This window comes from Podarcis pityusensis (genome assembly GCF_964106645.2).
Source record: "Podarcis pityusensis genome assembly, chromosome: 13".
Classification (NCBI taxonomy): domain Eukaryota; kingdom Metazoa; phylum Chordata; class Lepidosauria; order Squamata; family Lacertidae; genus Podarcis; species Podarcis pityusensis.
Genome location: NC_138038.1, coordinates 48695898 through 48834703, shown reverse-complemented (window position 1 = coordinate 48834703; position 138806 = coordinate 48695898). Strand labels below are relative to the sequence as shown.

Sequence of the window (138806 nt, the reverse complement as noted above, 5' to 3'; positions counted from 1 at the left end):
TCCAAGGTACCACTGTATTATGATTTTCAGAGCTTGCTTTCTCTCTCTCTCTCTCTCTGTGTGTGTGTGCGCGCGCGCCTTACACCGCTTTATGCTGCGGTCTATAAGTTTGTTCCCCTAACCGCTTTTCATCTTTTCCCTCCCCAGACAACTCTGCCTCCTTGCTACTTCGTGCCGCCCGCCTGCCCACCCAAGGCGGGTCCCTGCTGGTGCCGCTGGAACTGGTGGACGGGGGCTCCCCCACCCGCACAGGCTCCCCCACCCTGACCGTCAGCATCTGCCGGTGTCGGCGCGATGGGGCCATGCACTCCTGCGGGGCCGAGGCCCTGGGCTCCCCGGCAGGCCTCAGCACGGGTGCCCTTCTTGCCATCCTCGCCTGTGTGGGCACTCTGCTTGGTGAGAAAGAACAGGGGCTGCACTCAGGCGGCAGAAATGGGGGCTGCGAACTGGGGGGGGGGGAGGAATTTGGTTCCTTCTGCACTCCAGTGAGAAGATCGGCAATTCACACTTCTGCACCAATACGCAAACTGAAACATAGCTAAACTTCAGAGTTCACGCTTTTCAGAATTTTGTGAGGCAGTTCGCCGGAGAAACAACTGGTGCAAACATGTTTATGTCAGGGGGAAGTGTGCGTAAAAAACGTTACTGCAAATTACATACAGAAATGCATTGCGTTGGAGGGAAATTGCTTGCGAAATTTTGCATTTTAGCTAACACTGCGTGCAAGAACATAATTATGGGAAATCTGCGCTAGAACAAATTTTCGCAAGGATTTTTAAAAATTGCAATTTACTGCAGAAATGTCGAGAAGTGAATTTAAGAGCGTTTTTAAAAAAATTAGTAACTGCAATTGAATGATTTGCCCATCCCCACCGAAAACCCAGACAGGGCAGGGGCAGATTTTCAGAAGGAGTGGAATCAATGATTCCTGGAGATGGAGTTTCAAAACTAGGAAGAGGCTGTTTATCTAAATCTCTAATGTTTATCTAAGGATGGATCTCAGACAACAACAACAACAAAAACAGCTTGAAATGTGAACGTGGGCTTCTGTTAACAGTGCCAGGGGTTGAGACAGAGTCCTGGGGTCAAGAGCAAAGCAGTAGAGTGAGCCACTGTTATGGTATCCCAAGAACGTGGGCCTTGCAGATCCAAAAAGATCTGAGAGCAGAGATTGGGCGCCAAGGATGGGTGCCAAACTGAGCAGAGGACCTCTAGAAACATGGAGGGTGGACTCCTTCTTTTTTAAAACTTTATTCCAAAACCGAAAAAGAATTACAAACATCAAATTCAAAATCCATATTCGTTTTGTAACATAAGCCTATTACATAATTGACTAAATTAAAATATACCTAATTGCTATAGACTTCCCTTTGCAGCGCAATTAGAAATATTGTATTAGAAATTTTTATGTTCCCCTATACCCCCCACTCGCCTTCACCCATGTGTGATCTCAAAATTTTTTTACTTCTTCCATCTTGTTGTGTTGTTTTAATTATGGAGGGTGGACTTTTGAGAATGAGTCTTTTCCACCTCCAGTGAAGATGGAGTGGAGAACAGCTCTGTTGCACTCAGGTCCTGCTTGTGAGTTTCCAGCCACTGTAAGAACAAAGATGTTGGACTCGATGGGCCATTGGCCTGGCCTGGGAAGGCTCTTATTGTATTATGTCCTTCTGATTCCACAAGAAGCGTCCAACAAGGTGTGTGTGGTGGTGAAAGCCCTGCTGTTTGTTGTGCCTTGCTAACGCCTGTCCTTCTCCCCAGAGAGCCAGTGTGGTGTAGTGGTTAAGAGTGGTAGACTCGTAATCTGGTGAATCGGGTTCGATTCCCCGCTCCTCCACATGCAGCTGCTGGGTGACCTTGGGCCAGTCACACTTCTTTGAAGTCTCTCAGCCCCACTCACCTCACAGAGCGTTTGTTGTGGGGGAGGAAGGGAAAGGAGAATATTAGCTGCTTTGAGACTCCTTTGGGTAGTGATAAAGCGGGATATCAAATCCAAACTCTTCTTCTTCTTCTTCTTCTTCTTCTTCTTCTTCTTCCCCTGCTTCTTTCTGCCTGCACCTGCCACCCGCCTCCCTGCGTCCAGCCCTGGTGCTGCTGTTTGTCGCCCTCCGGAGGCAGAAGCAGGCGGCGCTGCTGCCTTTCGAAGAAGAGGACGTCCGCGAGAATATCATCACCTACGACGACGAGGGCGGGGGCGAAGAGGACACGGAGGCCTTCGACATGGCCGCCCTGCAGAACCCCGACGCTGCCCCTCCACCGCCTCAGCAGCGCCGCCTCTTCCGGCGGGACGTGCTCCCCCGCCTGCACTTCCCGCCCTCCTTGCCGGCCCGCCGGCCCCCGCAGCCCCACGACGTGGCCAGCTTCCTGGCGGCCCGCCTGAGCGAAGTGGACGCCGACCCCTCCGTCCCCCCCTACGACTCCATCCAGGTGTACGGCTATGAGGGACAGGGCTCCTCGGCCGGCTCCCTCAGCTCCCCGGGGTCCTCGTGTGCGGGCGACAGCGACGCCGGAGGGTATGAGTACCTGGAAGAATGGGGGCCACTCTTCCGAACGCTGGCTGAGCTCTACGGCACCCCAGAAGGGCCACCTCCAACCTGAGGGACTTCGAACCGGGGAGGGGTCATATCCACGGAACAGCGCGGCCCTCCAGTCCTCTCTGTCCCTGTCGTGTTGCTTGTTGCTTTCGCCCTTTCGGTTCGCTCTCGGTTTCAGCTTGTCTTCTAGACATCTCCTGTCCTTGTTTGCGTCGCCTCCCTGTAGGCCGGGGCGGCTGGTCTGTGGCCTTCCAGATGTTTCTGAGTCACATCAGTCCCACCCGGCATGGCCGGCAGTCAGGGATGATGGGGGGGGGGGCTGTGGTTGTGCAACGTCTGCAGGGCCACAGGTTAGCCACCCCAATTATTCTTTCAGTGCGTCTTTCATTCTCTCTCGGTTTTCCCGCTCCCCAAATCTTTCATGTTTAAATTACTTTGATTTTATTTTGGATTCTTCTCTTCCTTTCTTCAGCTACTTTGCACTTCCAGCTTCCGCCATTCCTTACTCTGTTCCTTTAGACGTCCTCGATTCCCTTTCCATTTTGCTACTTTGTCATTTGTTCAGCCTTTAAACAAAAATGTTATGGGTTGGTTTGGGTTGGGTTTTGTTTTGGTCCCCTCTGTAATTCACATTGTTTTCTCTTCATTTTGCTGTTACCTGTGCCGTGTTTATTCTGTTTTTGGTTTCCGTTCTTTTCTTTCCCCCTTCTCCTGTACAAAATAACTCTATGCATTCATTTTCTCCCAGAATCCTTTGGTACCAAACTCCCTCCCTACCTGGACCCTAACAATCCAGTCTTGCCAGCATGGATTTACCTCTCATTCAACTTGCAGCCCCCCCAGCCAGGGCAGGGCTTCTGACCTCACCACCAGCACCCCTGCATGGGCTCCCAGGAAAATGCGTGGAGATGGCAGCGAGGGCGGAGGACCAGATCTGGCCTCTGACCTCTGGACAAAGCCCTCCTCTCCTGATACCACAAAGGGACTTTCTATAGCCAGGACAATTTTATTCTAGGGAGCTAAGGCATAATCGGTGTTGGGTGGGGGACATCCATGTTATAATTTCGTAATAAACAATTTATTTTCTAAAAAAAAGACCACTGTGGATTTTCAGTTGTGCGTCTGCCTGAGCGAGATGTGAACAAGTTGGCATGTTCTGGTTGGCATCTGTATGTCTCGAGAGACAATGGAGTGTGCCTTTGGGGGTGAAGTCAAACTTCTTCATTAGCGGTGACCTCCCCAATACGCAAGTTTAGGCAGTGTATCTGGAGGTCCTGGGCTGCCCAGACGACAAGACTCCCCTCTCAGCCTCACTGATGTGGTCCAAAAGAAAGCAGAGCAAGACATTTGGCACCAGCTTGGCTGCAGGAGTTGCAGGAAGGAGGAGTACAAGGTGCCATTCAACTGCCTTAGGGTCTCTGCACTGGATTTGTGTAGGGTTTACACGTGAAGATATCCCACAAGGCAGCAGAGGTTTAGAATTAGTTTTCCTTCTCCTAGATGGGCTACCTTCCCATCTGCCCCTCTTTTTCCTCTACGGCACATGCAGAAAGTGCCTTCTTGGGCCTACTCTTGCTCTCATCCACTCAGTCTGCCAGAGCCTGCCTTCACATGCATAGGAAGTCCCTAACTCACCGAGGGTTTGAGACCCATTGGCTGCCCTCACCTGATTTAGCTGGCTAGTTGAAGCTGTTTCCCGGGCTGTGGCTGCTGTCGCATGCTGGCAGCTTCCAGGAGCCGAAAGAGAGAGATGAGTGCAAAGGTGGACAAACTGCCCCAGAAGGAGCACAATGTGTGTGTGTGTGTGTGTGTGTGTGTGTCCCCTGCAGAGGTACTACCCCTCCCCTAACAACGCCCACACCCCATGATATACCATGACAACCAATAAAACTTTGGGCCCTTCCAGATTGTCGCTATTTGGGGATGGGATTCTGGCAAATTCAGGTTGTGCGGTTATAGCGCATGTTATGTACTGAGTTGAATAGGATCCAAACTGTAGCAGTCTGATTGGTCCTAGAACAATAGGATCCAAAAGGCAGCAGTCTGATTGGTCCTAGAACAATAGGATTCAGAATGCAGCAGTCTGATTGGTCCTAGAACAATGCAGCAGTATGATTGGTTGGCAGGAACCACCCAATCCTGCTCCAGATAGAAGTGAATCCACAACCTGATTGGCTTACAGTAGAATTCCAGAATTAGCCAATCATGTGCAGCCCATTGTGTAAATAATGTATATAAAGCAGATACTGTGAGGGGACATTTATTCATTCCTCCTCACCACTATGAGCTGAATAAAGAGCATGAAATCACTTTGCGACTCTGAGTATATTTCAGCGCATTAGGCGGTCTTGTGCAAAAACAAACCCTCCACCTCCCCAAAATATTGGGCTTTTTGCATGTACTGGTGGTTGTGAGGTAGCTTGCTCTGACAGAGTTGCCTCACCTTCCCACAAACAAATCAGGAGTGCTTATTAAATGGCCAACTGCCGTCTAGTTTCCCTGCAAACAGATCAGGTTAAATGCTCGGTAAACGAGTCATCTGGAAACACCCTCAGACAGACTGGGCTCAACTCCTCTTGTGGGCTTCCCCCAGGCATTTGGCTGGCTACTCTTGGAACAGAACGCCAGACCAGACTGAAAGGTCTTTGATCTGATCTGGCACGGTCCTCTTTATGAGTTTGCCGTAGCTGGCGTGAGCTTTTGCAGGCGAAGGTCTAGCCTAGTCTAGAGGAGGAGCAGCGTGGGCAGTATAATAGATTGGAAACGGTGTGTTGGAGGGCAGGCTGCCGGGTTCTGTTACGGAAGCTGCCGTGAGAAGCAGTTGGAGGGGCAAAAAAGGGTGGCGAAAGCAGTACTGCAAGGCATTCTGTCTCTTTCCTTGGCTTATTAAGCCATAGCATCCCCCCAGGGCTGGGTCTCAACCCCCCCCGGGTGAAAAGGCTGCCCACTCCCACAGGCCCTGGGTGCCATGAGCACATAGCCGTTAACATTTCCCATTTTTTAAGGGAAATTCCCTTATTCCGAATAGGATTCCTTGCAAGAAAAGGGAAAAGTTGACAGCTATGCATGAGCACCTGTTGGCTCAACCTGGAGAATAAGATGTACAGTGGTACCTCGGGTTACATACGCTTTAGGTTACAGACTCCTCTATCCCAGAAATAGTACCGTGGGTTAAGAACTTTGCTTCAGGATGAGAACAGAAATCGTGATCCAGTGGCGTAGCGGCAGCAGGAGGCCCCATTAGCTAAAGTGGTGCTCTAGGTTAAGAACAGTTTCAGGTTAAGAACAGACCTCCAGAACGAATTAAGTACTTAACCCGAGGTACCACTGTATAAGGTACAGCACCTATGTCATTCTGGAGCATGTCAGGCTCCAACTCTCCTCAGCCTCCAGGCAGCGCTGCTGGGATAAACTGAGCTGCTGTGTCTCCTACCAGGTAAGGACCCCCAGGACCCGCCTCCCAGCTAAGCTCTCCTTCCCTCCTGGCAGCATCCTTCCAGTCGCTTAGCAGATAATACAACAAGGCAGAGGCATTGCCCACTGGTAAAGGGACCGTCTTTATCAGCCGCTGAACACAATGGCAATAATCGGTTCCTCCAGGAGCAGAGGCACTCTACCTGTGTGTTACCCATAAGCAAAAGAAGCCTCTTGCCTTCATGTTCTAGGTGGAGGTTTGTCGCTCAGGTGCAGAACACTGTCTGTCCCTAATGCCATTTCCCGGTTCCTTGCTGAAATCCTGGACAGCCACGGCCCTCAAGTTAGATAGATCAGTGCAATGCAGCTTCCTGTGTCCTTGTGACCCATTGCTGAGAAAGAGGACATATCTGGCGCCAGAAGGAACAGCAATGAGAACTCCTGGGCCCCTCCCTGCACCAAGGATGTATCTTCCTTAAACATTTTAATTTAATTTAATTAAGCCTTATCAGAAACATATGCAGATAACCAAGCCCTAAGCAACACATTTCAAATAGATTCCACTTCTGGCAATATGGACAAGGAAGCAGTCTCCCCCACCGCTTCACTTCCCAAGAATGTTAATTTCTAACCATGTTTTTAAAGAAAAATTATTTAAGTAATGTACCTGTGTGGGCCTCAAGCATAGGAGTGAGGAAAGTTTTTGGGCCACATCACCTGTTGGAAAGCAGTTAGGGGGCCACATTCCACACACAATCGCACAGACAGGTATTTCAGCTAGTTTTTAGGTGGTTTTTAGTTGTTTTTAAATGTTTTAAATGAGTTTCTGTTTGATTTTAAGTGGCACTGTTTTAAACCCCTTGGTCTTTGCTGCCCTTGGAAGAAGCTCGGGATAGAAATCCTAATAATAAACAACATAAATAAATAACGTTACTGTCGGAAACAGACATCTATTTAATTGTTAGCAACTAACTCCACTCTGGTGTGCAAAGGAAAAAGAATGAATAAGAAACTTATCCAGTACCCCTTATCTATCCTGACTTTGCAAATGGCAAAAAAACTTCCAAGGCACAGCTGAACTGCCAGCACTGCCTTAACAACTACTCAAAGCTATGAATTTCAAAATGCAATTGCGTCCTGCAAATCGTATGTGTGCAATCTCCAAATTTATGTCATATTTGCAAGCCTGCTTCTATGCTGAGGCATTTCCAACACCTCTGCACTGATATTCCTGCAACAGATTTTTTATTTTATTTTTTGCTGAGGCAAGAGATGCGCTGCACACTTTGCACAACATCAAAGCCGTTTTACCTTTAAGCGGATCCCTGCTTAAAGGCTGATGGGCAGGAGTGAGGACCCCAAAGGAACTGTACCCAGCTGGATCCTAAGTCCTGATTCTAACGGATTAACACAGAGAAATTTCAAAAAGGACTTTGGACTCCACCCACTACCCCAGGCTGCTGAACCCCACTTCAGTAATGTGGAAGATGGTGGTCTCACGTGGGTGTTTCTGATGCCGCAAAGGTAAATGGTGCAAATGTGGGGCGAGACAGAGAATTTAGATGTTGAATGCTGGCCACTCCTACAACTCAAAATCCTGGTACCCAGGTGGGGCTCAGAGACAGAGGATGGAATAAGGGAAAATCCTTGTTTCTTTGATCTTCTAGTAACCATCTTGAAAGCAGCCGTAGCAGCCAAGCTGATCTCCCTCCATTCCCCTCTCTTCCTTTCGAGAAAAGCGTCCATTCTTCTCTGTGCAACTTTTCCTCTTCAAAAGGGTGTCTTCCTTCCCGCTGCCTCCTTTCTCTATCATTCGCATCGCTCCGTTTCAAAGGCCGGGTCCTCTTTTCATTTCCCCCGTTATTTGAGCTGCGTCCGTTCTGTTTCCTTTCTTCCGCAGCCGCCTGACCCTCGTCCGCAGCTCAAGGCTGGCTCACCTGCTGTTAATGCCGTCGCCGTCTCTGATGCCGAGACAACGGCGGCCTCCAAATTAATGTCGATAGTTTCTGGATTCACTCCCACACAGAGGAGCGGCTCTGTGGAAAACAGGCTCAGGACCCGGGCATCCCAAGCCAGGAGGCTGCTAGGCCTCAAAGCCTAGGAGTTGTGCCCTCTGCTCTGGAAACTCCTGGTCCCCCAATCTGGTGCTGAAAGGCAATCTGCACGTGGCACAGAGGCACTCTCTTGCTCTTTCACGTTGAACTATTGTGCCCTCTGTTGTAAACAAAACTTGCCCTTCTTCCCTTATGGGGTATCCAAGAGCCCGTATGGAGTCCTTACGTAGGTTCCCTATTGGTAGGAGAAAATAACAGAGGCCAACCAGAGAATTTTAGGAAGCAAAGCAGCTAGTAAGCCTGATCTTTATCAAAGCTGTTGCAACAGGGTGCTCCCTTCACATGCAGGACAGAGGAGGACCCAGAACCAAGGTGTGCCTGCCCTTATTTTAAATATTAAATTCCCTGCCCTGGAGCTCAAGACCACCCCTCCATACATCATGCATACATCACAGAAAAGGTGGTCTACAACAGAAATCTGAATGTTGTTGTTTTTCCTGTCTTCCAGGTTTTCTGATAATGCCTTATCTGATTGCCTTTCCTGGTAGTCTGCCCATTCCTTTGAAATGGTGATTACTAAATTCCTGTAACAAGGAATATTTTTTTCACCTCCTCCCTCCTTGCAGAGAAACATTTGGTCAGCTTTGGAGTCAAAATGGTTTCAGGACTGTCTTCCTGTGCTGCTTCAGACATGTGGTTTATATATTTATGTACGTGTTTGCTTGATACATTTATGAACATTTATTATATATCTATGACCTTAAAATTCTTATTACACCACTTAGGCATTGCCAAAAAAAGAGGCCAGATTCACATATGCCTTGCATATGCTAAGTTATACATATAGGTGCAAATGCATACCTTGCAAGCGTCTTGGGGGGGGGGGAAGGGAACATCCCGTTTTTTATCGTGAGAGAATGGCAGCCATTTTGGCTGCTGTGAATCTTGCACCCTGAAAAAGCACTTTTTTGGGTGGGTGGGTGGGAACTGCAGAATGAAATCACGTGAGATCACAGCAACCAAAATGGCTGCTGGACTCTTGGGGGGGGGGGGAATGGGAATATGGCATCCTAGATTTTGGCTTCAAAGTGTTGGAGGGTATGCAAATGTCAAAAAATGACTATAATGTAACTGGAAATGCAATACATTTCACCATAAGGAGGGAAACTGTGATTAGGATCATATTCACACCATGCATTTAAAGCGTTATGTTACCACTTGAAATGGTCATGGCTTCCCCCAAAGAATTATGGGATACTTATGACCGCCCCATATCAAGTATTGGTATTAAAATACAAAAAGCAGGCTCTGGCTCACTCTTGTTAACATCTGGGTGCCCCTTTGTGACTCCCCTTTCACTTCTGTCCTGGTACGGTGCTTGCTTGCTTGCTTATTTACTTCATAAAACTGATAACACCGCTTGACTGTAAAAAAGAACAAACCTCAAAGTGGTTTACAAAAGATAAAACAGTAAAATCAAGAAAAAAACCCACAACTTTAAAACATACAACAGTTAAAAAAATACGAAAACAGGTGAAAATGATTTCAACTTTGTAAGCATCTGGGTAGGCTTGTCTAAACAGGAATGTTTATAGCAGGCGCCAAAAAGTGTACAGTCAAGGCAGCATCTCAATAGGCAGGGAGTTCCAAGCTGCATTTACACTCCATAATCCTGTTCGCTTCACCCTTCCAATCTGCTCTTTCTTCCCTCAGCCCCTAACTGCCTTCCCTGCCGCTGCCATGTCCTGCAACCCTGTTTCCTTAATCCCAGATTTGTGTGGACTGGTTAGGCCTTCTGTCCTGAGGGGGAAACACTTTGCACGTGCTCAGAGGCTTTCCTCCCCTTTCATTGTACAACACCCACACTTTCCACGACGGAGTCCTGGCGCTGAAAAAGGCTAAGCCCTCTCCTACTTCTTTCCAACTAAAATGAACTCAAAGTAGACCCACTGAAACAAATGGACTAGTCCCACCCATGTTGGGCAAAAAATTCTCGCATTGTAGTGGGTTGGACTAGATGACTCTCCGAACCCGTTTCCAACTCTGCAATTCTTTTATTCTAATAATGCACCCATTATTTTCAGTGGGTCTGATTTGAGTAGGGCTAACATTAGACACAACCTCCAGTCTCTAGTGCCACGTCCATCCAATCCTTTTCCCACTGGCAAAATTTATATCCTGCCCCAAGTTTTTTCTACCCTTTTCCTCCCATCCAACCCCTAAACCTCCAATCTCTGCTGGCACTAGGAGACAAGCCCATTTAGAGGAAGCTGGCAAAGTAATCTCTCTCTCTTTCTTTTTAACTCTCTGGCCTTTGCATCACTTTGTTTTTTTAAGGCCCAGGTATTTGAAATTTTCCTCTGCTGCTTCGAAATCAAAATGCCACAGGGAAGCAAATGAGCCAAAGTCACAACGTCCCTCCTTTCAGAAAGTGCCGGAATCTGGGCTCCACCTGTGGGGGGGGGGGAGTGCTGGGCTGGCAACTTTGGCGCACTCTGCTGCCTCGGGCTGGCAAAATAAATAAATAAAAGCAAAACATTCAGCTTTGGAGTTTTTGTTTTTGTTTTGTTATTGCAGAAATCTACTGCAAAGCACAGGCCCTATAGGTCAACCGGAAGGGGGTGAATATTATACCACAAACGCACCACTTTTCAGAAACAGCTTGCGATATTATTAAAAGCGAGGCGGAGATTGAAAACACAGGCAAACGCATACCCGAAATAATTACACCCCCCCCTTAAGCCTGGTAATAAATGCATCGGGACGCCTCCGGCTGCCCAGCAAAGCAAAACACAAACGAACAAAAGAATTGTGAAGTTTCAGCTCTTTTAAAGCAGCCGCCATGCTAAATATCTAGGGAGGGTAAGTCCTGCAGGATTTGTATCCCTGCTTGCAAAGTTGTAAGCGGTCCTGAGGGTCTTGGGGGAGTTCCACAGAGCCAGGATGGGGGCGCCTGCTCTTGCTGGACTACAATTCCCATCACCCCTAATTATTGGCCATGTTGCCTGGGGCTGGAAGGGCCACAGGTCCCCCTCCGCCATTGAGCAACCCCAAATCATCTTGGCTGGGGATGTGGCAACCGAAAGGTCAGAAGTCCTGGTTTAGACAGGATGTCCTGGGGGACTTGGATCCGTATTCCACTTTTCCAGCATGTTCTCTGTGTGGCCTTGGGCTAAACCACAAACACAGAGCTTGAGGAGAGGTTTATAACGCTGCATTATGCAAGATGCGGTTAAAATTGTGAGATGTTTCACACGCGCCCCATCCTCTCTGATATTACTAGGCCAAAGGGTCCGCCAGGCGATTGGCAATAAATTCAGGAGGCGCAAGAGAAAGCCCTTCTTCACACCGCACAGAATTAATTGACGGAAGCCGCTGCCAAAAGATGCGGCAATAGCCAATTAACGTAGATGGCTTTTAAAATGGTTTAGCCAAGTTCAGAGAGGAGGAGGGGACATATATCAGAGGCGATTGGCTGAGACAAGCGGGGACCTGAAAGAAAATGCAGCTGTGTAGCCTCTCCTCATTTGGGGAAGAGGCTTTGCATGCCAGAGGTCGCAGGTTCGATCCCCAGCATCTCTGGGTTGGGCTGGAAGAGATACCTGGCCTGATACCCTCCAGAGCTGCTGCCAGTCCGTGTAGGCAATACTGAGGTAGATGGACCTTCCTATAAGTCTTCCTGTTCAGCCACATTTTCTCCCAGAATACTAAAGTGCACAAGAAGGCTATCCCACCTTTCCCCCTGGTTTTCAGGCCAATACAGTGGTACCTCAGGTTACAGACGCTTCAGGTTACAGACTCCGCTAACCCAGAAATAGTACCTCGGGTTAAGAACTTTGCTTCAGGATGAGAACAGAAATCGCGCCGCGGCGGTGTGGTGGCAGTGGGAGGCCCCATTAGCTAAAATGGTACCTCAGGTTAAGAATAGTTTCAGGTTAAGAACGGACCTCCAGGACAAATTAGGTTCTTAACCCGAGGTACCACTGTACTCTTGTTTCTCAGGCCCTATCTGCACTATGCATTTAAAGCCGTGTTATGCCACTTTAAACAGCCAAAGAATCCTGGGAAATGTAGTTTAAGGGTGCTGAGAGAAGTTAGGAGATCCCTATTCCCCTCACAGAGCTACAGTTCCCAGGGTTCCGTGCAAGGATTGTTACGCTGCTCTGATAAATGTAGTTCCGTGGGGGCAATAGATGGGTCTCCTAACAACTCTTAGCACCCTTAGCAAACTACACTTCCCAGAATTCTCTGGGAAGAGCTACGACTGCTTGGAGTGATACTGCTTTAAAGGTATAGTGCCGAGAGGGACCTCAGCTACCCTCTTCTGACTTCACTTACTCACCAGCTGAGTTCACAATTATGGGGAGTGGCGCCTGTACAGAGAACATTCATGCAAAGGCAGGATATGCTCCTGATTATCAGGTGCTGAGGAGCATCAAGAGGGGAGGAACATGGCATTCAAAGCCCTGCTTGATGGCTTCCCAGATGTGTCTGGTCTGCCACTGGCCGGAAAAGAATCCTGGACTCGATGGGCCTTTAGTCTGATCCTACAAAGCTCCTCTTATGTCGAACACTTTGTACGTTTAAGATTGTATAGTGAATTGTATAGTGGGAATGCCCAATTCTACAACCTCACCAAACCACCCAGCACCTAGGAGAACTGACCGGAGGCTGGAAGTGTATCATCGTGGCACAAACTGACCAGCTTACAAATGACTGGGCTCCGTAAAAGAACTGGTACCATCTATCAATAAGGATTTTGCATATATCACACCCGCAGGGAAAAATTACATGCTAAATACAAGCAAGCAAACAAAACAACCAGAGACAAATGACATTATGTTGCGGGAAATCTCTTTATTTCTTACAACTTAAAAAGATGTTTCTCTTTGCTGTTGGTTAGGGCTGCCATACATCTGAATTTACCTGGACATTACTGGGATTTCAAAGGCAGAATTGATGTCCGGGGGGTTGGGGGCGGATTTCCGAAAGGTGGCGCTCAACAATTTTTGGGGTTTCGTTAAAAAAACTAAACAACTCAATTTCAGGGTGTCCTGGTTTTTACTTTTTGAAATATGTTGACCCTGATGTAGGTTGGACGAACATTGGTAAGGCAACCAGGGTTCAGTTAAAGTTGGCCATCCCTATGATACAAAGACGAGTAATTATGAATGTTCAAGAGATGCCTGGCTCCCCACACACTCACAATATGGTTTTTATGGCAGCAGCGGGGAAAGGAAGGTGTGATACCTGACTGGTTTAGAAGAGAGGGGGATACATCTTCTGGGTTTGGAGCGTCACTGAAGAGCTGGTTGGAAAGGTGGGCATCTCCTGGCTTCTCATCCCAGCATGGAGAAGGAATCTAGGTTCCGGAGGAGTTTCGAGACAGATTTCATGTCAGTCCAAGGACTCTCTCGGGGTGGGATTGCGCTCCCGTGATTTGGCGCAGGGAGAAGTTCCATCTGGGCACTTCTGGGCTTGTCTGGGGCAGAAGGCCTGGAGGGTGGTAGTGGTACCCCTGGGCTGGAGGGAGCTGGGGCTGTGATTGCTTTTCTGGCTGCCAGTGTCTTTGTCTGTCGTTTAATTTATATGCAAATGAGGAGGGCGGGCCTGCCCCCTCTGTGCCCAGCACTACAAGAATATTAATTACTTTCCAAGGGGAGTGCAGAGCTCAAGTGCAAACAGGCACGCTCCCCTTCCTCCTCCAGTTCATCCCCGGCCACATCCACACGGCTGACTCCTTTTCCTGCTTTCTCATTCCTTCGCTTCCTCTCCCCTTGTCTGTATGCATCTGCAATCCCCTTTCCCCCCTTCACTCCTTTGATCCCCCTCTTGTTCCTCCATTCATCTCCTCCGTCTTGATCTCCACACTTGGCCCACTGTCCCTTTTCATTACTTAACAAGGCACATTCCCTTCCTCCTCCCCACCCTTCCTTGCATTGAGCCAATCAACTTTTACGATTAATTCTGCACTGCATTTTTTAATGGCATTCTACCTTCTGTTGTGTCTGGTACACACGCTGCTGTACACCGCCTTGATATTTTATGAGTGGGCGGCGTATATGAATATTTTAATAAAACGAAGGCTGGTTCCCGATGTTCTCCCTTCTTGGCCAGCCATCCCTTCCAGGTCTGCCTGAGCTTTTGAGGCCAGCGCTAGCTCACTCGGCTACAAAACAGCCACTGCAGTGTAGTGGGCTAGGGTGCTAAGACCAGGGCCTGGGAGGCCAGGGTTCGAATCCCCGCCTCGGGGAGGGAGGGGGGCTATCTCTCAGCCTAACCTACCTCACAGGGTTGTCGTGAGGATTGCGTGGAGAGCTCCTTGAGGGAAAGGCAGGGTACTAAACCTAAAATAAAATAAAATTCTTCCTCTGCCTTTGTTCACTGGCACGGTTAACTTTCTCATTCCTTCGTTCTGCATCCCTCAGCCACCTCCTGCTTTCCTTGGCCTTCTCCTCAGCGCTCTCCGCATCCCTCCTCCACAATTCACCTACTGTCCCTTCTTCACTGCCTTGTTTCTCCCTCCTCTTTTCCCATTCCCTTGCCGTTCTTTCCTCAATCCTTCCGCCTGTCTTCCTCTGCACTCCTCTCTCACCTCCCTATTCCCTTCGCTCCCTCCATTAATTCACAGGCCTCCTCCTCTCCCTTTCTGCATTCCTTTCGCATCACTTTCACACTCCTTCGCTCCGCCGTCGCCTCGCCCCTAACACCCTTTTCCCCCAGACATTTATTCCCCCTTCGCTTTCCCCTCTCGGCGTACCCCCCAAACACGCGGCCTCTCTCTGCCTCCCTCCTTGCCTCTCCCTTCCCATCTGCACTCCTTCCCAGCCACTTTTTCATTCCTTCGCTCTCTTCTGCGCCTCAAGGTGCAGCCTCCACCCAGGCGTGAAACAGCTAAAGTGCTGATAATTGGCGCCCCCTCCCCCGCGGCGCTCGCTAATGGACTGACACCCCGTGGCGCCAGAGCGCTGATGGACAGGCCCGGGCGCCCCCCACCCCACCCCACCCCGCAGAGGGCCACGTGGGGAGGAGAGGAGGGAAACAGGAGCCAAGGCAAGATGGGGGTGGGAGGGAGTGGGGAAAGACGGAAGGCAGAAATAATGAAAGAGGGATGGAAAGAATCGGAGGGCGGGCTGGAGAAGATGGAAAGAGGCGGCAGCAGCAGCACGAGAATGGAGAAAGCTATGGGCCCAGGAAGAAAAGGGGGCAGGCGCCGCCGCGGAGGGAGCGCGGAGAAGGAGGGGACGTGGGGATCCGGGTGATGGATAGAAGGAGAAAGGGGCAGATGGAGAAGAGAAGGGGAAGGTGGAGCAGCGGCAGGAGGCAGACGGATCGGGAGCGACAGGGCGAGGCGGGAGGGGCGCGGAAGTGGGCCATCCGCCAGCACCGCAGCCGCGGCCGGGAGATGCCAATTAAGATAAGGGCGCACAATGGCGCGGCGTCCCCAGAACGCGCCAGGCCTAGCAAGGAGCTGTGTTTACGCGGCTGGTTTTTGGGGGTGGGGCAGCCACTAGGGGGCGCTTTAGGGACCCGGGGGCCGCGATCCGGCCCGCGGCGCGTTGCTGCCGAAGGTTCGATCGCCGTCGTCCTCCTCCTCCTCCCTCGGCGGAGCTGTTTTCTCCCCAGCAGCAGCAGCAGCCGCCGCGCCGGGGAGATGGAGAGGCGCGATAAGGGAGAAGGAGGCTGCGCTCCCGGCGGCGTCGGCGGCAGACAATGCTGTTGGAGGGCGGCGGCGGGGGGAGTGCTAATGAGATGACGGGCGGCGACGCGGGCCGGGCAAGAAGGACATTGAAGCGGGGAGATGGCAGCAAGATAGGAGGAGGCGGCGGCGAGACGGCAGAGATAACAGCGCCTATCTGTCACCGTCGCCGGGACACGTTCTGCAGCGCGGCGGATGGAGGAGGAGATGAGGCGATGAAAGGCGCCGGCCAGCAGACGCCCCCCATTTATTTTCTCAAACAATGGAGCAGCCCTGGCTCGGTCCCCCTTGGTTCCGGCCGCGTCTGGCTTTTTCCCTCCAAAGCAGGAGGGTGAACATGTCTGGTCCATCCAAGGAGACTCGCAGGTTATTCCGACCCAGTTGCACAAACATGAGTCCAGGCCTGGGAGGGTTCCTAGGCGCCATCCTGGCCGGTCCAAAGGGATCCTGGGCGTCATTTCGGCCTCCACAGATCAGTTCCATACATCAGAACCAGCAGAGTCCATTCCATACTGGTTTACACTGGCCCAAGGCTCCCCCCGCCGCCCCACATCTAATGTACGCTGCGCTACCATCTGCTCCGTAATTGGCCCTATGCTAAATCAAGCTGTTTTTTAATAAGCCACGCTGATTGCTTTTCACCATATTTGTGAATTATTTGGGGTTCTGATTCGCCGTTTGTAGAAATAGGCGATTGGTTTCCCTCTCCGCTAAGCGTCTTGCTGCTATGAAATTGTCCCTATGTTGGGTTTGCCCTGGTCCAGGCTGCCAGCTTTGCAGCTTTGGGGTGGGTTTAAAAAAAAAAATCAATTTAGTCCACTCGGGCCTTCCCACTCCTTATTTTACAACCTGTGCTTTGCTTTCTCTGCACTACTTTGCTGAAATGAATGGCTTCTGAATCTGGGTTATGGCTGCTTCTTGCTGAAACCGACAGACCCGTCCCGTTTTAGGCTGGTATCTAGTCAATTCCACGGTGCCTTTCTTTAGTGTCACCCTCTCCGTCGCCCAGTGGCCCCAATCCCCGATAGACCTGGCTGAGATCTTCCCGGGAGACGCACACCCAGCCGCTTGGCCGCACGTGGTAGAGGTCCACGTTCCCCCCAGAGTAGGCGTCTCGGTGGGCAGCGTGAGCCACAGCCTGGCGGGCCAGCATGAAAGCCTCGTCGCGTGGCAGGTTGAAGCGGTACGAGCCGTCCATCACCCCGTAGGCGTAGGGAGACCCGGATCCCACTGCGAAAATGTCTCCCTGGAGGCACGTGCCATCGCTGTAGACGTAGCGCAGAGCAGGCCCGCCGTCGTCCCAGCCGCACAGCACAGTGGCCACGCACAAGTCCTTGTGGCGACAGCCCCGCAAGAGGAAAGCCAGCAGCTTGGCGGCCCCTGCCACACTGACCTGGCGCCCGCCGTGGAGCTGCCTCAGGCGCAGAGAGCACCGCAGCAGGCGCAACCAGGAGGCGCAGTCAGCCGATGTCCCAGATGTGGTCGCTAGGAGGTGGCGGTGGAGGGTCATGACCTTGCGGGCCGACGGGTCAGACACGAGGTTCCCGCTCGAAGCGCGGGTGTCCGCTGCCACCACCACCCCATGGCTGCAGCGGAAGGCCAGTGTGGTGGTGCCGTGGGACAGCGGAAACGGCAGGGGCACCACTCTCCCGCTCGGGGGTGGCAGGGGCCAGCTGGGGGCCTGCAGCGGGAGGTCCAGGCCCAGGACACTCTGGAGAGCCATTTGGGAAGGGTTCTGGAAAGACTGGGAGAAGAGAGCTTATAAAAGGAGGGAGGGGGCCTAGATTCCGGGAAGGATCAGGTAGAGGATTGGGGCGGGGCTGGAGACAAGGTGAGATGGGTCAGGTAAAACTGCATGTTTAACGGTGGGGAAAGGAGGGTGACGAAAAGCTTCAGGAAGCATCTTCTATGTGACAGGCTCTGACCTGTTTTTGACACTATTTTCCTTTTTTATTTTAGTCTAAAGGCAGGTGGGAGAAGCATCCTCCGTTTATGAGCAGTGGATTCTATTGTATTCAGTTTGGCAGGCTCCCAAGCCTGTGTCTAGGACTGCAGCCTAAGAAGCGGGTGTGCGAGTACTTCATAATGGGGTTGAAACAGTGAGCGGTGAATGATGCAGCAAGAAAAGCTGGGTCTCATTCACACCCCGTGGTGCGTCTTCTTCATTTATTTGTTAAATTTGTATACTGCCCTTCCTCCGAAGATCTTGGGGCAGTTCACAACATAAACATACAAAACGAAAACGCAAAAATACGTAACAATAATAATAATAATAATAATAAATTTTATTTATATCCCGCCCTCCCCAGCCGAAGCCGGGCTCAGGGCGGCTAACAACAATAAAACAGTACAAAAGTACAGCATAAACAACACTCTAAAATCATTCATTATAAAATTAATTAATTCAAGCCACTGGCAACCATTGGGCCAGAGCTCCGCGAAGATTGCCGAGGGAGGGAGTCAGGCTGTGCCCTGGCCAAAGGCCTGGTGGAACAGTTCTGTCTTGCAGGCCCTGCGGAAAGATGTCAAGTCCCGCAGGGCCCTAGTCTCTTGTGACAGAGCGTTCCACCAGATCGGAGCCACAGCTGAAAAAGCCCTGGCTCTAGTTGAGGCCAGCCTAACTTCTCTGTGGCCTGGGACCTTCAAGATGTTTTTATTTGAAGACCGTAAGTTTCTCTGTGGGGCATACCAGGAGAGGCGGTCCCGTAGGTACGAGGATCCTAGGCCGTATAGGGCTTTAAAGGTTAAAACCAGCACCTTAAACCTGATCCTGTACTCCACCGGGAGCCAGTGCAGCTGGTATAGCACTGGGTGACTGTGATCTCGCAGCGAAGACCTCGTAAGGAGTCTCGCTGCAGCATTCTGCACCCGCTGGAGTTTCTGGGTGAGTCTCAATGGCAGCCCCACGTAGAGCAAGTTACAATAATCCAGTCTGGAGGTGACCGTCGCGTGGATCACAGTGGCTAGGTCAGGGCGAGAGAGGTGAGGAGCCAACTGCTTAGCTTGGCGGAGATGGAAAAATGCCGCCTTTGTTATAGCTGCAATCTGCGCCTCCATGGAAAGGGAGGTGTCAAAGATTACACCCAAACTCTTAACGGACGGTGCTGGCACTAATTGCGCCCCTGCAAGAGATGGGAGTTGCCACCCCAATCCCATATCGCCCCGTCCCAGCCACAGGACCTCTGTCTTCGAAGGATTTAGCTTCAACCGGCTCCCACGTAACCATCCAGCCACAGCTTCCAAACATCTGGTCAGTGTGTCTGGGGCCGAGTCAGGATGGCCATCCATCAACAGATAGAGTTGGGTGTCATCGGCATATTGATGGCAACTCAGCCCAAAACTCCGAACAAGCTGGGCGAACAAGAGCAAACCCATAACCCCACCTTCCACAAAGAAGGCCTGGTTCTTTGTGACCCAAGGCCTGGTTGAAGAGGAACATTTTCACCTGCCACCTAAAGGTGTATAATGAAGGTGCCAGGTAAGCCTCCCTGGGGAGAGCATCCCACAAATGGGGAGCCACCACAGAAAAGGCCCATTCACGTGTGGCCTCCCTCTGGACCTTGTGGAGAATGCACATGAGACAGGGCCTCAGATGGTGATCTCAGATCCCGGGTAGGTTCATATGGAGAGAGGTGGTCCTTGAGGTGTTGAGGTCCTGAGCCATTTAAGATTTCATCGCTCAAAACCAACACTTTGAATTAGGCCTAGAAACTAATTGGCAGCCAGTGCAGTTGGGCCAGGATTGATATTACAGTGGTACCTCGGGTTAAGAACTTAATTCGTTCTGGAGGTCCATTCTTAACCTGAAACTCTTCTTAACCTGAGGTACCACATTAGCTAATGGGGCCTCCTGCTGCCACCGTGCTACTGCTGTGCGATTTGTGTTCTCATCCTGAAGCAAAGTTCTTTACCCAAGGTACTATATCTGGGTTAGCGGAGTCTGTAACCTGAAGCGTCTGTAACCTGAGGTACCACTGTACACACTCAAACCATCTTGCCCTGGTGAGCAACCTGGCCACTGAATTTTGCACCAGCTGAAGTTTCTGAGCCGTCTTCAGAGGCAGCCCTACGTGTAATGCATAGCAGTGATATAACCTAGAGGTTACTAGAGCCTAGATAACATAAGTTAGTGAGTGACCTCCTCTGTCCCAGGGTTGTTGCTTCTCCCATCTCTTGGGCCCCCAGAGAGACCGAAGAATCTGCCCTAGACTTGAGTCAGAGTATTTGTCCATCTAGCCCAGGATAAGCCTACACTGACTGGGCATATTTTATTTACTCTTCTTTCTTGCATTGACAACCCATCTTCTCCAAGGAGCTCGAGGTGGTGTGCGTGGTCCCTCCCCCTCCCTCCGCATTCAGTCCCCGCAAACGACCCGTTCGCCAGGGTGAGACAGTCGCCTCAGGTGGGGACAGCCCAGAGGGGTGGCAAATCCAGCCCTCCAAGGAGTGTGCTGTTCTCCCCCTCCTGCAAAGAGCAGGGCCACCACCCGCTCCTCTCTAGCCTCCCTTCCCTCCCATCCCCCTCAGCATGCCAGAGCTTCCCCAGGCCATGTCCAGTTGCTTCAGGTGGTGTGTTTCTGTGTGCCATTTTCTGTTCTGCCTCAAGCGGCAACATTTATTGAGCCAGCCTTGGGAGGTAGTTAGGCAATGAAGCAATGGCTTCATGGTCAAGCAGGGCGTTGGATTCTGGTCTCCCAGGGCCTAGTCTGACACACTCGCCCATCACACACTGGGTTTCAGGCATGGAGTTTCTCTCAGGCCTACCTGGAGATGTGGGGACTTTAGCCTGGGACCATCTCCTTTCTTCACAAGGAGGACTTCCCATATACTTTGGCATCGAGGTCCCTCTTTTTGTAAAGCAACCACCACAACAAAACCTCACTACACCCAGAGCCATCACAATCGAGTGAAGGTATTGTTGTTCCCCCAAGCGTTTGGGTCGGGGGCCGAGTGGAAGCCCAGTCAGACCAATAAAGCACGTTTCACCCTTGCCGCGTCCCCAGTGCCACGTCAAAGGCAAAAGCGATGGGGTTCTTTCTTGGCAGAGGCTGCAATCTGCTTTTGTGTTTGGCTCCTGGGAAGCTGCTTTAGGACAGTCTCTGAGAGAGCAAACTGGCAGCTGGAATTATACAACCAGACACATCAAATATGCTTTTGCTGCTTGCAATTTAGCTCATAATAAATATTGCTTCGTTTCCACGTCTCCACCAGTTATTGGCAAGGATGGCCCATCAGCGCAAAACGGGCATCGACCAACTCAGCTTCGATTAGGTAGCCCATCGTGCAGCCCAGACACCTTGGCCTAGCGAAAGTGGGACCCTGAGCCAAACTGGTCCCCAGCACTGAGAGGGTTACCTCTCCCTTCCCTCCCGCCCTGACCTAAAAGAGACGCTGCCCTGTCAGCATCTGTCACCCTCAAATGCGTCCTTCCGCGTGCTCCACCGAAACGTGATGCCGAGTCCCCCAGCAGCATCCACCTAGTGCTTGGGGGGCTGTGGGAAGTGAGTGGGGGAATGTGGGAGCCAGGAGGGAATGGGAGGTGTGTGTGAAGAAGACCCTCAAAGGGCAGTCCTGGTTGTAATCCAGGTACATGGTGATGGGGCGATCCTGTACACTTTGTCACCAGGCCTTGCACTAATGGCTCGCCTCCGCTTTCTCTCCAGAAATGCCTTGACCTTTGCCGGGGGTGGGGTCACACTTAGCTCAGTGATAGTCAAGACCTCTGGATGATCCTCCTTTGGGTAGCAATTGCAGAATGCTGCTTTATGCTAATTCAGACAGTTGGTCTGCCTAGCTCAGTATTGCCTGCACTGACTGGCAAGATTTTGGGCAGCCCTAGCTGGAGACGCCATTGGGGTCTGAATCAGAGACCCTCTGCATGCAAAACATCTTAGAGAAAATGGTGCTTAAAGAGGGAGTGCAGGCGGTTTGGCTTTTTTTGGAGGACGTCCCCTGTCCTCCAAGACCAAAACAGTTGGCTTCAGTGCCGTTAAAGGTGTACAAACAGGCATTTCCAGCAGAAAAAAGTAGGACGGGAGACACCCATGTTAATGGGAAGCAGAAGCTCCTTTTCAGAAGATGTTTAGTGCTTACGCTGCATTGATGGGAAGCAGAGCATTTATCACTGGAACAATCAGAGGAGTACAATCCGGAGAACTTAACTCTGCAGCAGAAAAGGTAAGTGTGAATGCATTCCGAACTTGGCACGGGGTGCGTGTGTGTGTCTGGTAAATTCAAGTCACAGTTAAGTTTATAAAATGATGTCTCCCATGAAGAAAGTGGACAGAGAACAGTTTTTATCCCTCTGTCGTAACTCTAGGACTCATGGATGTTCAATGAAGCTGAATGCTGGAAGGTTCAGGGCAGGTACGATAATCGATATGATACGATAATCTTTATTGTCATTGTCCCATACAGAACAATGAAATTGAAAAATCTACATAAGACATTCAGAACCCAACAGGCCTGCTATCCCAGCTATCCCAACCTGGTTAGCCCCCTAAAAACTCTGATATCCCATTTTTAAATACAATATACTCCCATACGGACTCCTTACAATGCGTTTAAAACGCATTGTAGAAACTGTTTCTCAGGCGGCTAGTCCTAGTCTTTATAACCCTGTACCTTCTTCCAGAAGGCAGAAGCTGATTGAAATCATTTCCGGGGTGCGTACTATCCTGCGCTATCTCTGCAGCTTTCTTATGGCACCTGGAAGCATATATTTGATCCAAGGTGGGAAGACTACACCCACTTATTCTCTCCACAGTCTTTACAACCCTGGAAAGCATTGTTTTTCCCCTGACTGTGCAGTAAAAGGAAGAACTTCTCCATGCAATGCAGAGTTGAACTATGGGACCCGCTGCCACTGGAATCAGTGATGACCACCAACGTGGCTTTAAAAGAGGATTAGACAAATTCCTGGGGGAGAGGGTCATCAATGGCTACTAGCCCTCATGGCTATGCTCTGCCTCCATGGCTGCTCCTGAATACCAGCTGTTGCAAACCACAGGAGCAGAGAGAGCTGTTGTACGCAGGTCCCACTTGCGGGTTTCCCATTTGGGTATCTGGTTGGCCACTGTGAGAAGAGGGTGCTGAACTAGGCGGGCCTTTGGCTCAGTCCAGCTGGCTCTTCTTGCATTCCTCTGGGCTTTAGCAGGCAGCTGCCAGGGACCATGGATGCCCGCTTGCAGTTTTCCCTTTCCACCACCTGAAGCAAAAAGGCTGAGCCAGCTGCCCCACTAACAGGCAGCTCCTGGGGCACGATGGATGGTAGAAGGGACTCCTGTCTCCATGCATCAGCATCCTTCAAGTGCTGTGCAATGGCACAGCGTTCAGGCTCGTTGGAGAGCAGTGCCATCTCTAGGAAGCCCATGTGTAAATGCACACGCTCCATCTTGGAGGCTTTCACCCCACCCCACCCTGATGGTGCCAGGGAGAAGGTGAAGAGGCTGATACCAAAGATGTGAGGACACTGGCTGCTCCCTGACCTCTCCAGTCAAAGCTTCCGCCAGTGCAGGGTGCTGTGGCTCTGTATGGTGATGGGAACTGCATATCGTCAACATAGGACACCGGTGTTAAAAGACTTGTACCGGCTTCCTATCAAAGTTATTGAATTAGTGTATAAAGCCCTGAATAACTTCAATGACTGCATCAGTGAGGCTGAGAGTCTCATCGACTGGGCAGCCCAGGACCTCCAGACACACTGACCATGCTATACCTGCACTAGATGTTAGTCTGTCACCATCCCTGCTGAGTTTCAGGTGCCTGGTTAACATTGCTTTATTTCAGGAGGCCTTTGCAACATGACTGCATCTTAGAAGTTTTCCATTTTCTGGTGCTTTAGGTTTGTTTTTTATTTTTTAAAATTTATGAGGTTAAATTCATTCTTTACATTCTGTTTGTTTTTGTCATTTTATTGTTATAAGCTGCTTTGGGACCTAGATGGTGAAAAGCTGAAAATAAATTTAATAATAATAATAATAATAATAGTTCAGAGGAAGAGCGGCACACTTGCACATGAGTCTTTAACCCCTATTTTTCACACCTGCAAAGATCAGACACTTCAGGGTACTTGAATTCTGCTTCTGGATTCCCCAGCTACTACTGTCGAATCATGAATGAGGGGCTATCTTGTTTACTTGTTTTAGCCCAGTATTTGTTGTTGGCCTGCATGCCACCTTGTGGCGGTGAGTTCCATAGGAAACGAAACTAGCACTTTGCACATCGTGCACCGTACAAGGAAAACTCATTTCCTTTGCTTTGTTTCATCCTTGTCCTAGAATCTTAGAATTCTAGAGTTGGAAGGGACCCTATGGGTCATCTAGTCCAACCCCTAACTTCACTAGTTGCTCAGAATGTAAAGGGATAAAAGCACTCGTCCCTTTCCATCCCCAAACGACATCCCTCCCCCCCCCTCCCAGGAAATGAAGACGGTGACTGACACATTTCCTTTCCATTGACCTATTTGCTTTCGCCGGGGCAACCGGTCTCTCAGGTCTAGCCTTGCCCTCACCTAAGATGGCGCCCGGCCCTTTATTCGTAGCAGCAAGCCTCAGGCAACGGCGCTGCCCCCTCACTAAAAATGGCGAAGCCAACCTCTCACGCGCGGCGTGAAATGAGAACGAGGCCGCAACCAAGATGGCGCCCGCCGCTTGCTTATATGCGTGCGGCTCCCGCGAGCCCTGCCCACACCAAACATGGCGCCCGGAGCCTATATAGGCTGTAGGCCCTGAGTCACGGTGACTAGCCCTTATCCAAGATGGCGCTGGCCAGCCTGCTGGAGCCGCAGCTGCCCGTGAACAGGGCCGGGTTCTTCGGTTTCGGGGCCGGCAACGAGTTCCGACTCCCCGCGCTCGGCACCTGCGGTGGGGGCGGCCATGGGGCGGAGGCCCAGGCCTCGGGGATGCCCCTGCTTCTGGCGGCCCCTTGTCCCGGCCTGGACCGAGGCGCCGCCGCGGGGGATGCCAAGATCGAGCTGCTGCACGGCACCACCACCCTGGCCTTCAAGGTGGGCGGCGGGGGGAAACGCCCCTTTGGGGGCTGAGAGGGGGCGCTTTGGGTGCGAGTGGTGGGGGGTTGGATGCATCGCTTTGGGGGGGGTGAGCCCTACTTGGAGAAGACTCATTGAGACGAATGAGTTGGGTCCTCTCTTGAGTACGGCCAGCATTGGATTGCAAACCATGGTTTTGAAACCTTTATCTTGTTTGTTTGCTCAAAACTTTTCTTCGCTGTTTTTATTATTTGCACGTGGAAGGCAAAGTGCAGCATTTACAGTGTCAGACTAGGGACCCGGGAGACCAGGGTTCGAATCCCCACTCAGCCATGAAGCCCCCCTGGGTGACCTTAGGCCAGTCACCATCTCTCAGCCTCACAGGGTGATGGGTGCTTGTTGTGAGTTCGTTCTGGGCTTTATCGTTCCTGTTTTTATGATGTAATTTGTGTTTTGATACAGTGGTATCTTGGGTTACATACGCTTCAGGTTACACACTCCGCTAACCTAGAAATAGTGCTTCAGGTTAAGAACTTTGCTTCAGGATGAGAACGGAAATCGTGCTCCTGCGGCGCGGCAGCAGCAGGAGGCCCCATGAGCTAAAATGGTCTTCAGGTTAAGAACAGTTTCAGGTTAAGTATGGACCTCTGGAACGAATTAAGTACTTAACCCAAGGTACCACCGTACTGTGTTTTTATGGTTGAGAGTCACCATGAGATCTGTGGATGAAGGGTGGTATACAAATGTAATAAATACTACTGATAATTGTTTGTTTGTTTGTTTGTTTAATTAAATTTATATACCGCCCTTCATTTGAGGATCACAAGGTGGTTTACAGAACAAATGGAATGTTAATGACTTAAAATATATAAGCTCTCCTGGGAGTAGGGATGACGAGAAATATATCTGGCTGGTGGTGGCTGTAGTTAGTTGGGGGTGGCGAATAAGAGGCCTGAACCTGGTGTTCAGATATGTGCGAAGGATACTGGAGTCCATATTGGGATAATTTGGGAGAATAGGTTAGTTCAGTTGGGGGCATAGAAAATTGGGAAGTGGAAGGCGCACTTTGTAGAGAGGGATTCACTGGAAGGAAGTACAAGGAAAGGCTTCAGGAAATGGAAGACCTGAGAATGGGTGGCATTGTCTTACATGATCAAAAGTCACTTTGAGATTATCACCTGAGTTTTCCAGAATAGAATTAATGGGTTTTTGATGTCTTGTGGGCCCTTCTGAGGGAGAGGGATACTGGCCTCACAAACCCTGGTGTACTTTTGGACTGGTGATTCAGGTTGAGACAGAGGTAGGCTGCTTTGGCAAATCCCATACTGGATTGGCAGGTGAATGTTGCCTCAGGATGGTATCTTATCACCTGGACCATGTAATAGGGTGTGAGGAACCCTCTTGCATTGGTGCCTTCAAGCAGGGTGGGCACACTTTGGATTGCCATTCATTCTGGTTGTGTGTATCCTTTGTGGTTTGTTCATCATGATCTTGACCTCTTGATTCCTTGATCCTCCAGTTTCAGCATGGTGTGATAGTGGCCGTGGATTCCCGGGCAACAGCAGGTGTCTACATTGCTTCTCAGACGGTCAAGAAGGTCATCGAGATTAACCCTTACCTGCTGGGCACCATGGCTGGTGGTGCAGCTGATTGCAGCTTCTGGGAGCGGCTGCTGGCACGGCAGTGTCGCATCTATGAACTCCGCAACAAGGAGCAGATATCAGTGGCTGCTGCCTCAAAGCTGTTGGCTAACATGGTGTATCAGTACAAGGGAATGGGGCTCTCTATGGGTACCATGATCTGTGGCTGGGACAAGCGAGGGCCAGGTGAGGACACCACATTTTTCTTGGGGGGGGGGGAGCTGTCATAAGATTTAAATGTCTTCTCCACTCCCCTGTCTTACTAAATTCTAAACAGATTTAGCCTTTGCACTATTTCCCTTGATCATGCCCGTACCCACATCTATGTTCTGGTCACTCCACAATCCTTGTCTGTATTTACATTGGCATTTGCTGTGGGAAGTGCTATACAGGCAGTGATAAATCCATTATGTGATGTGATTTTTTTTTAATCTGGCACCCTGGGCTCCTTTGGGAGAAAGGGCAGGATAAAAAAATTAATGGTTAAGATTACCTTTCTGGGGTCCGGTGTTTTCCTGTTCCTGCTTTCTTCACTTAAAACTACCTTCTGAGACTCCCCAACCTTTACATTTGCATTGGTTTAGGACTAATTAAGGCTGTACCCCTACCTCACATGCTGTCCGAGTTTTGGGTTGGGTTTTCTGACATTGCATTTTGACACTGGGAAAAGAACATGCACTGGTTCTGAATTCTGCTGTGCATCTCAAGTGATACTTTGGCTCCTGCTCTCTTTAGCTCACTTTTGTTTGCTTCTACTTCCTTGGGAAACTACAGCACGTTAATACTCTTTATAGGTAAGTGTTCAATTCTGTAGGGAGGTAGAGCCAGTAACATAGGAAACATACTGCCCTGCTAGCTGGATTAAAATATCTGGCAGATACCTGGATAAATTACAGTCACACCTCGGGTTACAGCCGCTTCAGGTTGCATTTTTTCGGGTTACGCACCTGCTGAAACCTGGAAGTACCGGAACGGGTTACTTCTGGGTTTTGGCAGTCGCATATGCGCAGAAGTGCTAAACTGTGCTTTGCGCATGCGCAGAAGTGCCGAATCGCAATCCGCGTGTGTGCAGACGCGCCGCTGCGGGTTGCAAACGTGTATCTCGCACGGATCACGTTTACAACCCGAGTGTCCACCGTATTGGAAAAGTGACTGATTGTCGCCCTATTTGCACCATTCATTGAAAGCAGTATCATTCCACTTTAAACAGTCATGGCTTCTCCCAAAGAATCCTGGGAACAGCTGAGAGTTGTTATGAGGCTTATATTCCCCTCACAAGAGCCAGAGTTCACAGAACAGCCAATCCCTCTTCCCTGGGAAGTCTTGAGAGTTGTGGCTCTGTGAGGGGAATAGGAGCATCCTAACAACATTCAGCACCCTTAACAAACTACATTTCCCAAGACTCTTTGGGGGAAGCCATGACTGTTTAAAATGGTATGATGCTGCTTCAAATATATAGGACAGTTGGGGCCAATGTCTCACTTGTAGTCGTAGCTGCAACTTTCTTCCCCCGAACACTGCTGCACTTTTACAACCAACTTGCTAGTGGTGAGGTTATTATAGTTTACCAATTAAGTATCTTATTTTATATCCTGCTTTCTTCCATCTTGAAACTTAAGATGATGCATGTAGGGCTCACAAGGGGTCTCCCATTCAGGCACAGATCAGACCCCGACCTATTTAGCTTCTGCAGGGCTGCTGCTAGAAACTCTTGCAAAGTCTCTGGCTGTGTAAAAATGTGTCTAGAAGCAAAGGTGGTTGTGCCTCCAGGTTGAATATGCTAACTAGGGAGGTGGTATCTCCAGGTAGAGTGTGCTTGGTACAGCCATTGTTGCTTTGGTACAGCTAGCTGCGCCATGCACATGGGTTTTACTAAATGTTCCCCTACCTGGTTTCCTCCAGATGCTTTAGTCCACAGCTGTGCTGTCTGGGACTGATGGGAGCAGCGGTCCAAGAATTCTGGAGGATACCAGGGAAAGGGTGTATGTACTAAGCTGACTGGGCTTGCATTTGTCAGCAGGAAAATCCCCACAGTCCCCACATAGATTGTTGGTACCCAGTACTTGTTGCCCATGAAGGCCTTCCTCTGGAAGCACTTGGTTGCACTAGCGTAGAATCACAGTGTGGTGATCCTATTTAAAATGGTTTTGTCTACTTTTAATATTTGCATAGCAGACCATTGGGCCAGGTTGGCTGCTCTCCTGAGAAAAAATCCAAAGAATTTACATGGGCTCTGCACATTTTTAATTTCCTCAGTGTTTGCACTGACTAGTCCCTTTGATAAATCCCTTTCTCATATGTTTATTTGTTACATGCTGTCTTTCCATGTGGAATACCCAATATGTCTAAATATGGTTGGGGCTAAGCGAAGCTGCAGTCTTTGGTTCTCCTGAAATCTGTGATACTTTGCATCCAAGTATGCAAAGGACTAGGATATAAACCTTTCTGTTTTCCTTTATTCCTCTGACTTAGGCATCTTGCTCCATATTCTACATCATATTCTACTTTCCGTCACCAAGGCTGTGCTCTCAGTGCAAACTGCCCCCCCGCCCACTTCTTTCTAAATCAGTGCCTACAATTTCAGAATATCCTAAAATACGTCTTCATTTAACATTCCCCAAAGGATTCCATCCCCCACCTAAACACTTAAAAGCACATTCTTCCCAGGACCACCTTTCCCCTCCAGGTGTTGGACTGCAACTTCCATCATCCCTGACCATAGGCTATGCTTGCTGGAGCTGTTGGGAGTTGGAGACCAGCAACATTTTGAGGGATACTGGTTCCCTACTTCTGGTGTAGGATACAGGACACATAGCTGTGTGTTGCAGCTCTTTTTTATAGAAAGGGAAACCCCAGTGTTTTCATTGTGAAGATATCTGTGTAGCTTGTTCCATCAGGCTAGGAAACTGATCTTGAAGAATTAATCCTTTTGGGTTTTGTCAACGGTCCAGGAAGGCTGATTAGAGCAGGGAATACTGGGCAGAAGATGCCTGGAGCTATGGCCAAGTTTATCCTTGAGCTTGGAACAAAATGCATAGCTATAGCTCCTCCCAATAAACATACCCCCCCACCCAGCATTCCAGTTGCCACATTTCCTTTGGATGTTGCATAGCCCCATGTTGAGACACTTGCAGCAGCATCAGGAACTGTAGCGCTTGGGTGTTGAAACTTGGGAGGGTTGCTGGAAGAAGCTCAGAGGGCTGAATGCTCCCTTCCATCAACCTGTTTAAAAACACGGTATAGAAATTGAGATCATTTTTGGAGGGGAGAAGGGTGTGCAAGGCAACCTTTGGTGCTGATACGATAATTGTAATCATTTTGTGAAAAGCCCCAGTAACACAAACTTCCCCGTCTTGCCTTTCAGGCCTTTATTACGTGGACAGTGAAGGGAACCGCATCTCGGGCAAAGTTTTCTCGGTGGGCTCCGGTTCTGTCTACGCCTACGGAGTGATGGACCGTGGCTACTCTAACGATCTCACCGTCGAAGAAGCCTGCGATCTGGCCCGTCGCGCCATCTACCAGGCTACATACCGCGATGCCTACTCTGGGGGCACGGTCAACCTCTACCACGTACGCCAGGATGGCTGGGTCCGTGTCTCCAGCGACGACGTGTCCAAACTGCATGAATTATATAATGAGAAAGCCACAGAAACAGTCGCTTGAGATGATGGACTTTGGGAGAAAGCTGGGGTGCTGATTTGGGGTCTTTTAAGGGTTGTTGACTGGAGGAAGGGCGGGACTCACAGATGCCGCTGTCTGGGAAGATGTCTCATGCTTGTAACCCATGTTTCATATAGTATTTGGTTTTTTTCCTTGTTCAGAATTAAACTTCTGCTGTCCAAACTGTTTTTTGTCTTCACTTGAAAAACGAGAGTGGGCAAGGGAAATCTTGGCTACTCCAGTCCCGTCAGAGGTGTGTTGTTGGCTTTGGATTCCTGCCAACGGAGGGATGCCTTGGAGGGGCAAACATGCTGGCTGCCTCTGTGGGCGTTAGTGATTGGGCACAGGAGGTGGGAGATAAATGTCTCTTGAAATTCATTGTTCCTAGGCAAGAAAGCAGAAGGTCGGCTGTTCCCACAGGCACTGAAGCATACGTGTCTGCCGATACCAAGGGAGGGAGGAAGTCAAACGATTGTTAAATAATTGCTCCTTTCCCCCATGATAGCCCACGTTACTTTACTTGCATCTTCACACACGTTTGAGCAAACCAGTCCCTTGCCTTTCATAGGGATCCCACCCCCTCACCCACCCCAAATCTATGCTTGTTGAATGTTGACAGTCCCAGATTAAGAAGTGCATGCCAATATTAACCCATGCTGGCCCCCTCGCCAAGCATAGCCATCCCAAATACTTTTATGCACCGTTGGATTTTCTGGTTCCCACCCAATTGACGCGAGCGATGTGTGTGCAGTGCGTAGAACCTAATGTGAACAGAAAAGGTTATTGCCAGCTGCAGGGCAGCAGGAACAGAATGAACAAAGCAGCCAAGATGGAGGCGTAGTTTTGTAGAGAGTCGAAAACAAAAGAAACCTTCCTGGGTAAACGGCCTTTCCTTTTCCAAATCTGCCCCCCCATGCTTGTTTAGTGGGTGGAGAGGAAGAAAATTAGGGTTACAGTACACAACAAAATGAGTGAGGCATGGGCCATGGGGTTTCCTGGATTGGGTCGGGGGGAGGGTACAGCTGCAAAGGTTGAAGGGAACAGCCGGCAAGAAGGATGAACAGAAGGAGGAAGGCAATGAGGTGAAAGCTGTGTGTACACAGGAGCCAAGGGGAGAGCAATAACAGAAACAGTTCAGAGTGAAATATAGAAGAAGAAACACGAGGGACTAGCAGGAGCATGAGAGGAAGGCTTTGAGAAACAAAATAGCATGCAGAAGTAAAGGGTGGCAAGGATCAAAGGGAAGTGTAAATTGGAGGAATAAAAAACAGCCTGATTGTACATGTCCAGGAAAGGGGGAAATTGGCAGTGCCCAGCTAGTCTAGGTGTCCCCTGCTGGGGCCCTGCTCAGGAATGCGTGTGCAGCTTTGGTGTGTGTTTGTGTGCGTACAGGAGATTGGCCAATCAGGGCAGAAGGGGGGAGCATGGGGGTGTGGCGGTTGGCAGCAGGGTGCACATCCTCCCCCTTTGCACACACACGAATACAAAGAGCTGCACGACCTTCCAGTATCCTTTTCCCAGGGACGTGTGGGATGGAATTGGGGGGTGGGGGCGGGGGGAAAGGATCTGGGGAGGGATTGAAAAGGGAGGCACCCCAATCCCTTCTTTGGCCTTGCCAGGGAAAATATACGCCAAGGGAGAGAGAGGCTTGTATGTGGCAGAATGTGGGAGGGGGGAAAGCAGGAGAGCAGGGATATGCTTGGCAGAAAATATATGTACATGCAGGAACAGAGTAGCTTGGGAGGTTTTTGTACATGGATATAGCGAAGAGAGGGAGAAAGAGGTCTATATAATGCTGAGGAATGGATAAGTGTACAGGAAAATAGGTAACACTCAGCTATCATAGATTAGTTTACCCCTCCAAGCCCTTTAACTGCTATGGGGCTTTAAAGAATGGGGGTGGGGGGAATACCTTTCTTCATTTTATTGTGGATGATGTGAGAATTTTAATGGGAATTAGTAATGGTCATTAATAACAAGGCAGTTAGTCTGGATTATTTAACGCTGTGTAAAGTAATGTGATTTGGCTGTGATGCTGTAGAGGTAAATGGTGTTTCAAGAAGAGCGGATAGGAAAATAAGTGGAGAGGTGAGGCTGTGAGTATACTAATTAGGCACACAGAATGTGTGTCTACATGATCAGGCTTGCAGAGGAATAATGCATGCATCTGCGTTGGATTTTTTAATCAAATATACCTTCTCTCGTCTCAATCTAATCATGCTTTTGTTTCTACAAGAGGGTGATTAGAAAAGGCACAGGGGGCTTATTCAATATCATTTGGGGTGACAAATATGCTAACATGCATTATTAATTCTTTTGTTCACCCTGTCAGGATTGCTGTAAAGCAGTGAAACAGTGAATTTCCTTTGGCCCAATTTTTCATTAGTGACTGGCTGCGAAATCATTTTGGACTTAAATTAACCTGGAATAAAAGGGTTTTCTTCTTCTTCTTTGGCGATCACTCGTAACTGAGTAAGATTGCCTTCCATGAACACAGTGGAGGCCAATTCTGGATCCACATATCCTTCCACAGTAGGGACATAGGTTTGTTTCCGGGTGGGAGTAGATCACGGTGAGGGGTTGCCAAACGTCCCTTCCTCTTAGCACGTTTCTCCCTTTTGTCCTGAGTTCGAGTGTCTTCAAAGCCCATGACACCTTTGGTAAAGACTGTTTTCCAATTGGAGCGCTTGCAGGCCAGTGTTTCCCAATTGTCGGTGTTTATTTTACATTTTTATAGATTTGCCTCAAGAGTCTTTAAAGCTCTTTTGTTGTCCGCCAGCAGTACGCTTTCCATTTTTAAGTTCGGAATAGAGTACTGTAGTTCCTTTGGAAGATGATAATCAGGCATTCGAACATCAAGACCAGTCCAACGAAGTTGATGTTGAAGAATCATTGCTTCGACACTATTGATCTTTGCTTCTTCCAGTACACTGGCATTAGTTCGCCTGTCTTCCCTGGAATAAAAGAGTACTCTAAGTGTTTATGACCCTGGGGGTGTGCTAGCCCTGACATTGCAGTGGGAACATGGCAGCTAATAAATTGGAGGATCTGTATAGTATTTTGTGTGGAAGGGTTGTGTCAGGTGCTTGGGAAGCAGGCGCTGAGGCCTGTCAATATTTCCCCTCCCCCAAGTAATAAATTAACCTTCACTTTGAAAGCAAGGGTAAATTAAGAAGGGAAAGACTGGCCACGTAATTTTTAAAATTGTGAGTGACACACAAGCCCATTGGGGACAGACAGCTTTGCTAGTCAGGGATAGCAGCTGAGGGAGGACTTATAGGGAAAATACTTATCAGATACCCAGTAACTGGGTGGGCAGGGGGGCAACAAAACCCAGCAACAAATGGAGGGAGAAACAATATTATTAGAAAATGAGGATTTAAATGTGGTGGGTTTCTTATTCAAGGCCATGGTCGGTGCCCTTGTGCCAGTGGGGCGCGAGTCTTGACATGACCTTGGGCCTGGTCAGCCATTTTGGAAAATACCCCAGGCAAGGCAACTTTTTTTTGGAAATCATTTATTTTATACGCTGTTGTCGTTGGTGTGTAATTACTGGGTATTTGACATGTCCTTATATTGGATTTTAAAACGTAGAATATGACCGGCGCCTTTCGCGGGGCCACGGAAAGGAAAGCCCTCGACCACCCAGTGTGGAGAAGGCGGCCTTGAAAAGGGCCCAGCCTCGCGGACCTCCTCAAAGAGCCCCCTTCTCTCCCGTCCATGTTCTTTTCCCCCGCCCCTCGCTCCTATCCCCGGGCCTAGGCGCCACCGTCTGCGACCAATCGGCTCCCTCCTGCACTTCCGCAATAGCCAATCGGAGAGCGGCGGGGCGGACGGAGGGCTGTGCCGTTCGTACACGACTGCGGCGCTCTTGCTTCTCCTGCGGCCCCCGAACCCCCCCCAACCCCGGGCGCTGCACACGCGGGATGGAATGCTGGGGAGCGTAGGATTCCAAACCGTTGGGCCGCAGAACCGAACGAGGAGAAGCCCCGGGCACGTTTCCCGCCTTGGGGGTTGCGAATTTTAAATATGCAAAGGGATGCCTTGCATGAACTTTAAAACCACTTTCGAGCAGTTGAAATTGGAAAAACGGAACAGCTTCCTAGGGATGGGGATGGATAGTTTCCCCCTCTCCGCTTTACTTTCCATTATCACCTCAGACTCGGTCCCCTCCTCCGTCCCCAGTTACGGAGATTCAAAAACATTGGTTATTTAAGGGCTGTTTGCAAGTGCTTTGCAAGAGCTGAATGCGCTGCTGGTTAAAAGCAAACTGTACTGTTGAGGAGGAGAAACAAACGTTGCACAGTGTGAACTCCTGAAATAAAGCAGAGGTTTCCCCCCACTTTTTTCTTTTGGCAGGGTCTCAGTGCTCCTACAAAGAAATTGGAAAGAGGTAGCCAAAACCTGAACTGCTAGTTCAGCTCTTGAGTTCATTGCAGGACTTTGACTGCCAAAATAATCAATAGATATAGACTGTAAAAGCAATAAGATTTACAAGAGGTCAGCTGTGGGTTAATATAGATCCAAATGGACAAGTCAGGTGGCTGGAAGATAGTGCTGAATCCCTCCTAATGTTAATCACACTGAGCATAAATCTAGATTGGGGTTCACAAACTGATTCATAGTCTGTTGAGGTTTTTTTATTCGGGTGGTCTGTGGCATGTCTGCCTTAATGATTTTTGGTTGTATTTTAATTGCTTATTTTATTTCTCATATTTATTTAATTATAATTTGAATTCTATGGAATCCAAATTGTAATTCAGCGTGATACGATATAAGAAATAAAAGGACAAAGGAAAATGCAGCTTAAAATACAGCATCTAGCAAAAGACATTACAACTGCCTTTGAGGAGGGGTAAGTTTCCGAACCACAGATTTAGACATATCAGATTGAATGCAAATATGAAATGGCCTGCCCTGTTGGGTTTGGCTACAGCAGATCTGTATACAGAGGTTGGAGCCTAAATCTAAGCAATTTAGATGATCAGAAGCAGGTAGGTTCAGATGTACTACAACATGGCTCACCAGTCATACTCTTAGAAATATTTCTTTAATATCCTTCCTCTTGTTTGCTGAGACCCAGCCTTCTGAGCAATGCCATGGGCATGCCTCCACCGCAGACCATTCAAGGCCGGATCTGAAGCTCGCCTTGCCTCCTCCAAGAGAACTAGCTGGGGAACACCCAAGGATCCCTCATAAACCTGCACCATCATGTCATTCAGTGCCACAATTTTGTTCTCCCCTCCCAACACCAAAGAGGCAAAATGCTGCTGCTGCACCTGCAAGCAGGAGCCAGGGGCTCAGGCAACTACGCCGCCACCGCCGCCATCTTCATCGAGCACCCCCATCACGGTTACAGGCACTGGGCTAGCGGTACAGTCTTCAGAGCAACTGCTCCATGTCATCTATCAACGTGTAGAGAAGGCAGTGGGCCTTGCTGAGGTGGCGCTGAGCCTGGCCAAAGCCAATAATGAAGCCCTGAGGCGGCTGGAGGAGGAAATGGGGACACTGCGCCGAAGGACGGCCCCTGTCGTCAAAGCCAGCCCCCTGAGTGGTCCTGAGGAGCGGCAAGAGGACAATGAAGAGCAGAATGAGGAGGAACAAGAGGCCGAAGGCTTCAGAAGTGGCGTCCAGGTGGTCATTGAAGAGCTGCGGCAGCTGGGAGCGGCGGCAGGGCCACCTGGACACTTGGGTTTCTCGCCTGTGCATCTGGGGCCTGGGGGGCTTGGCGGGGTATGTAGGCTGAAGATTAAGAGCTTCTTTGTCCCTCCCACCCCACAAAATACACACAGTCCCCATGTCCCTCCGGTCAGACACAGATGGGCTCATGAATATTTGATGGCATCTCTCGCCTCCTCTGCCAATGACCTGCTCAGGAGAGATGCATTCTGGGAGCCATGCCAAGCTCTGCTCTGCTGTTGTGGCCTGGGGTTGGGGGGCACTGGCAAGAGCTAAAAGTGTATGTGTATTTGTATATGTGATACTAAAGCTGGTACGGGAGTCAGGCTGGAGCTGTTTGCGATGATTAAGGGGCATTGGCAACATTGTGATTGGCAGACGTTCTAGTGGGTTAGTGTTAGAATGTTTTCATATATATGGGGCTATGAGAAGTGCCTTTGAGCCTTCCATACCACTTGAGCCAACTGTGAACTTTTGTCGGTACAAGATAAAAAGAGGCTTTAAAATTCAGCTATGTGGTTTGGCCATTACGCACTTGTGTTTGCAGGCCAATGCGTTTTGTGTGTGTGCGTGAAAACACACAAAAGAAGGTTTGGAGGAACTTTAAAGGATAGTAGAGCAGAGATTAATTAAAGGCCCACATTTTGAGTCAGAGCTGTAGAATTGGAATAGCAGCTGCGAAAGGAAGGGTAGCTGCAGTTTGGAATGAAGGAGATCATATTAAGTTGTACAAGTCTTTTTCTTGTTCTCAGGGAGCAGAAGAATCACCCGCAGTAGATGTCTCCATTCAACGGGTCTATGCCACACCACCTTCCCCCTCCTCTCAACCTCTGGATGATCCTTCTCTCTCCTGCCCAGAGGTATCCCCCAACAGCATCACCTTGGAGGACAACATGCGCGGGGAGCCACGTTTCTCTTTGGGCTTTGCAAGTCTTCCTTGTAGAAACCGAAGCATGGGACAGAAGAATGCAAGGCGCAAGAGGGACTTGGTGCTCTCGGTTAGTTGCCTTAGATAGCTGCCACATATTGGAGCTTGTGTCTCACAAGGAACTTGGCATGGGCCCAGCAGCTTAGACACTGCAAAGCTTATTTTAATTAACTTTCTGGGGCATGCTGCTCTGTTTTAATAGCTTGGGGTTTGCAGAGTTACTGTGGAGGGGCACTTATCTCTTTCTGTTTACTCTCCAGAAACTGGTCCATAATGTCCACAACCACATCACCAATGACAAGAGGTTTGATGGCTCTGAGAGGTGAGCTCTGGGTGGGATTGGCAAATAAGATAAGGAAGAGTAACTGCAAAGGAAAGATAACCAACAAGTGTGGCTTCTCTTCTCACTGTGTTGTGGTGGGAGAAGGAAGTTGCATGGATCAAGCTGGTCTTTTCTGCATAGCTAATAGAAGCACAGAACACCTTTATTGATCTGGCAACCCACGTTCCCACTGAAATTAATCTCAACATCCTGAATAGTCAGCCTTCATTATTATTATCCCTTATTAAGGCACCTTAATAACGTTCAGGTTATTAATGCTTATATAGGGCCAACTGTTTGCAACGTGCTTTATAAACTACAAGAGGAGAGGTCTCTGCCTTAAGGGCTTGTAATATAGAATGCAACACATGGGAGACAACAGGAAGGAGAAGAAGGAGAGAGTCACGGTAAAGATGGGAGAATAATGTACTTGGGGTTAGTTAGATTATGGTATGAGGACCTGGAGGTTGTGCTGAAGGCATTGCTAAAAATATGGGTTTTGAAGATGGATTTGTTCTAGTCTTTACGTTTCTCCATTCTCTTTCTCTCTCCCCCCACCCCAGCATAAAATCTTCATGGAATATCTCTGTAGTGAAATTCTTGCTGGAGAAACTGAAGCATGAATTGGTATCAAATCACCACAATTACACTGACAAAGAACTAAAAGGTAAGATGAGGGTGCATAAAAACACTTCACTTGGTTCATGTCTGGATTTTATTGTTAGAACATACCTAGAACATTTTTACCTGTTGAGTAATCCTTATACACTTTGCTGGTAAATTTTACTCCAGGTCTGAAAATAAATATCTCTCTTGGTGTTCACTCTGGAACTTACTGCTGTTGTTGTTGTGATATTTGTCAGTCACTTTTCTCAGACAGTGACTAAAGTGACTTATGTTCAGAAGTTCAGAATATCCAATGACAATGTAAAAGCACAGCTATGCACAAAAAAGGCAGGATTAGCAAACTCTACCCCACTAAAAGAGGCCACAGTGCCACCCTTCAAATTAGGAGCCAAAAATCCCAGGTAAAGAGAAAAGTCTTTACCTTCTGGTGACATTGAAATGCTGGCTGTTCATATACACAGACATGCAGACATAAATATCCTCTGGTTACTCAAGTGTGCTTCAAGTTCCTGCTTTTCATGCCTGCAGTTGCTTTGCCTACTTTTTGTTCTGTTAGGTGCTTGTGTGGCCTACTTTCTAACCAAACGACGTGAGTATCGCAACTCTCTGAATCCCTTCAAAGGACTCAAGGAGAAGGAGGAGAAGAAACTACGAAGTAGACGCTACCGGGTAAGGGACCAATCCATTTTTCTGAGCAAGTATTTCTCCCGTATTATCTCAACACTACATTATCTACCAAAAATAGTTTTTTGCCCCTCTTTTTATTTAAGCCCAAATGCATTCCTCCATCAATTCCAAAAATCACACTGAAGTGGAGTAGAAAATGGCATTTATATTCTGGTTAGAAACATAAAGAAGCAACACTGTATATGACAGGTGAAGGAATAGGTTTGGTGCACTAAGAAAGTTCTTAATATTTAGCTGGAATTCTCTTCCTTGTAATTTGAACTGTAGGTTCATATCCTATTCCCTGGAAATTTGCTCTGTCATCTATGACAGACCTTCAAATATTTAAAGATGGCTTCTTATGCTCCAGGCTAAACATACCACAACTCCTTCCAAATTTTCATTACAGGGCTGGTCTCTAGGCCCATTTCATCTCTGCTCAACACACTCCGGTTGTTGAATGGGATGGGTTGCTTAACAGTGGAACAGACCTGCCTCAGAAGTTGGACTCTGTTTTTTATGCCGACGGCAGATGGCTATCAGGGATGCTATAGCAGAGAATTTCCTGCATTGGCAGGGGGATTCGACTTGGCCCTCCAGATGTTGTTGAATAACAACTTCCCATCAGCCCCAACAAGCATGGCCTATGGCCATGGATGGTGGAAGTTGTAGTTTAACAACCTCTGGAGAGCCAAAGGTTCCCCTCTCATAGATCTTTGGGGTCCTTTCTAACCCTGATTATATAGGGCAGCTTAGAATAGGTTACATGTAGTGGGAAATGCTATATATCTTCAGTGAACTATGTGATGTTGAAATTACTTGAAGTAAATATATGTTCAAACTGCTGCAAAGACATTCCATCAGTTTCATCAAGCAGTTTAGGTGTTAAATAACTCAGATTTCCTAATTAATAAGTGCATGTTTACTTCTCAGCTGTGACTTTCATAACATTTGAGTTCTGACTGTTCTTGGATTCCAGCCGTAACGACATTTCCTCAGACAACACCATTTCATTCCCCTTTTTATAACCTTATCCTAACTAAGAAGTAAATGGCACTGTGTTCAATGGAGCTTACTCCTTAAGGCTGTCGTCTTATGTACACTTCTTGCGAATAAGCCCTATGAACTGCAGTGAGACTTACATCTGAGTTAAATATGCCTATGCTTTATGGAAAGTTGCCAAAGGTAACCGGAGACGGTTTACAAAATGTTATGGAAGTTTTAGAAGTGATTTAACTGGTTAAATCCTTAATGAGTATAGTGCTATCCTACGTCTGCTTAGAAGTCCTATTGACTCCAATATGGCATAATCCCGGATAGGTTAGGATTGCAACTGAAATGTCATTTTTTAAAGACTGCAGTCTCATGAACATACATAAGGTAATCCCATTGAAAAAAGTGTGACTTCTGAATAAATACGCACAGGATTGGTCTGTTAGCAGGGTGAGAGGATTCTCTCAGTCAAAAATAAATTACTTGATCAAAGTTGTTAAACAAACTACTATTCATTCTAATTAGCTTCCTACCTAGCAGTTCGTTCCTAAGTGTATTTACTCAGACATAAGGCCCATTGAGTTCAATATGGCTTATTTGCAAGTGTCGGCTTCTAAGACAGCAGCCTGAAACAGAAAAAAAAGGAAGAAGACAAAACCAGGGAACTGGATCATTATGTCTGCATCCCACTTGTTTTCCAGTATCATTTATCAAAGCAGTGCTGGTCTTCCTTTAAAAAGAAAGAAAAATGAAGCCTGCCTCAGAGTAAAGCTTCACTCTCTTCTGAGACCTCCCTGTAGCAGAAGAGACTTTCCTTCACCCAGGGGAGCAGACACTCGGGTGGTGGGGCAAATGAGCCCATCAACCCACAGCTGCCATGAGGTGTTTGCTTTATAAACTGCAGGCCTTGGAGCATGTGTTCTATTTCTGCTGCAGAGACGATTCCCAAGCTAGCTTGTCAAATGCTGGGCAGCAGAAAGCTGTGATTTTCAGACACATGCCACAGAGCGGGTTCCACTTTTTAAAAGACACTGGGCAGCAAGGAAGCAAATTCTTAAAGTGGTGGGGGATTGCAATATAGAGCCGAGTTTTGGAGTCCTCCAACACTAGGGGGAGGACAAAATGGGGGGGAAGGTATATGATAGAGGAGTTTGGGGGCAGGGAGAGACATTTGGGAAAGACAGACCAGTGAGGACAGATGGGGTGAGTAATTGCAGGGGTGTAGGCAAAGATGATATTCTTAGAATGACTAATTAGGCTTCATTTTGTCTTACCATTAGCTTTTTGCAAATCGTTCAGGGGTGGCGCGTCTGCTGGGCCCTGAAGAGCAGCGTCTGTGGCAAGGCGTGACAGAGGAGCTCATGTCAGACGAGGAAGACAGCCTAAGTGAGCCAGGTGTGTGGGTGGCACGCCCCCCACGATTCCGCGCTACCCCTCTCACTCAGCTTTGCTACCGACTTGATGCCAACTCAAAGCATGGCACCAAAGCCAACCGGGTTTATGGGTCGCCCTCTGACCGCCTGCCCTCCGCTGAAGCTCAGCTCCTGCCCTTGCACCTCTACAACCCCCATTTTCAAGAGGAAGGAGCCAGGGCGGGCACACCGCCTAGGCCGCCCAGCCACAAAGGCTTTTGTCCTGACCTCAGCTCATTTGTTGAGATCAAAGTGGAAAAGGATGAGTGATCTGAGAATGCTGATCGTGTTTAATATGGCAGCCAAAAGGAAGACAAGGAGAGAATACAGGATCACCACCAGCTGAACTCAGTATCTTCCCAAAGAGGAGGAGGGAAGCAAATTGCCTGCCATGCGCCAGGTTGCGTTTGTGGGCTGAGACGCATCTTCGCTCCATAAGGAGCTATTACTTCTAGGTCATGATGGAGAAGAAATGGAGGATAGAGAGGGACACCACTGGGAAAAGGAGCCCTTCACAAAGATGTGGCTGTTTGGTCTATACCCAACAGGTTGACGATGTGAACATGAAGAGTACAATGTTGCAAAGGGAATTAAGTCTTTTCTGAGCCTTCAATAAAAGCAACCTTCAAACATAAATAGGAATTTCCATAAAAACTGACCACATTGTGGACTGGGTGGATCAGAAACTTTGGAGAACCTTTCACATTACAAAACTACTCTCAGTTATACTATTGAGTTAATAGTAGCGCAAAAAAATGATAATAATGTCTGAGACGTTTTCTGAAATTATGGGGATTGCTCATTGCTTAGTCAAACTGCTTTTGGGACCACAAGAGTTAAGAGAACACTTAGAGTGCTTCTTGGTTGACTCTTCATTGATAGCAATGCTTTTAAATTAGAAACATTTAGTGATACCAAGTTGACTGTTCTTACCTGTATCTGTGAAAACATTAGGCAGGTGTGTATTTTATTCCTTCATAAACCTCCCTCCTACTTTCAGAGTTCCTATTCCTCCCTCTCGTTTGCAGGAAGAGTAAAAATCTTGTGTAGGAACACGAAGAAGAGCTAAGAAACAACACTCCTGGATTTTATTATTGCATTGTTGTGATAACTTCCCCTTTGCTAGGTTTCAGGAATGGTTCTCTATTGTCAAACTCCAAGTCCCCTACAACAGGAGGGAAAAAAATCTCTTTTACCAGCAGTAAAACACCAGGCTTTTTGGTTTTTTTAAAAAAATTTGCATATGTTAATTCACACAAATGTACACTAATTAATTTCCAGAGGATTAGCTGTGCTAGAATGTTGCAGCCAAAACAGCGAAGCGTCATTAACACTTCATGCATCTGATGAAGTGGACTCTAGTTCACAAAAGTTTATGCTGCCATAAGTGTGTTAAGGTGCCACGAGACTTTTCATTGTTCTTACTAAGTAAAAGTACGTGTTGACCTGCCTGGCTCAAGTTTTTAAAAGAATTTGTTTCAAATTAACTGTGTGTCAGTCTTACCACTGACCTGTCATTAAACTATGGCACTTGCTCCCACGGGAGGCAGTGATGGCCACCAACTAATATTGGCTGTAAAAGAGGATTGGACAAATTTATGGAAAAGGCTGTTGTTGGCTCTACTAGCCACGATGGCTATGCTCTGCCTCCACAGCTAGAATCCGTAATGCTTCTGAGGAGGTCTCTTCTGCTTGGATCCTGTTTGTGGGTTTGTCACGGGCACCTGGCTAGCTGCTGTGAGAACAGGATGCTGGACTAAATGGCCCATTAGCCTGATCCAGCAAGCTCTTATGTTCTTATGTGCATAGATGGACTTATGAGAAACATATTTTAGAGGGTGCTGTCAGGTGTGGAGACATTGGGGGTACAAAACAGCCCCCCAAAAGAGGGCCACAGTACCATCCTTATGCATACTACTGTATCAAAAGCATAAACTGGATATTTATTGAGCCATCACTGTCCTCTAGTGGCTTTTTTTAGATAGTACAAAAGGATGGATAGTCCTTTTCCTCTCTGGCTGGGCAGACACCTGTTATCAGTCTTTGTTTGATCTAGAAAAAAGCAAAGTGTAAGAGTGGTCAGTGTTATTATGCTTGCTGCAGCCCTCTATTCCTTTTCTCGACACTCACTGCTCTCTGTAACCCATGACCCTGTATCTTGGTTTCTATGACAATCCATCTGTCTCTATTTACAGTCACAAGCAATAATCAGAAACTCCATTCTGATCATAAGAGAATGCATTGAAAGAATGGGACAGTAGGTCACTGGTAAAGATCAGGTTCCAGTGATGGGAAATAACACTGGCAGGAACATTGGAATGGAGATACGCTGCCACCTAGAGCACAGGGGTAGGTGGTCTAAGAGGCAACTTCTTATTTTCAAAATCTTAGGTATGCATAAGGCACCTAACACACTTGTAAAACTCCTCATTAATTGATCTGGCCTAACGGCTGTCCCCTGGCTATGTTTTCCTGGTCCAGATAGAATCTCAGCTCCACAGACAAACACAAACTGAAATCTATAGAGAGAGGTCTTGCAAAACCTATCAATCAAAAGAAGCTACCATGGACAGAGGCAGTTAAAACAGCAGATGGTAGGCATAGCCATCACCTTGTCATAAGGGTGGCAACAATACTGGAACAACTGAGTTTTAGGCTGGTTTCACAAGGCAAGTTTAAGGTAATGGGAAAAGTGGACTCCTCCCACTACCAGCTACTACATGTATACACACTACTTTTTAGCAGTTTCTAGTGTACATAGTGCTGTACAGTTTTGTAACGAATTCCTTACCAAGCTGAATCTCATAGTGGTTCACATTGAGCCCATAAGACACCCCCCCCCATGGAAAAATAAACAAAAGCTTGCTATAAAATGTTTGGGTGGTACATTAATAGAATACACCTATTTTACAAACAGGGTAAGCTGAGGCTGAGCTAGTGATTCTCCTAAAGTCTCTCGGGTAATCGGTCTGTGCCAGAGGAAGAACTAAGGCATCTGGTCTCAAGGCTAACACTATATCCTGCCATGATGGCTGGGTACAAAAAGAGCAGATGGGACTCCTGTACCTTTAATAGTTGTGGGAATGCTCTCCCCAAGGAGGCTTGCCTGGTGCCATTGTTGCATATTTTTAGGCAAAAACATTAATTTTTAATCAGGCCTTTGACTTTTAACTATCTGTGGCCTTTTTACACGAGTGGGGATGTTTTAATATGGTTTATTTATTTAGAAAAGGTTGGTATTTGGCTTTTGCTTAAAATATTGTAACTGGCTTTGAGTTGGTGTGACCTAAAAAATGACTAATAAAATGAATAATAATGATAATACTAGGAGAGAGAAATCTTTTGAGTGTAGCTTTCTTCACTTCTGCAGTGCTGTGACATGACCAGATGCCCTGACAAAATTCCCGCTTGCAAGTAAACTATTAAAGAGGGAGCCCTTTGTTTTGTTGTCGGTGTGTCACTCCCCAATAAGTCCTGAGGTGCATCTGTGATGCTTGGGACGCAGAGAAAGAACATTGGGAGTTGTGCAAAACATAATAATAATAATAATAATAATAATAATTTTATTTATACCCCGCCCTCCCCAGCCAAGACCGGGCTCAGGGTGGTTAACAACCAATAATAAAAATAAGTTGATTAAAATACAATTTAAAAACCAGATTAAAAGCATTGGCTGGGAATTTTTATTTATTATATAAAATTTATACACTGCTAGATTGTAGAAAAGAACTCAAAGCGGTTTACAAAAAAAAAATTATAACTAAAAAATCTACAACCACAATCTACAGAATGTTATATAGAATAGAATAGACTAAAACAAAACTCATCGCCAGCCTGAGCCCCTCCAGATGTTTACGACTACAACTCCCATCGGCCCCAGCGGCCGAAGGCCTCCTTAAGATTCAGAATGAATATTAAAAGCGCCCGACGAAGGCGGTTTGCAGACACAGACCAATCGGGATGTAAATAAGCGGACGAGGTCCCGCCCTTTCTGTCACCAACCTCCCGCCTTCCTTTTCTTCTCGCCGCTCCTCATTGGCTTCCGGTTTCTAAGGCGCGCCCCAAGTAGGTGGCTCCGCCTCCTCTTCGAACTTTAGCTTTGCTGGGCGCGCGGGGGAGACGGTTGGAAGCTGTGTTTTGGCCGTGTGCAGATCGAGCCCTGGGGCAGAAAGAAAAGGTGGGGAAAGGTGAACGCTTCTGGTGACGTCACTGGCGGAACCCCCACTTTTTTCCTAAAAAAGAAACGAGCGCGGAATTGGGGGGGGGGGCTCTTGGTGTACCTCGATGTTTAACTCACGCTAATTTCTACTTTTCGCAAAGAAAATGGGCTTTTGGGGTGAGTAGGCGGGGTGTTTGTGGGTTTAAAAAAAACCCATATATGGCAAGGTGCACATGCTTTTTAACCGTTTTACACCAGGCAGGCAGACATTTAACCGGTGAAGCTTCCCCTCTTCGTTTTAAAGGGAAACTGCACCAGCTGAATTTCTGCCTGCCTCGCAGATTTTTAAGGCCGTGGAGCTTTTCCCACAGAAAGCAATGACCTTCCTGGAAAGAAGCGCCTAAAATCCTATTTATACGCATTGGGAGGACCCATTTCTTTCTTCTGCCATATCTTTGTATGGTGGCAGTGCTGCTGTTGTGGCCTCCTTGGCCTGCCAGTTGAAGACCAGTTGCCTCAAGCCCAGGGCTGGGAGTGGCATGGGATGGCAGTGGTGGGTCTGTGCAAAGGATGGGCTGTTTAGCTTGGTGCGTGCCCCGTTGCATTCTGGGACAATGGGATGAGGAGTCTGGTTTGGGGTCAGTGTGTTCGGCTGCAGCAGCATATGTCTCCCTCAACTTGCCCTACACCTTGAGGGAGAGCAAATGGAAAGGACACCCTCCTCATGCTTATCGTGGGATTGGCAAGAGGAGGACCAATGAACCGGGGTGCCTTAAAGTAGATCTACCTCAGGATCGCACAATCTCTGCGATGAGGATGTTCAAGGATGCTTCTTAGGTTAGCATGACCTAGTATGCTCATTTTCAGATAACATAACACCAAACTGGGAGGGGTAGCCAACGCCGCTGAAGAGAGAATTGGGATTCAAGGTGACCCTAACAGATTGGAGAGCTGGGCCCAAACTCACAAAATGAATTTCAACAGGGACAAATGACAGGTAGAACCAGCTGCACAAATATAAGATGGGGGACACCTGGAGGCTGGAGCTTGCTTGTTTTCTCTTGCTCCAGAGGGTAGGACCCAAACCAACTTGGTTCAAGTTACAAGAAAGGAGATTCCGACTCGACATCAGGAAGAACTTTCTGATAGTAAGAGCTGTTTTGACAGTGGGACTGTCTCCCTTGGGAGGTTGTGGACTCTCCTTCCTTGGAGGTTTTTAAGCAGGAGTTGGACTAGATGAGCCTTGAGGTCCCTTCTAACTTGACAACTATCCGATTCCGTAAGGAGAGAACAAAAATGGTCTTCCTCAGTTTAGAGTGTCAGGTTGGAGTTTGGCATATGTATGCATCTCCTTTAGGGATTAGCATGACTTTCCTGAAATTGGGGGTGATGGAGGAGAGGAGTTTATGTGTTCCTGTGCAGTAGATGCCTCCATAGCAGTGCCTATACATATGTTGGGGCACACTTCCAACAGGCATCTCCTAAAGTTGGCCTGAGACAAACTCATAACCCTCCCTTCCGCTGACACCTTTTACATATGCTTATCTGGCTGGCAGAGGTATATAGATTCCTTCTTCAGCCAGCACTGATATGCCAGAGACCAGCTGTGCTTCCAGGTTTGCTTGTTGCCACACAAGACAGTAGGGGCTGATTCTGTATGGCAGCAAGTATATATTTCCCCCGAGGGACCTGTCTATCTTTCTGCCTGCTAACAGCTCTCATCTCACCCTTTACTTTTCTAGCTGATTTTCCCTGGTAAAGGGCCAATGGCATCTGCCTTAGGGACCGTCGGTGTTCAGTTGCTGCGGCAGCCAGGTAACTTCACTGGGGTTATTTGAGGGGAGACTAAGGCGTAAAGCAAATGTGGGGGACCTTTGACCCTCCAGATGCTGCTGAACTACAACGCCTACTATCCCTGGCCATTGGCTATTCTTTCCAGGACTGATGGGAGTTGTAGTTCAACAACATCTGGAGGGACAAAGGTTCTCTGCACAGAGCTTTACTCTCTTTTGTCATTTCCTGTCCCCACAGGTTGTGGGAGCTGCCTGCCCCCTTGCTCACTCACCGATGAGGACCTGGCTGCCTATCCTGGCTTGGCTAACCTCCTTTTGGGCCTGACCAGCCATATGGACTCCAGTGGGCTCAGTGTACACTTGGCACAACAAATGGAGGAGGTAAGAGCAGGTTGTCTCATCCAGGCTAGTCTGTGCTTCGTGACCACGGTGTTGGACAATAAAAGCCGTCAGACTGCAAATCTGACCTCTCGTTTTTAGGAGGGAGGGAGTCCCTTCTGGCTTCTAGGGTTGATGGCGACAGACGTTTGAGTCCTGGGATTTGACATGCTGCTACGCAAAGAATGCCCTCGTATAAATCTATGGTGTAGCGGCATTTGGAATCCTGTGCACAGTTTTGATCGCCTCAGGGCAGATAAATGAAGAAGTATTTCTTCATGCAGTGAATAGTTAAAACTATAGAACTTGCTCCCACGGGGAGGCAGTGATGGCTATCAACTTGGATGGCTATGAAAGAGGTTTAGGCAAATTCGGGGAAGAAACAGCTACTGATGGTTACTAGCCATTATGGGCAAGGCTCAGAGGCCCAGCCCCAAGAGACCTGTTTGCCCTGCCCTATATAGAATTCAGGTTGCGTGATTTGGCTTTCCTCTGAGCTGCATTGGTCCTCTCTCCCTCCGCCATTGCCTAATGCAGGATTTGTACAGCAGTGGATGACTGTAAGAGTGTGTTTATTTTATTATTAAGGAGTTATCCTCACTGCTGTCTCTCTCTCCTCCCATCCCCATGGCCACACATTTCCTTTTTCGTAGGCAAGAAAGGAACTGCAGCGGTGCCGAGGAAACTGGTTGAAATGGGAAGTGGTCCATCGGCTTCTGCAGGAGGCGCTAAGGGAACTGGGAACTGGCCTGTCTCCATGGGACCAAAAAGTAACGCTTGAAGGGAAACAGTGGGAAGGGGGGGGGGAATTGGAGGGTGAGTGAGGGCTGTCGGCAGGAATCTGGAAGTAGGCAGAGAGCTTTGAGAAAGGCTGGCTAAAGTGTTTGGCAATAAGCATTACTGAAGAAAAATGGTGTTGTGCTTATAGTCGGCTTTTGAAGTGGCTTCGTGGAGCGCTCTAACAAGGCTCAGAAACAGACAGCGAGATCTCTGTTTGTTTAAGGCATTTACACCGTGCCCTTTAGCAAGAAAGACTCTGGTAGCTTACAGAAATGAGTACTAAGATGATCTTGCCTGTCTACTATCTAAGAAACCCGTGACATATGAGGAAAATGGGATGGGAGAGAGAGGAAAGGAGAAGCAAGCTCAAGCCCACGAGCTTAAACCTACAGTTCTTATAATGAAGTGATGAAGCTTTGTCTGGGTAGATTCTGGTCGTTTAGAGGAGCAGGTCAACTCCTGGCTGCTTCTTGTCGGGGAAAGAAACATGGGGTGATAAATGGGAACATCAAGCCTTGAACCAGTGAAATGTGATGGTGTTATGCAAGCTTCAGAGAAAAGCCTTGTGTGTGTGGAAGGTCTGGCAACGCTGATGAGGGGCTTTCATTTCTGATCCTCAGTTCCTTGAGGTCCTGGAGCAACAGCTTTCGGTAGCTGAGCTGAAACGGATGCTTGATCTCGGCCCTTCTCTACAAGACGCACAACCATCTCTTTTGGGTTTGGAGGCCTCTGATCTACAGGAGCTTCTTCCCCCTAACCAAGTAAGATGGGCATAAGCAGGAGAATTTCCCACAAGTAGAGCTGTTGAGAGACCCAAGTGTAGAGGCCCAATCCTTCCTTTTTAGATTGCGTTACGAAACTTATAATGTACTGCTAAAAGAGGGCGTGTTATTCCCCGAATGGCCTTTCCCTCCTGTTCAGGATAGGCTTAATGTGCATGAAGATCAGACATCCCTAAACTCGGCCCTCCAGATGTTTTGGGACTCCCATCATCCCTAGCTAACAGGACCAGTAGTCAGGGAAGATGGGAATTGTAGTCAGAGCCGTCTTTCCCATAGGGCTTAGTGGTTCGTTGCGCCAGGGCACTGGCCTCTCAGGAGCGCCCTAGCAAGTGGGGAACTGCACGGCTTTGCCAGCAGCCTCCCCTTTCCCTGCACACCCGCCAGCTGTGCCTCGCCAGCTATATGGCTGGCTGGCATGCAGCTTCCTTCCCAAGCCTCCCTCCCTCACCCCACACCCCCAGGCTCCCCTGCGGGAAGGCAGCATCTCCCTCCCTGACCCCACACCCCCAGTCTTCCCTCTGGGAAAGTAGCATTTATTACTGCTTGGTAGGTGGCGGCGTCAGCAGCAAAATGAACATTTGGGGACGCTGGGGGGATCTTTGCATCCCGGCGCTGCATATGCTATAGACGGCCCTGATTGTAGTCCCAAAACATCTGGAGGGCTGAGTTTGGGGGTGCCTGGTGAAGATTCATCTGTAGGGCAGGGGCTAATATATGAGAGATCCTGTCCCAGGACACAGGCAGGGCCAACGTGAAACCCCCACCTCCCCCAAAAGGTGCGTTTTTACCAGAGAAAAACATGGCTTAACTTGCCACGTTTCCTCTCAATAAACCCTGGGAATCTTAGCTCTCTAAGGGAGCTCTTAGAGCCTTTGAGAAATTAAAAATGCTTCCAAGTGGTATTCCCTCCCACCCCCACAATCCATGTTTTTATCACCAAACTAGGTGTGAGTGAAGCTATATTTCAAGAAAGAAAGGCCTACTAGTCTGGAGTGGTGCATGCTCTAGTTATCTCCCGCTTGGACTACTGCAATATGCTCTACGTGGAGCTGCCTTTGAAGGTGACCCGGAAACTGCGATTAATCCAGAATGCGGTAGCCAGATTGGTGACTGGGAGTGGCCGCCGGGACCATGTAACACCAGTCCTGAAAGACTTACATTGGCTCCCAGTACGTTTCTGAGCACAATTCAAAGTGTTGGTGCTGACCTTTAAATCCCTAAACGGCCTCGGTCCAGTATACCTGAAGGAGTGTTTCCACCCCCATCGTTCAGCCCAGACACTGAGGTTCAGCTCCAAGGGCCTTCTGGCGGTTCCCTCCCTGCGAGAAACGAGGTTACAGGGAACCAGGCAGAGGGCCTTCTCGGTGGTGGCACCCGCCCTGTGGAATGCCCTCCCACCAGATCTCAAGGAAATAAACAACTATCTGACCTTTAGAAGACATCTGAAGGCAGCCCTGTTTAGGGAAGTTTTTAATGTTTGATATTTTATTGCTTTTTTAATATTCTATTGGGAGCCGCCCAGAGAGGCTGGGGAAACCCAGCCAGATAGGCAGGGTATAAATAATAAACTACAGTGGTACCTCAGGTTAAGAACTTAATTTGTTCTGGAAGTTCGTTCTTAACCTGAAACTATTCTTAACCTGTAATACGACTTTCGCTAATGGGGCCTCCTACTACCGCCGCGCCACCGCCACGTGATTTCTGTTCTCATCCTGAAGCAAAGTTCTTAACCCGAGGTACTATTTCTGGGTTAGCGGAGTCTGTAACCTGAAGCGTCTGTAACCTGAGGTACCACTGTATTACTATTAGTATGGTCACTGCATGAGGGGATGCTCCTTTAGGGGCTTTTATCTCCTCTCTCCCTGTTACTTCAGTCGACGTGGTTTGCGAGTGTTTGATGTACAGATCCAATGTGCCCAACGCTACCTGAAAGCAATCTAAAAAAATCCCCGGCGACAGTTAAGCTCGTTCACATTTATAGTCCTCTCTTTTCTGCGCTTTGCCACAGGAGCTGGAGCAAATGCGAAAACACCTCCCCGCGGAATTGGAGAAACGCCTTAAGTCCAAATGCCTTGCCGTACTCGGTTACTACCTCCCTGAGAGAGGTGAGATGCTGTTCTTCCCCCCAGGCTGCCTTAGCAGGAGAGGTTCTCTTGTTCCATCAGCTTTGCCGAGACACCGGCTCCAGCGGGCGCCTTCTGCCCTTGAGCTGTTTCTGCGCCAGCTGGTCATTATCGGAGGAAGCGCTGCCTGAGTTTGCTTTCCCCCTCTTCCCTCCCTGTCCCCTCTCCCTCGCGTGTCGTGTTTTCGAGTTTGTAGGCCTGTGGGCAGCAGGGACCGTTTAGTTTTAATGGATTGTGTACGAACTGCTCCGAGGGCCTTTTTTTGGCTGAAGAGCAGGGTACAAACACTTGAAATACAAATAGGGGGGAGCCCCCTGCAGGTGTGGGGGGGGGTGGGAACGCCCATGACAATTCTGGGGGATTGAAGGGTGCTGTGTGGGTCAGGGCTGCCTGTTGACCTGACCCCTCTTCTTCTCAGATGGCGCTGGAGAAGTTGCACGGGCAGCGATGCTGGGGACCTTGGCAGAGTGCTTGGCTGCAGAGAAGCGGCGCCTGCGAGAAAGGCAGGCTCGGCACCAGGAACTGGTGGGGTTGCTGGAGCAGCAGAAAGCTGCCTATCCCCAGGTAACAGCTGGAGGAGGGAAGTCTGCCAGTGTGGGCTTTAGGCGTGCCAGAAGTCTCTGTGCGCATTTTGCCAAGAAAAATGTGCAAATAAGGAAGAAAGGGGTATATATTCACTCAGCTTGCACAGTTTAAAACACATTTTGTGTGTGTGTGTGTGTGTGTGTGTGTAAAACGGGGAGAATAAAATTGATAACATAGTTAAAAACAATATTTTGCAATGAAATTTCTCCCACCTCTCATTTGTGCTCACCCTCTCTCAAAATTTGCTCCTGAAGGACAGGGGACCCCTTAGGGCATGTTTTGGGAGACATGGGGAGAGGAGAGGAAAGCAAAGTCTTGTTGTGTAAGTGGAGCACCTTGTTAAAAAAAAAATCAGAATGTTTCAACGAGTCCAATCTTTTTTCTGAGCATTCCAAAAATGTTGGAGACAACCGACTGCTTTGATTTTTTTAAAGTGCAAAATACCCTGTTTCTCTGGAATAATTAGTAACCAGGTAAATATTAAATAACCTGGAAATAAATGTGTTGCTAGCCCTACAGCAAATCTTTAAAATGAATCAATGCCTCTGCCAGATAACATTGCGCTTTATCATTGCCTAAATATGCATATTTACACCTTGTATATCAAACAGAGGCACTTCATTTTTGGCTGATGAAAACAAGCTGGACTTTTCATTCAGACTTCGCTTCTGTCTGTATACATCATGACTCAAGTTAGGTCCATTAATTTCAATGCTCTGATCAGGGTTTAGTCCAACACAGCCCTATGTTTTTAAAGCTTCGTAAGTTGCTGAGAAAGTCTTAACGTAGCAAGCAACTGATTAATCGATTAAGCACTAATTTCACTCTCCCATGTGCCGCAGGTCTTATTACGCTGCTTGGCCATCCTGAAACGCTTGGCCCGTGAGCTCCGCCTTAATGCTCAGTCTGAACTCGACTATTTCAGCACCCAGTACCTGGAGACCAAGTGCAATGCCATGTTCTTCAAGATACGGTGAGGCCTTACCTGTGTCTCCCCCTGCTCCTGACCAGGATCCTGAAGCTGCCCAGGAGCAATGGAGCAGTATAGATTTGGACCAGTGGTTTGCTGAGGGGCATAGTTCAGAAGACAAAAGTTGGGACGTACTGGGGGGTGAACAGCAAAGAGAGAGGCTGAGCTAACAGACTTTCTCTCACTGGAAACTGTCCAGCCTATCAGTCCAAGGTCACGTAGAGCAGATAAGGTGGCTACACAAAAAGCACAGTGGTTGCAAGATCAGGTTGCAAGGCACAGAAGTGACAAGGGGGAAAGTGGGTGAAAACCTTAATTGGGAGCACCTTCGCTCCGAGAATGGCTGCTTTGTTCTTTTGCTGTGATCATTAAAGACTCTTTAAATGGTAAGCGAATCTTTTCGCTTTGTCCTGCTTATCTACGGCCAAAGCCTGACACCCTTCTGTTGATAAGGTTTATTCCTCAGCACAAGTAAGCTATGCTGACTTCAATCCCTGGTGGCATCTCTGGGTAGGGTGTGGGGAGAACCCTGTCTGAAAATCCTGGAACGCCACTGCCGGTCAGTGCAGACAATATGGAGCCTGATTGACCGATGGTCTGACTCGGTGTAAGGCAACTGCCTATGCTCACCCAGATCAGATCTGTCTGATGAATATGGTTTAGTGATCTGCCTTGTATCCAACCTGGGCTGTCTGTCATAGGGTAGCAAGTCATTATGTCCCTAAAGGTCATAATGGGAGGTTTTCTGTAGTTCCCAAGAGAGAATTAGAATCCAGGAGACGCTTTGCAACTTTGGTTTGCGCATAACGTTGGTCATACTCGCAGCAGACCCTTTGAAACAAAGGGACGTAACTGACTCGGATTTGTTAATTTGAGCAGGCCTTTTGCGAGTATACAGTCGGATACAGCTGAGCGGTTAGGAGTGTTGTGGTCATCTGTGAGTGAGGGACAGAGCTGTACATGGGAGGCGTTATAGGAAGTGGACTCTAGTGTCTGTCAATCCTGCTCCTCCAAATAATTCTGTCTGCCACAGGCTCGAGGAGCTGAGCATCCTTTTGGAAACCTACACGCCTGAGAAAGTGGATGTGCATCGGATGATGAGGTAAGAGTGTGTGTGTGTGTGTGTGTGTGTGTGTTTTGAGGCGGCCAGTCTTTATTTATGGCCGTAAAGCTAAACACAGAGACTCCCGTGGGTCCCACTGCTGTGGCAGGTGTGAATACAGATAGCAGCTGGAAGGTGATTACCAGCAAATGGTGTTTTGTTGGCAGGCATCTCCCTTTTATTTATTTTTTTAAAAAAATCTCTGAGGTACCCTAAGTCACGACGAGTTGTGCTAAGAGCTTTTGCTGACTTCGCATCTGCACTAGAGGATAATGCCAAGATCTTATTGAATCATGGAATTGTAGAGTCGGAAGGGACCTCGGGGGCCATCTAGTCCAACCCCCGGCAGTGCAGGAAACTTGCTTGTTTGTGGTCTCTGTCCAGCCCTACATAGAGAATTGGAGAAGTGGGACCAGCAACAAAAATGTTGCTGTTCAGGATTCCATCTGATCCAGTCCATTCTTCCTCCTGGCTGGCTTTCTGTTCATTCTCTTTCTTCCTGCATACGCTACCTCTCAAGGTCAGCCGGCACTCTGAGCATTCTTAGTCTTCATTCTAGTTGGGGTTTTTTTTTGTACACCGTGGGGTTCCCCAGGCCTGCCAATACGTCTCATTTCTGTGTGTGTGTGGTGCCATTTTTGGCTTTGTCAAAAGCAATAGCACTCACAGCCTGAGTACCATAATAATAATAATAATAATAAATTTTTATTTATATCCCGCCCTCCCCAGCCGAAGCCGGGCTCAGGGCGGCTAACAACAATAAAATAATACAGTAATTAAATAATTATGTTTCTATCCCTCCTTTTCTCCAAGGAGTTTAAGGTGGTGTACCTCCCCCTTTTATCTTCACAGCAACCCTGTGAGGCAGGCTAGGCTGAGAAGGTAGTCTTTGCAGGTACCCTGGTGTCCACGGGCGCTGGGTTGGCAACCCCTGCTCTAACCAATATGCCATACCTGAAATATAAGGAATGATATTTGTTCTTGAGGCTTGTAGAGCACAAAGAGATAACGCTGAAGAGGCTCCTTTCAGCTACCTATGGAGATAGGAAGTACCTTCTCAGTAACACGACTCTACTCTGACTTTTTTCCGGACGGACAGGAACGGATTGTGGAAAGAAGCTGGGTTTTGGGTAGCTGCTAGGAGGCTGGAAAAGTGTGTCTCTGGCATAGATTTTGCAAAAGCTCGTCCAACACGCCAGTCTTTCATTCTTCGTTTTTTCTAGGGACAAACTGCAGGCGGCACTAAGCCAAGAGGAGCAAGACCTGGCCACTTCTCGCAAGATCGTCTCCAACTATGAGACACTGGGCCCAGAATTCGAAGAACTGGTGAAGGAATATGCCCGGCTGCAAGCCATCATTGAAAACAGGCGCTGGGCCCTGAGAGAATTCAGCAAAGACTGAGGCCTTGTTTGGGCACGGACTGGTTGAATATTGCTCCGTTTAGTGTGTAACGACTGTTTTGTACAATAAAGTACGGAGGAAAGGCTGGCTGGCTTCCCATGTCTTTGTTAAAAGGTAAAGGGACCCCTGACCGTTAGGTCCAGTCGTGGCCGACTCTGGGGTTGCGGCGCTCATCTCGCTTTATTGGCTGAGGGAGCCGGCGTACAGCTTCCGGGTCACGTGGCCAGCATGACTAAGCCGCTTCTGGCGAACCAGAGCAGCGCACGGAAACGCTGTTTACCTTCCCACCGGAGCGGTACCTATTTATCTACTTGTACTTTGATGTGCTTCCGAACCGCTAGGTGGGCAGGAGCAGGGACCGAGCAATGGGAGCTCACCCCGTCATGGGGATTATGTCTTTGTTGCTTTCCCTCTAATGGATAGGTCACCTGGGTCCTGCTTTTCTCCCCTGCCCTGTGAACAGACTGCTGGATTTCTCGTGGTATCCATTTCGAGTTCACTAAAACCTTAGCATTTCCCAGAAGAAAAACTTGCACTTACGTCCTCCATAATGACCAGATTTGCGCATTGTGTTGGTGAAGTCGGCAAACCTTTTGTTAGTTAGAGCAAATGAATCGCACCGGCAGTTGCTGTGGTTGCCGTTGTGGCTTTTCCTGGGTTGCTCTTTATCCAAAAGCAAAAAATAAACCCTGCAATCGTTTGTCCCCGTGTTTTCTTACTTGGTGAAATGTGCAGATAAGTGGAAGGATGGCTTTTGTGGCTTGGCATATTGACCAGCTTCCAAGCTCCATCTGCAGCGCCTCCTGCTGGAGAATGAACCCAGAACATGGTATTAGCAGCCAGGGTCCGAAAGAGAGCCTTAAACATCTCCAGATACTGTACCCAAAATAAATTGTTCTGCTGCTGTTTGGACTGCAATTTTCAGCTGCTTTGGGAGCCAGTTGGTTTCAAAGGCACGTATAAATATAATATTCAACTGAATTATGAATACAATACATGAATATCTATCTATCTATCTGCTTCCAGACCTGTGGATAGTCAGTTTTCCTGATATATTTTGTGTTACTAAACAGCTATACAGTGCAACACAGAAATTAAAAACACAGAAATTAAAAAACGCAGAAATTAAAAATAGACAGCTGTTGGTAAAAAGGGATTTAAAAATAAGACTCCTGCAGTATTTTTCCGTATATCATAGACAACTTCAATTAATTAACTTTGTAATGGTTGCTATTTGTTGCTTGATGTTTTTTAAAGCGTTATTGCTTTTAAAAGAGGCTAACTTTGATGCATAAAAAAATACCTCTTGAAGGCGAGAAGAAGGGATGCCTTTTCAGCAATGATGTGCTCAGCTACTGCATTATTTAGGAAAAACAAATAAGGGCGTTCTGCCAGCAGCCCATATTTAACTGCATTAAAGAAAACCAGCTTTCTATCTTGTTCCCAGTAGCTAAAGGGTTTCTTAAGTTTGCAAGCAAATATTCATCGCTTGGGAATTTAAAATGCAAGTATGATGTTGGAAGGAAATATTCAATTGTTTAAGCCCAGTGTGAAAAATTAGGACTTTCTCTGCTGTATTTAAATATTGCTCAAATCTAAGGGGTTCATATGAAAATATTTATTTATAATTTGTGGGCAAAGCTTTCTGCCACGTTAGGGCAGGCTTATTTTTATGCGGATTCCCCCTGCAGTATGAGGCGGAGGCTAGATGTAAAATAACGCCAATGCCTAAATGGCAATAATATTACCTAGTTAAAATTTTCAAATTCTAAACTGGTGTCTTTTTTGGGTGGTGGGGGCAAAATTACGCCCTTTCCGAGCCAGCCAGGAGTCGAACCTAGAATCTTCTGATCCGTAGTCAGACGCGTTATCCATTGCGCCACTGGCCCTTGGACGTTCTGTGAGCTTCACAGCGCCTTCCCTATAGAGCACGCTACGCCGGGCGAGCGCGGCGAACAACTGAAAACCTGTGCCGCGATGCATGACGGGAACTGCAGTCCGCAGACGAGCGGAGAGCAAGGCGTGCTGATCTTAACATCAGTGGAACATAAAAGACCACAAGCGCCTCTCCACCCAAGAGCATGATGGGAAACTGATTTCTTTCCCCCGAAGCCTCATTGAGCTAGAAAGCTATTTCCCCGCCCCCGGCCTGGAGTCTAATTGGCTCCTCCTCTCAGTCCTGCCCCGGAAAGGCCTCCTGCGATTGGCTGGACCTTTTATTATTTCCGCCCCCCCTCCGAGGGCGTCCGCTGATTGGCCAGGATGACGAAGTGGGCGCGGCTGCCGGGCTCCCGGCTCCTTGTGTGGCGGGCGATGGCGGCGAGCGCAGCGGCGGCGATGGCGGCGGCAGCGGCGTCCGCGGTGGGGCCGGGGGCGGCGGCGGCGCGCGTCTCCTGCGGGAGGGACTTGAGCTGCGTCCCGGAAGTGGCGGGCACCCTGGGAGCGGTCGCCAGGCAGGGGTGAGAGGGACCACGTGGTCCTCTGCTGACCCTTGACCCCTCCCTTAAGCGTGCCATGGTGACCCCTGACCTCTACCTGCGGGTCACCTGGGACCATCCTGGGCTGAGGGCTGGTTGGGTTTGCTTTGATTTATTTTTTTTAATGCCTTCCCATTTACTCAGGATCCCTGGGGTGACCTCTGACCCCAGGGGAGGTCATGCCACCTGACCCTTGACCTCAGAGAATGCAAAGGTGCTGCCTCTGTGTGGCTTCAACAGCTTCCCAGCAGGCAGAGACTCCCCTACCATAGAAGATCGTAGAATGGTAGAGTTGGAAGAGGTCCTCCAAGAGTCATCTAGTCCAACCCCCTGCAACACAGGAATCTCAGCTAAAGCATCCATGACAATGGCCACCCAGCCTCCAGTGAAGGAAAGTCCACTACCACCCGAGGGAGACCGTTCCACTTTTGAACAGAAAGATGGGGATCATTGCATCCGCTTCATAGATCAGGACAATGGAACCTTTGGCATTCCTGATCTTGCTGGCCTACAGCTTTTGTAACCCTGTCAAGGGGTTGGCCACCATGGCTGGGGCTGACACAACTGGAGTCTATAACAGCATCTGGAGGGCCACCGGCTCCCCAGCTCTGACGTAGAGGAACCTTCCCCTAGGGCAGCCTTTCTCAACCTGTGGGTCCCCAGATGTTGAACTACAACTCCCATCACCCCTAGCTAGCAAGACCAGAGCTCAGGGATGATGGGAGTTGTAGTCCAACAACATCTGGGGGACCCACAGGTTGAGAACCACTGCCCTAGGGTGTGGTGTCAACTCTGCTTGATTTCTGCCACTAAGTTCACTGATGAGTGAAGCAGGTGGCACAGTGGGTCAGTCTGGCTGTTTGAGCCCACCCAGGGATGGCTGTGGGCAGGATTCTTGCAGTGCAGGGAGTTGGACCGGATGACCCTTAGGGTCCTTCCAACTCTATCATTCATTGAGGAAACACTTAAACTGTGAGTTTCCGCACCCTCAGCCTCGCTTGGGAAGTAGCTTGCAACCACCTAGCCAACCATGAACTTTGAAATCATCTGGGTGAATTGCTGTGTTTAGACACTACATTCTAGCTTTGTAGTTACATCCTTTGCCATATATATTTTGTAGGTCTAAAAATTTAGATTCAGTCTTTGTACTGTATATTGTAAGATTTCTTCTCAGTCAAATTCCTGCGGTCACGAACCTGCAGAGCTATAGGTGAAACCTGGCTATTAATGTGACCATTGTTAGTGGCATATTGATGGCCTTGGAGGAGAAAAGAAATTAACTTTTCCAACAAGTGAGCGTTTCCCCCAGTTCTTGCTCAAGCTTCAATTCTGTCTCAAGGGATTCTATAGAAAAAACTCAACAATTCACGGGAGACAGTGTTGATTATCACCACTATAAAGATAACATCATCCCCAAAAAGAAAAGAAATGGGGAAGGGATGTTGGTATAAGCTGTACAACCGTATTAAAATTTTAATCCACTTGTTAATCATTTTAATCCATTAATTAATAAACTTAGAAAAACTACAGGCAGCTTATCTTTTTTTTTTAAGCATTTGCTATCCCATCTTTCAATTAGTAGAGATGCTGAAGGTGCTTATGTTTTGATTGGCAGGTTAAAACAACAACAAAAAACCATGAAATAATCAGCGATTAAAGAGAGAAGAGGCAGTAGGTAGCACGTGAACTAACATTATCAGGGAGGTTAAATTTAATTGCCTGGTTGGCCAAGTGGGAAGGAAATGGTCTTGCACAACAATTGAAGGCCAACAGAATGAGTGGATCTGCACTATACTTTAAAGCTATATCATGCGAGTTCAAACAGACATAGCTTCCTCCAGAGGTCCCTGGGAAAAAGGATTGATTTATTAAAGCACTCAGAGAATTGTAGCTCTTTGAGGGGAATAGGGAACCCCTGACGATTCTCAGCACCCTTTGCAAACTGTGGCATGATACTGTTTTAAATGTATAGAAAATATGGGGTCTGTTTGTTAAGATGCAACTCCCTTGTCAAACTCCAGAAACATCCACAGAGAAGGTTCTTTTCTGCATCCCAACCGTACACATCTCAGGTGCTGGTGGGATGCAGTGTTGTCATTTTAACTCGCAGTACCAGGATCTTAACTTCTCAATTTCCTCTCTCCTCACTCTGTAGGTTTGATTTCCTTTGCATGCCCATTTTCCACCCTCGCTACAAGAGGGAGTTTTTCCAGGAGCCAGCTAAAAACCGACCGGGACCCCAGACACGCTCTGACCTCTTGCTCTCGGGGAGAGGTGAGAACTTGGGAGCCCAGATTGCTGCTGTTGCTTTCTCTGTCCATTAAAGACTGGGCGGGAAGTAATGAATTTATTTACTTGTCAAAATATAGTGATATTCTCAAGGGCTTGGTATAGGGAAGGCCCTTTGGTTTATTTTTTATTTATTTAACTCTCTTTCTCTCTAGATATATATATATCTCACTTACTTTACCTCTATGCAGTTTACCAGAAACAAAGTTTAAAAGAAAGGAACAAAATCACAATAAAAAGTACAGTCATACCTTGGAAGACAAACGGAATCTGTTCCAGAAGTCCATTCGACTTCTAAAACATTCGGAAACCAAAGTGCGGCTTCTGATTGGCTGCAGGAAGCTCCTGCAGCCAATCGGAAGCCACCTTCAGGTTCCAAAGAACTCACTTCCAGGTTTGTGGCGTTTGGGAGCCAAAACATTCAACTTGCAAGGCGTTCGGGATCCAAGGTACGACTGTATGCCCATCTCTATATCCTTAACCAGTGATTGCCAGTTCAGACAAATGTTTTCCACTACAAATGCTGGGAGGTCTGGATTTGGATAAAAATTTGGGGAGGGGAGATAGTTCGAGGTCACTGAGTACTTGTTACTGTGTGACCCATTGAGTAGTACAAGTTTTTTTTTAATGAAAAAAAGCTTTCATTTGGTTTTAAAGGGCAAGCTGCATTCTCATTGTGGCTATTGGCTCTGAACAAGCTGTCTGTCTCTCCCCAAATGAATGGTCACATTCTCCTTGACATCCTGCTTCCTTGCAGACTGGAACACCCTGATTGTGGGCAAACTGTCCCCGTGGATCCGGGCAGACTCCAATGTGGAAAAAGTTCGCAGGAATTCTGAGGCGGTGAGTGAGCTTGGCAACGAAGGGTTGGGAGGTGTTTCTAGAATGGTCTACAAAGGTTTGCGTGCAGTGCTTGGGAGAGGGGGAAACTGTCCACCAAGACTTTAAAAACTACCTTGCCATGTTAGACTCAAAACTCCGTCTTGGCCACCATTTCAGAAGTGACCAGCCAGATCATAAGCAGGGGATGCTGATTTGTCTATTAAAATCTGTGTAAATTCAATTTATTGTGCTGAATAAACATTTCAACAGAGATGATGTTCTGTGTGTTCCTGGCATGTGGAAAGTGGAGGTATCTGGCATGGGAATGCCTGGTCCTAACTATCCTAACTAATATCGTCTGAAATATAAATTAGTATGTGCTTCCTTTTTTTGACCAGGTACTTGTAACTGGTCAATAGCTTAAGGACCGCCTCTCCCCATACAAACCGACTCAACCCTTCACTTGTCATCTGAGGTCCTTCGCTACATCCTCACCCTCCCAGAGAGGTTCAGAGGGTGGCAGCAACAGAACAGGCCTTTTCTGTGGTGGTTCCCCAATTGTGGAACGCTCTCTCTAGAGAGGCTCGCCTGGTGCCATTGGTACATTAGGCGCCAGGCAAAAACTTTCCTCTATACTCAGGCCTATGGCTATTAAATAATCTATGACCTGTAAAATTGTGGGACAGAAGATGGTGATTATTTGATTATTAGGCTGTACATTTGTATGCTTTTTAACTGTGTTTTTATTATGTTTTTGTCACTGATGTTCTGTAATGTGTTTATAATATTGTATGCCACCCTGGCATCATTTGATAAAGGGTGGCATATAAATTGAATTAATAATAATAATGTCAATGGCTGTCATGACATCTGTGGCACTGAATTCCATAAATTAAATGTGCATTGCATAAAGGGACAGAGCTTTGGTCGTTCTAGCTCAGCATCAGCCACTCTGATTGGTGGAAACTCTCCAAGGTCTCCTTCCAGATCTGCTACCTGATATTTTTTTAGCTAGAGATTCCGACGATTGAATCTCTAGTCTTCTACATGCAAAGCAGGCCCTGAGCCACTAAGCCAGGAGTAGCCAATATGGTACACTCTAGACCAGGGGTACACAACCTGCTCTACCTTCCAGATGTTTCTGGACTACAACTCCCATCAGCCCCAGCCAGCATAGCCAGTGATGAGGGATGATGGGAGTTGCAGTCCAGAAACATCTGGAGGGCCTCAGGTTGTGCATCCCTGTTCTAAGATGCTGTTGGACTTCAACTATCATCATACCCAGCATGTGTGGTGTGGCCAATGGTCAGAGATGATGGGAGTTGTAGTCCAACAAAATCTGGAGGGCGCCATCTTAGCTGCTGGCCATTTCCAATAATTCCTCCTTTTGTTTTGCCCTGAACCTCTTGTTTGCTTGTTTCCTTGTATCGCTTGGAGTTCTTGTGGAGGGAAAATGAGGTTTCCTTTCTTTTATTGCATTGCCCTTTCAAAAAGGAAACACCAGCCATTCTAAACCTTCCTCCAGTTTTGCTGTACAGTATATCTTTTCAAGTTTGATTTTGGCAATAATTTTACATGCTATTCTATGCTTTCTCTGTCCTCCGCAGGCCATGTTACAGGAGCTGAATTTTGGGGCGTACTTGGGACTCCCAGCGTTCCTGCTGCCTCTGAAGCAGGCAGACAACCCCAACTTGGCCCGCGTTCTGTGTAACCACATCAATACTGGGCATCACACTTCCATGGTAAGGGCATCAAATACTTCACCCCCTGCCATTAGATCCACAGTACACCTGCAAAAACCTCACCTGCATCCCTCTGACATGCCACTTGTTTGTTGGTACAAATGAAAAAATAAATGCCATTCAAAGCAATGCAATGAAACACAATACTACAACAACAGCATTTCTATGCCGCCTATCTGGCTAGGTTGTCCCAACCACTCTGGCTGGCTTCCAACAAAACATTAAAAACACAATAAAACATCAAACACTGAAATTTTCCCTATATAGGGCTGCCTTCAGGTGTCTTCTAAAAGTCAGTTTCCAAAACGAAAACCCTAATTTACCTTTCATCGGAATTTATCTTTCATCAGAAGGTGACGGAGGTTTCTATGCAGAGGTTGGGTGGACATCCACCAGGGATTCTTTCTCTGTGATTCCTGCTTTGCCGGGGGTGGGTTGGGCTAGATGACCCCTGGGGGTTCATTCCATCCCTACGATTCTCTGATTTTGTCAATATACTCAGGCCATTGTTGAAGACAAGGACCAACCAACACTTTCCTTCCTGCTTCATTCATGTGATCATTTCCCCCCTCCCTTTCCCCCTCCCCCAAATTTAGTTCTGGATGCGGGTCCCACTGCTGGCCCCTGAGGACTTGCGGGATGACGTTATCGAGAACGAGGCAGTGCAGGAGATAGAGGACGAGTCCGCAGGCGAGGAGAAGACCTGGCAGTGGTGAGTGAGGAATTGGCTGGCAGCAGGAACCTGGGTGGAAACTGGGAAGGCAGAGTCAGTTTGCTACTGAATAAGAACAGAGTGCAAGTCACACTTTTAAAGCTGAGGTTTTGTGTGTTTTATTTTCATTTTAACCGCCCTGAGATCTGTGGATGAAGGGCGGTATACAAATTTATTTTTTTAAAAAAAAACAATTAATCTCTTCTTATGAAACCTCTTGAAATGACTTGGCAATAAATACATAATTTCATTTATGAAAACAGTTGGGACAATCATATACATAAATAAACCTGTATACAAACAATTGCAAAGAGGCCCTTTTTCACCTGGATGCAGCCCAGTACTTAAGGCAGAAGTGAGATGGTTTCCATAACCCCATATTCATTTATCCCAAACTGGGCAAGAAGTGAATCGAGGGCTCTTGACCTTGCTAGAGGTTATTGTCTCTCTTTAAAAGCAGGGGCAGAATCCAGATTCATTCTTGGAACTCTTGTTACGCTGCTGAAGAACTAGATACTGTGTTCTTTTTTTAAAAAAGGTTTTAATCCTTCAATACCAGCTGTTTCAATTCGTGTGGCCATTTGTGGCAAAGTGTGGCTGCCCTTTTGGCTCGCCTCTCCCAAGACTCAACACCTGAGTCTTCTGACTCACCTCCTGAACACATCAGTCGTTCCACTAGATGCGTAAGCAAGTCCTGAGGGAGAAAGAGAGGAAGGAAGGGAGGGGAAGAGGACAATGCAGGTCAGAGGAAGAGACAGGGGATGCCAGCCTTCTCATGGGGCCACATGAGTTTCTTGTTTCTCCAGGTGGCACAATTTCCGGACGCTGTGTGACTACAACAAGCGTGTTGCCGTGGGTGAGTGCTGCTGGGCCGAGACGGGGGGCACCCCCAGAGGCTGAGGGAGGGAGGCTTGCACCCCATGGCACCCTCAAGGTGCAGAGACTGGCGCCCCTTCTCTTCCTTTGACACCTTTTTGTGCCTTCTCCTCAGCCCTGGAGGTGGGCCCCGACCTGCCGTCCAACCACGTCATTGACCGCTGGCTGGGGGAGCCAATCAAAGCGGCCATACTGCCCACCAGCATCTTCCTGACCAATAAGAAAGGCTTCCCTGTCCTCTCCAAGATGCATCAGCGCCTGGTCTTCCGCCTGCTGAAGGTCAGCTTCCCCCTTTTCTGCCTTGAGAACAGGATGCTGAGCTGGATCGGCCATTGGCCGGATCCAGCAGCCTCCTCTCACGTTCTTACCTGCTTCTTTCCATCACTGGAACCCTGAGTTTATCGCCTGTGTGAAGGGTTACCTGTCTAAATTCTTCTCTACCTTTCCCAGAACAACTCTGGCTGTTGGAAAGAGCACGACGCCATCCTCTCTAGGGCGCCATTTTCTGCAACAAAGCCATTTTGGGAGAGAGCCTTCCTTTTTGCGAGGGCATGCAAGGAATAAAAGGGGGGGGCGGAATTAGCAGTAGAGAATTCTGAGCGACGGCCCCACGTGATTTTGCTAAATTTAATCCCCCTGAAGAGAAAACGTTAGCTCTACGTGTGAAAAGATGTATGACTAGAACAGGTGCCTGGCAGGTAACTCCTGAGGGACTTGCAGTCTGTGAGGTTGAAGCAGGCATCTGCTGGGAGATCTAGCTAAGCCAAAATAACCTGTGGTTGAAATAATCTTATATTATTTGCCTGCTTGTTCCTGTCTCCATCCCTCGCCTTCCCCTGTTTCTCTGGGTCTGTTTTTAGATCTGGGGTGCGAACATCCAGCATGTGGGCCTAATCCAGGCCTCCCTGCTCCACGTTAGACGTAATGTCAGATGCGGGGCTGGTAAAAGCTGAGCTCGAGTGATTTGCAGAGCCTATTGTATGGCACTTCCCAAGAGTCCGGTGGTTGCCAGGCATTTGCGAAGTGCTGCGCACGGGACTTTGACAGGTGTCAGTCAACTATCAAATGATTGATAGGCAGGCTTTGCAAAGGGGAGGTGAGGAACTGGCTTGCCAGGCCGGGAAGGTTCCCCGAAGCGTCATGCACACAATTAACGCTAACAATAATTTGCAGAGCGATGGGTCACCAGGGTGGATGAGCGGATATTTTAGTGTGAGCCGGGACGGTGTAGGGGTTAGACTGTTGGACTAAGATACGGGAGACCAAGGTTCAAATCTCCACTCGGCTATGAAGCTGGCTAGGTGACCTTGGGTCTGTCACTGTCAGCCTGACCTACTTCGGAGGGTTGTTGTGAGGATAAAGGAGGGAGGCAGAGAACCCTGTACGCCACTTTGAGCTCCTTGGGGAAAGGCTGGATGTAAAGAAATAAACTTGGCCCTTCCACTCCCTTCCCCCAGCTTGAGGTGCAGTTCATCATCACAGGCTCCCACCACCATCCGGAAAAGGAGTTCTGCTCCTACCTGCAGTACCTGGAGTACCTGAGCCAGAACCGCCCTCCTCCTTCTGCCTATGAGCTCTTTGCAAAGGGCTATGAAGACTATCTCCAGTCCCCGCTGCAGGTGAGTCTCCTGGCTTCAAGGTCCTCTCCAGCTCTCAATACGCGAGATGCTCCCTCTTGGCCTTCATTGTCCACCTCTGAAAACTGACCACTTTGGATGTGCGAGAAGCATCAGATAAAAGATGTTGCAAAGAGGACTGTTGTGTGTTTTGGCTGAATCCCACCACCCTGGTGAGAAACCCACACTGAGGAAGTCTGCACATATTTTGCTTTGGCGTAACTTGCTTGGCTACGGTTTCCCGAGCGCCTACTCTCCTGGCTGGTCAGTGCCCTTCCCAAATTGCTCTGGGGGTGGGGGCATGACAGGGAGCAGGTGAGACTGCCTCCCCTCCCCCGGCCTATAGAGGCAAAGGGGCCCTCCCTGTTGGGCTGTCCTGTGCCAACGCCTCCTTTTGCACTTGCCTCTTCTTCCTCATCTGACTTCCACTGCAACCAGGATTGTTGCCCAACAACAGCCAGGTTGTTGTTGGACTAAAATAGTCTTATCTATCTCTGCATGCTTTAGGATGCTAATAAATTGTGATGGTGATGCTTTAGTTAAGATTCCTGCATTGCAGGGGTTGGACTAGAATTCCCTCGGGGTCCCTTGCAGCTCTGTGATCTTCCCATTTGACCTCTGTAGTGTGTTACTTTGGTGTGTCTTTTCCATCCACCCATTTCCTTACCCGCAATAGTGGAAGTCCTGCTCCTTAACAAACACCCAGCCCCTTTGTTTGCTGTGTTGCCCACACTGGGTGCGAAGCCTTTTTCCTTGTGGTGCTTTTCCCCCGCGCAGCCCCTGATGGACAACCTGGAATCCCAGACCTATGAGGTGTTTGAGAAGGACCCTATCAAGTACTCCCAGTACCAACAGGTTGGTGTGTGGTGGAGAAGAGGTGTGGGGCTTGCTGAGAGGGAGGTTGGAGCTATGAGAGAGAGCCAAGAAGTGGGGAGGGAAAGGGTGGGGGGAGGGGTATGTGGGGAGGAGCACAGGCCAAATATTTGTGCTTGGATGGAACACAGAAGCTGGTTGGAGCACTGAAGGGCCAACATGTTGTGGGAAGGAGGGAAGACTAGAGGGAAGGGTTGCTAATGGGCCTTCCTGGTGTTGTTGGACTACAACTCCCATCAGCCCCAGCTGATGGCAAATAGTCAGGGGTGATGGGAGTTGTAGTCCAGCAGTGCCTGAAGGACACCACATTTGGTCTAGAGAGAGGAGGCCTCACAAGGAACGTGTTTTGTGAAGGGGAGATTGGAGTGGGAACATTATCAGCTAGTTCTCGATGGCGGGGAGAGGAAGTGGCTTTTACAGACGCACTCCAACCCATTATTCTCACCCTGTTAGGCGATATACAAGTGCCTCCTAGACCGTGTGCCTGATGAGGAGAAAGAAACTAACGTTCAGTGAGTAAGAATCCCAACGATGAGCCGGGTTGGCCTCATTTGACCGCCTTTGCGGAGGATGCTGGGAAATGGGAGGATGTGGGAGGCACCCTTTGGCACTTTTTAGCCAGCCATTTATTGCCGCATTATATTTGTTTATAAAAACATTTCTATATCAGTATGTCCATATATATATATATATATATATATATATATATATATATATATATGTATGTGTGTGTGTGTGTGTGTGTATATATATATGTGTGTGTGTGTGTGTGTATATATACACACACATACACACACACACACACACACACACGTCAAAGCTGTTTACAGCAATAAAATCATCATTTTTATTTGTATGCCGCCTTTCCACAGTTAAAAAAACAATGCTCAAGGCGGCTTACAGCATAACAAAATTTACATAATTACAAAAGCCGTAAACAATAAATAAATCACATCAAAAAAATACACAACCAAATGGGAAACAATTTCCACATAAATCAAAATCTAAAACTAAGAATTTTAAGCAATACAAAACATATAAAAACATATAAATACATATAAAAACATATAACCGTACAATAAAAACATATTAAAAGGTTAAAAACAAACATCGGTTAACCATTGTGGAAGGACGTATTTCCAACTGCCTGATGGAATAGAAAAGTTTTCAGCAGGGTCAGTAGTAGATGAGCGATCAGGGAAGCTTATACCATTTCAGTTCTGTTCAGCTTGTGGTGCCACCTTAGTGGGGATGAAACTCCTGTTTGGCACCACCTGCCCCATTTTCCTTTCATATAAGTGGATTATAAGTTGAAAAGGGCCCTCTCCCTGTTTCTTCTTACTCGGCTTGAACTCCCAGATCCTGCGATCTGCACAGTGTCTTTCAAGCCGCCCCCCACCCGCAGGAGCAACAAATTTACTGCCGGCTCTTCCAAGAAAGCTTGACATCAAAACTACCACCGGGTGCACCCAGAGAAACACACCGTTTGATGAAGCTTTCTCCTTTTTTGTCTCTGTCTTGCCCTGAGCGCAGGCTCCAGCAGTTTCTTGTAGCACATTAAAAATAAATAAAGAGGAATGAACAGTTCGGAAGCAGGGTTTCTTGTTTTTAAGAGAAATTGGCACTCCTTCACTTTTAACTCTTCTCTCGCTGAGAAGACTGTGTTCGGGAGCGCTAGGCCTGTTTCCTGCGCACACTTAAATTGGGAGCGAACACCATTGAACCCTGCAGGACCACTCCTGAGGAGTAAAGGTCAAAAATCCAACTGCGTGTGTTGGTTAAAATGAAGTAGCCCAACTTGTGTTTGAACGTGGCCTGGCGGGAATTGGCGTACTTCCTTCAGAAATGGAGCACGGATAATGGCCTTCCCTCACAAGACGTATGTGGGCCTTGAGTTTATTGTGCTTTTGGGGTCTGCGTCAACGGCTCTTTCCAGCTGGTCAGCCATCTTGCCCCCATCTGGAGAATAAGCTGCTTAGTTGCCTGTTATTTTAGCACCCCTCCACAGAGCCTAGGACTTGCCGATTAGAAGGTCGGCGGTTCGAATCCCCACGACGGGGTGAGCTCCTGTTGTTCGGTCCCAGCTCCTGCCAACCTAGCAGTTCGAAAACACGTCAAAGTGCAAGTAGACAACTAGGTACCACTCCGGCGGGAAGGTAAATGGCGTTTCCATGCGCTGCTCTGGTTCACCAGAAGTGGCATAGTCATGCTGGCCACATGACCCGGAAGCTGTCTGCGGACAAACACCAGCTCCCTTGGCCAATAAAGCGAGATGAGCGCTGCAACCCCAGAGTCGGCCACAACTGGACCTAATGGTCAGGGGTCCCTTTACCTTTTCAGCGTCTTCCTCCTTTTTCCCTTCTCTCCTTCCCCATCTGCTCAGGGTGGTGATGGTGCTTGGAGCAGGACGGGGGCCCCTTGTGAATGCTTCCCTCCGCGCTGCGCGACAGGCCGACAGACACATCAAGATTTACGCTGTGGAGAAAAACCCCAATGCTGTGGTGACGTAAGTACTTTAGCCCTTTTCCCCCCTGGGTGGAAATGGAAAAGAAACGTTTTGTGGCCACTCTTCTGTGAGGAGAGCAGGTGAAACCCACACAGGCCCCCGTACTGGCTGTGAGGAAAAGGAAACTGGAAAACTGCAGGATTTTGGAAGGTTTACAGGACCTTCCTGCTCTTCATCCTGGACAAACTAACAAATTGAAAGATTTTTTTTTTTTAACAATAATTGGTGGTAATGATAACTTGAAGGTATAAGATTGCATCAGTAAGTCCCCCGCAGGTCATTGCATCTTATTGCCTCAGGAAAATGCCCCAAAACAGGAACTGAGATGGGAGATAATGCAGGAAACCGCAATCTAGAATGTTTTGCTGTCTGCAGATTAACAGATAGTGCAAATTTTGCTCTCTGGCACCCCCCCCCCTTCTTTGTTGTTGTTTCTTAACTGGGGAAGAGAAAATGCCTTCTGAACTAGGGAGGGCTTGGGTTTCCTCTCTGTCCCCCTTCCCTTTGTATTACATGTTAGTTTAAAATGGAAGCTTCTAGGCAGATACCTTGTACATTGGTTTGTATTCTTTGGGCAGGTTCCTAATTAATCAATAGATTTTAGCAGGCTGCTGAAATATAATTACAGGCACATTTGCACTCCCCGTTACTAAATATAACAGCAATAATACTATTACCTCATTGCGGCATGAGGTGTGAAAAGGCTTTGTTCCTTCTTAGAGGCCTCACCCAACCCTGTCGTATTCCCTATATAAGCTGCAGGTGGGAGACCTGATGACACACTCGTTTTTTCCTTACTGGTGAGGAGGCTTCATACTGTGAGTCAAGTGGGGAGTTTAGTTCACAGTGCCCCCAGGGAAATGGCATTGTCCTAGCCAGGTTTGGGGAACCTGAGGTCCTCTGGCTGTTGCTGGACTACAACTCCCATGAGCCCTAGCAAGTATGCCTGATCGCAGTTGTAGTACAGCAACAGCAAAGGCTCCCCCACAACTAGTCCACACTGTATAGATGTATTACTGGGAAACAGCAAAAGTTTGCTTTTCCTGTGACTCTCCTTCTCAGCCTTGTGCGAACGGGGCGGTTAACTTGAATGGCTTTCAAAGAGGATTAGAGAAATTCACGGAGGATTAGGCTATTGATGGCTACTAACCCTTATAGTAAGGCTCTCCTTCCACTGCTGAGATTACCAGTTACTAGAAACTGCAGTGCTCATTGCAATGAGGCCGAGGATACATTCTTCCATATGTGGTGGACCTGTAAAAGAGTATTGGGAAATAATTTATAATGAGTTGGAAAAAAATGTTTTAGAGCACTTTTCCAAAAAAAAAAAACAGAGTCCTTTTTGTTGGGGATAATTCAGATGGAAATTCCCAGGTGTCGAAAAAGGTTATTTATGTATGCCACTAGAGTGGCCCGTGTTCTCTTAGCCCAAAAATGGAAAGCGAGCGATGTCCCAACCAAAGAAGAATGGCAACTTAAAACTGATGGAATATGCGCTGCTTGCGGATCTAACTTATAGAATAAGAGAACAAGAAGAACATTCGTTCTTCGTAAAGATTTTAAAATGTTTTTTGAATATATGGAGGGAAATTGTGTGCACTTGAAAACACTGGCAGCATAAAGATAAATTCAACAGTGTAAGTAAGTTTTGATGGATGTAATAATGGAATACTGAACGGTTTAGTTTATATAACATATGCATGGAAAGAGGAGAAGGGAAGTCATTGATATCTTAAGGTTGTTTAAATGTGCATTCTAAATTGTAAAACAAAATTTAATAAAAAAAACCTGCAGTGCTGTTATGCTCCAGTTTGCAGGCTTCTCCAAGGTGTCTTGTTGGCCACTGTGAGAGGATAATACTGGACCAGACGGGCCTGTAACTTGATCCAGCAGGGCTTCCTCTGTATTCTTACACACAGATTATAAAACCCCTCGTTTTGCGTTGTGGCAATAAGGGGGAAGGTGGTGGAGCTGTGGCGTCGCCAGAACAAAGAGCCAGGGAAGGAAAAAGCTGGGAACAGTTACTCATTCCAGCCTCCCTTTGAGTGGGGTTGAGGGGTCCACATGCCCATGCCTTGAGTCTCCCTGATGTCCTTGTGGGATTGAAATGTCGGGATAACCTGCTCTGCACACCAAGGTGTTTTATGACCCTCCTAAGGAGCCTCATAAGAAGAGCCCAGCTGAATTGGGCCTATCTAGTTCAGCATCCTGTTCTCACAGTGACCAACCAGATTCCTCTTCTGGGAGACCTACAAGCTGGACCTACCTGAGGGCAACAGCAGCTGAGGGTGAAACTGTGCCAGTTTGAGGTCCTTGACCTCTGCCTTCCCTTCCTGCAGGCTGGAGAGCTGGCAGTACGAGGAATGGGGTTCCCAGGTGACGGTGGTCTCCTGCGACATGCGTGAGTGGGAAGCCCCCGAGAAGGCTGACCTCATGGTGTCGGAGTTGCTGGGGTCCTTTGCTGACAACGAGCTGTCCCCAGAGTGCCTGGATGGGGCAGAGCACTGTCTGAAAGGTGAGTGGGGTACAGTAAAGGGCAGCCCACGGACAGGGAGAGTATAATTTGGGGGGGTTGTTTTGAGTGGGGAGGGAGCACTGCTTTGAGCATCTAGCAGCTAAGTAGGTTGGGGCTACCAGCCAATTCCAAACACCTGATGCCTTTTCCATTCTCTCCATACACAGAAGGAGGGGTGAGCATCCCGGGCGACTACACCTCCTTCCTGGGCCCAATCTCATCCTCAAAGCTCTACAACGAAGTGCGTGTCTGTCGCGAGAAAGACCGCGACCCTGAGGTGAGACTTTCTCCATGCCCCGCGATTTGCAGTTCTGCAGCTGCTGCATGCATAAAAGAAATAAAAACTGGTGTATGTTGAAAAAGCAGGATTCTGTGATCTCTGTGAATAACACAGGCAGAAAATGGCAGTTTTCCTAACCACCAGTAATGCATGAAAACATTGGGTCACGGTTAAAAAGAAATACCCCTTTATTGTTTCAATACCACACACACACACACAAATGTATTTGGAAGGATATGAGACCAGACAGCTAAATTCAGCTAAGACAACAGTCTTGTAGCACCTGGAAGATGGGAATGTATGTTACGGCCATAAGCTTTCGTGAAATGGACTCTTATCCGGAAAAGCTTATGTCAGTATTGAACTTGCAGCTCCCATCAGCCCAAACCTGCATAGCCAACAACCAGGAATGATGGGACTTGTGGTTCAACAACATCTGGACTGCACAGTGTTCGTTACTGATGGCTTTTAGGGCATAATAAATGTGCTAGTTTTCCAGTTGCTACAAGATGGCTCTCATATCACCTCTCAGACTCTTCTTTTGCAGGCTAAACACACCCAGCTCTCTCAACGTTTCCCCATAAGGATTGGCTTCTAGCCTAAATGTAATCAGAGGCGAAGAGCTTGTTACAGTAAGGATTAGACACTTGTTGTTAAAGATTCGTAAAAGAATCAATGTTAAGAGCACGGGGAATGACATGGTCCATAGGGACAGGAGAGATTAGTGACATGAACTGAGCTGTTTTGAACTTGTCAGTTCAAGTTCCACGAAGCCAGCAGACGAAGGAAGACAGTATTCTTTTGAAGAAGGCCTAACACAGTTTTTGTACAACTGTCTCACTCCCCACCATCCCAAATAATAGGAGGAAATAATTGCAAACCTTTTAACATGGCTCTGTCAAGTACGACAAGCAGTCGGCGCCTATGTATGCAAGGTGAATTTTAGAACGGTGTCCTAACAGTGTTTTGTCCTGTTCCTGTCTTTCACGTCCCCAGGCTCAGTTTGAAATGCCTTACGTTGTCCGGCTTCACAACTTCCACCAGTTGGCACCCCCGCAGGCATGCTTCTCCTTCAAGCACCCTAACCCAGGTAGGAGAACCCAGGTAGCAGAGGAGCGAACCATACGTTCCCTGCTGAGGAGGGTGGGGCTTCAACTAGCCACACGATGTGGCGGGAACTGCTAGTCACACCTTTAAAAACTGAATTGCCACAGAACCTGGGTTGGCACAGACCAGGTGAGTGGTGGGCGATCAGCTTGTGCCCTTAAGAGAGCAAGGTGGGCTGTCCTTTGAGGGAGCGTGGCCTTGGCTGACCACACCCTCTTCCTTCTTGTAGACAGAGTCAAAGACAACAACCGCTACCAGACACTGGAGTTTCCCGTGGATGTAAACACAGTGCTTCACGGTTTCGCAGGCTACTTTGAGACCACTCTGTATGGAGACATCACTCTCAGTAAGTTGAGGGGAGATAAGGGGGGTTATTTATTTCATTTAAATACTTTTAAACCTGTGAAAAGTATGACAGGGCGGTGTGCAGCATACAAAACTGCAACAAAAGCAATTTAAAACGTCAGTAGCGACTGGTAGGTAAAAATAAATTTGTGTTGCAAAGGCCTGTCTGAATAATAGGGGGTTTTTTTTAGAGACTCCCAAAAGGCAAGAATTAATATTACATTATTTATTAAATTTGTATACCGCTCTATATCTGTAGATATAGGGGTAAAATTACAATATAAAAAAACACTAAATACATAATAAAAATAAGAGCAAAAACAACTCAACAGTCCCCCTTCCACAACACATTTCAAAGGGCATTTGGATGTCAGTCAGCCAAAGGCCTGGTCAGAAAGGAACATTTTTGCCCGGCACTTAAAGGTGTATAATGTAAGTGCCAGCCCAAACTTCCTTGGGGGAGAGCATCACACAAACAGGAAGCCACTACAGAAAAGGCTCGTTCTCCTGTTGCCAACCTTCAGGCCTCTCATGGAGGCAGCACACGAAGAAGGGCCTCAGATGATAATCTCAGGGTCCAGGTAGGTTCATAGGGAGAGAGGCGGTGTTGAGGTATTGCAGTCCTGAGCCATTCCTGCTGAATGGTTACTGCTGAACCTCTAATGGCAGGGAGTTCCACAGGGTAGGGAACCTGTCGCACTGAAGGTTTGGTTCCTAGCAAAGGCCAACAGAAGCCCAGGTGGTGGGGAACCACCAGGTGTGCCCCCTCAGAGGCTGAAGGTGTGGAGTGAGCGGTCTTGCTTTGATGTTGCAGAATGTGCCTTTTTCAATGTTTCCTCCACGTAGGTATTCGGCCTGAGACTCACTCACCTGGCATGTTTTCCTGGTTCCCTATCTTCTTCCCTCTCAAGGTAAGTGCTTCCTTGAACGCTCCCTTGTAAGAGAGGAAGGCATCCCTTGTTACCGCTGGGCGGTAAGACTTTGCACCAGGGGGACCTCCAAGGTGATAAGAACAGCTGTAGGAGGTGTGGGCATTTTGTGCGCTTTACATTCAGTGGGGGAAAACACAACAATGTGTGCCAGGATAATCAAATGCTATTTAAGGCAACACAGTTTCTGTCTCCTCATCTCTGTCTTTGCCACTTCTTCCCCCACTGTCTCTCTTCCTCTGCCCTCTTACACACCTTTTCTTTGCTTTTGATCTCTTTTTGACTTTTTTCCTTTTTTTGTTGTTGGTGGTGGTAGGACTGGGTGGTTCTTCTAAATTGGTTTTCACATCTATAAGAAAACCTATTTTGGGGGGAAAATAACAAAACAGGATGCTCCCAGCTAGCCCACACATTCCTAATGCTTTAGGATTAGGGCTGAGAGCACAAGGCTTTCATCAAAAGTAGGCAGGTGAGAACTGTCTGAGCACAGGCTGAGCTTGATGGAGCAGTGCCCCGTTTGCCCTAGTAGACTGCCTCCAGCGGAGAAATTATTTATTATTTCTCAAATTATTAGGTGCTTTCTTCTTCTTTGGCGATTACTCGTAGCTGAGTAAGATTGTCTTCCATGAAAACAGTTTTAACAGTGACTCTGGAGGCCAATTCTGGATCCACACGTCCTTCGACAGTGGGGACATAGGTTTCCAGGTGGGAACTGATTATGGTGAAGGTTTGCCAAATGTGCCTTCCTCTTAGCACATTTCTCCCTTTCGTCCTGAGTGTCTTCAAAGCCCATGACACCGTTGGTAAAGGCTGTTCTCCAACTGGAGCGCTCGCAGGCCAGTGTTTCCCATTTGTTTGTGTTTATACAACATTTTAAAAGACTTGCCTCGAGAGAGTCTTTAAACCTCTCTCTCGCCCAAGGCAACACAAAATGACTTACAACCAAACAAGAGAAGGGAACCGCTGAGGGAAAAGGGACTTGTGGACAAAGGTTCCTGACATAACACTGTGTTGGGGTGGTGTTATCCTGGTTTGTGTATGTACCCTCAGCTATTAATGCTCTTCTCCCCCCCCCCAGCAACCCATGAATGTGCAGGCAGGTGAGCGCATTCGCGTGGCCTTCTGGCGCTGCAGCAACTCAAAGAAAGTGTGGTACGAGTGGGCCGTAGTCTCTCCCATGTGCTCCGTCATCCACAACCCCACAGGACGTTCCTACACCATTGGACTATGAGAGGAGTCAAGTCCATTCCCCTTAACCAAGTTCTTCTTGCCGTCAGCCCTGAGACACAAGAAATCCCTTTTCCACTCAGAGTAGCATCAGAGACTGTGCAGAGGCCTGGAGGGGCTCCAACCTTGTTGCGGGTGTAGGTCCAGTAAAGGTCCATTCTTAACACCTGCTATTGTTCTATGTGTTGCTTCCGGTCTGTGAAATTTCAATAAAGTCATACAAATGTGTATTTGGAGCTGCTGTCTGGTAAGGAACTCACGTTCACTATTTGGTTTTGAAAGCGATACAACCATTATGGAATTAGCTGCCATCTTCTGTCGTGACGTCTTAACTTAGATGCCTTTAAACAACAATTAAAACCAGTTGAAGATAGCCCTGCTGATGGCTGTTAACTGTCGCAGCTAAGTAGAACTTCCAGAGGCAGTCTATCAGGAACCAGGGCCAACAGGATGCACGTCAGCTGGAGGCCCCAAGCATCCCAGAGCCGCTCCAGTCTTACCAAGCAGAACACCCAACAGTTGCTATGAAAATATTTTCTATGCAGTGCTGGCTTATTTTATTTTATTTCCTAAATTTATACTCTGCTTGGTTGTGAAAAAACCTCGAAGCAGTTTACAAAAGAATAAGACAAACTGAGGGGAAAAAATCACAACCCTACTTTAAAACATACAAAAGTTAAAATACTAAAACGGGTTAAAATTCCTTCAACTTCCTAAGCATCAGCAGGCACCGAAAAAGATTACAGTGGAGGCACCTGCTTGATGTCAAGAGGCAGGGAGTTCCACAGTGCCCAAACAGGTTGAATAGGCCCTGTATGTAGGGCAAGGCACCTGTGTAAGTTTCTCATTCAAAAATGCTTCAGCTCTTCCTTGCTGGGCAGGGTTGTGGACCCGCAAGCGCCAAAACTAGTTGCAAACCAGTTTAAATCCGATATGTGCTCTTGAAGGAAGGTGATCCCATCTCCCTTTCCCGGGCGCAATATTTTTTCCCACCCGAGGGCAAAGCCTCATAAGGCTACACTCTGGCCGCAGGAGCAGCTTATATGAAGTACTGCTGCCATTATCATTTTATCTGATTTGGTGGTGTGCCCTTTGCCCCCAAAGGTATTTAAAAGGAAATGGCTCCTTTGTGCTTGATGCAGGATTCACGGGGAAGATAAGGGGGTGACAAAATACGGCTCTTGGGTGTCCCATTTTATGCGTGTCCCCCACTTTATACGGTTTAAAGGTGGAGCGAGAGGTGCCCCAGGGGAGGGAAGCCATCTTGGATCGGGCTGGGCGATGATTGGCTTCCACCGCAGCCCGTAGGACCGCGGGAGTCGTAGCAGGCCTGTGGTTCTGTTGCCATGGCAACTGCGCGGCTCAGCCCCCCCCTCCGTTCCATCTTTTTTCACAGGAGCTCAGCGGCTTTTGGCTTCTACCAGAAAAGAGGCCTTGCCGCCGCCGCGAAGCAGCCAATGAGGGATTCGCTTCCACCATGTAGGTCTCCGTCCAATCAGCTCAAGCGATTGGGTGCCGTTTCCTAAGCTTTTCATAAAATTAAATAGCTTGAGGAGCCCCCTCTCCTTCGAGGAATGACAGCCAATGCTGATTGTTATGGAGAACAATACACTTTATTTTTCCCCGCACTTTTACCCAATCAGACGTCGTCCTCACAGTTCGTCCGTCGTTTTGGCCAATCGCCTTTAAGTATATCCCGCCTTCGCCCCACCTCCGCCTCGCAACCATTGGTTCCACTCGGGGGCGGGGGCGAAAGGAAAACATTACCGCAAACGTTCCTGAGCCATTATCGAGTGAGCATCAAGATCACGGCTTGAAAGCCCGCCTTCGTGCCGTAGCCCGACCAATCGCCGTCTTGATTGTAATGACACCCTCCCTCCCATTCCCCCGACCCTTCTTGCTCTTTTTCCTCCTCCTCCTCCGCTCTTAGCCAATCAACAGCGTTAGAGTCCACGCGCATGCGCTTTGGGGCCTCCGCGAGGCGAAGGAGAAGGGAGGGGGGAGCTTCTGGAGGGAGAAGTGTTCGCCGCCATCTTAGCATCGCCGCTGTTGCTTGTTGCGGCCGCGTCTGAGGAGAGAGCGAAAGACTTTGGAGCTGACCCGGGCCGGAAAGAGACCTCTGGGGTCTAACGGCCAAAGGGGAGGGGGAGGTGGGTGAGTGACTTCGAGAAAGGCCTGAGGGGAGGGAGGGGGAAGAGCCCGGAGGCGCCGAACGGGCAGAAGTGGCGGCGGTGACGTCACGGCCGCGGCGGTGACGTCAGCGGGAGGGGTTTCTAGGGCTCCCCGCCGTTCTGAAAAAGAGACGGGAGCGCGGGCCGAAGGGCCGCAGACGCCGCGAGAGGCAAAGGGCGGGGCTTTGGGGAGGGGGCGTGGCCTGGCCTTGGGTTGCCCTCCCGCTTTCCTTCCCACCCGCCTCCCGCATTGCGGGCGGGGGCAGGTGGTGGACGAAAGGCCAGGTAGGCGGTGCAGGGTCTCCTTCCGATGGGGGGGGAGGGGGTTTCCAGGCAGGTAACAAGATGGTGCCTCTGAGCCTAAAAGAGAGCGGGGGGAGGGGTGCTAAACATGGCGGTAGGTGTGTTTTATATATGTATGTATGCTCATCCTTATTAAATTTATATGCCGCCTTTCATCCAAGAATCGCAGGGCGGTTTGCAACATAAATGTTCAAGATGTATGTGGCTCATTTCCTACTTGCAGGCGGTGTTTGTTTTTGGAGTGGTGGTATAGCTTACTCCGTTTTTAAAGAGAGTTAGGACTCGAGGAGGGCCAATCTCCCTCGGGATAAGAAAGCTTAAGGCCACACTTTGGAGTGGGGGAGGTGTCTGTTGTGGTGTATCCATTGTACTTCGGTAAACGTGAAGAGGCCCTTTGAAGACTTTGGTGGAAAAGTGGGTTGTGAATATACATAGATATGGATGCTGTGAGGTTCTGATGTTGCAAGTACATGATTGCAGCCTGTTGGGTTCCCTGTTAGACTGCAGATCTAGTATAGACCTGTGTATCTTTCCTAAAAAGTATATGCTGTTGTGTTCAGGTTAGCATGCATGGTATTGCAGTCCCTGAAGCACAAGAAATGCTGTTTTTCTTGTGGTTTGCCAACCTTATCAACTCTGAAGTATGGGTAACTTTGACAGTCGAGTTGAAGGCAGAACAGGTATTGAGTGATCTGTGGGAATCTAATATTTCAAAGTTCAGTAGATTATTTGGGGTAGGCAGGGAGTTGAAGAAGAGCCTGCTGGAGTGGAATTCTCTAGGGATATTGTTTAGGGGAAAACTTTGAAACGTTGTGAACCATTCTTGTCTGTCTCTAGATTCCGCTAGATTGAAGTTTGGAAAGCTACTGAGTTATATTAGGAAAAGTCAAAATAAGGGTTTATTTAATGCTAGGGGTAGGCAACGTGGTGCTTTCCTCATCTTGGAATACAACACGCCCAATAGTCAGGGGAGATGGGAATTCTAGTACAGTATAAGAACATTTGGAGACTACCCCTGAGAATATGGTGGCTTCTGCTCATTTCCTTAAATCCTCCTTTCAGGATAACGATTCTTCAAAGGCAACTTGCAAGAAGCATTCAACCACATATAATAATAATAATAATAATAAACATCAGTGTCACAATTCTTCCCATCCAGCCATTGTTGGTAGTATTGCCCTATGGGAGAGTGAAGGAAGTGTAGCCAGAGTAGACTCTGGGGTGGTTTTTGTCTGCCGAGAATCCTTCCCACAGAGCAGTTGGTTGTAGGTAGCCCTGTGGTGGAGAGGGAATAGTTCAGCTGGAGCAGGCTGTGAGTTGGTCTTCTGGAATGCATGTGTGAGCTCCTTGACCAAAGGCTAGTAAACAAATGATGGAGTTGGAGTTGCATGTTTTGTTTGTTTTGGTATTAAAGAGGACTTGTCTTGTGGCCATAGGGCACCTCACCTATATCTGACATGAATAGAACAGGGGTGGGGAGCTTGTGGCTGTCCAGATATTGCTGGACTACAACTCACATCACCTCTCACTTACTGGCCTTGTTGTCAGTGGCTGATGGGAGTTGGAGTCCAACCAGCGCTGGAGGCCCAAAGGCTCCCCACAACTGCCTTAGACTAGTGGGTGTCTGGAGCTACAGGTATGTATATCAAGCTGGTCATAGATTTCATGATGGAAAAGTTGCACACTGTAATAAAACCTGAGCAGTAATTAAAGGCTGGAATGGGGGAGAGTAGGGAGCAAGCAGGTTCTACATAGTGAATCCTTAAATTTGAGGCTTGACGATCTTGATAGACGTTTTATCATTTTGATGCTTTAGGGCAGCCTTTCTCAATCTTGGGTCCCCAGATGTTTTAGCCTACAACTCCCATGATCCCTAGCTCACAGGACCAGTGGTCAGGGATGATGGGAGTTGTAGGCCAAAAACATCTGGGGACCCAACGTTGAGAAGGGCTGCTTTAGGGCAAGGGTAGTCACTATTGGCACCTTCCATCGGATGTTGGACTGCCAGCTCACATTAGGGGTGTGGGGTGGTGGGGGTTGGAGGGCACCACATTGGCTGCTTCTGTTTTAGGGGATACAAAGATTTGAAAAGCCTGAGATCCAAGCAAGTTCTTTATCAGGGTGGTTTAGATCCTATGTTCTAGCTTCTCTCTGCTAGCTTTCTTTGGCGTGGTTAAATTCCTCATGATGGAAACATAATAGCTTCTACTGTACCATGAAGACTAGAGCTGGGCAACTCTGGATACTCCAGAAAACATCTGCAAGTGACTGGAAGAGCAGCTCCTCTGCATCTTTTGTCTGTTAACATAAGAAGCCCATGCATGTTGTCACAACTGAATGCAGCTGTACACCATGAGAGATGTTAACTAAGGTTGGACACATTCCAGATTCCAAGGAAACCCCAAGCTTAGGCAGATATCTGCATGTGAATATGCATGGTCTGTTGGGGGCACTTTTTAGGCTTCACCAGAATATTTAAGCTTAAAAAACCCCAAGAAAGACCACCACCACCCAACCCAGAATCTAGGCTGTGTTTGGTAGCCTATAGGAGTTATGGAGTTTTCTAGGCCATGCATGGCCATTGGGAATACTTCTGAAGTCCATTTTTAGCTTCTGAGTCTTCAGTAGACTGTGTGCCCTTTAAAAGCTGTCACTGTTGTAATAAAGCTTAGGCATTTATCGAGAGAAATGAAAAAATTACCGGTAATTGTACTGTATTATCTAGTGGATAATTATCTTTCTGTATTATCTTTCTGCCTGAGTAAATCACTGGAAGGTGGGAAAATTTTGCCTCTGTATCCCAGTAAATGATCAGCTACTATTCTAGAGCAAGGTTCTCTTTCTATGGAAGAGTTAAAGTCCAAAAAACTCCAGGGCAAAGGTGCGGAGAATTCTACAGCGGTGACAAAACTAATTGTTTGAACGAAACAACAAGGACTAGAAACTTTGAATCAACTTAAAATTTAAAACAAAGTTGTGATAGTCTTTTCACTGTTGGAAAGCTACATGAAGGTTCTTTCCTACTTAGGAATTTCAGAGGAAGCCCCTCATAAATTATTGCATGTTTACAGACTCACTATTCATGAGGTATTTGACAATACACAAACTACATGAATTCCATGCATCCCAAAATTACAGGTTTTTCTTAGCCTTAGGGTTACTGTCAGTTGTGTGAATCTACTGTGGGGCACTCTTAGGGCAGTGGATCCTGCAACAGACAGAGCTAGATATGCTTTCCTCCTGTCAACAGAAGTTTGCAACAACCCAATCTACTTTGCTAACAGTGAAAGCAGCAAAGAGGAAGGGAACAGACTAGAGTTTCTGATCAAGTAGCTCTTCCTTCTTCTCTGAATGACTGACTGGCTGTAGGAGGGGATAAGAGATGCCCACTTCTGGTTCTTCTACTGCTAGTGTTGGATTAGTGCCCCAGTGCTCAGATCCTTACACTCACAGTATACGTACAAAAGTGTGCAAGGTTTCTGCATAGTAACTTCCTAGCTCAGGTACGTAGAGTAAACTTAGAAGAATATGAGAGTTTAAAAGGTTTGAAGAACAATGTGTTTTGGCAGTGTGGTGTGTGCCTAAAATTCAGTACTGCTACAATGGTATGACAAGAATCTCACCATTTTCATGTAAAATCTGATATTGCCTGTGAAGACTTCATGGCTACAGAGAAAACAACAGCTCTCCTGTTTGCTAAAGACTTAACTGCTCCATCCTATGCAAAGTCCTGTAGAAATAAGTGCAAGGCAGTTCAGAGTAGAGATATTTGGGATTATGAGGTGTTAGTAAAGATCTCTGGTTTTCTAGAGTGAAAATACAGATCCTCATTTACAAAGGTTGCCAATACACAGTTCCTCTATGTCCTTTCTCTGCTCCCCCTCTAAAAACGTTACCGGTTTCTGTGCCCAAACTTCGATTTTATTAAAATATGTCACATAATAATTATTTCCCCACATCCACTCCTGCCCACCTCATTCTAAAGCAAAAATGTTGCAGCCAGTATTTTGCAGGTGTATCTGACAGGCACCCCTTTACCCAGATGGAGAAGTGGGGTGTTTTTATTTTTTACTCTCCTGGGGGATGTTTTGCAGTGTGAGGTCTGTGGAAGGAGTGTGGAGTGCAGGTTCCCATGAAGGAATTTACTGGGTGGATTGAGATCATTCTAGATTAGAAAAGGAGGCAGGGGCAGGTTACTAGAGGAGAGGGATCGTTTGCATGGGAGGCGGGCAGGCAACCTGAGATGCTCTTTCACGTTTGTCTTGGCATTCCAGAATCCCAGTGGTCACATGGTGGGCTCCAGTTGGTTTTACAGATCTGTAGATTCTAGAACTCTGGCGTATCCAAGCAACATGCATGGTCCTCCCTGCCCACCCCTGCGTAGCCCACTTCTCAATTTCACTCATGCCTCCATCTTCTCCAGGCTGTGATCGAATTCTTTGCCTGCTAGAAGCCCTTCTCCACTAGCAGCTCCTGTGTCTCGGGGTGGTGGGGAGCCCACCCGTTTGGGCCAGCCATGGATCCGGCGTTCCCCAATCCATCCCAGGACCCAGTGAGTACCCACCCTCACCCCCTTCTCTTGTTCTTCGGGAAGGTAGTGTTGTGGGGTTCCAGTGCAGGGAACTCTGCGTTTAACCCTTCCTCTCTCTCTCTCTCCCTCTCTCTTCCTACTTGCAGAGCCAAGAGGACGGCATGGCCTCGGATGACTTTGATATCGTGATAGAGGCCATGTTGGAGGCCCCGTACAAGAAAGAGGAGGTAAGGAGTGAGTTCTTGAAAGCAGCAGCAGCAGCATGCCCAACCTGTGAAAAAAGGGGGTTCTTAGCCATGCTACCAAGATTGCAGTGTGGTGCCTAATGCAGTCCCTTGTGTAGCTCCCTTCCCTGAGGGCCTCAACTTTGTTTTTTTTATAAAAAAAAGTAATGTTTCTAGCTTACGTAGCTGCATTTTATTGTTTCCATTGTTAATGTAAGGCCACCAAAGAAATTGGTTATTGGCTTGCATATAGATGCAGGCCACTAAAGATGTGAAATCATGTTAATTCAGAGACAAGCTTATTGGATCAGGGGTTGCCAGTTGCTTGCCACAATTCAGTCACCATACTGCCTGGGGTCTAGAAAATAAAATAAAAACGTTCCTTCTCTTTTATAAGCGTTAGACCACTTGTCCTCTCCATCCCTGCCAAAGAGCACCCAAACTTTGCAGCAGAATAACACATTCCAAAGAAAGCTATGTGCATTTGTGCAACATGCTGTTTTCCCCCTGGCCTTTATTTGTTTAAGGTAGTTCCGGAATGCACTTGTTTAGAAGCAGCTCCCATTAGAAATCAGTGGGTGCGAATCTGGCCACGATTTTGGCGTTTATCTCTTCCTAAGCATTGGTTGCATGTGGCACTTCGCCCCACCTGCTGTTGTGACCAGAACAACAGCATCCCATGCAGAGTCTTGGCTCATGCAGTTATTAGCTCGAAAACAACAAATTCTGTGTTAATTAAATCAAGGAATTTTGTTGTTGATGATTCCGACTGCAGGTCCCCGGTCCCGGTCCCCCCCTGGAAACTGAATGCTTGCCAGGTAAATGTTCCTGGAGTGGGTTTTGGCAATAGGAGAGAACTCAGTTTAATATCACTGGTATTTTGGGTAGGCTAAACAGTGGGTGAAACATTTTTTTTCTTTACAGTAGAAGTTGGGGTTCTCAGGGAAGCAAATCCTGCACCAGTTTCAAAGTGGGTGTAAGGCAAGCAGATTTGACCCTTCTTTAAGCAGAGGGAAACCCCCTTGAAAGTTGAGTTGCTGAATATCAAGTACTTACACGACAATTCTGCGCTGAACAGTATATTGTGATATTTTTAAAGGAAACAATTCCTGGTAGTAGAATGATGGGCAGGGGCAGTTTTGGTACATGCTAGATATGAAAAGCTAATAATTCTAACTTTCCTAATAAAAACTCTTTGGTGTTCAAACTTCAAAAGTGGCTTATCTCCCTGCCAAAGAGCCCTGGAGGTCCCCCTCCCAGCATTTGGTGGGGGACAGGCCTATATTGGGGTGCATGTGTGTGCTTTGCTCTTATGTCCCAGTCTGCTGAGGCAGCTTAAGTACTCAGTTGTTCTTGCAGCTGTGCTCCTAATTTTTACAAAAGACAAAACATTAAAAGCGTAGTATCTTAAAGCAGCTGCACCCTCCAAGGAACGGGAGGGTGCAGCTGCTTTAATTGTAAGTGTTGGGGTTCTGGGTCCCCCCCTCCCATGCCTTGTATAATTAATGAGCTTGGACGTACTGCCAGTGATTCTCCCAGGTCCCTCAGATGTGCTGCTCTGTGCTAGATATATGGGAAGAAACGTGTTTTGGGTTGTTGTTGTTTTCTTGGTTTGAGTGGGGTGAGGAATGGTGGAGTGTGTGTGTATGCCCCCCTCTCCCTGTGTGTCTCAGTGACCCTTCCCTGCTGGGCCCATCCCTCCTGTGTTTGCTCCAGGCCCAGCCAGGACCCTCAAAGCCACCAGCTGATCCCCCCACAGCACAGGTAATGTATGAAAGCGGTCGGGAGCAGCTGGGGGAGGGCAGAGTGGGGCTGGGCTACAAGGCATACGAGGGAGGAGCAGGGGCTGCATATTACCCCCCTCTCTTCTGTCTTCCGACCCTTTTTTCCAGCCGCCTCAGGAGGAGCAAGCAAAGGACGCAAAGAAAGAAAGCGCCCCCAGCAGCAGCGGGGAAAGCAGCAGGTGAGTTGGTCTGCTTCCTCTGGCGTTTCCTTCTCCCCTCCCTCTTTCCTGCGCATCTCTCACCTTCCTTCCTTCCCGATTGCAGCAAAAAGAAGAGGAGCAAGAGTCGTAGCAGGAGCCGTGACCACAGACATAGGTAGGTAGGGATGGGCTCCAACGAGCGCAGAGAGAGGATTGAGCAGTGAGCAAGGAGCTGCGTGGGTTGCTAGTCTAGGACCCCCACTTGCCATGGTTGGCAAACATGCAGCTGTCAGGAGCTTATTGCCTTCCGTCCTTCCTTTTCCAGGGAGTGTGAGAGGGGGAGCACTTCCCCTTGCATGCTTCCCAGAAATTGGAGGATTTGGGCCAGGATGGTTGGATTTTAGCTGCATGCATGCATTTCATCCAGTATCTTTGGGCAGATCCACGCCATACATTTAAAGTGCATTCCGCAGACTTTCCCTGCAGACTTCCCGGGGGAAGGGTCCTGACAGTTGGAGCGCTGGGGGCGGGGGGCAGGACTGCAGTTTCCAGGATTCTGAACGTACTTTAAATGTGTCGTGACCGTGGGGTGAAAGGAGGGCCTGGTATCGCCCAGCTCGCTTAGTTCCCTGTCCTGAGGTAGGAGGTGCAACGAGGACAGTTTGGGGGAGGCTGCCACGCTTCATAATCCTTTCTCGTTCTTCACGCCTCTTCTAGCCGCAGTCGGGACCGAGACCGCCACCGCAGGCGCAGCCGCAGCAGAGATCGCCGGAGCCGCCACCGGAGCAGAAGCCGCCACCGGAGCCGCAGCCGGGACCGCAGGCGGGGCAGCCGGTCTCGCAGCAGAGAGCGCCGGCGGGACGAGAGAGTGCGCTACCGGAGCCCCCCACCCCCTGGGTAAGGGACACTGCCACAGACCTATCACAAAAGCCCCGGGTGATCAAAGGTTTAATGCAAAGAGAGGAAATAATTCGTCTTTGCTGTGTCAGCAACAGGGATGGCTCGAGAGGCTGAGTTAATGCCCATGTCATAGCAGTGGACCATGTCCCTCTGAGCTTCTCCCTCAGCCTCCTTTCCATCTCTCCCAAATCCTCGGCCTGCTCTGCCACAGCAGCGTCTCCATGACATGGCGTGAAGCTTTCTCCACCCATTGCATATCCCAGAAACAGTCCTCCCCCTCCAATTTCATTTAATGCACAAGTCTCTCTTTTTAAAAATGAATTTCAAACTGGAAGCCCAAAGTGGCTGACGATACACAAAAATGCAAATGTATCGTACAATACAAATGATATGTACAATAATCAATGTACGTATCAACCTTTGGCCTTCCAAGTGTTTGCTTAACCACAGCCCGGATGATCCTTGACCCTTTGTCGTTATTGCTGGGGCTGAGGAGGGTTGTAGTTCAGCAGCACCCGGACGGCCAAAGGTTCCCCACACTGGCTAAACAATCTGTATATAAACAGTAAAGGATTCCTGCTTCCTATCTGAACCCTGCCCTGGAAGGTGTTTCAGGTGAAAGAGCTAAGAAGGAAGCAACAGTATTGGGGAGTGGGTAATATATGGCAGCAGATAGTAACCTCTCCTTTGATAGCCAGGCTGTCACTTGCCTTGGGATGTTTTCTCTTGGCTTTGATCTCAAGCAAATGAGAAAGGAGTTGGCAGTTTGTGTATTTGGACAGTGGTTGCTCTGTTTATGCTCTCGTGGTTGAACTAGACCATCTTGCATTCTGTCCCATTCCCTTTCCTTGCAGGCGTCGGTTTGGGCACAGCAAGAGTCCCTTGTACAGAGAGAAAAGCCCCCTCCGGTGAGTGTTTGTGACTGGGGAGGGCTGGGTAGTGGTTCTTGGGCCACATTAATAATAATGATAATAATTTTATTTTTTATAATGCCACCAATCTGACTGGGTTGCCCCAGCCCCTCTGGGCACCTTACAGCAAAATATAAAAACACAACAAAACATCAGATGTTAAAAACGTCCCTATACAGATGTCTTCTAAAAGTAAAAAAGTTGTTTATCTGTTTGACATCTGATGGGAGGGTATTCCACAGGGGGGGTGCCACTACCAAGTGGGTGCTCTGCCTTGTTCCTTGTAAGCTCACTTCCGCCAGAAGGCCCTCAGTGCTGGATCTCAGTGTTCAGGCTGAACAATGGGATAGAGACGTTCCTTTAGGTATAGAGGGCTGAGGCCATTAAGGGCTTTGAAGGTCAGCACCAGCACTTTGAATTGGGCTTGGAAATGTACTGGGAGCCAATGTCGATCCTCTAGGGCTGGTGTTATACGGTCCCGGCGGCTGCTTGCAGTGACCAGTCTAGCTGCTACATTCTGGATTAGTTGTAGTTTCCCAGTCACCTTCGAAGGTAGCCCCATGTAGAGCGCATTGCAGTAGTCAACTAGACCATGCACCACTCTGGCAAAACAGGGCACAGGCAGGTAGGGTCTCAGCCAGTGTACCAGATGGAGCTGGTAGACAGTTGCCTTGCATGCAGAATTAACCTGCACCTCCGTGGACAACTGTGAGTCCAAAATGACCCCCAGGCTCTGCTCCTGGTCCTTCAGGGGCACAGTTACCCAATCAGGACCAGGGAGTCCCCCACAGCTGCCCACCCCTTGTCCCCCAGAACCAATTAGGCTTGTTGAGTTCCTCCTCCCAGGTTTGAACCTCCTTGGCAACTTCTGCTTTTCTCCCACAGGGAGCCCTTGGGCAGCTTGAGCCCAGAGGAGCGTGATGCTCGCACTGTCTTCTGCATGCAGCTGGCTGCCCGCATTCGCCCACGTGACCTTGAGGACTTTTTCTCTGCTGTCGGCAAGGTTGGCCATTTCCCCTCCGTCCCTCCATTGGGCTTTGACATTTGCTTATTTCTCCCCCCACCCTTCAAGTGCAGACTTGAAACCCACAGTTCCCTCTGTGTTCTGTATGGTACCCAGTGATCTCAGCCAGAAACACCTTTTAGTCATCCTCAGCTGCACTTCTATGGGCTTCCTGCAGCCGTTCAGCCTCTCTTTTTGAGAATAATTTTTTATTAACCGACCAATCAAATCAAACCAAATTGCATAAATTCCAAATTACACAGCCAAATTTTAAATTTTTGTTGGGGGTACCCATATTTCAAGTTCCGAAGGGGATCCAATCAACTTCTTGCTTCTTGCTGCTGTTTTAATGTCCACAAATCTAACCATATGATGTTCACAGTACGGTCCAGTCCTTTCTTATTGTTTTTCCACATCTCTTGTTGTTATTTTCATATATGTTTCCTTTCTCTTTGTGACCTCTGATAGTTCCACAAGCTGGTTAAAACAGTTTGTAATTCTGCGTGGATATTATTTTTTTTATCCAGTAGCCATATCCAGACGTTTTCCATATAACATCACTTCCATACATCAAAATAGTCTAGTGTCATTAATCTTCACCAATCTGCCTCCTTTCTCAAAACCTCTGAGGAGATTCACCAGGAATGCAGTCTGAAAACAAGTCCGTTCCTCCTCCCGGCTATAAATCCTTTGGCAAGATGGCGACTCTGAATTAATTGCTGCGCCATTCCAAAAGCTCTTATTGCTTCTCGATCTCCATAAAGCATACTTTTGGTTAAAGTTTATCTCCACACAGACCTTAATCATCCTGCTTGGGTCAGTTCAACCGACGGTTCTAATGAGGAGGGGTTCTTAGTAAATCACATAAAAGGAAAGTAAAAAAGGTTTCTCCCCCCCCCCATTCAGTCCCGTTGCCGACATACCCAGCCTTTGGTGTATCTTCATCATAAAATATTCCTGTTTCTCCAACCCGTCGTCTTCTTTCGCAGAGGTCACTTAAATTAGCAGACTTCACTCCCCTTCCTCACTTGAAATATGTGCATTTGCTTCTTTTGTAATTAATTATTCCAAATTGCTGCAACTAGTGCGCGATCAGAGACAGCGTCCAGGAGAGCCGAGGTCCACACGGGGGCATTCTGCCTAGTGCCCTCACCCCCTTCTTTGGATTTTGGGCTTGATTTATGGGCACAGCAGGCAAGGGCAGTGTTCCCCATTCCCATGGGGCAACAAGGGAGGCTGCCTACTCCCATAACAGCCTCTTAATTACCCCGTGTGGGTCGGAGAGATGGTATTGTCGGCCATCTTCCAATGCGCCCCTAGTGGCCCCCCCTGCAGCCGTTCAGTCTCTCACTTGCTTCCCCTTGTACCTCCGAGCAGGTGCGCGATGTGCGGATCATCTCCGACCGAAACTCCCGCCGCTCCAAGGGCATTGCCTACGTGGAGTTCTGTGAGATCCAGTCGGTACCGTTGGCCATTGGGCTGACAGGGCAGCGCCTCCTCGGGGTGCCCATCATTGTCCAGGCCTCCCAGGTGCGAGACATGTTTGAGGTGGGAGGGGGGTGGGTAAAGAAACTTTGTATGTGTGGCCTGAGAAAGAGAAGGAGGGGTGTGGATTGGGGTAGGGGTGTGTGACCCGGTGAACAAGTTAACGGCAGAAAATGGAGTAGAGGTGGTGCAGAGAGGTGAAGCAAAGGGGCGTTGGGAGGAACTGGCAGGGTTGGGTTTTTAAGGAAAGGGATGGAAGTTCTTAAAGCCCAAGCCCAGAGTTAGTAAGATACTCTTTTGGGCATGTTTGTGCAGCCCAAAGACCAGGGGATGAGGAGCTGCTTACAGTTGGGTAAGACTCATACCCGGCTCTCAACTTTTTAACACTGTTACTGTTTTTAATATTGCGAGCCCTGTTGTGGGAACAAATGTTTGCAAAAAACATTTGATTTTTGATTTGATTTTTTAAAAAATAATGCCTAATACTTGCGGCTGTTTCTAATCCTGCCTGGTTTTCCCTGCCCTTAGGCAGAGAAGAACCGGCTGGCAGCCATGGCTAACAACCTTCAGAAAGGCAGTGGGGGGCCCATGCGGCTCTACGTTGGCTCCCTTCACTGCAACATCACCAAAGAGATGCTGCGTGGGATCTTTGAGCCCTTTGGCAAGGTAGGAGGCCGTAACTGGGGTGAGGTGGGAGGGCTGGAGGAGCGAGTGGGCGGAGCGTGGTGGGGGCTCACGGAGTTCTGATTTGTGGCTTTTTCGTCCTGCGTGCAGATTGACAGCATTGTGCTGATGCGTGACCAGGATACCGGGCAGTCCAAGGGCTATGGCTTCATCACGGTATGTATCTCTTCTCACCTGGCTTTGAAGGTGGGTGGGGGGCCTCAGATACTTCCCTTTTAAAGCACTTTCTTCCCCTGTCAGTTTGCAGAGGCTGAGTGTGCCCGGCGTGCGCTGGAGCAGCTGAATGGTTTTGAGCTGGCCGGCCGACCCATGCGGGTGGGGCAGGTCACTGAGCGGCTGGACGGCACCACCGACATCACCTTCCCGGATGGTGATGAGCCCGAGCGGTCGGCCCTTAATCTCAGCACCACTGGCTCCCAGCTCCAGCTCATGGCCAAACTGGCAGAAGGTGAGTTTCCTGGTAGGAATTGAGCAACGAGGAAACTGGGAGAGATTTCTTCACATGAATCATGGAAACAAACTGATTTGTTTATTAAGAAGTGATACGCCACGCAGGGAGCAATAAAAGCAATATTAAAACAGGCTGGAGACAAGAAGACCGATGTCTGGAGAGCAGCAGTCTTTAAAAGCTTGGTACTACAATTGAGGGTGTTGATTTGATGGGAAGGAAATTTTACAGAAGGGAACGGGTGCCACCAGGAAGGCACCTGCTTCTAGTAGATATCTGCCTAGTTGCCTCTAGGGGTGTACCTTGCAAATAGGACCTCTAGATCTCTGTTTTCAAAGGACTGTACAGTAGAAGACGGTCCTTCAGATATCCCCTTCCCAGGCCATTTTGGTCTTAAAACCTTTGAACTCTCTTTGACTGGGAACACACCAAAATCAAGTAGTTGGGCAATACTCAGGACCGCAGTACCTCAAGGACTGCCTCTCCATATATGAACCCGGACCCTGCGATCACCATCTGAGGCCCTTTGTGTGCCTCTTCCACAAGAGGTCCAGAAGGTGCCAACACACAAACGGGCCTTTTCTGCAGTGGCTCCCCACTTACAGAATGCTCTCCCCAGGGAGGCTCACCTGGCAGCTTCACTGGGTATCTTTAGATGCCAGATGAAAAGGTTCCTTTTCTATTGGCCTTTGTCGAATTTAATTGTGCGGGTGGGTGGTGTATTGTTTTTTTTGGTGTTATGTTATATATTTTGGTGTTTTTTTATTGTGAACTGCTCTCTGATCTTCGAATGAAGGGTGGTATAGAAAACAAGAATAATAGTACTTGTATTATGACCAACTGAAATGTCACAAAACATTGAGCAACCTTCCAAGTTCTCCAGAACTCTTAATGAAGCCGGAGGTTATGCACACCCAGGGTGAGGGTGGGGTGGAGGGATGAGGAAATCACAATACTCCAGCCTCTCTTCTATATTTTCGTTATTAACAGTTATGGTAGTGGGCAAGGAGAAGAAGAAGTAGGTTGCCCCCTAGTTCAGGTATAGAGAACTTCAGCCCCACCCACACCTGTTGGCTAATTACACCTTTTCTTGCATTGGTTCTATTAGAGGGGATGGAATAAATCTGTATCCCTTCCTCTGTCTCTGTCAGCACATAACAGCTCCTTCTAAATTAGAACCCTTTGATGTACTTCATCTTCTGTTCTCATGGAGGAAAGAGTTAGTGTGGCAGAAGCAGGAACACTGTGCCTCCCTTTGGCTGCAGAGTAGGGCCTGCTTCCCTTCTTCCCCAGGCCCCTCTGTTCAACATGACAGGAGTCTGGCTTTTTACAGAGCTCAATGCTCTCTGCTATGATCTCCAGATAGCCTGCCTCATAAGATTGCGAGGATAAATTATTAGAGGGTGCTGTCCTCTCTCGGCCTTCGTGATATGCTGGGAAGGAAATCAGAATAATATGATGGGGAGAGGAGACACTAAGAGGACAGTTGCGGTTCCTGCAGAATTGTCCGAAAAGATTACAGTTGACCGTTTTGTGGGAAGGAGAGCAAAAAAAGTTCATTGGATTCATCATAACAGCTTTTACTGTTTTTGAGCATTTAGTCATCCTAAATGAGAGATCCCCTTGGAATCCTTCAGTTGCTTCGGAGAGTTTGTGTGGCCATCTGCAGTTGAGGGGTGGAGATTGGAGGGAGCTTCTGTGCACCGAAAAGTGCCTATCACCAACCTCAGACTGGGTTTGCGGGGAGTGCAGGGGAAAATTTTGAAAGGGTCCTCATTCACGTCCCAATATACTTGTGGCTCAGGCAGCAGCCTAGGGCAAAGAGTTGTTAAATCACTTAACGCCTTCTGCTAAGGAAATGCTTGTTGGATGAAAACGTGTCTGTGGCTGAGTCTCCCCTTTGGGTCTTCTCCCCTTTCAGCAGGTTCCGGGATCCCCTTGTCAACTACAGCCGCGGCTCAGGCGGCCCTGCAGCTCAACGGAGCGATACCCCTGGGAGCACTGAACCCAGCTGCCCTGACAGGTAAGGTGGGGAATGTGTGTGATCCATTGGATGGGCTTGTCTGGGGGTGGGGGAGGTGACCCTGATGAGAACCTTGAGAGACATGAGGTCCAGCCACAATCTTTAATAAAGCATCTTTAGCAAGGAGACAGACCCCTGACCGTTGTTGTACACTCCTGGGAATTGTGTCTGGAGATACCTCTTTATACTGAGCAAGATTTGGCCCCATTTGTCTGCTCTGACTGGCAGCGTTCTCCACGGTCTTGGGGATAGGTCCTTTCTACCTCTGCTACATGAGCTTCTCTAAACTGGAGATGCTGCAGATTACGGAAATACGGGTCACTCTGCGTTCAAGGCATGCATTCTGCTATTCTCCAGTGGATCAAGTTTTCCTAACTTGGTGCTCTTCAGATATTTTTGAACCATAAACTCCCATCACCGCCTAATATTGACGATGCTGTCTGGGGCTGATGGGAATTTGTAGTCCAATCTCTTGAGGGCACCCAGTAAGGGAAGGCTAAAAGGTAAAGGGACCCCTGACCATTAGGTCCAGTCGTGGCCGACTCTGGGGTTGTGGCGCTCATCTCGCTTTATTGGCCGAGGGAGCCAGCGTACAGCTTCCAGGTCATGTGGCCAGCATGACTAAGCCGCTTCTGGCAAACCAGAGCAGCACATGGAAACACCATTTACCTTCCTGCTGGAGCGGTACCTATTTATCTACTTGGACCTTGATGTGCTTTCGAACTGCTAGGTGGGCAGGAGCAGGGACCAAGCAATGGGAGCTCACCCCATTGCGGGGATTCAAACTGCCAACCTTCTGATCAGCAAGTCCTAGGCTCTGTGGTTTAACCCACAGCACCACCCAGATCCAAGGGAAGGCTACCCTGGCCTTAATCCAACCAGACATTTGCCCAGCCTGCTTACATAGGTCTCAGCTAAGAAGCTTGAGTAGCTCCCTAAGGCATGAACCTGTTTTACCACTGTCTTGTTTGGGAATTGCTTCCTTAAAAAAATATATCTCTTATTGTTTTCCTCTGTCCTTCTCCACTTCTAGCTCTCAGCCCAGCACTGAACCTGGCTTCACAGACATTGGCTTCCCAGTGCTTCCAGCTTTCGGGCCTCTTCACTCCCCAGACAATGTGAGTGGCTGAATCACAGAGATGGGTGGGGTGGGGGGCAAGGGTTGTGTACTATGTGCCGGGAAATACAATGGTGCCTGTTTAATTTCCCTCAGCTAGATTGGGCTGATACTCTCTTAAATTGGTGTGTGGAAATGGAGTCGTCCTGGCCTAGTGTTCTCCCGCATTCCCAAAATGCACTGCCAGGCAGCTCCCTTCCTCCCTTATCCCTGAGTCCCCCTCACTTCTAAACTTGCTACTCACAGATGCCAGGATGCCCACCAGTGTCTTGACAGTTCTCCTCAGGATATACTTAGTTTTCACATCAAACAACTTCTGTGTGATTTTTCTGAGCTGCAATATTTTGGCATGAAACCTATGTGGCAAAGTGAGGTGGAAAGAGAGAGGTGGTTTGCCAGAAATGGTTTTCCAGCCTTTTCTTTTCTTTTCTTTTTTTTTGTCTGCAACCTTGTGGCTCAGAAAATTCTACTTTTAGAAACCGACACACAAAGGCCTCATCTGCCCTCAGTATTTTATGTTGGTTGCGTGCATGAAATCTGTGCAATTGGATGCTGGACGGAGAGGGATTATACTGTACCTTCCTAATCCATGTATCTCTCTCTCTCCCCCCAGGTAACTCAACCCGGTTCCCCCCCTGCCCTCCCTCTCCCACGGAGCCAGGAGGGGAATGATCATCTCCACATCATCACCACATCACCGCCCTCATTGAATGCAAGGCAGAGCGGGATGGACTCTGAAGGAACACCCCGTCCTCCTCGGGGCCCCTTCTCAATGCGAACTGATTTTACTCCGATTCCCTTCCCACCAGGAGCCTGGCGGTGGGAGGGGGTTGGTGTTCTTCCCCTTGATTCTGGAATCATAATCGGATGTGGGGGGGCGGGGTTGCGATAAATCCCCTGCATGGGACCCTCAAGAGGACCAGGGACCCGTTTCCCCCACAGACGTGGGCTCTCAGCATCTCTTCTTGTTTTTTGCCGCCTCCTGGCAGAGGCCCTGCGGGGCTTGCAGTGCCAGGGTGTACATTTGCCATTCCTCTTTCCCACCCTCTGCTCTCCAGTGGTGTGTTGTGGGTCTTTGCTGGACGGCTTCATGAATTGAGCTCCTTGCAGATGGGTGTGCGCGTGTGTCTTGTACATAGCAGAGAGGGAGGAAATGGGGAGAGTCGAGAACCAGCATTTGGGTGGGAGGCCTGGCCCCGAGGGGATATCCCCCCCTCCTTCCCAAGCAGTGTTTTGTAATCCCCTCTCAATCTCTCTGAGGTTGCCTATAGTGTGGGGATGTCGTCCCGTTCCTCCCTTTCCTTTCCCTCACCCCTCCTTTTACTTGGGTCTGTATCCTCTTCTTGGTGTTCCCATTTTCTGCCGCACCTTCCCTCAAACGAGTCCCTTGGATCACATCTTTCCCCTTCCCCCTCCATCCCCAAATTTGAAGGTGTATTTTGGTTTTCTTTTTATCTGTCTCTTTTAATTTTTTTCTCTTTTTTTCTCTTTTTTGCTTATAAATGAATAATAAAAAGTCACCAAATGTAGCTAGGTGTGTTTTTCATTTTGTGGCAGTAAAAGGGCAGCAAGAGGTGAGGTTGCTTCTACTCCTGGAATTGAGGGGCAGAGGTGATGCACATCTGCAGGTTGAGGCTGAAATATGGGGATGAAAGTGTTATTGGGAGGGTCTGTCAGATTAAGACTATTGGTTGGAGAGACAGGGAGGATGCTGTGGTTCTTAGTCTAGATAAATGTTTCCAAACCATCTGGGGGGAGATGCACACTTCAGTCGTGTACACCAAATTAAGTCAGAACTGAAACATCCTCAAAACTACCCAAGCCTTTCTCCATCAGGAGTGATTGACAGGTCCGCTCACACCTCATGCCAGACAATTGGCAAAATTGCCACCCCTGGCAGAGTCGATGAGTGGAAGGCCCCAAGGCCAGAGGAGGAAGTCCAGGGCAGCCCTGGACTAGGGGTGGGCAGACTTTCAGGCTTGCTGGATCAACTGTTTCCTCAAAATGAGAGCCAGGTCCGAAAGCTATACAATTAGAATTAAAGAGTAAGAAGGTGCCTCAGCAGCCTTGAAATTCGCTTTCCGCGCCAGAATTTGCGCACACAAAAAGTCCAGAGTTTGTCAGCTTGTTTTGGCAGCCTGATGTAGGCAGAAGAAGTCACGTTTTTTGTTGCTCTTGTCAAATAACTGGGAGTCTGAAACCTTGTTGGTCCCGACAGCTGATCTTGAGATCTACCATTAGATCTTGATCTGCTTTCCCCTGCTGTCGACTTGCCAGGAGCCTTTGGTTTTTAACTTGTTTATGGCACATCACCAGTCTTCCCATGGCTCCCTGTTCAGGAATGACTGATTTGAGAAAGAGAGGGACTGTTTTCCACCGATGCTCTGGGCAGGATGCCTTGCTTGAACGGTGCAAGTCAACATCCGCGGTTAGGCTGCTTGGGTGTGCCTGGGCCAAATTCAGCCCACTCGCCATCACTCATCCCTACACACCCTCCTTGTGACTCAAAGGGGTCTTTTGATCCTGTTTGGCCCACCTAAGCTTGCCTCCTGGTGGGAAACAGCTAAGAGCCATGGGCTACCCCACCCCACAGGATTTCCTGCAGCTTTTATTCCCGGGGGGTTCCTCGAGTATGCGTGATCCTCTTGCCCGGCAGAGAGTGTGGTTAGCGTAGAGAAAATGGCTGTTCACAGCGCACGTTGCTCTGAGCTGCCACCTTGTCTTATTTTCTGATTCTCTCCTCTTGTTCTCTTCACCGTGTTTAGAGAGTTGTGAAATACAAGGCATATGTTGGTAATTGGGTCAAACGTTCACTGCTTGGGTGAGTGCAGATGTACATGCATTGATGCGCTTCGGGGGTTTTTTTTTGCTCCTGGTCTTGCAGGAAGATGGCCAGAGCCTGCTCATGGCTACACATTAAGTTGCTCAGCTGTGGCTGTTGTTTGTCGCTTGAAAGCCACAGGATCCAGCTGGTGTGGGAGCGGAGGAGCAACCCTCCAGCTCCCTTCTCCATCCTTGTGACAGAATGTGTGACTTGTAGGGTGTGAGATTATTATTTTCCCCCACCCCCATGCTGGTTTTGCTCATGGATATCTTGGCAGATCTTTTTCTTCTTCCTTTGGAGATGGAGGGTGTTCACACACCCCAGGAGTAAATTATGTGACCCATTCTGCTGCTGCTTCCTGCTCACGACTTCTCGGTTGCCTGCTCCTGGCTCCCAGGTGCTGCTTCGCTCTGAGCTGCAGATGGCTCCGAATGTACTGCGAAATCTGTCGGCAAATTCAGCACCCCCCCCCCAGCCTCCCGCAACCTCTAGCTATGCACCTGCTTGGCCTCCCCTAGGGACACGGAGAGTGATGATCCATAAATAACTCTAACCTCTTTCTCCCATTTCCCAAATGGCGTTCCTTTCCCCTAATTACAAGCCTGGGTTCATCTGTGGGGACCTCATATCTTCCACCACCCCCGCCCCCCAAGCCCCTTGTCCTTGATTTCTGTTGCAGAAGACTAGGGTGGCAGTCTGGCTGCCAGCTTGCTCAATCGATGATCATCGCTATGGCAATGGGAAACATTTTGTCTCCATGGCAACCACCCAGCTGTGGACCCATAAGGGTGTTTCCATGGTGAAGAGATGCACATCTTCTTCCCATCCCCCCATTTCCTTGCTCATCCAATTTCTGAATACTTGAGCCATGGAAAGGGAAGGGAGGGGAAGGGGAAGACATTTTGTTCCTCATTGTTTTCTCAAGTGTGATAGCTTTGATAGCTTTTGCTGGCAAAGGAAGGAATTGGGGAGGGGAGAGAGAAAAAGGGGCTGCAATGTGGGTTTGGTTTTGCTAAGCTAGGAGGCAGTGGAGTCGAAAGCATTCCTTGCTCCTTCTGCAAAAAGATCGCACCCTCTTTCTGCAATATTTGTATGGCAGCAACTTCCGTCCTTGGTGACCTGAAATTGCATTTAGGTGTTTACTGAACAAATGCTATCTCTCTTTACTTTTCTTTGTTTTCTAAAAAAAGAGCCATCTTCATGGTGAACACACCTGTGCTATAGTTGATGAGCAATCAGTGCTACGTGCTCCTGTGTATGAAAATGAGAGGGTCTGCTTCGAACCAGTTATCTGGTTTTGGAGACGTATGAAGGGGAAAGAGTACATTATTGAGGCATGTTTAGTCATTGGTTGAAAGTAAATTCAGTTTGGGGATGCATTCTGTTGGTTCTCTTGTGGGTTCAGTTCTGGTATGGGGAGCATATTCACTTTGAGGACCAGCATGCTCAGAGGGTTGGTTTAGGAGCTGGGAGATGTTCAAATCCCCACTTGGCTATGTAGCTGACTGCAGGGGTGTTCATACATTACATTCAGCAAGTGTACAACCAGTGTGCACCAACAGTATAGCATTATACTCATAGAATGTGTAATGTAATTAGGATTCCTAATATACATAGGGAGGGGTGTGTGTGTGTGTGTGTGTGTGTGTGTTAATGCATCTATAGCTTAACATAATAATAATAACTTATTATTTATACTCCGCCCATCTGGCTGAGTTTCCCCATCGATTGGCGACTCCCAATTGAGTGTTAAAAACAATACAGCATTACCGTAAGTACTAAAAACTTCCCTAAACAGGACTGCCTTCAGATGTCTTTTAAAGATAGGATAGCTGCTTATTTCCTTCACATCTGAAGGGAGGGCGTTCCACAGGCGGGCGCAACTACCGAGAAGGCCCTCTGGTTCCCTGTAACCTCACTTCTTGCAATGAGGGAACCGCCAGAAGGCCCTCGGCGCTGGATCTCAGTGTCCAGGCTGAACGATGGGGGTGGAGACACTCCTTCAGGTATACTGGACCAAGGCCGTTTAAGGCTTTAAAGGTCAGCACCAACACTTTGAATTGTGCTCGGAAACGTACTGGGAGCCAGTGTAGGTCTTTCAGGACCAGTATATATAGCCTCGGCGGCTACTCCCAGTCACCAGTCTGGCTGCCGCATTCTGGATTAATTGCAGTTTCCGTGTCACCTTCAAAGGTAGCCCCACGTAGAGTGCATCGCAGTAGTCCAAGCGGGAGATAACTAGAGCATGCACCACTCTGGCGAGACAGTCTGCGGGCAGATAGGGTCTCATCCTGCGTACCAGATGGAGCTGGTAAACGGCCGCCCTGGACACAGAATTAACCTGCGCCTCCATGGACAGCTGCGAGTCCAAAATGACTCCCAAGCTGTGCACCTGGTTCTTCAGGGGTACAGTTACCCCATTCAGGACCAGGGAGTCCTCCACACCTGCCCACCACCTCCTGTCCCACCAAAACAGTACTTCTGTCTTGTCAGGATTCAACCTCAATCTGTTCGCCGCCATCCATCCTACAACCGCCTCCAGGCACATAAGAGGCTGCTGGATCAGGCCAGCAGTCCATCTAGTCAGGAATCCTGTTCTCACAGCGGCCACCGCTAGAATATATACCCGTTTATACCTTCAATAGCCTTCTGCTTCCTCAATTGACCTGGTTCTCTCTTAATGCCCTCCCAAGTTTAAGAACTTGTAAGGGGCAAAGGGGTTGCAGAACACACAACACATCCAGGTGTTAAGGTCCCCTTTTTTCTGCAGAACCTGCTGACTCAGACACCCTCCGCCCACCTCGAGTCTGCCTTGTGGCTGCGAGGTGTGACCAGCTGGTTCCTTCAGAAAATGCAAGCGCTTCTGAAGTTTTTGATAAGCCCCTTTCTCTCTCTCTCCCCACCTACTCCTTAGCAGTGGTAAGGACACAGGGGCAGAGGCGGTGACACATCAAGGGTGCCTATCATGGCTCAGGGTGGAGGTTTTGAAGGTGGCAGCGGGTGCTTTGGATCTGTGCAAAGGTAAGCTTTGCAGAAAGTGGAGTGTCGGTGGTGAGGGAATAGCAATCTTCGTTGCAGGTGCTTCTCTTTTAAGGCAGGCGTAGGAGGGCCCCTGGCAAGCATTGACAGCTTGAACCGTCAGCCTGTCTCCTCTGCTGATGAGGGGAGGCACACGGCTTGCATCTTAAGCAGGCTCCTTGCACTGCCTTTTGCTTCTAGGCCCGCTGACTGCTGTGCCGCTCTCATTGCTCATCGGGCCTCGGCTTCTGTAGGCAAACCGCCTCCTCTTCCTCCCTCTCCTGCTCCTGATCTGTCTTTTCCCCAACCCCAACCCCCAGCCTATAGAGTACAGCCCCTTGAAACCTGCTCTCAATGGGTAAAAGCCCAAGGAACAGATGAAGGAATGGACGGTAACAGATCATGTGCAGAAGGCCTTTCTTTCTTGTCACAGCCAAGTCCCTGCAAAGCTGAGCCAAAATCACATATTGGCGGGTCCTCTATACTGGTGGGTTTTCTGTTTGGCTTGTTTTTTGTGGATGCACTTTGCAATTCTAAGAACACAAAAGAAGAGACTTCTGGATCAGGCCAGTGAACCACCCCGTCTTGTCAGCCAACCAAATGCCTGTGAGAAACCCGCAAGCAGGATTTCAGCACAACAGCATCTTCCCTGTGGTTCCCAGCAAGTGGTAATTCAAGAAGCATGACTGCCTCAGCGAAGGTAGCATTAGCCATTGTGCCTAGTAGCTGTTTATAGCCTTGTCTTCCATTAATTTGTTCAGTCCTCTTTTATAAGCCACCTTGGTTGTCGATCATTGCAGCTGCCTCCTCTGGAGCCGAGTTCCGTAGTTTAACTATGCATTGCACGAAGAAGTACTTTCTTTGAGTACTGCTCACTAATAGGGAATTAGTGTTGGATTTACACTGCCCTGTCGTCCACACATGGTTCTAATTCACAAGTCGTTCTGCGATGTTTCCTCCACTGCTGAGTCTGGAGGGGAGGTCCTGCACTAAAGCACAACAAAAAAGAGGATTTTGTGGTATAAAATCCTGCAGGATTTCACCAGGAAGTTAAGGGACACATGCCGAAAGCCGTGAGCTTAGCCACCCTTTGGGTTGACCCTTATTTCGATTGTGTTGCGTCCTGATTAATTCCCTCTGGGTTCGAGAGCTTTTCTCACTGTTCTGCCTTGCGAAAATGTGATCTGACCTGCTGAGCTGAAGTTCGGTTCAGCAAAACCTTTCTTCCGATTTTTCCGTGCATCTGATCCAATTCAGTGGGTAAGATTGGATTGATTTTATTTTCTATTTCGCAAGGCACAGAATGACAAGAAAAGCGCTCTGACCCAGGGGAAACAGGCTGAGCAAAGGTGTGGATCAGCCAATCTCCCTCAAAACACTTGAGGGCAAACATGGAAAATGGGTTCGCGTATAACTGCCCTGATCCGGTCATGAACACAATGGATGTCCAGTGCGTTTGAGCTTCTCATCCTACGCCCCACCCTGCTGTCAAATCATCCTAACGTCCATTTCTTGAGTAGGAGCTGTGCACTTCCAGGATCACATAATTTTCATGGCCTTTCTGCAAGTAATCTGGCTTACCACTCACTGCCTTGCCTCCTGCGTTCTTCCTGCCCTCCCTGCAGCTTCCCTGCCAGTCCATCCTTTTACATCCCTTTCCTTTGTTGCTCCCCACACCGCTTTCTAATGGTTCTGAGCAACCCCTGGCCCAGACGCTACAGGTTAGATAAACGAAGGTACTATAATAGAAAATGGCTTTAATTGGAAAATAAGCACACTGCATTTGTCAGGCACTCTTCCTCAAGGTGGTTTTTTGTTTTTTTGGCAGGTGTGGGGTGTACATATAAGGCTACATCCTTCAAATCCGTCATTTTGGAATCTGAAAGCAGTCTTCTTCCAGGAATAAAATTCCTGTCCCTTTAAGAAAAGAACCAGGCTCCAAGCTGGTTAATCATTAATTGTTCCATTTCATTATTGGTTGTAGCCTTCGAAACAAAAGGTCCAGCAAGTCAGTCAGAAGACGCACACACATCCCTGCCCCACAGTCACAAATGCTTTGAGGTTTGTGCCTTTAGTCTGCCTCTTAAAAGGGAGGTTATAAGCTACGGCATGTGGAGAATTCTCCATCTGTAGCTGAATTGAAAAGGCTGCTGTTGCAATGGCTTTTTTAAAACGATGTGCTAGATATGGCGGTTAACTGATAATCCATCTTCCACAACGACTCTCCTTAAGGAGAGCGTGCCCTTCAGGTGGGTGATGATATTAAAAGAGAAGCATATGTGTTTGGTATTTAAAACAGCAATTCCTTTGATGAATTCCTTAATAATAATTTTTTAAAAAAACAGAACAATTGTTTAAAAGGTGAGCATTGGCATAGGAAGCAATCATTAAGCAAACGAATTAAGCTTTCCAAAGCTGCAGTTAGCTGGCTGAAATAAGCACAGGGTTGGGGGATGCCCTTATGTGCTCTTTAAAAGTGAGGTACACAAAGCTTTAGAGGTGCTATTCCTCCACTGTGTCGATGCAATGAGATTGAAATATCCCCCAGCTGGTGCCTTTAACTACCTTTTCAAAGTTGAACATTTAAGCGAACACAAAGCATTCCTGTTTGCTAGACCATACAGGAAGGGACATTCTAAAGTCGGTGCCTTTAAGCAAGGGCCTCTTAAAAGCGAGGTGCGCCGCACAACTATAGAGAAAATAAACTTCCACCATTTTATATCCTCTTCGGTATATGTACAGACGCAGAGGGCAGCAAAAAACAGCACCTCTAAAAATACCTCCTAAGATATAGCAAAGTAGCACGACGGATAAGGCTTTGCGCAAAGAGTCTAGGGGCCATTTGTTTACATACACAGTAGACTTAACGTTTCACTCCAGAGTTAGTGCCTTGAAAAAAAAAAATCTTGTCCCATGAGAGATTATGGGCACCTGAGCGTCACGGACGAGAAAGGAACAGAAATCCCAAACAAAAGTCCTGAGTCTCTTAACTGAAGCATTTTGTACCAGTTGGGCACCTTTAAGACAGACACCCTTAAAGGCAGACAAGAAAATAAATCTCACAAGAGTGCCATGAGCAATATTTGAAAAGGTGAGAGGCACGTGAGTTTGGAGAGCAGGTGTCTCCAGGTCCTGTAAAGCATACTGTATATTAAATGTGTGTTTTTTGTAAAACTCGTGTGTTTGTTTGTTTGAGAAGCCCTCTCAAGGAGCCAAGATGCTGCAGAGGACAGGAGCAAATAGTTTGTTCGGTTATGCATTGAAGATGATGGGAGGAGAGCTGAGCCAAGGAGGATTTGGGGAGCTTTGCTATGTTTGGGAACTGGCCCTGGGTCGACGTGGCTGCTCTCCTGAGCTCGATGCAGCTGGGAATAAGGGGAGTTTTATGTGTTTCCTTTCGTCGCAGAGATTTCTGGCATGCTGGCGATGGGGAGCCATGGGGCTCATAGCACTGAAAGGTCGTTGCAGGATTTTGACCTCTGCTTGAAGAAGCGTCCATTCCTCGGCACAAGGCTAGAGAGGAAGCGTTTGGCTTTCTTGGTGAGGCTCTCGCGCCGGCCCCCGGCCCCTTCCCTGCTGAAGGCATCGCCCTCGCGCCGACGGCGCCGCAGCCGTATCTGCCGCACAACGCCTTCAAAGAGCTCCTCTGTGTTGTGATGCAGCGCCGCGGACGTCTCGATGTGCTTGCAGTTCATCATGACTGCTAGGCTGCGGCCCTCTGGATATGGAGGCAAGAAACATGAGAAAAATAAACTATACCACATATGTCCAGAGATCAAAAAATCTGGGGAGATGATCCATGAAGAGATGAAAAAATTGGTAAAAGTATCATATATCAAAAGGGCAGAAGCATATTTACTAGGAATCTTGAGTAAGGCTATCCCCAAAGACATAATTAACATCTTTCTGTATGCAACAGCAGCAGCGAGAACGTTGGTAGCCAGTCATAGGAAAGGAAATTATATCCCAACAAAAGGGAAATGGTTATGTAAACTATGCGAGTACCTGGAGTTAGCAAAATTGATGGATTTAATAGGGCAAAAATCAAAAGCTATAATTCAGAAACAATGGAATGCTTAAATGAGTATTTATACAAGCAGGGCTCAAATACGAAAGTTTGGTTGTGCCTAGACTAACCTTGTGAAGAGTATAGAGAACATAAAGATTTGACTGACTATGAAAGTATCTAAGGAAGGGAAATGATTGAAGAACAGATGTAAAGGCAAGCAAGATAAATAAGAGACGTGCGGTGAATGCGGTGGAAGTCTTTTATAATATTTCAACTAAGATTGTAATGTTTGAAGCATGAATTTGGTAATATGGGTACTTTTTTAGTTTGTATTTTGGAAAATATGTATATAAATGTGTTTATAGTGTGATGTATTGTTCTTTGTCTTTTTCTTTTCTCATAAAATTCAAAAAAAATTCAAAAATTCAAAAATTAAAAATTAAAATTAAAAAATTAAAAATGAAATGAAAAGGAGAAAATAAACGAGCAAACAATTCTCCTGGGTTCCCTCTCCTGCCTCGGCCCTTCAGAAAGAACAAATTTTTTCCAAAATGGTAGACCGGAAGCCACCCGGATGGTGTGCAGGCGATCTCCCCAATGTTTAAGGAGCGGCACCTCTGGCAACTCACCTTCGCGTGAGACCTCCCGGGATCGCGCCAAGTCGCTCTTGTTCCCCACCAGGATAATAGGGGGGTCTGTCCGAGGGCACCCAGCCCGTAGGCTCAGCAGGGTGGGGGGGACCCGTGTGAAGCTACGGCGATCGGTCACCGAGAAAACCAACAGGAAGGCGTCTCCCGTCTGCAGGCAGGATTCCTGCATCCAGCCTCCGGGATCTCCCTGCGGAAAAAGTTCGCGGGGAGGGAAGAGGTCAAAGTCAGGAAAAGTGAATCGTAGAATCATAGAGTTGGAAGAGACCACAAGGGCCATCGAGTCCAACCCCCTGCCAAGCAGGAAACACTATCAGAGCACTCCTGGCATATGGTTGAGGCCATGTGCGTGTCCAGATCAAGGGCTGCCAACCTTTGTCTGACAGCGAACATCTTGGGGGAAGTGCCGCGGGCGCCAGTCACAAAATGGCCGCCGTTGGGGGTGTGGCATAATAAGATAAAATGGTTTCCCCACCTGAACAAGAGACAGGACCACAGTATGGGGGGGGGGGGGACCCACTCCTGCCTCCCAAACAGTGCCATATATTTGGGGGGGGGGGGCTTGGAAGGGAAATTTACTGAGACCTTTCACGAGAGCCACGCTGGTGTGGATTATTTGGTGATTCTACCCAGTTATAGTTCACAGCTACATATTGTTATGGGCATTTCCCCTCTTAAATCTTAGCTAGTAAATCATGCAGGTTTTATTCTTCTATATCTGTATGTGATTTAAAAAAACCAGACACACACGCAAACTGTTCTGAAGAAAATATAACAGTTTTGGAAGTCGTAACCAGCAACATGTTAAAAGAGGCAACCTCTTTCTCTCTCTACAAGAGCTACCTGCATTTTTTGTATACGTGGGTGATATTAAAAAGAATTACGTTAACCAAAGCTGCACCTTTTAAATATATTGGAAAGTGTAATGGATCAACCCAGCATGTTACCAGAGTGAATGTGACAGCGATATTAACCAGGGTGGCTGTTGAATGTTTCCGATTGGTGTGTTTAGATACTGGAAAGTTCAGATAAACAGGAGTGTGTTTTACATATTATTTTATTACAGTATAATTATTCACATCTCACCTTTAAGGATACGAATCGTTCCAAGGTGACTTTACAACTAAAGTCAAAACACAATAATCAAAATCGCAATTAAGATAATATTGAAACATATAGCAGCTCCTCAGGATCCTTCCCTGGGCCCTTCTGAATTGGCAGCCACGGGAGGAGAGAAGACATGCAGGTATTTGAAAATGGCAAGATTTTGATAATCGAGGAATTTGGATAATTGTAATTCAGATAATGGGGGTTGTGTTGCTTATTCTCCTTGGCAATTGGATACACTCTCCTTATATTTGCATAATGGCACTGTATGCTGCAATCAAGCCGCCCAAGAATGCTGCCAGTTTCCAGAACAATTTGCATATTCGTGCATGTCAGTGGTATACACCCCCGCCTGACTCCCAAACGGCTGTGTTAATTTAATATGGATTTGCATAAATTTGCATACCACTCTCCCTCACTTCAGGGATGCTGTGCAATTTTGGAACGCATTTCCATGCAAACGAGATGCTAAAACAAAACAATAATAAAACAAGGCAATTCCATCCGGTTGTCTAGCTTTGCGTAAATCTTGGATATAATTGCATACGTTCATCATAGCCATGCCATGTTTGTTTGTTTTTTGCATTATTTTGCCTTGTTTCCGTTTGCCCCTTGCAGTAACCAAGAGCTGCAGAGAAAACTGCCCTTGCCAACCGGAAATCCCACTCCACAATCTCTAAAACATTCTGATATTGCCTGGCATTGCCCACAATATTCTCTAAGCCTTAAGATCTAGAAAACTGGTTCAAATAAACAATAACAACAGAGATTCTCAGAATGCTGGATTTGTAACTGACTGAGAATTTCTGTAGACCTGAAAAATTGTGGAATACCCCAATTTTGAAAACAGAAAACCAGGGCAGATGCTGGAGCCACCGGTGTAAATACTCTCAGTCTCGTCAGGATGAAGCCTGCTATGTTCTGCGCTAGACTGGTTAGATTGGGGCTGTCACCCATTTAAAGATATATATTACTATTCGTGGGGCAATGAATCCACTTTGGAAGATGGGCAGCTCACAAAATGCTGTTTGGGGAGGAAGAGTAAATTCCCCTCCCATGCCGCTACGGTCCCAATCCACCCCTTCTGCTCCTAATGACAGCTGTATGTTAAAACTAAAAGGAATGAGAGATCAAATCACAAGTCTCCCTTGTATGGTCCGGTTACGAGTTTTGATTCAGTCATCATGCCTTTGCTTATGAACAAGCCAACAGCTTTGAAGACCAGAGCACATTTTCTGTGGGTGGTATTCAGATAAGTCATACCCAAAGTAAACCCACTTGAAAGGAACAAAACATGACGATGTTAGGCCCGTTAATTTCAGTGGGTCCGCACTGAGTAAAACTTCATTGACTATATCACCTTTTGTTGTTTCGGATTACAAGTGGTCTGTGCCCCAGCAGATGCTTATTTTAGAATCAAAGGTGTTCCTTTGTTTGTGTGTAAGAGATACGTAACTCTATATGGTCATGCCTTCCATCTTATGGTTGACACAACTACTTGCATTAATAATAAATTTTAAAATGTTCCCGGTGTTGCAAGATTTATCAGCTTTTAGATGGGATGAGAAGAGAAGACTCCCTGGAAGAGATCCTGATGTTGGGAAAGATGGAGGGCACAAGGAGAAGGGGACGACAGAGGACGAGATGGTTGGACAGTGTTCTTGAAGCTACCAGCACGAGTTTGACCAAACTGCGGGAGGCAGTGGAAGACAGGAGTGCCTGGCGTGCTCTGGTCCAGGGGGTCACGAAGAGTCGGACACAACTAAATGACTAAACAACAACAAAGATGGGATGGAGAACTTCTTGCTGTAATATTTCTTCCCCTGCTGGGGATGACGTCCCATCTCAATGGGTAGGAAGGAGACCAAAATGCACCTACCTGGTCCCAGATGTCGTATAATATTAGAGTGACTTCTTCATCATCTACGTAGAAATTTCTTTCGTAGGAATCCTCTGAGGGAATAAAAGAAATGTGGAGGGAAAAGGAGGTTTAGTATAGCTTGAGTATCACCTTACAAACTATTGCCAGATATGTCTGTACCATCAAATATCCACTTTGTGGCAGATTTGTCAAGTTATATGAGTAGAATTTGATCATATTCTATTCAAAGGAGACCATTAATAGGACTAAATTAGCCATGGCCATTAATTTCAGTGGGTCTGCTCTGAGTAGGACTAGCTGCAACCCTATACATTTAATGGTTGGAAAAGTTAAGGGGAGCCTAGGAGAGCCTTCTGGGTAGAAATGTGGGGTAGAAATTAGAGAAATGAAATTATTTTTTGAGAAACATCTCAAGGTAGTGTAGTTTACCCCTCACCGAGTCACAATTTCCAGCAACCTTTAGCATACATCCTGCCCATTATTTATTTGCAAGTGTGCTTTGAAGGCTTAGTGTGTACACAGCCTTAGACACAAACACACACTCTATATATATTATATGATGTCAGGTTTTTAAGATAGCAGCGATTTGAAACTTTTCCAGAAGATCTATCCCAGCTTCCCATACTTCCCCCCCTCAGGATTTTAAGAAAATCACTGGCACAAAGTCAATTCCCACAGGCGTCACTTTGAAATTCTGGCCTAACAGCTTAAATTCCACACAAAACCTCCATTTATCTGGAGAGTTTCTACCTTCCCCTTCTTAAACAAAAATGCCATGGAAGGCAGAAATTCAACAGGTGAATGAAGAGCAGGATGCTGGGACTTGATGGGCCTTTGGTCTGATCCAATATGGCTCTTCTCCTGTCTATTTAAATCAATAAAAATAAAATGTCCTCAGGTGGAGCACGCCGTTCTCTCCTGTCCCCCTTCTGCTGCATGTATGGCAAGAAAAGCAGGGCCTCTTGCACTTCTGCTGTTTTGCAGACTGAAATATTGCAACACCATCCCCTGGCATCTTCTGGGCTCACCTGTGTGCTCTTCCTCGTGGTGGGGGCCCCCTCTAAGGCCTCCGAAGATGGCCGCCAAGGTGGTCTTCCCCACCCCGCTCTCGCCAAGCAACATGACTTTGTAGGGGCCGCGTCCTCCTGCGGGGCTGGCCCCCCCAGTGCTTCCCACTTCGGGGGAGCTGGGGGGAGAGTCCAGTTCGTCCACTGCTGACGCCCTCACCAGCTGGTGCTTGATGGGCAAAGGCATGCTCCCACGCCGTGGTCCGGCACCCGCCAGCGCCGAAGGCAACGTCATGGTGGACGGCAAGCTGCGAGAACAGGGGCGAGATGCGCAAGAGGGTCACAGCGTTTCAGGACCAGGACACATCATGCACACAAAACATTTTCAGGTGCAATTCAGGCCACTGAAACCACTTAGGGTCAGGGGTCAGATAACTCCTTACCCTCCAACATTTCACCAAAGAAAACAGGGACATCCTAAGGAAAAAGTGGGAGCTTCCATTATCAAATCAGAAACTGGGTCAGCTTCTCTAAATCCGGGTCTGTCCCTGGAAAATAGGGACACTTGGAGGGTCTGAGGTTGCCTGGGACCCAGATAGCTGAGTTATCTTTGGTCACAACTGCCCCATGCTTTTAAAGCACATTTATGCCACTTCATGGCTTCCTCCAAAGGATCCTGGGAACTGTAGGCTACCCCTCCTCACGGAGGCACCATTCATTGGCAACCCTTAACGAACTACAGTTCCCAAGATCCTTGAGGGGAAGCCATGTGCTTTAAATGGACTCTTAAATAGTTTTCTAAACCCAGAATGTATTGGTTTTGTACTGCCGTTTTCATTCTTGTTATTTGCATTTGTATTTTAAAGTGTTGATTATTTTTATGATACTTGTATGGTTCTTCTTCACTCACTGGCTCTTTACCACAGAAAAGGACAGTCTGGAAAAGTGAATAGATCCCATTAATTTTACCACAGGGTGTAGAGCAGGGGTCGGCAACCTAAGGCCCATGGGCCACAAGTGGCCCATAGAGGTCGTTTAACCGGCCCGCGAGCCACCCTTGAACCAAGCTGCCCGCTCAGTGAGTTCCTGCGCGCTGCGCTAAACCAGTGCAGCGTGGCGTGGGGACTTGCTTCCGCGGCACCGGAAATCACATCTGCGCATTCAGACACTGAAAATCGTGTCTGCGCAGTGGGTGCGATCCTGCCCACGGAGGGATCTCTGCTGGAGTGAACAGGCCCAGGCGAGGAAAACCTTGTCGAACCCTGGTGTAGAGATATCACAAGGTTGTCCAAAGATACTCAGTGTACTCTCTGCCTCAAAAATAATGTGTGAAAAAAAGGAATATGGAAATTGTTGTGGGTTTTGCTTGCTTGCCCTTTTGTAGCTGAGATGTCCACAAGTACCTTTGAGGAAATCTTGAGTTATCTCTAAATGGTAAACATTATTTTCATCACAGCACCATGCCACACAGAATACCAACTAGGCTCATGTGCCAGGCTAATAGCATACATTCTCTGAGGGCAATGCCTATGTTCCTATCGTGGTATTTTATGGCTAGCAAAATACAAATATATTCACCAGGGGTGTGACAGAGGGAGAAGGAGGGAAGGATGCTGAGGGCACACCATTCATTTACAACCCATTTACCTCTTTAATGTCATGGCTTCTCCCAAAAAAATACTGGGAACTGTAGTTTACCCCCACAGAGCTACAATTCCCAGTTCCTTTCATAATGCACAGTTGCCAACATTCCTCTGTGTGTGTGTGTGTGCTTGAAATCTATGTTGTGTATGTAGCCAAAGCATGTGCAATACCATGTATCTGTTCTGCAGGTTTTCAACATGACACAACACACAATCACGCTTTGGTTAGAAGCACCAAACTCCCCTTCTCTTTCACACACACACCGTAGAGCTAGAGACACAGTAAAGGACATAAACAATGCACATCTCTCTCACACAAACACACAAACAAGCACGTTTTCTCTACCTCCCTCACTTTCACATTCTCTACTTCACAAACACATTAAAACTACCCATATTGCTGAGTATAAAGACAGGCAGGCAGGCAGACACAATATTTGATGGTCTCTTTGTTTATTCGAAACATTTACACTCTGCCTTTTCTCCATGAGCTCAAGGCAGTTAATCACGCAAGTGAAAATAATGGTGGAATTTGATACATGTCTGTATAGAAGACTGCCAGTTACCAGGGACTGCTGAGCTGAAGGAGACCTGGGGTCCCTGGGAGGATGCACCCCCTTTTCTCCCAGAAATTACATCAGGGCAGGAAACAGACCAGCTTGGCCCCATCCATTGGCCAGTGAAGGTTCAGCTGCTCAAACACTTGCTTTCCTCCTCCCTCCCCATTCATTATTCCTTTTGGATCATGACTCAAGATTATGAACCTGCAGGCAGGGACTGGTGTACTTTTTAGTATACGTACAGTGCTTTAAAAATTGTGGGTACTTTGTAAGTGTCAAATGAAAATTTAAAAACGTAATAATATTTCTACTAAACAAGTGAGCATGGGGAAGCAGGCTTAGTTTGCAATTTTAATTAACAATTTAATCGCCTTCAATGAAGCAGCCATAAAACACTAAGAAGAGAAACAGTACAGCAATCATTAAATTAATTAAAACGTAATTAAACCATAGCAATTGCTACGGCTTTTATCCAATGCTAGTCCTGCTGGGTCATTGAAGTGAATGGACATGACTTAGGTTAGTGGGTCTAATCTAGCTAGATACAACTTGTCACTTCCAAAAACGGAGCAACAATTTATATCTGTCCTCCCTCGAAAGAGATAAGATTTTGGAGTGTCATAATTAAAGCCATTTGAGACGCTACTAGGCAGGCCAACCTTTGGAGGGAGCCACTGAAAAAAAGGCCCTTTCCCTTTTCCAAATCAGGAATATTTCTGGGCGATACAGCACACACAGGAGGATCACTGATTATGATGATCTTGATCCACGGGAAATAAATGGCTTTTCAGAGACACCCGGTGTTGAGGCTTCAGGGTCTGAATTGGCACACAGAATTTTCACCAGGGTTGACCCTTGCGTAGTTTGACATGTGTGGCAGGGTATTGCCATCCCTCGCAGCTTGGCTCACTTTCTCGAGTTACCAGGCACCGCTGGGCATCCATTTCTGTTCTACAGTTGTGGTTTGCATATGGGCCTCTCTCTTTCTAAGTCAGGGGAGTATGAGTAAGTGAAGTTGCTCCTCCACCCCACTGCTTTTTTCTTTCCCCCTTGCAGACCTCCTATTCTGCAATACAGACAGAAATTCAACTGGCAGAGCTTTCTCTAGGTTGGAGATGCAATAACGGAATACATTTTGCCTGGCGTGCAGTTTGTACAAGGCAGAGGAGGAGCTTTGCTGGGGTAGGGGGTGGGGCGGCCATTTTAAAAAGACAGGTGGGAACAGAATTCTGGCTCTGGGCAGAAAAGTGGACTGCTTTTACAGCTTTCTAATTCTACACAACACAGCAATAAACACACCTTCGGGAACAGCCAGGGCCTGCCAATAAAACCCACACGCGGTCCCCTGCTTAGAAGCATGTACAAATAGAACGAGAGAGAGAGAGAGAGCAAACACAAATGCCTTCTGCTCACATAGGACAGACACACCCACAGAAAAAGACACCAGCATTGACACCAGCCCAGGGAGACGGTGTCAGTTTGACACCAATACACAACAGGACTGCATCACGTGTGCATGTGGTCCCTGGGGAAACACACCAATACTTGTGGCAGTGTCACAATGCAGGCGCACGCACAACGGCACGATCGCCATGTGCGTGCAAAAGCCATGCATGCTTGGGTTAAAACTATATCCTCATTTGATCCACCTGATGGGTTCAGTAGACACCGAAACACAGAGGCAGCCAAAACTAACAGGTTTGCTGTGTACGCACATCAACAAAGGGCGTGTGAGCACACGCAACTGCACACCGTGGCTGTATACACACACCGTGTGTATTGACTGCATTTATAGCCCAGCCCACCTTCCTTCCAAGGGAGCCGAGGGTAGCAAACAAGGGGTTAAACAATAAGTATATCTTGAAAACGATTTTGGCACAGATGCAAACTGGGAAAGATTTCAGATTCAAAGGCTTGTTGAAGATGTTTGGGTTCAGCAAGCACCGAGAAGACAACAGAGATGGCGCACATCTGATAGTCAAGGGGAAGACATTCCAAAGGGCAGGTGGAACAACACTAAAAGTCCGGTTTCTTCATTGTGCGGAACAGACCTCCTGATAAGGTGGTGCCTGCAGGAAGCCCTCAGCTGTAGATCTAGCGGGCGTATAAGGGGTGAGACCATATTTCAGGTGTCCTGGTCCCACACTGTGTATAGACCAAACTAGCACCTTGACCTTATAGCCTGGTAGCTAATTGTACCATCCCTAGAGAATACTGGGAACTGTAGTTCACCCCTAACAGAGCTGCAATTCCACTTGTCAAACTACAGTTCCCAGGATTCTATGGGAGAAGCCATATGCACCGTGCGCGCACAGCTTCAGACTCAAAACATAGCTGAGGTTTAAGCGGGCATCACAATGCTTCTCTCAGGCCCCCAAATATGTGATGCATAGGTTGTCTACTGAACACTGAAGGAATATGGAGGCATGCACAGTAACACCACACAGACACATCGACATTCCTCACTCTGTGAGCCTAAAAGCAGAGATAATGCCATTCCAAACAGCAATACTTACACAAACCTAATTATCCTCCATTTCATTGACTACTGGAATGACAGGCGTCTACGGCATGTCACTCACAACCCTGTGAGCCGCAAGAACAAAGAGCCAACCCAAATATAGCTGCACCACCGGAGCATGGGTTAGAATCACAGAATTGTAGGCTTGGAAGGGACCCCAGCGATCATCCAGTCCAACCCCCTGCAATGCAGGGATCCAGTGCTAAAGAATTCCTCACAGATCTCTGCCATCCAATCTCTGCTTAAAAACCTCCAAGGAAGGAGATTCCACCACATTCCAAGGGAGTCCATTCCACTGTCAAACGCTTCTTGCCGTCGGAAAGTTCTTCCTAATATTTAGCTGGAAGCTCCTTCGTTGCAATTTAAATCCATTGGTTCAGGTCAGGAGTGTGGTGGAGTCTCCTTCTTTGGAGGTTTTTAAGCAGAGGCTTGACAACCATATGTCAGGAGTGCTCTGATGGTGTTTCCTGCTTGGCAGGGGGTTGGACTCGATGACCCTTGTGGTCTCTTCCAACTCTATGATTCTATGATTCTAGGTCCTACTCTTTAGATATTTGAAGATGGCTATCTTATCACCTCTCAGTCTTCTCTTCTCCAAGCTAAGCACATGCAACTCCCTCAACCATTCTTCATAAGGCTTGGTTTCCAGACCCTTTGTCAAAGCGGTGTTATGTACCGCAACAACTTCTGCATGAAGACCCATGGCACACTCGCTGTGGAAGCACCAATCTCACCGATGGCACAGACACACTCTTTTATCCGCACGAGCCCTCTCGTTCCTTACAAACGCTGCTTGCAAGCAAGGCTACACGCACCCACACCCAGAGCAGACAATGTGCGTGTCCTCAAACACCACCATAAAACCAGGAACACGAACATTAAATTGTACTTTTGGCTGTTGCACACCAAAGCACATGCCAATAATGTCTCCCAGTTTGCAGCTCTGAGCGGTGGGAGGAAACCGGTTGCCTAAAGGGGTTCTCCAGTGCGGCTACCACATTAGACAACTTACGACAAACTCGTGAACATTGTGACAACACTGGCGAGCACTGCACATCAGACCCATCTGATTTGACTGGTTTCTTACTTGGAGGCAAAATCCACCACACACCATAAAGGCGAATTAAGCTGAGCTGAGATGGACCGTCTGAATTTTATTCTCAGTGGTACTCCGTTGTCTGAAGGAGACCACCATGTGGTGGGTTTGATCATCTCCCTTTACCCCCCCCCACTCCACCCCCCCCCCAGCTTGCCAAAATCTACCTTGCTGGAAGTGTTGGAATCCTTTAGGGCAATTAGGGTGCCTTTTCCCACCAATCTGGTATGAAGGGTGCAAGGTGGAATAGAGTTTGTATATCCGCAATTGTTTTGTGCAAAATTCCAAGTCAGAAAAGTGCGCTGGCTGGCACATCAGTTTAATAACCGCTTAGATTGTGGCAGGAGCGTTTGCAGTCAGGCAATAGCCTACTTTGTCGGATGCCCGAGTCGAAGATGGGGGCTTTTGACTGTCCTCATGTCTCCGACAGAGGCATTCATGCTCTGCCATGTTCTCCGCTCATACCCACGCCGGCTGGCACACTCATCAGTGCAACAATGCCAGTCTTGGCACACGCTGTCTCTCACAGACATCTGTTGGAGACACCGCGACAAAGGCACAATACCCTGTGGAGGGGACAAACCCCTGGCTCCCACATCGCCTCCCCCCACTTACACCCCCCCCCCACACGCCAGAAAGCCTTTATACCCAGCTTACCGCTTGCTTTTGAATGGTGGTAGGTAAAATGGGGGCCTTTCACCCCTTGGAAGATCTGCCTTCTTCCTCCTGCTCCCTTTCTTTGCCTCCAGAGCTGTCAGCTAAGTCCCCCCTTTAAAAACCCCTTCCCCTCCCTTATTAAAAACAAAAAAGCAGGAAAAAATAATAATGCAAACAAACCTGGGAATGCCCCGCCCTGGAGGAGAGTCGCACATGTTTGGAAACTGCGAGGCCGGTCCGTGTCCCCAAACCCACCTGTTCGCGAAACGCCAAGACGCAGAGGCGAGGATGCCAAATTTTGGAGGGGATCCCAGGTTATGCCCACGGCTCCCTGCAGCCCAAATGTGGAGGGAGGAAGGAAAGAAGGGAGGAAGGAAGGGGGAGAATTAGCAGGAGGGCTGTGTTTGGATGATAGGCAGGTGGACCTAGGCGAAGGGGGTGTGTTTATGGAGAGGGGAGAGTATGGCGGGGGGGGGGGAGAGAGAGAAAGAGGGAGAGAGAAAGAGGCTGTAAATGATTGGAGGATGGATGGAGAGGGAGGGAGGGGGAGAAAGGTGCACGGAGGGAGGCACAGCCAGATGGGAAGCAAGATTAGGGCATGTATATGGGGGATTAAAAAAGCCTATGTGTCTGTGGATGGGTTGGCAAATTGCTGGGCAGGAACATTTGCACTGGGAACGGATCAATAGGCTGATTAATCTTAGGGGGACGAGGGTGCTGGTGGATGGAGGGAGGAGAGAGACAGGCAAAGGAGGAGAATATACACACACATCTATTCCGCCTTTCGGCTAGAAAACACAGCTATAAAACCCAACATGATGAAAGGGTGTAAAAATATATAGCATGGGCTTTGTTTTCCCTCCACGTTAGAGGCAGTGTGTCTCTGAACGCCAGTTGCTGGGGGAATCACAACTGGGGAGAGCGCTGTGGCGTCCAGGTCTTGCTTGTGTGGCTTCCTAGAGGCCTCTGCTTGGTCACTGTGTGAGAACAGGATGCTAGGCTAGGTGGCAGGATGTAGCAGGGGTCTCCTTCGGGTCTCCTTCGGTCCTTAATACCTTTCAGAACTGGGCTTGGAGGTGCTGTGGTCGATTCCCTCTGCTGCAGGACACGGTTACACACCCACCAGCCCCTTTCCCCTGAACAGTGTCCACAAAGAGGGTGCCAAAAGTGGAGGTAAGGTGCCTTGCGGTGAAACTGCCTGCAGGCGACTCAAGGAAGCGAGCCATGCTGCGCACTGTGGGTAGAGCAATGTAGAATCAACGATAGAGGTATCATCTTCTTCTCTGGTGATCACTCGTAGCCGAGTAAGATTGTCTTCCATAAACATGGTTTTAACAATGAGTCCGTAAGTGACTGTAGAGGCCGATTCTGGATCCACACGTCCTTCCACAGTGGGGACATTGGTTTCCGGGCAGGAGCTGATCACGGTGTGGATTTGCCAAGCGTGCTTTCCTCCTAGCACGTTTCTCCCTTGCGTCCTGAGTTCGAGTGTCTTCAAAGCCCATGACACCTTTGGTAAAGGCTGTTCTCCAACTGGAGAGCTCGCAGGCCAGTGTTTCCTGATTGTTGGTGTTTATACTATTTTTTTTAGATTTGCCTTGAGACAGACAGTCTTTAAACCTGTTTTGTTGACCACCAGCATTATGCTTTCCATTTTTAAGTTGGGAATAGAGTAGTTGCTTTGGAAGACGATCATCAATATCAGTGTACTGGAAGAAGCAAAGACAGAGATATATCTGTGTGTGAGAGACACTGAGGATTTGGAACGGTGACCCCCATCTGTTGTAGGTGTTTAAAACAGTGTCATACAACTTTATAGGGTCATGGCTTCCCCCAAAGATGACTGGGAACTGCAGTTTGGAGAGTTTTTAGAAGATCCCCCCCCCTCCTGCAGTGCTACAGTTCCCAGAGTGGTTTAACAGTCTGTCCATCTTCTCAGATGGGACGTGGGTGGCACTGTGGGCTAAACCACAGAGCCTAGGACTTGTCGATCAGAAGGTCGGCGGTTCGAATCCCTGCGACGGGGTGAGCTCCTGTTCCTCTGTCCCTGCTCCTGCCAACCTAGCAGTTTGAAAGCATGTCAAAGTGCAAGTAGATAAATAGGTGCCGCTCCGGCGGAAAGGTAAACAGCATTTCCGTGCGCTGCTCTGGTTCACCAGAAGCGGCTTAGTCATGCTGGCCACATGACCCGGAAGCTGTACGCCGGCTCCCTCGGCCAATAAAGTGAGATGAGCACCGCAACCCCAGTCGGCCACGACTGGACCTAATGGTCAGGGGTCCCTTTACCTTTACCATCTTCTCAGGGAGCTCTGCGAATTGTAGCTCTCTGAAGGGAATACAGGGGTCTCCTAACAGGAGTCAGCATCCTCAACAAACTACACTTCCCAGCAGGGTTTTTGGACTACAATCCCCATCATCCTTGACCACTGGTCCTGCAAGCTAGGGATGATGGGAGTTGTAGTCCAAGACGGCTGGCGACCCAAGTTTGGGGAATCTTGCTTCCCGGGATTATTTGGGAGAAGCATTGACTATTTAAAAATGGCGTGATGCTGCTTGAAATGTACAGTATAGCACAAATGGGGACAAGAAAGAAATATGGTGTGTGTATATTTGTTTGTGTGTGTGTGTGGGAGGGTATTTGTTGGAAAGAGTAGAGAGTGAGAGCCGAACGCAAAGAGAGAGATATATATAAGATAATGAGAAAGTGAGCATGGAGGGATAAACAAAGGAGACAGATGGATGGGTGGATTAAGGGAAAGACTGATAAGGGCAATTTGTGTGATTGCGAAAGCACATTTGCAAAATCCACTCTGCTGTAGCCAGTGCTAGTCCTGCAGCAGAGCAGACCCACCACAGTTAATTAACATGGCTAAATTAGGTTCGTTGATTTCAGTGGGTCTACTCTAATTAGAACTTCGGCAGGTAGTGTATATTTATTGGTTTGTTAAATTTGTATCCCCGCCTTCATCCCAAAGGAGCGCAGGGTGGCAAACATGGGTGCACACAAAATCAAAACTATGCATTTTTATTATATAATTATTATTATTATTATTAAAAACAAAACCTGCCCCTCTACTTTAAACAGCTTTAAAAATATATCCAAAACATGGATGCAGCCATCGAGGCAACTGATGATGTGGAAAGACAAATGTTAGGTGGATAAATGAATATTCAAAACAGTCACAGGAGGAAGAAAGAGTAAACAAAGTAATTGGATGGAGAATGAAACCAAGAGAGGGTGGGGGGCTGTGGAGCATCCATTGGTGAATGGTTTTCGTATAGGAAGGGGATGGGCAGAGATGAGAGAGCGCACAGGAGAGACTCTCTCCCTCTTTAATGATGCTGAATTAGCTGCTCAGCCTAATTAGGCAGGGGGGAGGGAATTATACAGTTAGTCACGGGTGGGAGGATGCTAATTAGGCATAATTAATGCCTGCCATAGGGTGAGAGAAGGGAGCCCCCCTGGGAGACACGGGAAACAAGGCTGAGGCTGGCTGGGCCCGTGGGGACCCTCTGCGGGCAAGTGCCCCCTCCGGCATGCTGATTCTGCTCGTTTTGTGCTTGGAGGTTGAGGCATCGAAATGACAGCACACCTGGTCGCTCTGCAAGGCCTGGTTCAGCATCCTCGCACTTTCGGCCTCTCTCTCCCTCTCATACATTCAGCCTCAGCTGCAATCAGCGAGGCGTCCTCCTTGCCCTAATCGCAGCCCGGGGAAGATTTGAACTCATGGCCTTTCTGATCCCCGGGAGGCAGTTTCCATGCTGTTGGCAGGGCAACAGACCGGAGCCGTTTGAGGCGAGGGCGGCGGTAGAGAAAGGGACGAATTCTGGGCCTCTATTATCCATCTGTGTTAATGAATCCAGAATGACCACCCGTTTGGCACATTTGGAAAGCTTTTTGTGTGAACAAGGCCACCGATGCAGCCGGGATGATATTAGCCACGCAGAGCGAAGCAACCCCTCAACCTTATGACTGAAAATAAATAGTTTTTTTTTACAGAGTTGCTGGGATTTCCCTGTTTATTGGTGCCTGGCAGCTATGCCAACTGCAGTTATGTCCCAAACAGGCCCAGGCAGTCGCTGAAGTGGCTACAAACCCCCTCAGCCCCAAGAACTTTTAGGCTGGGGGAAAAGGGTATTAAGGATTATTATCTTGGTGAAGGATTATTTGCAAATAAAATAGCCTGTGCTGTTGGCTGTTGGTAGTTGATCATTTCCCCTCATGCTGTTTTCTTTTGCAAACCTTCCCAGGTAACAGAAGTTGGTGATCTGTATGCCAACCTTTTGTTTGTAGTACTGAATTTACTGCATGCTGCTTAGTTAAATCAATCTGAAGTGTGTGTAGATACGTTTGTTAGAAGAGTTGGGAAGGAACATCAAGAGGCCATTCAGTCTGACCCCCCCTTGCAAAGCCATAATAATAATAATTTATACCCCGCCCATCTGGCTGGGTTTCCCCAGTCACTCTGGGCGGCTCCCAATATTAAAAACACGATAAAAAAAAAAACATTAAAAACTTCCCTAAACAGGGCTGCCTTCAGATGTCGTCTAAAAGTTAGAGTTGCTTATTTCCTTGACATCTGATGGGAGGGCGTTGCACAGGGCGGGTGCCACCACCGAGAAGGCCCTCTGCCTGGTTCCCTGTAACCTCACTTCTCACAGGGAGGGAACTGCCAGAAGACCCTCGGAGCTGGACCTCAGGGTCCGGGCTGAACGAAGGAGGTGGAGACGCTCCTTCAGGTATATAGGCCTTTGAGGCCGTTTAGCGCTTTCAGGGTCAACACCAACACTTTGAATTGTGCTCGGAAACGTACTGGGAGCCAGTGTAGGTCTTTCAGGACCAGTATATATAGCCTCGGCGGCTACTCCCAGTCACCAGTCTAGCTGCTGTAGGCTTCAATCACCAGCTTCTTCAGAGCCTTCACAGCTTGACTTGTGCTAACTGCAACAAGCAGAGGGCACTACCACAGACACTTTCTTGATTTACCTGCACCAGGCAACACATCTCCCTCTTCCCACTTTTAGAACTGCGTGGGTCCACTGGCTGAGTTATCTTCACAGCAGCTCAACAAAGGCACTGTTTTTGTCGGTTATGTCTCACATACAGGAAACTGAGACTCTGAGCGAGGACGACTTGGAGCCATCCGTGGCTTGTTTCCATAGCGAAGGCTTTGGGGCTGCTGTTCTTACAGACTGATGTAGCAGTCTGTAAGAACAAAGGGTCCCGATGTATTTTCACCCACATACAGTGGTACCTCAGGTTACATATGCTTCAGGTTACATACGCTTCAGGTTACAGACTCTGCTAACCCAGAAATAGTGCTTCAGGTTAAGAACTTTGCTTCAGGATGAGAACAGAAATCGTGTTCCGGCAGTGCGGCAGCAGCAGGAGGCCCCATTAGCTAAAGTGGTGCTTCAGGTTAAGAACAGTTTCAGGTTAAGTACGGACCTCCGGAACGAATTAAGTACTTAACCCGAGGTACCACTGTATGTCTTTGCCAAGTATCCTCGGGTAACGTCAAGCCATTCTGTCTCTCTGTGGTTCCCCACATTTCTTGTCTTAATTCTGCACTACGTTGGGGGGGGGGCCTGGCTGGCAGGGACTGTTGGGAATTGTAGTTCCCAAAACATCTCGAGGGCACCAGCTTGGGAAAGGCTGGTTTACACAATCTGCTAACCCTGGGATGAGAGAGACACAACCTTGATCATGGCTAGAGGGGTAGACTCTCCAATTTGGGACTCGCCCTCATAAGCATGTCAGAGGCGGACCACAGTTGAAGTATCGCATTTTTTGCTCTATAAGACTCACTTTTTCCCTCCTAAAAAGTAAGGGGAAATGTGTGTGCATCTTATGGAGCGAATGCAGGCTGCGCAACTATCCCAGAAGCCAGAACAGCAAGAGGGATCGCTGCTTTCGCTGCACAGCGATCCCTCTTGTTGTTCTGGCTTCTGAGATTCAGAATATTTTTTTTCTTGTTTTCCTCCTCCAAAAACTAGGTGCGTCTTATGGAGCGAAAAATACGGTAATTGCTACAACTGACCGTAGAAACAGCTCTAGGCAAATGGGTCTCTCCCTCATCACATCCCTGAAACCTACAAGCCTTTTTTGGCAGCCGGTTAATTAGTTGGCTCAGAAACAGAAAGACTGGTGTGGGAATCCACCTTACAGTTCAAAATCTCTCTTTTTAATTCTTAGCAAAAAACTCGAAAAGGCAACAGAAGGTGAAATAACAAAACAGCGCGGCCCCAGTTAGTGGTCACAGCTCAACGGACTAAAATACACAGTGCAAATATTTGCTCATCTAGAACTCGACGTTGTCAGTTATCCACACACACCTACCCAGATGGGGGAGAGAACAGAACAAGACAGCAGTAAAACATGAACTCCTGGCTTCCATTAAATGTCGCCACTGATTTCTCTGAGAAGCATCTCTTGTCAGCAAATAAGAATAAATTATATATAATTTATATATGTATATATATCTATATATCTCACACGCATACGTACTTGTGCCAGCAGCTAACAAAGCCAGGGGAACCAATGCACCGTGGGTCCATTTCAATGGGGCTTGAACATCTCACCTAACTCTTTTTTTTAAAGGGGGGAGACAGGGAATTTGTGGCCTTCCAGAGGTTGAAGCTCCCATAATCCCTGTGTACTGACTGTGCTGGCTTAGGGATGATGGGAGTCGCAGCCCCACTTCCCATCCTTGCTGGGGAAGGCATTCAAGGCCCAGGTGTGCCAGGAGAGGTACAATAATAGCTGCCAACTGCAGAGGCCCCCCACCTCTGCCCTGGTTTGCTTCGTCTGAGTCACGTGGAGCGCCCATAGATTGTGCGATTAAGAAGGCACCGGTTTAGCGAAATCCTGTTAGGAGGTTTCTTTACCTGACAGGATTGCAGTGTATCGTTTTGATTTGGAATGTTCTGCAGACTTTCTAATCTGGCGGGGCTCCCACCTCACCCCCCTGTTTGCGTATCAACAGCTGGATCAACAACAGAAGAAGAAGAAGAAGAAGAAGAAGAAGAAGAAGAAGAAGAAGAAGAAGAAGAATCCATCACAGTCATTGCACCTGAGCCTGTTATTGCCAAAACGAATCTCCGGACAGAGAATCGTGTCAGTTGAAAAACAACAAGGAAAAACTGTACCTCTATAAAGCTTTATGCAGACATAGCTTAGCCTTGCTACTGGTTTTCAGAAGCATGGCCACCACACACCCTGTGGTAAGGGATAAGGAACCTGTGATTCCTCCGACGCTGCTGGACTACAACTCCCATGAGTGCCAACTTCTGTCCACGATAGTTGGATGCTGGGAGTTGGAGTCCAACAATATTTGGAGGCTCAGAGGTTCCCCAGCTCCAATTCACACCTAATGGGCAAGAGGCAACAGAGTGTGAGAGAAATTCCACTTCTGAGATGTCGGCTCTCCTTCCTCTCTTGCCCCTTCAGCCCCTCCTGAAGCCCTCAAATTATGCTCCAGAAGGCAAGGGGACACTCTGAAGAAGATCTGGAGGCAGCAGAGGAGAAACCAGAAACCTCCTTGCGCAAAGCTGATCTCTGTTGCACAAATGGGGAGATAACATTGGAAGTCACCCACAATGTTCTTTTGAAATTGTTTTTCGAATATTGTCAGTTAAATTATTATTATTATTATTTTTAAAAATAGACATACAAAGATCTGGGCAAAGACTCAATGCAGATATTACCCTTTTATGCTCCTTTTAAAACATCTGTCTAAGAAAGATGCTTAAGAATGAGCTACTGCCTTAAAAAAAAATCAGTTAGAATTAAGAGTTGTTAACTGTTCTAACGTCGTGTTTAGAACAACATCTCTTCATGCTCTGACTGGCTTGAATGAAGCCTTACCTTCATCTTTAAAAAATAGGACTCTTTATATTAAATAGCCAGAGATAACCTTTACCTTTTAAAATCTATTTTTCAATCACCATTTATACCAAGTTATGTTAATTTATTGGGCCTTTGGATCCATGCATCGTTTTCTGTGCTTTTGGTCACTGCCAAAGAAATAATCTGCAATGATCACGACTAAAAATCTTAACTGATCACTGCTCTCAAGGAGCGTTTTCTTTAAAAAAATAAATCCTTCATACAAATTTTCCTTATTTAAAGCTGTTCAGATATTCCATGTGCAAAATTTAACTTCTTTCATTTTCTGTTCCCCCCCCCCAAAAAAAAATAGCTTACTTACAAAACATTTAATCAATAAAAGGAAGAAAACATTGTCCATCCTTTTCTTTCCCTAAGGCTGCAATTCTACCTCTATACTGGGGAGTAAGTCCATTTGAACAAATTTGGGATTTACTCCTGAGTAAACATACACAGGGAGTGCACGGTCAAAATGTTGTTTTGCAACTACTGCAGAAGAATTTAAGCTGAGTTACTGACTTCAGCCTTTCCTCCTTCTTTTAATCTTTCCACAACTCCACAATAATAATTTTCTAGTCCACTCAAATCACATGAATTTTTCCTCTCTGCTGTGGCATTGCAAAATTAGGATTGGGGTCCCGCCAATTTAGTCACTGCTTTTAAGGGTTACAGTGCCTGTAAGGGTTACTTCTGACTACTACATAACTCTCCTTCCTTCAGGCAGACATATCTGAGCTTCTCCCTGCAGAAGCATATTTCATTTCCTCCTCCTCCTCCTCACTTTCCAAGAACATTTCTTAAAATGTCAAGTGCATGTACTCCTATCACTTCTTCCACACAAGCCGCGATTTCAGCACCGACTGAAACAAAACCCGCGGCAGGCAGCTCTCAGAAGATGGAGGTGTCAAGATAACTGGGTGGCCCCTAGGGATTTGTTTTCTCTCGTCTCGTTGCGCAGAACTAGAAACAGCGACGGTATACCAGATCAGAATCTCTCCCCTTTAAAGAACCCCGATTTACGTGGCACGCAAGCATCGCTCCCCTGTTCCACTGAGCTGGTATTTGAATCCTCAAAGTGACTGAGGAAAGAGAGGTGTCGCAGTGGCCCCTATGCTCTTGCTCAAACGCCAAGCGTGGAAAATAACCTTTAAGAACTTTCTTTTTTTTTTTTAACTGCCATACACTGCCATCCTTTCCCATACACCACAAAATATACCTTTAGGAAAGCGGGAAGGGAAGGGATTGCTGGTGGGTTGTGGGGGAGAGGTGGTAAGTGGGAGAGAGCTGAAAAAATTTCTGCTTCTGCTGTTGTGCATAAGTAACCCTGTGTGCTGTTCTTAAAAGGCAACGTCCAGTATTTGGGTAAGAGAGTCCGGATGCTGCTGCAGAAGGCCGCTCAGGTCAGAAGGGGCTCGTCGTCCGCAGCCCAGTCGGCAGACGCACTTCCGCTCTCGGAGTCGGGGACGGTGAGGGACACCAGAAGGACATCATCCTCATCTTCAGGGGACGGAGGGGCACTGAGGGGATTGCCTGCCTCCACAGAGCACGGCAGCGCAGGGGAGAACAGCCGTACGCGGATAGAGCGCATCATCCCCGAGAACCGTGGGGTGGGAGGGGGCGGGGCCTGGGGCTCTGGCACAGGCTCAGCAGGCGGGGGCGGGGCCTTCTGGGGAAGAGGCGGGGCTTGCTCTTCCAGCTGGCCGGAAGTTGTGTTTTCCTCTCCAGGTAGTGGCTCAGGCAAGGTATCCGGAGTGGAGTGTGACGAAGAGGTGGTGGTGGTGGTGGCAGCAGCAGCGGCAGAAGTGGAGGTGGTTGGGGCAGACCGAGGCAGCAGTCCCAACCGCCTCATGCGCCTCGCCAAGCGGCGCAGGAAGCGGCTGCGATGCGGGCGGCGGTTCCCAGCAGTGGCAGTGGCGGCGGCTGTGTCGTGGCGGAACATATGCAGCAGAGACCTCAAGTTCCCCAGCACTGAATTCTGAAATGAAAGAGCAGAGGGAAGGGTGGTGAGGAATTAGGACAGACCGAAAACCAAACACAAGTGTGTTTACCTGGCAGGGAGAGTCCCTCAAGGAATCCCGGGAGGGCATATTTACCCATTCATTAATTTATTACCTTTGCAACCTGCCCGTCCCACTCCCCAAAGCCCAGTGTGGCAAACATGTCAAAGCAGTACAATGTAAACTAGAAAAGGTTTTTGAAACATCAAAAATGCAAATCTGGAAGACACTAAAAACAATTGCATTCCCTCACAGTTACTAATTTCAACATTTTCAGTAGCCATCATCAGTCAAATGCCTGGGTAAACAGGGATGTTATAAAAATTTATCCTGAAAGCCAATAATGAGGGAGACAGGTGCACCCCACCAATGAGTGCATCACACAAATGCAGAGCCACCACCAAAAAGTCCCTGTTATGGGTCAACGCTATCCAGGCAGCAGCCAGAGGTGGTAACTCATGCCTCTCCTGGTATGCCCCACAGAGGAACTTACGGTCTTCAAATAAAAACATCTTGAAGGTCCCAGGCCTCAGAGAGGTTAGGCTGGCCTCAACTAGAGCCAGGGCTTTTTCGGCTGCGGCTCCATCCTGGTGGAACGCTCTGTCACAAGAGACAAGGGCCCTCCAGGACTTGACATCTTTCCGCAGGGCCTGCAAGACAGAGCTGTTCCACCAGGCCTTTGGTCAGGGCGCAGCCTGACTCCCTCCTTTGGCAATCTTTACAATACTTTAGTTTATGGTTGCCATCAATTTTGATTTTAATTAATTCTTTGATGTTTTTATAATGTTGCACTATTTTAGTGTTGTTAGCCGCCCTGAGCCCGGCTTCGGCTGGGGAGGGCGGGATATAAATAAAATTTATTATTATTATTATTATTATTAACATTAAAAAGGCCTCCCCTGCCAATCATAGGGCCTGAGATGGTCAATATGTTGGGAAGACTCCAGTAAGGTATTTACGCTCTCTTTCTACAGATGCATGCCCTACAGTTCCTTTGCTGGGCACACCTATTATTCAGATCTTCGCATCTTCGCTTGCGGTGGTCCCAGAGTTTTCAGAGCCCTCTTCAGAACTGAGTGATATGGGAGGCTGCAATACTGATGTTCATTGCAGGCCCTCAATATGGCGAGAGCTACTTGACACAGCCTCGCCCGAGTGCTCTTGTTGCCTATTGCTCCTCAAAACTCCCGGCTCAGAGTCCCCAGACTTCTGCCTCAAAGACACGGCTTTCTAAGAATGAATTGCATCTTAATATGAGGGCCATTTCCCAGCTGTGGTTATAATTGGCCCGAGCCATATGGATATCCCATCGTACAAGCAATGGAGCTTACAGAGAGGCATCTGTGCAGTTTGCAATCCCAGTGGCAGCCAAGTAGCCAGAATAATGTAACATCTTAGACCTCAGAGACAATTTCAATCTTGCCCGGCTACGTGGGGAGACATGGGGAGTCAAGACATGGGGCACTCATAGGAATCTTTCTGGTAGAGTGGACAAACAAAAGGCTTTGGGGAGCGTTTCTCACACACACAAAAACGAAGAGAGTGGGCCCTGTACATTTTGCCTCATACCTCAGGTTCTACAAATGTTAGGAATTTGCTGACCTGATGAGGGTGCTCCGTGGGGAAGCCTTCCACGGGGGGGATGACGCCGCGAGCAATGAGTTGCCCATAGGAAGGCGGCGCCTGCCGTTGCACCAGCCGGGCCTCCATCCGCGACAAGGGGGATAAGATACTGTGGGGAGAAAGAGACGACACAAAGTGTGAGACGAGAGCTGAACCCATCACCCCTCTCCATCCCTCAATAACATTCTTTTCTTATCCCTCCTCAACTCTCCCTCTCTCTGTCTGAGTGGAAGTTTCTAACTTCAACTTCCTTTCACGTCATAAGAACAGACGATGCGCCCTGCTGGATCTGGCTGGGGGCTGTCCAGCCCAACATCCTGTTCCTACAAGTGGCCAACCCAATGTCCACAAAAAGGAACAGGGTGCAATGGCACTCTCCCCAAACGTAGTTCCCACTGCCTCCGGCCATGCAGGTGGAGCATAGCCCCTGTGGCCAGCAGCCACTGATAGCGTTATCCTCCACAAATTCGTCCGATCCTCTTTTAAAGCTGTCCAAGTTGGGGGTCCTCACTGCTTCTCATAGGAACAGATTCCATAGTTTTAACTATGTGCTGTGAGAAGAAGCGCTTTATTTTGTCTGTCCCGAATCTTCCAACATCCAGTTTCGTTGGATGCTCCCGAGTTAATTTTCATCGCCCACATTTTCCAGCTCTACAATATCTCCTGTTAAAACGGCAACATTCTTTACAGGGACCCAGGCAGAGGGCCTTCTCGGTAGTGGCGCCTGCCCTGTGGAACGCCCTCTCAGAAGATGTCAAGGCAATGAACAACTATTTTACTTTTAAAAGACAACTGAAGGCGGCCCTGTTTAGGGAAGTTTTAAATGTTTGACGCTGTATTGTTTTTAATATTCAGTTGGAAGCTGTCCAGAGTGGCTGGGGAAACCCAGCCAAATGGGTGGGTATAAATAAATTATTATTATTATTATTAGGCAATAGCTGCACCCACAGCGGCTAGGCCACTGGTTTACCATGTCCATCGGGCTCCTCAGCTGCCGCCCACAGCAGCCATCCCATCAGGCTACAGGAACAGAGGGATAAGATGGCAGGATCTTGCTATCACCTCTACTGAGAAAAGCCAGCAGCTTTCCTTGAACCGTCCAGCAGGCTGTTACAAAAGCTCTGGCATTTAAGACAGACTTTGCTTTTTCCCTCCGGATCCTTTCTTCCTTTCATGTTATACCTTTTGGACTGTAAGCCTGAGGGCAGGGACTGTCTTATCATGGACATTTGTAAGCTGCTCTAGGAGCCTACTTCTGGCTGAAGCAGGGTGGATAAAAATCAAGGATTTTAAAAAATAAAAAATTCAGATTTTTAAAATAAAATGCTTTGTAAGGATAGTTACACTATAGCCTAAATGCTATTCATCAGCAAATAAGGATTTGTTTTAAGTTTTTCATGTGCGGTAACACTCAGTCTGTTTTTTTTAAAAAACAGACTGAGTGTTACCACACATGAAAAAATTAGAAAAAATTGTTTAACCACATCAGTTAACAAACATGGATACATATGCTATAATGTTATTGTTTTAGTTAAATAAATTGTTTAAATTATTATTAAGGAAATTGTTATTTTTCTCCTTCCAATCAAGTACAGCAGAAAAGTTGTACCAATATAAACAGTTAACTTATTAAACCTCACAATAATTTCATAATCATCTGTCCATGTATTTCTAATAGTATAACCATATCTGTAATTTTTGATATAACTGTAAAAATAACTCTGAAAACTTATTGTTCAAAAAATGAAACTTTCATCTGCATGTAAATATTAAGATTATACCAGCAAGAATGAGTCTTTCTGTAAAAAATGATTTAAATCAAGTCTTACTGACTAGTAATTTAGATCGATTTGATTTAAATTAAATCCACCCTTGGCTGAAGAGGAGGGTATTTAAGCAAATAAAGCAGATTTCTATACACCAGGGTACCATGATCACTGCACAGTACTTCCTGAGGACATCTGTCTTCCCTCTCTGTATGGCTCCATTCCTATACTTCCCACCCGCCTTCCCAGTCCTGCCCCCCCAGTTTCCATCGCTCTCCGCATTTTTGATATCTCATGTGCACATTCCCTAAGCCCCAGCCTTGCCCCTCGCTCCCCGGCTGCTCCTCTCACCCAAACTCGTGGCTGCGGAGGGCATACAGTCGGCAGGTGCAGCCCAGCGCGATCACCAAGAGAAGGCCGCACACCAGGCTGCCGATGACGGCCGCCGTCACAACTTTCCGCGGGAGGACATAGGAGCAGTCCGCCTCGTCGGAGGCATCAATGCAGTCCGCCTGCCCGTCGCACACCCAGCTCTCGTAGATGCAGCGCCCGTCCCGGCACCGGAAGTTGCCTGGCTGGCACGAGTAGCAATGGCGCTCGTCCGCAGCGTCGGCGCAGAAAGTCTGGTAGTTGCAGCGGTCGGCCGGCCCGTAGCAGCCGGCCTCGCCGATCCCACGACCCCCGCAGGGGTACTGCCCCACCGGGCAGCCTTTGCAGCCGTCCTCATCGGCGCCGCTGGCGCAGTCCCAGAACCCGTCGCAGCGCTCGGCGGCGCTGTAGCAAGTGGCCCCCTCGCCGTCGCCTCCGCCGCAGGGGAAATCCCACGGGACGCAGAAGCCCCGCACGTGGTAGGTGGCGTTGAAGCCGCGGCCTGATGTTCCCGGCGCCGCCTCGTAGGACACCCACGCACGGCTGGAAGGCGAGTCCACGGCGACCACTTTCTTGTTGCTGGTGTAGTCGAGGTTGCGTAGCAAGCGGGGGCGCGGCGTGGATCCGGGCGCCCCCTCGTACACCCTCAGGGAGTCCCCGACGCCCAGGCTGAGGGCCGTGAAGCGGATGCTCAGAGGCCGGCTGTCGTGGGCGTTGAGGGCCCACTGGCAATGCGCGGCGCCCAGGTAGGAGTCAGAAGCGAAGCCAGGCGAGAAAAAGATGCCGTAGAAGTTGTCCAGGGTGAGGTTGCAAGGGAAGACGGGTGGCCTGCTGGCTTCTGGAGCAGAGAAAGAGAGTGAGGGAAAGGGTGTGGAAAACACAGAACGAAGCTGTCAGAGGGACTGATAGGAAACCAAAAGAGGCATGGGATGGGCAGGGCCAATAATATACAGATTAGTATTCCATCAGCTTTGGAGATGTGTGTTGGTGGTAACCCCCACAACAACATATTTATACCCCGCCCATCTGGCTGGGTTTCCCCAGCCACTCTGAGTGGCTCCCAACAGAATATAAAAAACACAATAAAGCATCCAATATTAAAAACTTCCCTAAACAGGGCTGCCTTCAGATGTCTTCTAAAAGTCAGATAGCTGCTTATTTCCTTGACATCTGATGGGAGGGAGTTGCACAAGGTGGCTGCCACCACCGAGAAGGCCCTCTGCCCGGTTCCCTGTAGCTGCACTTCTCGCAGTGAGGGAACCGCCAGAAGGCCCTCGGTGTCTGGGCTGAACGATGGGGGTGGAGACGCTCCTTCAGGTATACTGGGCCTTTGAGGCAGTTTAGTGCTTTAAAGCTCAGCACCAACAGTTGAATTGTGCTCGGAAATGGCAGGGATGGGGAACCCCTTCAGTTCTGATTTCTCTCACTTCTGATTTTTTCAGCCTTGCGGTTTTCTTTCCTCATTCGCAAATCAGTTTGTGGTGGTTGTTTTTTAAATAAGAAAGAAGGGAGACCCACACTTTAGATGAAAAATAGCACCCCACCCACGAAACGCAGGGATAGGAGGTCCATGTATACATGCGTGTGTGTAGAAGGAGATGGATAACTGGAAACAATAATCAGGGAGAGAAATTGATGAGGAGAGAAGCTTCCGTTTTCTTCCCATAATGCACCAGGGCTGTGGACTCTGCCGTACCTCTCTCATATTTCAGCTGAAACCCATCTCCTGTCATGAACTTCCAGTTGTAACTCAGGGTCACGTTGCCTCCCTTTATCCGGAGGGGCTCAGGAGTGTGGTAGCCACAGATTTTCCAAGGGGATGAAGGGAGCGAGGCTGACTGGATGATCAGCATCTCCGAGGTACAGGAGAGATGAAAGCCCTGGAACCTGTGGAAGGAAAAGGGAAAGAGATCAAGAGAGATCAAGTATGCATGCCAACTTTTGCTTCTATGTGTTGCTCCCCAGGAAATCTGAAGGATGTGCTCATGTGAGGTTGGTTTCCGGGCCCAACTAAAAGTGCTCCCTTCTCACCTGATACTGATGATCTCCTCAGGGTCGGCCAGAATGACCCAGCTACAACTGCTGTATGTCGTCCCTTGGGAAGAAGGGCTACGGATCTGGCCTTGCGGCTCCCTCCGGATGTCAGGGTAGCCTTGACAGACAGCTGTGGGAGGAAGGAGAAGGTCAATGAAGCAACGTTGAGCCCCTTCTCCATACTCCCAGCTCCTCCTGACTTTCTTTTATAGTTCCCCTTCATAATACAGTGGTACCTCGGTTTTCGAACATCTCGGAAGCCAAACGTTTCGGCTCCTGAACGCCAAAAACCCGGAAACAACTGCTTCAGTTTTTGAATGCTTTTCAGAAGCCAAATGTGCCACAAAACGGTTTCCGTACTGAGTTTCCAAGAAGCAAATGCTTCCGAAAATGGCGTGATTTGGTTTGCGAACGTTTTGAAAGTCAAATGGTCTTCTGGAGCAGATTATGTTCAAAAACCGAGGTATCAAGATCTTTCTAGGCATCATAGTCTCCATGGTCATTTCAGGAGTCTCTCCCTTGCTGTCACTTATCCCTGAAATGGCTACCACCACCCCACTCTGCTCAGTGCCATCCTCAGTCCTTTCCTTCTCCTTCTGAGCCTTTGTCATGGCATCCTGGTTCTCCAAACCCAATGCGGAGATAGCCAGCTATTTTTGGACAGCAACTTTCATCACCCCTTACAAGTGCTGTATTGGCTGTTGGCTACCCTTGCCTTTCCCTCAGGGGTGGTGAATGTGTGACACCCCAAATATTGATGGACTGTAATTTTCCTCATCCCTGACCAGGAGCCATGCTGGCTGTGGCTGAGGGGAGCTGGAGTTCCACAAAGTCTGGAGGGCCACAGGAATCTTATTTCTAGCAAACTACTATTTAGGCGGCTGCATAAAAGTAAAACTAGGCCGCAATACGAGCCTGCAATGGCCTATCTGGTCCAGCATCCTTTTGTGGGAAATCCACAAGCAGGATTCGAACACAAGAGCATTTTCTCCTCCTGAGGTTTCTAGCAACTGGCGTTCAGAAGCATTACTGCCTATAACCACAGAGGCAAAGAACAGCCATTACGGCTAGCAGCTACTGATAGACCTTCTTGTGCCTAATCCCTTTTTAAAGCCACACAAGATGGTCATTGCTGCCTCCTGTGGGCACAAATCCCATAGTTTAATCATGCACTGATTGAAGAATGGCTTCATTTTATCTGTCCGATATCTTCCAACATTCAGTTTTGTTGGATGTCTGTGAGTTCTCCTGAGGAGGAGTTTAAGGGGGGGAAATAGCGTATTTTTCACTCTATAAGACACACCAGACCACAAGACGCACCTAGTTTTTGGAGGAGGAAAACAACAACAACAAAAAATATTCTGAATCTCAGAAGCCAGAACAGCAAGAGGGATCGCTGCGCAGTAAAAGCAGCGATCCCTCTTGCTGTTCTGGCTTCTGGGATAGCTGTGCAGCCTGCATTCGCTCCATAATACGCACACACATTTCTCCTTACTTTTTAGGAGGGAAAAAGTGAGTCTTATAGAGCAAAAAATACGGTAGTTTTAAAAGTCATGTGTCTGTTTCCCAATTTGAACCTTTTTACATGGTTTTGTACACACTGTGGTGCACACGTTATGCATTGCGACTTGCAGTTACGTTTATTGATTGTAGTTCAGTAGTTACTTATTGCAATTGTTAAGGGTGAATCTCTTGTTTAACAATGATTTGCTGATGTTTTGAGAGTTGGTTTTATTGTGTACTATGACCAACAGACAATTCAACATGACTTTATCTGATATAAGTAATTCCATTTGAAAGTTATGCCTTATTACGACTTTTTGTATTGGATCAGATTATTATAAGGCGTGTGCTGTTTGCTGCGTATTTTGTTACTGTGAACCGCCTTGGGTATCGTAATATAGAAAGGAATTATACAAATTAAAAATGAAATGAAAATGAAAAGTTATGAGAGGGGGGAAAAAACGTTTCTCCATCTCCTTTTTTCCAGGACATGCATAATTTTATAAATTTTCTATCACGTCTCCCCTCACTCACTAAGTCTCAAATTCCTTTCCTCATAGGAATCGCTCCACCCCCTTGACAATTTTTGTTACTCTTTTCTGGACCTTCAAATATAAAGAATACCCCCCTCCTCCGCACCCACCTTCCCTCTCTGCCCCATGCCTTGTGCCCCCACCTCTACCCCCCAACTCACCCATGTGGGAGGAGTTGCTCTCAGTGGGCTGAAACCCACCTAGGGAATAGAAAGGAAAGAGAAAGTCAAATTTCAGACAGGCTGTCTGTGTTAAGTCTGCTTATCTGAAAAACACACAAACGAAGGACTTCCTGGTATGTTGAAGGAGCACATTCATTGTGGCCTAAGCCTCCATTAGGTTGGAGTGCACTTTGCCAGAGTTCAGCTGGTAGATAAATACTCATGCGTGGCAACAACAACAAACAATACCTTGCCAGCATAGAACACCTTTGCAACGGTTGCCGATTTGCTACCCAGCCATGTGGCTACTCTTCGTATATAAAGCCCTCAGCAGCTTGGGAATAACATACCTGCAATATGTTTACAAAGGGTTTTATTTCTTTATATGTCCACTTGGCCACTTCAGTCTGGGGAACTGTTATAGGTGCCATATATTGTCTGTTCCACATTGGAAAGAAATCAGTATTATAGTGTGGCAATAGCCACACTTTGGAACGGCTCAGGACCGCAATACCTCAAGGATTGCCTCTTTTCATATGAACCTGGGATCATCTTCTGAGGCCCTTCTTTGTGTGTCTCCTCCTCAAGAGGTCTGGAGGGTGGCAACACGAGAACGGGGCCTTCTCTGCAGTGGCTCCCTGTTTGTGGGATGCTCTCCCCAGAGAAGTTCGCCTGACGCTTTCAATATACATCTTTAGGTGGCAGGCAAAAATGTTCCTTTTTAACCAGGCCTTTGGTTGATGCGATTTACATCCTATGCCCTTTTAAAATGTGTTTTTTTGGGGGGGGGGGGGCTACTTTTATTTTTATTAGGTATTTTGTGGTTTTATATCTTGATTTTATTCTGTGAACAGCCCTGAGATCCCCAAGCATAGCGCAGTATATAAATTCAATAAATAAATAAAATAAAATAGTAATAACAACAACTCCCTGCCCATTGATACCAGACAAGCACCTTTGCTATACTCTTGCTATATGCCTGCTAAAATAATTTTGTTTAGGCAAGCCTATCCCGACAGGCAGAAGAACACTGACATGTGTTTTAATGTGGTTTGTAGCTGATAATTGATTTTAATTATCTCTAAATGTTTTACTTGAGGTTCCTGCATTGCAGGGTGTTGGATTAGATGACCCTGGAGCGGGTCTCTTCCAACTCTATTTATTCTATGCAATACTTGTTTTTATCTTTTTTTTTAAAGACTGATAACTTCTTTTTGTAAACTGCTTTGAGGCTGGTTTGTTGTTGTTGCTATATAAAACAGTCTATAAATTCTATGAACTAAATACACAAAACCCCTTATAAACAGAAAGGTGAATAGCCTGTTAAAAACAAGATAAGAAGAGAGCAACCCTTTGCAATATATATATATATATATATATATATATATATATTCCTGGACTACTGTGACTCCGAGGTCAGCAGCAGAGTGCCCCGCAAGACCATAGTGTGTCTTCCAGAGTTTTCAGAACACTGACATATTTTGATGTCAGACTTCTCTCAGATTGGAGAATCAGACTACCAGAGAGGTAAACAAGGCCTTTGACAGGTTGCCTGCAGGAAGCAGAGGAGATTCAGAGCAGGTTTGACCTGGCGCATGACTCAGAGCAGATTCTGCTCCCCATATGTTTTAGAGAGTGAAGTTCAAAACAACTAGAGGCACCAGGTTGGGGAAGCCGGGCAGGAAGGCTATTAGGCCGAACTCCAGAGTCTCAGGTTTCCTCCATCAGGTATACACCGGAATGAATGCAAGGAAAATGCTTAAACTCGCTCCAGTCATCGCAAGGCTCCCTGTATCCCATCCATCAAGGTAGCTTCCTCCTCACCTGGGCTGATACCAGGTCTCCTGGGAGAAAAGGACTCCCAGGTGCAACAAAGGTCCAGTGACCCATAAGTGCAAAAAGGACTGCGCTGACCCTTTTTTTTTTCAGACCTGGGGTTAATGTCCACACCAGTGGATTGGCCATCACCACTTCGCTTAGGTTTAGAGACCAAACTCTACAGGTGTGCCTTTGAATGGGCAGATCTCTGCCCCCACCCCTAGCCACCCAAAATGTGGGGTGCTGCAAAGGACGACCTTTGACCCTCCAGGCTTTGCTGGACCACAACTGCCATCATCTCTGACCACTGGATATGCTGGTCGGAACTGATGGGAACCGGAGCCCTGGCATATCTTGGGGAGGGGGCACAGACTGAGTCCTCCCCCCTCGCCATCATTTCATCAACTGGGCACCCTATGAAAAGAGGCGCTTGTGCCCCCCAAAGGCAAGCCGACCCCGCGCCCAACGCGCCCCTCTCTCTTACCCAGGAGGAGCGCCAGGAGGAAGCCCCGGGCGAGCCCCGAAGGCGTCGGCATCTTGGGGGGCCCCATCGCCCCCTCCGCCCGATTCCCCGTCCTCTCCGGCGCCTCTTGGGTTCCCACGCGTCGTGGCCCCGGAGGAGGAAGCCAGATCTCAAGGCTGGTCGGTGGATCCTTCCTTGGGGATGGTCGAGAGGAGATAATCCCCCCCAAAGGAAAAGACTCCCCCGAATCTGCGAGGGAAGCCGGCCGCTTTCACTTTCTCGCGCCTTTCCCTCCCCCCCAGCTTTGACCTCTACGCCTCCATCCCCGGCCCCTTTGCCAAGTCAGCGCGGCTGGTGGCCCATCGCCGCGGCCTCGGGCCTAGTGGCGCCCCGTTCCGCCGACTCCTCCCCGGGGTTTCTTGTTTTTCGGGGTGTTTTTTCCTGGCGCCGCAGAGGACGCGTCCCCGTCGCCCTCCTCTCCGCCCCGAATGTTTGCAAACTTTTGTTTCCTCCTTCCACTTCCTGCCTTTGCAACTTTCTCAGCCCGTGGCGGGGAGGAGCGCGGGGTGGGGTGGGGGGGTGGAGAGGTGGAGGGGCGAGCCACGTGACCTCTTCCTTCCTGACCCTCCCCTTTCCTCATTCCTGTTTTCACACGCACACCCATCCTCCTCCTCTTTTTAACTACTTCGTGGCACTGCCAGCGATTTTTGCATTTAATTATCCCCCCCCCCACCGGTGGGTATGTGGGGAAAGACTCAAAAAAGGAAAAAGAGAGAGAGGGAGAGACTCTCCCGATCTGAAAACGAAGCAGGACCCACAAAAAGCAATAGGGGGCATTAAACCGGAGTGACACCGGTGTTTACATGAAAACCTGATCTTTCAAACAATTCCCACCCCTCTCCTTCTTGAATCCTTCCCATCGAAAAGGATCGAGCGGAAGAGTCAGCTCCCCTTTTTGTGATCCTGCTTGCCCTGGGGGGAATAAATACCATTTCACACCCACCCCACCAAATTGTCCGAAGTTATGTGGGTCTGTCCTTTTAAGAGTGGGCGCTCCTAATCCCAACCTCCTCCCCTTCCCGGACTCCGCCGTTGGCCAGCGTTTGGCGCCATCTAGCGTCTCCGGCGCGATTTTGCAAGCCGGGACAAGAAGGGGAGCCAAGCGCCACCCAAGCCTCAAATTGCAGGTTTCAAATTTGCTTGCTCAGGCTGCAGCTTGCATTCCTCCCCCATCGCCCCCGTTTCCTATTGCCAGCTTTAACCCTTTTTGCGAAGAGTTGCATCTCATCCATCATTGCCTCTCCCCAGCTGTTTCGCCCTTCTTTTTTCTTCCTTCTTCTGCCTGCCCCAGAATAATCAGGATGATTAATATATAGTTTTACTGAATGCAAGCAGGCAACAGAGTGTGCTAACAACATTCCTGCTAACATCAGAAGCAGGGAGCGCATTTATATCCCAACTAGCTTCTAGCACTCTGGCCCTCCTAGGTAGCTTGATGACCAAAACAGCAGCAGCAAGGAAACCCAGTGGTACTAACCTGTCACAGTGGCATGTGCAAAACTAAAACAGGCCCTCACCAAAACCAATAGGTAAATATTCCACTATTATCTATACTAGCTTGCCATGATACCTCAGGGTATTATGTGCAGAGTCTAGAATCTAATCTACAGTGCGCAGGATTTTCCCCCTAACCAGAACTCATGAATGCACTTGATAAGGGATTGTTTATGGATAGGTTCTAATTTTCACTTATTTTATAGATTGACTGGGCAACTGCCATTTAGCAGGGACTTCCTAGGGGGCCAAAGAGGGGGGGTACCAAGTAGCTGGGATTTTTCACACACCTTCTTATGCAAAAGGATCGGAATGCAGTAATGGAGCCAGGAATAACCACTATGGGACAAATATTCTGTGGCACAGGGTTTAATGTCACCTTGAATGAGTCAGTGTCTCTCAGCAGAACCTACCTGACAGGTTTGTGGTGAGAGTAAAATGGGGGGAGGGGAGGAGAAGGAACTGTAGCTCCTTCGAATAAGGGTGATATGAATTTATAATAAATCTAACAGTCAAATAATAAGATATGAGCCCGAGCACTTTGGAGCTGGAACATGCAAGCCATTATAAAGACAATACAATCTTTGACCATGTGCAGAGTGCACTTCCACTCACATCACACACCAACCTAAACCCATTCCCACTAAATTAGAGGGTAGTCCTTTCACATCAAGCTTAATCTCTGGGATCTCTGGAATTCGGAACAGCGATTTCCCCCTTCCTTGTGCACTATTCCCAAACAGGCAAGCAGCGCTCTCGAAGTATTTTTTGCAGCATTTGGGACTTTTTAGAGAAAAGGCCAATAAAAGGTGGCATGATAGAATTTTGTAAAATTATGCATAGCATAGAGAAGGTGGATGGAGAATATTTGTCGCCCTGCGTTTCATTGCACTAGAAACTGCTGGGTATTCCCTTCTCTTTTAAGTGCATGTCTATGGAATCCTAACCCTAATCCTAACCAAGAGCGATGGCCTTTTCCCAAAAGTACGGTATATTCTGCACGAAGAGCAAAAACACACACACACACAAAACATTTTCTTTTTTTTCCTCGTTCCATGGAACTTGGATCTCTTGCTGTCGGTCTCCAGACGTGGTTCCTGGCGTTTACATTTTGCTGATCCCAGATTTTTAATTTTTTTTTTAAGGTTTCCCACTTCCTCTTTCTCCTTTGCCCTATGCATTTTCTCTTCTTTTCTTGTGCTGGCTGGGTCCCAGGACTCCTGGGGTTCTTCTCTAGAAAGGGGAAGCATGCTCCAGTGATCATACAGATTAAATCTGAGCCGCCCCCCCACCCCACCCCACCATACCTGGGAGGAAGGATGTAGATGCTTGCGGTGGGTGTAATGAGATTGCAAAAGGAGGTCATTTGATGGGTGGGTAGGGGGGTAGGCAGAGAAGCAGGATTCCTCAGTTACAGCTGGGGGGGGGGAGAGGAAGGGAGCTAGGTGCCACCAGGACTAATGGGTTTTGTTTTGGTGGTTACCAAGTTATAGCTAAGCTCCCCAGTGGGGGAGAGAAATGCAGGATGCAGGACTCTTGAATTCCATCCCTTGATCCGGGAGGGATCTTGCGGGCTAGAGAAGGCAGAGCTGAGAGAGAGAGAGAGAGAGAGAGAGTGAGAGAGAGAGAGAAGAGAAGAGAAGAGAGAGAAGCCCCCAGGTCTTCCCACCGCCTCCCCCACTTTGGCTGAAGTGGCCAAGAGGAGTCTCTCTTCTTCCAACTCAGCAAAAATCAGTGTTTGCTGAGTCAACTGTAGGAGCCAGTGTCCCCACCCAGCAGGGGAGCAGACAAGGATCAGAGAGAGACATGCAGGATGGGGGGAGAAGGAGGGGGGATAATTTTTTGCTGAGAGGGGAAGCCCACATCATTTGCAAAATCAACATCCTCCACTGACTTGACTTGCTTCCCCTACACACCCTTTCGATTTCCTTCCTATTAGTCCTCTTGAAAGGCTGCAGGTTCACTTTTAAGCTGCCGTGCTAACAATTTACCTGGTTTATTGGCAAATTCAGAAATTTTCCTGTTTCATTAGTTTAATTTTCTGTTCAGTCTCTCGATTCGCTCACATCGAGAATTGTGCTTGCAGAAGTTTGATCGCTTGGGCAATGTTTTTGTCCTTTGGTTTTTAAATTAACTCCTTCTCCTTTTCCAATACAGTGGCAGCAGCAATGGTTGGATGTTTTGAAATCCACCAGAGGCAGTAAGGCACTGGTGCCAGCTTTGAAAACCTCTCAGCCCACTAGCTCCACCCCTTTCTCCTTTGACCATACCCACTTAGCACTGCATCACAAGCTTGGCCACACCCTTTCTGCGGGAAGCGGTTGTATATGTGGAAGTAAATGCGGCCTCTGAGAATGCACAGAGTGCCATCCTCTCAGCCTCTGCACACGTATTTGCAATTAACAAGTAGAGCTTCTGGAAGGTGGGAGAAAGTGTTTTGAATGTGCTTTAAGCATGCTCACGCTCCTGTCTCAGCGAGTCTACACTGGCTTGGTCATGTACACAGAATTGAAGAGGGCAGGATCCCCAAGGACGCGCTCTATGGGGGGCTGGCTTCAGGCACCAGACCAATTCTGCGTTACAAAGATGTCCACAAATATGACATGAGTGCTGGCAATATCAACCTGGCCGCGTGGGAATCCCTTGCAGACGAACCACAGAACCAGGAGACAGACAGACAGGTTGTGTACCCACAGTGACCAGAGGAGGAATGGCTGCTGGGAGGAGTGCAGAGAAAAGAGATGCTGCAACAGCGAAACTGGATGTATTGATCTGCCCTGGCTGCAATAAACATGTCTCTCCCGTATTAGTCCCTACAGCCACAGCAGGCGCCGTAACTCTCCAATGGTTTGAATTAATCCCCAAAGGCGCACTTTTCCATTGTCTCCCAAGACAGACGGACGCCAGCTCTTGTCTGCAGCCCTAGCATTAGGAGAGAGGGAGAAAAACTGCATTCACGTCACATTTCTAAACAATACCAGTAGCACTGCAGAACTGGCTGTATTTGCTGATTTCTACCCTTGGGTTATGATGGTGTTTTCTTCCCTTCCCTTCCCTTCCCTTCCCTTCCCTTCCCTTCCCTTCCCTATAGAGACTCAGGGTGGATTACAGGGATGTATAAATGTAATGTTAATATCAGTTAAAAGCAAGTTGCAGGTGAGATAATAGGGTGGGTCATCTATATCCCTTTACCTATTTCTATATAGTTTCCAAGGCCAGGAAAAGCAAAGACCTGCATCTTTACTATACAACGGAAAGTGCATAGTGAAAGTGCCAGGACACAACTCTCTGGGGAGGAAATAGTTAAGAGCAGGGGTCAGCAAACTTTTTCAGCAGGGGGCCAGTCTACTGTTCTTCAGACCTTGTGGGGGGGGGCCCGGACCATATTTTGGAAAA

At 48.0% G+C, this 138806-nt stretch overlaps 9 protein-coding genes across 30 annotated transcripts in view; 6 read left to right on the top strand and 3 right to left on the bottom strand.

The window, feature by feature from the left end:
• CDH24 (cadherin 24) overlaps positions 1–3641 on the top strand; it is a 33077-nt gene extending 29436 nt beyond the window's left edge. The window contains exons 11-12 of the mRNA XM_080979723.1: positions 148–396; positions 2084–3641. Of these exons, the coding sequence (XP_080835849.1) occupies positions 148–396; positions 2084–2598 (764 nt within the window). The 3' untranslated portion in view covers positions 2599–3641. The remainder of the gene's footprint in view (positions 1–147; positions 397–2083) is intronic.
• A 13018-nt stretch (positions 3642–16659) lies between these two features.
• PSMB11 (proteasome subunit beta 11) lies at positions 16660–23094 on the bottom strand (the record flags this gene model as incomplete). Its single annotated transcript, XM_080977479.1, has 2 exons — positions 16660–17445; positions 22945–23094. The coding sequence occupies 2 exons, from the start codon at positions 23092–23094 to the stop codon at positions 16660–16662; spliced, it is 936 nt and encodes a 311-aa protein (XP_080833605.1).
• Positions 23095–24429: 1335 nt separating this feature from the next.
• Positions 24430–30173, top strand: PSMB5 (proteasome 20S subunit beta 5). The gene is made up of 3 exons (XM_080978779.1): positions 24430–24708; positions 26210–26516; positions 29695–30173. Exons 1-3 carry the CDS (start codon positions 24460–24462, stop codon positions 29991–29993), a joined length of 855 nt encoding a protein of 284 aa, XP_080834905.1. The 5' UTR covers positions 24430–24459; the 3' UTR covers positions 29994–30173.
• A 4480-nt stretch (positions 30174–34653) lies between these two features.
• Positions 34654–42067, top strand: LOC308461664 (uncharacterized protein C14orf93). Its single transcript, XM_080978778.1, has 6 exons — positions 34654–35723; positions 36422–36667; positions 36858–36919; positions 37483–37586; positions 38103–38215; positions 40486–42067. The coding sequence occupies exons 1-6, from the start codon at positions 35202–35204 to the stop codon at positions 40885–40887; spliced, it is 1449 nt and encodes a 482-aa protein (XP_080834904.1). The 5' UTR covers positions 34654–35201; the 3' UTR covers positions 40888–42067.
• A 2614-nt stretch (positions 42068–44681) lies between these two features.
• On the top strand, positions 44682–54775 carry HAUS4 (HAUS augmin like complex subunit 4). 5 transcript variants are annotated; one of them, XM_080979858.1, is made up of 10 exons: positions 44682–44794; positions 46519–46591; positions 46808–46950; positions 47601–47717; positions 48348–48488; positions 50518–50614; positions 51051–51196; positions 52060–52190; positions 53221–53289; positions 54513–54775. In XM_080979858.1, exons 2-10 carry the CDS (start codon positions 46543–46545, stop codon positions 54688–54690), a joined length of 1071 nt encoding a protein of 356 aa, XP_080835984.1. In that variant the 5' UTR covers positions 44682–44794; positions 46519–46542; the 3' UTR covers positions 54691–54775. The 5 variants fall into 5 exon arrangements, with proteins under 5 accessions (XP_080835984.1, XP_080835983.1, XP_080835986.1 ...); XM_080979857.1 differs by having other exon boundaries at positions 44713–44953; XM_080979860.1 differs by having other exon boundaries at positions 44759–44804.
• A 2223-nt stretch (positions 54776–56998) lies between these two features.
• PRMT5 (protein arginine methyltransferase 5) lies at positions 56999–75234 on the top strand. The gene is made up of 17 exons (XM_080979752.1): positions 56999–57149; positions 59323–59441; positions 60214–60299; positions 61886–62020; positions 62617–62732; positions 63539–63588; positions 63724–63887; positions 65066–65227; positions 66002–66079; positions 66551–66609; positions 68481–68603; positions 70943–71118; positions 71286–71395; positions 72395–72488; positions 72735–72851; positions 73697–73761; positions 74858–75234. The coding sequence occupies exons 1-17, from the start codon at positions 57004–57006 to the stop codon at positions 75008–75010; spliced, it is 1953 nt and encodes a 650-aa protein (XP_080835878.1). The 5' UTR covers positions 56999–57003; the 3' UTR covers positions 75011–75234.
• Positions 75235–76985: 1751 nt separating this feature from the next.
• RBM23 (RNA binding motif protein 23) lies at positions 76986–94259 on the top strand (the record flags this gene model as incomplete). 13 transcript variants are annotated; one of them, XM_080979835.1, is made up of 16 exons in its annotated part: positions 76987–77156; positions 81904–82032; positions 82158–82238; positions 83952–83999; positions 84128–84198; positions 84284–84334; positions 84877–85056; positions 85914–85967; positions 86856–86973; positions 88351–88503; positions 88987–89124; positions 89233–89298; positions 89383–89590; positions 91515–91613; positions 92647–92731; positions 93344–94259. In XM_080979835.1, exons 2-16 carry the CDS (start codon positions 81997–81999, stop codon positions 93345–93347), a joined length of 1392 nt encoding a protein of 463 aa, XP_080835961.1. In that variant the 5' UTR covers positions 76987–77156; positions 81904–81996. The 13 variants fall into 13 exon arrangements, with proteins under 13 accessions (XP_080835962.1, XP_080835961.1, XP_080835960.1 ...); XM_080979827.1 differs by having other exon boundaries at positions 76988–77156; positions 91512–91613; XM_080979832.1 differs by having other exon boundaries at positions 76988–77160; positions 91512–91613.
• Positions 94260–95796: 1537 nt separating this feature from the next.
• Positions 95797–114926, bottom strand: REM2 (RRAD and GEM like GTPase 2). Of its 6 annotated transcripts, none has more exons than XM_080979964.1 (5): positions 113957–114926; positions 107246–107532; positions 106215–106288; positions 103211–103418; positions 95797–102290 (listed from the first exon to the last, which is right to left on the bottom strand). In XM_080979964.1, the coding sequence occupies exons 2-5, from the start codon at positions 107517–107519 to the stop codon at positions 102016–102018; spliced, it is 831 nt and encodes a 276-aa protein (XP_080836090.1). In that variant the 5' UTR covers positions 107520–107532; positions 113957–114926; the 3' UTR covers positions 95797–102015. The 6 variants fall into 6 exon arrangements, with proteins under 6 accessions (XP_080836090.1, XP_080836089.1, XP_080836092.1 ...); XM_080979963.1 differs by having other exon boundaries at positions 113882–114631; XM_080979966.1 differs by lacking the exon at positions 113957–114926 and adding an exon at positions 113702–113789.
• Positions 114927–119864: 4938 nt separating this feature from the next.
• Positions 119865–134437, bottom strand: LRP10 (LDL receptor related protein 10). Its single transcript, XM_080978053.1, has 7 exons — positions 133878–134437; positions 131576–131614; positions 129376–129508; positions 129041–129231; positions 127327–128182; positions 125189–125318; positions 119865–123564 (listed from the first exon to the last, which is right to left on the bottom strand). Exons 1-7 carry the CDS (start codon positions 133942–133944, stop codon positions 122986–122988), a joined length of 1995 nt encoding a protein of 664 aa, XP_080834179.1. The 5' UTR covers positions 133945–134437; the 3' UTR covers positions 119865–122985.
• Between the last annotated feature and the right edge of the window lie 4369 nt (positions 134438–138806).

Coding starts and splice junctions, on each gene's coding strand:
- HAUS4 (XM_080979856.1), top strand. CDS start 45,799: ATGGGGGACACCTGGAGGCTGGAGCTTGCTTGTTTTCTCTTGCTCCAG. Junction 50,615..51,050: donor TTACTACCTCCCTGAGAGAG/GTGAGATGCTGT, acceptor TCTTCTTCTCAG/ATGGCGCTGGAGAAGTTGCA. Junction 51,197..52,059: donor AGAAAGCTGCCTATCCCCAG/GTAACAGCTGGA, acceptor CATGTGCCGCAG/GTCTTATTACGCTGCTTGGC.
- REM2 (XM_080979963.1), bottom strand. CDS start 113,916: ATGTGCGACTCTCCTCCAGGGCGGGGCATTCCCAG. Junction 106,289..107,245: donor CCACGAGGAAGAGCACACAG/GTGAGCCCAGAA, acceptor TTATTCCCTCAG/AGGATTCCTACGAAAGAAAT. Junction 102,291..103,210: donor CCGGGAGGTCTCACGCGAAG/GTGAGTTGCCAG, acceptor CTCCATATCCAG/AGGGCCGCAGCCTAGCAGTC.
- PSMB5 (XM_080978779.1), top strand. CDS start 24,460: ATGGCGCTGGCCAGCCTGCTGGAGCCGCAGCTGCCCGTGAACAGGGCC. Junction 24,709..26,209: donor CCACCACCCTGGCCTTCAAG/GTGGGCGGCGGG, acceptor TTGATCCTCCAG/TTTCAGCATGGTGTGATAGT. Junction 26,517..29,694: donor CTGGGACAAGCGAGGGCCAG/GTGAGGACACCA, acceptor CTTGCCTTTCAG/GCCTTTATTACGTGGACAGT.
- LOC308461664 (XM_080978778.1), top strand. CDS start 35,202: ATGTCATTCAGTGCCACAATTTTGTTCTCCCCTCCCAACACCAAAGAG. Junction 35,724..36,421: donor GGCCTGGGGGGCTTGGCGGG/GTATGTAGGCTG, acceptor TCTTGTTCTCAG/GGAGCAGAAGAATCACCCGC. Junction 36,668..36,857: donor AGAGGGACTTGGTGCTCTCG/GTTAGTTGCCTT, acceptor TTTACTCTCCAG/AAACTGGTCCATAATGTCCA.
- LRP10 (XM_080978053.1), bottom strand. CDS start 133,944: ATGGGGCCCCCCAAGATGCCGACGCCTTCGGGGCTCGCCCGGGGCTTC. Junction 131,615..133,877: donor CCTCCTGGCGCTCCTCCTGG/GTAAGAGAGAGG, acceptor TCTATTCCCTAG/GTGGGTTTCAGCCCACTGAG. Junction 123,565..125,188: donor CCACGGAGCACCCTCATCAG/GTCAGCAAATTC, acceptor CTTTCATTTCAG/AATTCAGTGCTGGGGAACTT.
- PRMT5 (XM_080979752.1), top strand. CDS start 57,004: ATGGCGGCGAGCGCAGCGGCGGCGATGGCGGCGGCAGCGGCGTCCGCG. Junction 59,442..60,213: donor CCTCTTGCTCTCGGGGAGAG/GTGAGAACTTGG, acceptor GCTTCCTTGCAG/ACTGGAACACCCTGATTGTG. Junction 68,604..70,942: donor AACCCCAATGCTGTGGTGAC/GTAAGTACTTTA, acceptor CCCTTCCTGCAG/GCTGGAGAGCTGGCAGTACG.